Source organism: Cyrtonyx montezumae, unplaced genomic scaffold, assembly GCF_038088225.1.
Source record: "Cyrtonyx montezumae isolate F1298 unplaced genomic scaffold, pur_monq_1.0 scaffold_2, whole genome shotgun sequence".
NCBI lineage: Eukaryota > Metazoa > Chordata > Aves > Galliformes > Odontophoridae > Cyrtonyx > Cyrtonyx montezumae.
The window spans coordinates 22,846,387-22,990,565 of NW_027071936.1; the positions used below are offsets into that span (position 1 = coordinate 22,846,387).

At 34.9% G+C, this 144,179-nt stretch overlaps 1 protein-coding gene and 1 non-coding gene across 2 annotated transcripts; one reads left to right on the forward strand and one right to left on the reverse strand.

The window, feature by feature from the left end:
* Positions 1-37,866: 37,866 nt before the first annotated feature.
* GLRA3 (glycine receptor alpha 3) lies at positions 37,867-107,351 on the reverse strand. The gene is made up of 9 exons (XM_065736076.1): positions 107,287-107,351; positions 88,530-88,657; positions 83,495-83,562; positions 68,249-68,472; positions 65,815-65,897; positions 53,210-53,347; positions 46,333-46,547; positions 44,956-45,102; positions 37,867-38,207 (listed from the first exon to the last, which is right to left on the reverse strand). Exons 2-9 carry the CDS (start codon positions 88,612-88,614, stop codon positions 37,938-37,940), a joined length of 1,230 nt encoding a protein of 409 aa, XP_065592148.1. The 5' UTR covers positions 88,615-88,657; positions 107,287-107,351; the 3' UTR covers positions 37,867-37,937.
* Positions 82,662-82,733, forward strand: TRNAM-CAU (transfer RNA methionine (anticodon CAU)). The gene has a single exon. It is a non-coding gene; the product is annotated as a tRNA-Met (tRNA).
* Positions 107,352-144,179: the final 36,828 nt, after the last annotated feature.

Consider the following 144,179-nt stretch of genomic DNA (forward strand, 5'->3'; position numbering starts at 1 on the left):
TTGGCTGCCAAGGGACTTCAGCAGTTTTCAAGCACGTGTTCAGCCACTGCAGTCATTTTTTTTTTTTTTTACCAGGAAAATTGTCTCACTGGCTGTATTAATCCTTCTCTAGTACATGCATAATGACATTTGTGTGAAGCTTACCAGTTCCCTAACTGATCCTATGTGCTGTGGCATGAGGGGAGTTATGCACAAACTGAAACGGGCTCTGTACAGAATGCTGTGGCAGTGATTTCCCTGTTGTGCAACTCCTATTTGTCAAAATAATTCCATGGTACAATATTTGCTTAGTCTGTGTTTCCTGCTTTTTTTTTTTTCTGCTTAATGTGAGTGAGGTTAAGGTGCAAATCCACACATCTCCCATTTGAGAGGTGTTGTTTATCCACCTGAATTTAAGGTTCTCAAGGACTTGAGCAGTGCTTCTGGATTTCTTATACAGGACAACACTGGAATTTCATTAGGTCAGACACGAAGTTAAAAAATAAAGGTGAAGATATGACAGACATCTCACTTTTGTTTTTAACTTACTGCCTTATATTTAGAGAAGTGTCCAGCATATGAGCTGAACATTCTCATATAGATACAGACAATTTGGAGTACCTAACTCCTTCATGTATTTCATAATCCACTGCTGTGATAGTTATCAAATCTATATAAATGAACCTTTTACATGAATGCTGAGATACAGACAGTTTTTTGGATCTATGTACCTCAAGTACTGTTTAGTAGTCCTGTTTTTGATTTTGGGCCCCTTTCTACAAAGACACTGGAGCATGTCCAGAAGAGAGCAACAGAGCTGATGAGGGGTCTGGTTCATAAGACTTATGAGGAGTGGCTGAGGGAACTGGGATTATTTCCTCTGGAAACGAGGCTCTCCTCTTCTCTGGAAAGAAGAGGAGGCTCAGGGGAGACCTTATTGCCCTCTACAACTACCAGAGAGAAGGTTATGGTGAGGTGGGGTTTGGCCTCTTCTCCCAGATAAGAGATTGTACAAGAAGAAATACCCTTCAGTTGCAACAGTGGAGGTTCCGGTTGGGTATTGGAAAAATATCTTCTCAGAAATAGTGGTGAGATATTAGTTCTACTTTCTTTTTCCTGATTTTTCTCCTTCATCCCACTGGGAAGGAGGAAAGCGAGCAAATGAATGTATGCTGCTAAGCCAGCTTAAACCACAACATCAGCCTTAATGATTCTGTGACTTATATATGACTGAATTACACTTCTTGAGTGGTAACTGTTGATACTGTGTAGTTATAATGTTTAATAAAGATTTTCTGAATTTCTTTCATGCTTTAGCAGTTTAGAGAGGAAATATTGCTCCTCTTCCAATTATTTCACATCCTGTAATATTTCTTACAGCAGAATATATGGTATATAAAATATCAGTTCTTATTTGCTTGCCATTTGAAAAGACTAAGCAAGTCCTGAAAACTACGAAGTTAAAAATCCAAAACAAGAATGTGAGAAGGAATGCAGAGAAACACTCTCTCAGTTTGTGGTGCATCTGAAACCAGAATGTTTTCCACACTAGTTTGTAATTGTGGAGGGAATCAGACTAGATTATTCCATTTTTCCAGCTCCCTGTACCACATGATATCTCAGGCCACTGTTCTCTGTAAATAAGGGTATTCACTGCTTCTTTATTAGGAAATCCTAAATCTCTTATGGCAACACACTTATTTTGACAAGCTTTAAATAAATCTCTAGAACAAGACTGTTCTTATTTCATCAATAACCACAATATTCACTTTCTGGAAAAATGAATGTTCAGTTCTGAATTTGTTTTGTTGTCAGTCATTTAGGCTTTTATATTCTACCAGTTGTGTTACCGTAGAATGATCTGTGCCAGAAGAGACCTTAAAGACCATCGAGCTTCAACACCATTCTGTGGGCAGTGTTATTATACCAATTTATATTATATTTAATATTCTTTCTCCTCAGAACTTCTGTACCAAGAATCATTGTGAGATTTTAATGAATGCTGATTATTTTCCAGTAATAAAAACAGCAGTGAAATGTGGGAATTTTCTGTGAAAGTGAATGTTAAGTTCTATGTCATGCTAGTCATGGGTTTTTAAGACTTAATAGACAAAAGTATTTAGGTGGATTGTCTACCTGGAGGAACCTAAATTCTAGTGCCTCGTAATATTACTTGACTGCATGCCCATTAGTGAAACTTTCCATTCACAATTTTTAGTGTCTTGTAATTATTGCCTTTTGTTTCAAATCATCAAGTTCCCATAAGGTAAAAAAGTATGTGTTGTTCTAACTTTTATTAGATACTTAAAGTTGTAATAAAAACATCATCTTACCAGCTTTGGGGGTGAAATTTTGGGTTGGCTTGAGAATCACAGTCTAGGCACAGAGGACTATGTAATCCATTTCTTAGCTGTTGAGGCAGCAAAATCTGTAGGGTTACTTACAACGTTGCAGCAGAAGTCTTCAACAGAGTTTAATTAAAATACTTTGGTGATCTGAAGATACTCATAATTTAGCACCAAAGTTAAGGAAGTCCATGTCAACGGAACTTTTTCTCAGGCTCATGATGCCAGATGGCACTGCTGTGTATAAATGTGGATTTAAACACAAGATACATATAATGACCAAAATGTGGAATGACTTTTTATCTGCTCCCAAGTAGTGTAAAGCCAAGATATGAGACACCTGGTCCTGACTGTTAGATTTAGGTCACTTAAGGGAGGCACCTAGTTTTTTTGTTTGTTTGTTTTTTATGTGTATATATATATATGTATAATTCTTGGTGAGAATTAGATGGGTGACCTAAAGAGGGAATTTTTCTGGTGAGTTGCTTGGAGTTTGTGAGTAAACATTGGTATTAGACTTACATTGCGTAGGTCTGAGCGCTGTGCTTTGAGCGTTTCCATTTGGCTGCATCTCTGCTTCTGTGTATCAGTGTTTAACTAGAAGGGAATATTTGTATATCAAAAACACAGTCACATTAATTGCACAGAATTAACAAGCGTAATGCAGTTAGACTGCGAAACCCTCTGTCATGACAGGATTCAGAAAATAATAAAGTATGTTCTATTCTGTCCCTCTCTAGCTATCAGCATACATTTAATAATCAAAATATATTTACATGTCTGCATGTGTACACATATCCTGAATACTTTTCTAAACCTAGAAAATGGTCTTGTTCTGCATGTCACTAATTAATATTTGAAAGATAAATTTGCCTATTACAAACTCCCTGGACTAGTACAACCTGGAAAAATGGCAACAATATTTACAGAGTGAGTTTACGCTCTTCTTCCTGGCTTGGATGACATTAGGTGGGGCTGATATAGTTTGGTGCCATGCAAAGCATGTATACGTGTCCTAAAGTGGCCTTTAAATTAAATTATCTGATACAGTATCTTAAAACTATAACAAAAATCTTTTTTAAATGGGTGTCTGATATACAATATGTCTAGCACTTTTAGATTTTTAAATTCCTCCTAGAATTGCTTCGATGAAGGTCAAGCATTAATTCTTGTCTCACTTATGTGTGAATCTGTATTAATTTCATAGAATCTGTGCCTCCTATACTTCCAAGAGCTGAGAATCTGACATGATCCCACATCCCAAAGACACAATTCATAATATGTTTTACAGAAAATAGATGGCCAATATTTGGTGGAGGATGAATGGCAAAAATAGATGTGGTTAAAACACATTTGTGTGTTATTTTTTGCAAATTATAAACTTAGAAGATATTAAAGTACGCTAAAAACTTCCTCAATGTCTGTAAAGTCTGTTTAACTTGAGTTAATTAGAAGAATGAGATTTTTCATGAAGGATAGCACTATCTTTTAATATCATAGTGTAGTTCATTCTTATCCCACATATATTTTATTTTGGAATTTTTGCCTTTACAAGTAAGCCTGGTTATTGCTTCTAATTTAATTAATATATAGCATCTGTAGCATATAAATATGCATCCTGAAGTTAATCGTGTAGAAGTTCTCTGGGTATAGTATGCAAAAGTCAAATCTGAATGTGCTGGATTGGAGGCAGCTAGTAAATACACACTGTGCTGCTAGGCTAGAGCGTTCAAGTTTATTTTGGCAGGTTTTTTTTCTGAAGATATTCTTTGCAGTTTTGGGCCTGTGGATGGAGCATTTGTTTGCTTAAAGTTTTCAGAGTACACGTGAAAGTGAGGATGGATCTCTTGGCAGCACTGTAGGTTCTTTTTTCAGTGTTTTTTTCTTTTTTCTTTTTCTTTTTTTTTTAGTTCCTGGGCTCTTACCCAAAGTTATTAACCACATCTGGCATATGGAGCACAGAAAGTTCAAGGCAAGATCTCTCAACAGCCAGAAAAGTGTTCCAGAAATTTAGAGAGTAATTGTATGAATTCAAAATCATAAACTAGGAATCTAGGTATCAAGACAAATAAAATATTGTAGATGACATACATATTATTTCATTTCGATTCACTTAGGTGTATGACTAATCAGAGATAAAGCAGTGACAAATTCCTAAGACAGAAAGAGCTGAAGAAATTAGCAAAGTTTTTTCCCAGTTATTGGTAATTTTTCTAACACTTTGCTTAACATCTTTATTACACAAGCTCATTGCATAGCTCTTTTATATTGCTGTAACTGAGGACAAATAACCAGCCAAAACAATCAGATGTGTCCATACTTACCTTTTATTTACCATCTTTCAGCTATTATTACTGGTCCTAATGGGAGCTGATACAGTAATATTAGCTCTAGTAACTCTCAGCAGGCCTCACTGCAGATAGCAAGCTGGTGAAAGGTAGCAGCATCTTTCCTGTGGTAGGATTCTTCAGTTCACTGTAGCTCTAGAATTACTCCAGTTCAGATCAAGGGTCAGGAAATTTCAGGCCAAGATTCTCTAAAAATGTTTAAAAAGTCAAAAGCAGATCTACAGATGGGTTTTAATAATCTGAATACAAGATTGCGATTCTCAAAAGCTCTGCTAATAATATTACATACTAGCTTTGTGGCAGTAAAAGTTTCACACAAGATTTCTGTCTTTAGTGGCTGTCATTCTGTTAGGGTTAGGAATATCGGTAGCTATTTGGAACTTAAATCTGAACAGTAGTTTCAAAATAGATATTTATCTGCCTAAGTATTTACCTGTCCCACTTCATGTTAGCTTCAGACCAAATACAGGTGTTTTGGCCATTTTCTTTAAATTTTAAAGGTGTGAGGGATAGATCATGCTCTGGTTTTACAAAATATGCAAAAAATTAGAGCACTTCTATATAGTACCAAGAGGTTCAAGACTTTTTGTTATGAATAAACAGAAATCTATATCTTTCTAGAAAATATCATAACCATGAGGCTGTCAAAAAATATCATAACCATGAGGGTGTCTGTTGATACTGCTCTGGTATGGGGGCTGCTCTTATTTTGAAACTTGAGCACTTTAATTACTGCTTCCTGATGTATACCTGTGTATTTTAGACTACATAATCAATTCATCTAGCAGCGGAATTTGCCAACTTTGTTATTATTTTTTAATCTTCTGAGTTAAAATACACACTAACATGATTCATTTAAACTTTAAAATAAACTATTTGCAAAAGTTTCTTTCTTACCCTATAGGAAAAACAATCCAGTTGCCAACTGCAACTAAATAATCAGTCCTGTTATACCCGAGAGTTAATGATTTCATCTAGAGAATACAAATATAATTTTCAGGAAGAATATAAAATAAGACGGGTAGATACAGGAATAAAAGTAGGAAGATCTGTGTCAAACTATTGAATTTTGGCTTCTTGCTGTTTGGTTGACCTAGAAATTATAAGAGTAGGTGATATCAATTGTCATGACTATAGATTGTTGTGATTAGTATTTAAAAACATGTTATATATGAGGAAAAAATGAGGTAAACAATCAATCACCTGATTACAACTCGTTTTGAAAGTTCTCTTTGTTTTTCTTTTACCTGGAATTAGATAGCTTTTCTTTTTTTGTTTTTTTGTTTTGTTTTTTGTTTTTTTTTATTACAGAATCCAGATGAATTTTCAGCGCTGTTATTATGAAAGTCATGTGGAGTAACAAACAATGACAAATAAGAAAAACAGAACTAGAAAGAAACAGACTGGAAATGAGGAAAGAAAATACGTAGCATGTGGAAACCACAATCTAGTAAATCATGAAGGCGTAGTAGATAGAGTGTTTGGTGATAGGGAAGTCAGAAACTTCTGTTTCTTCCAAATTTCTGAAGAAAAATAGAGTCATGCCTTATGTCCAGATGTTTAAGAAACTAGACTATCCAAATAGGTCAAAAAAATATAAACTTCATATTGAAACGTTAAGAATTCTGTTTTTGTATTTGAGTTCTTTAGTACAGGCACAAGAAAATTAGAAATAGTCAACACAAATGCATTTTACCCCCTCATTAATCCTTTTTCCTTCAGTTCACAGATGACTAATTATTCATGGATTTTGTCTATACATACTTCAGAGGAAGGTGAGTATCCTGACTTTTTAACAGTGACTATTCTGGTAAGGCCTTCTGTTCCCTAAGAATTCTAGGAAGCAGAAAAATAGTTAATGCTCTGAGATCACTCAATAAACAAAATCTTTGACCCAATCTCTACTCCATAACACAATTTACTTTAATTTAGAGACTACATTTAGGGCGTATAAGAAACCCAGATTTTCTGGAACAGCAGTGAATAACATTATAGTGAATTCTGTACTCCGAGACATAACTCTGCACAAATGCAACAAGTGGAGATGAACTGTCAGGAGATGAGTTTATCTGTGGCATAGAGATGGTCATATTCTGCTGAGAGTCCTAACCACAATGGGATCCTAGAACTATGCTGAAGTGACAGCATATGTCTCTGTGTGTGTCATACACATGCATGGGTGGAGACAAGGAGTTAATGAGTTTGTGGTACTGTAAAATGTTTGAGATCACGTAAATGATTAATTATCAATCACTTGTGAAGTGATCTTAGATAAAGTCTAATGCTCTCTCACGTTAGGATGCCTCTAGCATGAGTTGCTCTAGTCATGGAAGAAAATAAGGTAATAAATCAAACAATAATTTAAATATTTTGTCTGTCATACCAGGATGTTTACAACTTCAGAGTATGAAATTAATTATTAAATCGTGATGATTTCAAGAAAGTATCACCTTTTTATTTGGAAGATGAAAAATAAAAATAATAAAACACTTCAGCACATGTGAGTTTGTTACTCATTTCAGTTTACTGAATAGATTAATCACTAGCATTTAATTTATCTGTAGTGACTGTATGCCAATAATTGCTATATAGACTATACATTATACATATTCACTATACAGGTAAAATCAAATGGTTACTCATTTTTACATTCTTAGAAGGGTTTTAGCTTCATAGTTTGCTGCTAAATGCTGACAGCCTTGTATTACTCCTGAACAGAGAATAGATACTTCAGGCAATCAGAGAAAACTCTCTGAGTGTCTGAGTTTGCAAAATGTCACGATGTTTTCCACAGAAAGTACTTCTAAAGTGTAGACACGCGGATTATATTGTCTTCAGTAAGATTTCCAGTAATGTGCTTGAGCTAATTGAAAAAATGTTTATATTATACTATTGTGTTTACCATTTCAACGCAGTTTGGAGTTCTACATCTGTTACACACTATTTCATGCGTTAACTTTGTGAGTTTACACCCATGATGTTCTTGTTTCACCGTAGCAAATTTTGGTCACACTTGTGGTTTGACCCTTACTGTAGCTGAAAATTTGAAACTGGGCCTGTCTGTAGTTGGGAAGAGAAGGGACTGCCCAGAGGAGCAGAAATAGAAGCAGTACAAAGACAGGCTGATTGCATAAATAATTATAATTTTGAATGATGAAAAATGTATTAGGTCTTGTTAACTTTTTTGTCCCACTGGTGGGAGAAAACTACCTCTGGTATTGTAGTACTACCGCTTGATCTGGCAGACTCATGGTTTCCAAAGCCACAAGCTGTGTTTATGGTTCTAGGAACAGCAGTACGGGCTGTTCACAGGCAGCATTCCTCTGAGCAGTACTTCAGGAGAAACAGAAAAGTCCTCTTGAAAGAAGAGGAAGCTGTTCCACTAATCTGCAAGTTTTGCAATGTAAACCCTAGGAATTGGTGAGTATGAGATAGACTAAGCCAAACTCTGACCGTGAGGCACAGCTCATCACTTTGAGAATGTACATGATGTGGAAGATCATCTCTTGTCAGTTCCGTTGCTGGACGTTTCCCAGAGATTACAAATTCATTCTGTAACAGTGCTCTGTTTTCAGTTTTGGCAAGGTAATGTTTTTTCCATAGCACCTAGCTAGAGAAGTTCCCTACTAGAGGACCAAGTGACATTACTTGGTAGAAACCATCTCCTCTTATAATTGCTAAACTCTGTCAGCTTTTGACACCAATACTATTGAATGCTACAATGGCCATTTTCCAACTATGCAGATAGTTTTGGCTGTGGTCCGAAAAGGGTGGAGACTTCAAACATGATAAAACACATTGAGGAAAAAAAAAATCATAGAACAAATATGCCCCAGAGGGTTACTTCAGGAGAATAGGCAAGCTCTGTGTCTGCTAGTAATTTGAACATAACACTCACTGTTGCTTCTCATTATTTCATCAGCTCATTATAGCAATATGGCTCAACAGACTTTAGCAAGTCTTTTCAGAGGCAGCAAGTATATGATTGAAAACACTTTGGAGACATGTACTTGGCAGTGTAATGGATATTGATTGTAATTCTTTTTTTTTTTCTTGAAAATAGCAAAGATATTTGTTGTTCTGTGGTTGCTGCTGTTTCCAGTGACAGGTTTCTCATAGTCTGTTTTGTTGGAAAAGGCAGTTGCTCTTTGGTCCTGTGAGAAGAGCACTGCTGTACAGAGAGGATGTTGGCAGAGATGCTAACAACTGTCTGTAGAATAGGGCTGGCTCATGGTTAAATGAAAACATACAGTAAGGAGAACAGGTCTTACAAGTACAGCCTACCAAGTTGTACGTTTTTATCAGGTGAAGAATAACATGCTCCCAGAAGTGTCTATGGAAGAGTACAATGTCATGGATGAGTAGGCCTGCAAAAATGCTGGTGAGGTTTTGAAACGTGCAATAAATCTTTAGAGGTAACACAAAATGGTAACTTTTAGCACGGCAAATGAGTGATTTACTAAAACATATGTAAGACCTGTTTTCCAGGTGGATGATATCACTTTAAAACATAAAAGCAAATAATTACGTTGACTTTTCTAGGAATCTGGCATTGTGAGCATTCATGGGTCAGATCACTGATGCATTATTTACTTTGCAAGGAAAAGAAGTCTAGAGAACTTGATAGGCATCACTGAAATCTGTGCTTTCAGAAATGTACTAGTCTTTTGCCAGAATCATGGCAGTAGTGCAAGGATATAGGGAAAGGAACAACCAGAACAGGTTCTGCTGCTTCTAATGATCATCTTTCTTGTTACAGAGAATAAGCATGATTTACCAGTTACTTCTTCTTGCCACTGTTGCATTAAGAAAGGGAAAGGAAAAGGAAGTGGGAAATATTTGTACTTAGGACCTTTAAGTAATGGGTAGCTGAAGGAACATTTGTGTAATGTGACTGCTTTTTTATATCTTTGTTTCCCATGTAACACATATAGAAGAACATCTTGTAAGTACCACATCCTGACACCCTATCGACAATAATTTGGTGAGGCTTTATTGCAGCTGATTCCTAAAAATGCACTCTGTGTATGGTGGAGGAGACCACTGACTTTCTGCATAGATCATAGCAAGGAAGAAAGGAAGGAAGAAAGAATCACAGAATGGCTTGGACTGGAAGGGACCTGAAGGATCATCAGGTTCCAGCTCCCCTGCTGAGGGAAGGGTTGCCAATCACTAGATCAAGCACTAGGTCAGGTTTCCCAGGGCCCCATCCAACCTGGTCCTGAACACTTCCAGGGATGGGGCATCCACAGATTAGGAAAATGGTACAAAAACGTTTTTCCAACTAATGCAACTAATGATATTTTTCTAGTTCTGATATAATTATATCATATTGACTGTATTTTGCAGTTAAATACTGTCAAGTCATAGTAAATTCATGTGTTACCCTATAATTGTGAAATCAAAAATAACAGCAACAATTACAAAAATGTTTCAGGAAATAGAAATCTTCAGTAAACAAATATTAAAAACCAATTAAAAATCACTGGTGAATGGTGTCATTAACAACTATTCTTCATGCTTACACTGCTCTTATAAAAACTACAGGAATGAGTTAGTCTGAAACAAAAATGTAAGCTTGTAAAAGATTGTTTTATGGAAAGTAAACTTTCTGCTAATACAAATTTAGGCATTGCTTTGACCAGCTGGCATTACTCCATTGAGAATTCATTTTTAATATGTAATGGGTAGGAATTTAAAAAATCTTATTTTCTACGTTCTTAAAAAGGCTGAAATGACTTCAGCTTTACACCTCTAGCCAAGCATACTTGCTTACAAAAGCATGTTCTTTAAACTAGGACAAAGGACAGATAACCTCTAAGACCTCATAGAACTGTACAGAAAACAACAGGAACTAAACTGTCTCATACCAAAACCACAGTTCTTACTACTTGATAAAATGTTCACAATGAACATTTCAAGAGAGAAAGCAGTGGCCCTTTCTGAGGAGGTTACCAGTGTGTATCTGAGGAAATCTGGTGAAGATGTTTGAAGTCTGCTAGAAGATATGCTTTGAGTTGAAGGCATCTCAGATCTCAGCTGAAGGGAGTGAAGAATTACCTACTAAAGAAACCAGATGCTGCAGTGTGGTAATTCTGAACAAAAAGGCTTAAAACAAACAGCCATGATGAGCACGGTTGTGGTCAGTGTCTTCAATGTAAATGCAGAATGTTTCTTCAGTGATTTCTTCAGAATATATACATTAAAGAAAGGACTGAGTATGTGAACTAAGGGACAAAACTGTAAACTTTATATAGTATTAATTATCAGAATGAGTTATCCTCATGAGGTAGTGTTTTGTTCTTGAGTTTGCATAAATTTTAAGGATTTTTTTTTATTGTTGAGGAAAATATATCTGATCAGCAGCAGTTTTTGAAAGAGCTAAAGGTAGTGCCTGAGTTATAACTCAGAAATAGATAATACAATAAAAAAAATTATATGCACAATCAGATCAAATAACCAGTATTCTCCAGTGGTAATTGTGAATAATTTGGTATGAATAATTGTTCCTTCCATAGGAGGATCTAAAAGGTCAGGGAAAACTGTTCAATCTCAGCTTCAGAGTTCTCCTTTAAAATGTTTCACACCCCCGTGCCTCACAGGAGGATCATTCCTCCTGACCCACTGGACAGCCCTTGGGTTTTCTGTCAAAGTGTCAAAACACACAGCTGCAAGAAGCTGCAGCAGTTAAGATATGGAAAAAGAAACAGAAAATAAGTTTTCTGTTTTGGATGCTGATCCAGAAAATTTAAAAATATAATAAATTAACAGATTCAGGGGTTTAGTGTTCTATTTTGCCTGAGAGTTTTTGAAATCATGTCCTTTACCTCAGAGTACCCCAACTACATGGATGCTGAATGGCTGTCTTGAGAAATCCTAAGTACTTAACTGTCCAGCCTGTGGAAAATGTGTGTGGGGGGGGGGGGTTGAGGGGAACCTGATACTAAGGCATGCTAAAAATGAAGGAAAAATGTGACTGTGTTTGGGCACTGGGGCACTCACTCTTAAAATCAGACAGTTTGATTCCTATTTCAATGAGTTGTTTAGTTAATGTGGAGTGCAAGTATAGGTTGTACTTTGCTAAAGATGTTCATTTACAAGGTGGTAGATATGAATAGCTAGTTAGTTGTAAAGTCATTTTCTGCAGTTTGAATCTGAGACAACCTTTCCTACGCAGGCAGGTTTATAGACTATACAATATTTTTTTTCATGCCTATATGTATGTTATGAAAGCACTGAGAATTAAGTTCACTCTATTCAGTATTCTGATGCTTAACAAAAGCCCCACCAAATGTAAAATATTTTACCAGGAAAAGTCTAGCTATTGTGAATAGACTTACAATGTTTGTTTTTATTTCTCTGCACTTGGGTGCTACACAGTGTTATGTTTTGTTTTGTTTTTTTTTCCTTCTGTCTCTCTAAATGCTTATTATTGTATGAGCAAACATTACACTTAATCCTATTGTGGTTAAATGAGAAGATTTAGCAGTTTAACTCCACGCTTTCATCTTTAAGCGCTCTACCCATGCATGCATGTCTCTTGCTACTGTTTGATCTGTTCAGTTTTAGTCCAGAACATCACTTATATGTAGCTTTACCTTTATGAAGATGTGATTTGGGATCTGATACCAAAAAGTATCTGTTGTAAGTTTGCATCTTCTCAGTGGAAAATATTTATTAAATACAAGGCATTATTGACAATCACAGCATGCCTATGAATTACCTTGGAGTCTTGTAAAAATCAAATGTAGCTTTGAAAAGTTCCTCACCAGAACAGTTTCAGGAGGACAGCCAGTGAGTAGGCTGATGGTGCTGGGACTTGGTATGGAGTCATCTGGAACAGTCACAAGTCTGGTCAAATACATGCAGAGAACCTGACAAATGAGATGTGGAAGGGTGTGACTTGTTTAACTTTGTGAAAGGAAGGCTGAGAGGGGATAAGATTTCTCTCCTCAGGGAACAGGTCTGTTTAAGTAAAAGAACAATGTTGGCACAAGAACAAATAGATATAGGTTGACCCTGAACAATCTTGCATTGAATGTTAAGAGAAAATTGCTGACTATTCATTAAGTTTTCTTCTAGTTGTCACAGCCACTCTCCAAGGATGACCAGCATACTCCTGAAATAGAGATTTGAAATACACATCCTCAACAAGTCTGTGGATGACACTAAGCTCTGTGATGTGGTTTACCCTCCTGAGGGATGGGATGCTCTACAGGGAGAGATGCAGATTTTAGAGTTTAATAACGTACAAGCTCACTCTGCATCTTTTCTCAAAATAAAAAAAATTTAAAAAATTAAATAACAAAAAAAAGCATGGTCAATATTTTCTGTCTGATCATTCTTCCACAAAATTTCTTTAGTTTCTGCCAAACTGTTCACAAGTCATTAGGAGAAACAAGACAACCAGAAATAAGTACTCTGACAACACATTCATGGAAATTTTGTTGCCATGGAAAAGCGTATTAAAAAAATAATATGAACAGACTAAAATTATGCTCTGTTGTTCTGCTTTCTTCTGGTAACTCATCCTGATAGAATTTTTATAATAATTTTTTTTTCATCAGAAGCCATAATGAGAGGAGAGGAGAGTGGATAGTATTCATATAACTTCTTTCCCTCTTCATTTAAGCCTACAAGTGAAGACACAAATGTTTTTAAAAAGTTTGTTTTATTATTTTGCTTTATTTCTTATTATAATTATCATTATTGTTATCATTATTATTATTTTATGCGATGCTTACCCATGTGTTCTTCCAGTTAGCTGTAGTACACTGAACATTTATCAGACATCATGAAGTACAGATAGCTTTCCTGTGGATCTCAGTGGAGCTAATATTTTAGAAAATATGGTATTTTTATCATGAAATTTTGATCTAAATTTTGTTAATGGGACCAAAAGTGATATTTAGGGCAGAAAAGAAAGCAAGTTAAACTGGAGAGAAACGGTCTAAAACAGAAATCAAGATTATTTCAGAATAACCTGTTTGCTACATTGGCAAAATGTGAAATGTTCAACAGATTTGTGGTGCTTGCTGTGTATATATTCCTGACTTACCATAGAATTGGAATGTGAACTAGGTTCCTGGCAATCATTTTTGAGTGAGGCTCCAGAATTAATTTCTTATTGTATTGATATGTTCTGTTGTACAATCATAGAGTCATAGAATAGCTTTGGTTGAAAGGTACATAAGGGATCATTGAGCTCTAATCCCCCCTGTTACGAGCAGAGTTGCCAACCAATAGATCAGGATGCCTTGAGCACTGCCAAGGATGGGGCATCAAAAGCTTCTCTCAGCAACCAGTTTCCATGTCTCACCACCCTCTCAGTAAAGAATTTCCTCCTAACATCTAACATGCATTTGCCCTCTTTTAGTTTAAATCAATTCCCTCTTGTCATATCACAGCGTAAATAGACAGTCCCCGTCCTGCTTGCAAGCTCCCTTGAAGTACTGAAAGACTTGTATGGCGACTGTTGAATCATGGCCTGAACCACTGATTGATCACCTGAGGCAAGTACCGAGTCAGCCACGGGGGCACAGGTGAAGGTAATGTACCTGTGTGATTGGAAGGGGTGGAGTCTGGCTCCACCTCTCCTAGACCCCATTTAAGGGCTGACCACCACTGGGGAAGGGTCTCTTGGAGATCCCTCTCTAGTGGAGTCACCAGCAAGCCTTGATCACTGTAAAGGTGAGCCTTCCTTTTCTTTTCCAGTAGTTTGTGTACCACCTGTATAAAGCCATAAGGAAATATACCATCTTCCGTACTATTCCATCTGAATTTTCCTTTCTTTAGAGTTATTCACCCTGCAAGACTACAGTGAGACAATGTGTTATTATTATTATTTTTTTTGTGTGTGTGTGATTAAAAAGAGTAAGATTTGTAAGAGAACTGAAAATTTGTGATTCTGCTGCAGTACGTGGCTAGAATCATCTGGGAAGAGCTCTGAAGGATTTTTCAGGACCTAGCAATGCTTGTTGGGTGTGAGAACCTTAAAGAAATGAGAAAGACCTGAAGTCTCATTAGCCTGAGTTTTCTCTTGCGTGTGCCTTTATGCATATGAGAAATGAGAAGCTTTGTAGGGGAACTAAATTATAGAACTTCAGCTGAAAAGCAACACATCTGAATTTGGGTATACAGATATTGCTCTGGGTTACATTGACTATATGGGGTGAATGTTCTCTTCATACGAGTCAGTGAATGGCAGCCTCCACTTCAAAATACAAGCCAAGCACTTCGATTAGTGAGGTGGTTTATTACTAGTAGTTGTGCTAAAAAGTGTTTACTGATAGAACCAGACACAGAACAAGCATTCTAGTATGGGAATGTTAGAATGAGAAACTTTCAGAGCTTCCTGTTCCCTGAGATCTGGAAGAACAAGCTGTAGCTCTGACACCTGCTTTGTGCTCTGTGTGTCATCTCAGCATACTTTCCACATGTTAAGCCCTGAAGCAGAGGAAGTGTTTTCAGGCCTACAACAATGTTTACAGGGCTGTACTGCTGTTTCATATTTCCAGCATTAGTCTGGATTGTACTGTTCAGATACATACGCAAAATCTGTCCAACATTCTTTAGTACCTTAAACAAACACATTTAGCCAAACAAATTAAATTACCTTTAATATAACAAAGATCTGGAATAGTGCTAATGTTACAATGGGTAATAATTTTCCTTTTTCAGTTTCAGATAGGTTAGAAGCGCTATTTGGAGCAAAAAAAAAAAAAAAAACCCAACAGAAAAAGTAGTCATCACCAAGTGGGCCGTGATGAGACTGCCCAAAGCAGGTGTCTGTATTTATATTACATCCCTTTCACTGGATGCTGTGGGAAGGAAAAGAAATGAGCCTAGAAGGGAGAATCCCTTTTTTAAAAATGATCTTCTTTCAAGGCAGAAGCTACTTTTCATGCCTACTGTGTTTTCATGCATCTCTGGGATCTGCTGACTCCTTTTTGATGCTGTTTTTGCACCAGCAGACTTAAAAATAAGACCTGGAAAACAGTGAGGAGCACCCTTCGTGGCCCCAGGCAGTCTTGTGTGTGTGAAGGCAGCTGGACCAGCTCTCAGAGCTTTCCTTCTGGAGTCTGGCTGCAGGGACCAGGCCTGATGTGCGGCCTGCACCACTGAGCTGCTCTTGTCTTGCTGGGGCCGTGGGGAGAGGAAACCTCAAAGATCCCTGGGGAGGTTGTCACAGGACTTGATGCCTGGGAGTAATTTTGGGCTAGAGCCTGCCTAAGGACCTGGATTGAGTGACCGGTGCTGCCAAACCAGACTCATCTGATGGCCTGGGACCCTGGCTCTGGAAACATGCAGGCCTTGGATTTAAGGAGAGGTAAGCTGGAAGTTACAAATGGACAAGAATTGTAACTGCGTGTATGTGATTAACCATCACTGAACAGTGGCTGTTTTTTGGAACCACCCAGCAGCTTGTCAGTTAGGAATCTGGAAAATATTTGTTGTGAAAACAGAATCTCTCTTTGGGATGTCGTAGGGACTTTCAAATTTTTGCATGTGGTCTAGGGATTTTCTCACAACTCATCGAGATTTCTTGTGATTTCCTGCCAGACTGTTTGATTTTGCTTCAGCTCTCCTGGTACCAAGCATTTATTAGAGAACTCTATTAGCATACCCAGCTAATTTTGCTGGGAATAGCCTTGTTCACAGATAAAAATATCCATATTCCTTCCTCCACCACCTCCCTCTCCCCATCTCAAAAAAAAAAAAGTAGCAACAGACATTGTCAAGGTAAAGAGTACTTCATTTATAGCCACACCCAGTATACTGTAACCATGACTCAACCTTTGTCCAATATGGTGAACTTATCAGTCCAATTCTGCAAAGGTAAGAATAAATGACCTTTTTTTTCCCAGTTGACAGAATATCAAGGGGCAACCAAAAATATTTATTTCCAAAGCAAAATTATATGAAAATAAACCACAGGGTGTTCTTCTCTTCTCTTGGAGAACTGTGACTAGTTTGTCTCAGAAACAAGTCTTGGGAATCTTCTTAATATACTTTTGATACAAAAAACTCTTTGAAATCTTCTAAAGACCAAATCTTCCAAGCACTTAAACATACGCTTTAAGTTAAATAGGTAAACAATTTGTTTGGTTCTATTAAATCTTTTCCATATAATGTTAACTTGTAAATTGAAGTCCTTTGAGAATATACTACTTTTTCTCTCGTTGTATCATTATTCGAAAAGTGTCTGAATTAATACCATTATATCATGTGTGCTGATCTGTAACTAACACAACTTTATGAATAATACTTATCATAGTAAAAATACAGGAGTATGGTTTATACATTGGCAAAATACGCAATAAGATAAAAATTAGTATGAAGTTACAATCATTCTCTGCAGGACAGTAAACTTTCAGGGAAACATTTTGTGTTATGCAGACAGAAAAGATGTGAAAGAGAAAATCTATGAACTGTAGTAGAATTGTCCTAGGTTAATTAATATCAAGTAAATATTTGTATGGGCAGCCATTTACTTATAAGATAAATATTCCTGAGTACGCTATATATGTAATTCTGTATAGATAGAAGTATTACAATGGTAGACTTGCCATTTAGTTTGTATTCTCTCTAGATGCAACAAAAATAGTTTACTAGATATTTGAATGATGCTGATTCTCCCAAGAAGGGTGACATGATCATCATTGAGGAAGAGGAGAGAAATCTTTCTCTGTTTCCCATTTTCTATGAATTGAGGATTATACAACAGCTACCAATTAAACAGAACCAACCAATGCAGCTCATGCTTGAATCTAAACTGCAGATGTTCTGCCCCACTGAGTCTACAATATGCAACAATGAAATTTTATTTTCCTTACATTTTTAAGGCAACAACATAATGCTATATGGCATAAATTAACTATCTTAACTTATATGAAATGAAAATGCCAGAATACTGCTCTTATTTGTGTAGGAAGGAAACATGACACTTCTCTTGAGTTCCTCTTCAGACCTGTGAAAGATAAGTATTTAAGATATTATCTGCTTTTTATACCAGATAAAATGAGTAAGTATTACATTTGTAGTAAATCTTAATGATTTCAACTCTAACCTAAATGATCAGAATTCTGGATTCCATTCTCCAAAGTATTTTCATAAGTTTTATCAGATGAATTTTTGACAAAAACTCATTCTTTTGCAAATGCCTCTGCCCTTTTTGCCATAAATTATGAATTCTTTCCTGTGGTACAATTTCAAAAGCAGGTGTGGACAATTGCCTTACTTAAAAAAGGCATATGGTAGGTAAAGTGGTTTTGAAATCCTTCAGAGTGAGGAAAAAGTAGATCATACCTGTGAGAGGGAGGTATAGCTGTGTATACACTTCTAGCTGTGTCTTTAAATAAAGTGGAAACAGACTTTGGTATTTATAACAGCCTTACTTCTTTTAATATCTGCCTGTTTTGTTCTAATCTGCTGGTCTTCAGAATTAATGTTTTCTGACCCCTATAGATTTTATTTATCAGCCCATTTCCAACAGACATGGGATGGAAATGAGCCTTTTAAGGGAAGAAAAAAAACAGGAATTTCAGTATGCAGAAATGTTTTCAAATCATGATGAACTCAAATATTTTCCTCTCTGTGTAGCAATGTCACAAATGTCATGTTTCTAGCACAATCTTTCACTGAATTCATCTAAACCACATGTGCATACAAGACATGCTGCAAAAAGATGAATAATTTTTCATAAGGAATATATTTTGCTGGTATTTAGATTTCAATTAACCACCTTGCACCATGGTCCATACTAGCATTCTTTAAATCTTCACTGAAGCTAACCTGGAGTTAAGGAATGGCACTTTCAAAATGTACTTTCATTTTACTTCAGTGGTTAAAAATTATACTTACCTCTGTTACGATTTATAAAATCTTCCTCATTAAAGAGGAAATATAGATGTATGAACAGTGCACCCTTATTTCTTATGAATAATATGTGAAAGTAGAAATTAAATAAAACAAAATGTAGCACAACAAAATAATAGATATTTATTGTTTTAAATAGCTAACATCTTCATCCTGTACGAGTGTATAAATAAATACATAGCACAATTATTCTTTTAATTTGTTTTTATTTAGATTATATGTTTATCTCCCAGCTAGAGCTCTTCTAATGAGATTTTGTTCAACAATGACATGTGCAGATATTCCAGTCTTACAGACTCTGAGCCAGTTTCTGCCTCATGTGAGACACCTCTCCCAAACTGAAGTTCTCTGATGATTATACATGACTAATTTAAAATGATAGTATCACAGTCCACTACCTCTGCCATTTCACATTAAAAATATCTCAGATAGATGATGTCCTCATCATTAGGCCTGAGGCGTAGTTCTGACAACCTGTTGATGATTCTTGTTCAGGTTAGATTAATGTATAACACATCAGAGCTCGATATTTATCACTGACTCAGTCTGAATGTGTATGCCATGCCTAAAATTTTCATGCCAGTCATTGTATTGTGTGATATAAACAATTTGGTGGCTACTTTATTTCTCATAATACCCTCTGTATTCTTATGGACATTCTACTCTTGTGAATTCACTAAAATCTTGTAAATAATACAGTGTGTTAAAAGTAGAAAATGATGATCTTACTGTCTTGCTTAGGTAAAAGTTTTCAGAAAAGTGGTAAGCATTTTTTAGGAAGTAGTCCACTGCTATAAAGATGCTTATGTTGTGCATGTGTCTCAGGAAGGACTGGCTTTCACATATGAGCAGTATTTTGTGAATTATTGTCCAGGCAGTCAATAAAAATATTTAATTCCCTATCACTTCATAGATATATCTATTTGAGAGTGAGCTACAGGCTATTTTTCAGTGCACAAGCTCATAAAATCATAGAATTCTTAAGGCTGGAAAAGACCTCCAAGATCATCTAACCCAACCATTCACTTAACATCAATATTGCCTGCTACGCCATGTTCCTTAGTGCTATGCTTACATGTTTCTTGAACACCTCCAGGGACAGTGACTCAGACAACATCCTGGGCAGTCCATACCAGCCCCAGACCACTCTTTCAGAGAGGAAATTTTTCCTAATATCCAACCTTAACCTCCCCTGGGACAGCTTGAGGCTGTTCCCTCTTGTCCATCACTAGTTACATAAAGGAAGAGGCCAAACTCCACCTCACCACTACAAGGAGTTGTACACTGCAACAACATCTCCCCTGAACATCCTCTTCTCCAGACTAAACTATCCCAGTTTTCTCAGCTGCTCCTTATAAGATTTGTGCTCCAGTCCTCTCACCAATTTATTGATGCTCTCTGGATACCATTGGCTTTCTTGGCCACCTGGCACACTGCTGTTTCATGTGCTGCTGAGTGTTCACCAACACACTCAGGTCCCGCAGCTTTTCAGCCACTCTTCCCTAAGCCTGTAGCATTGCATGGGATTGTTGTGACCAATATGCAGGACCTGGCACTTGGACTCATTGAACTTCATCCCATCAGCCTCAGCCCATCAGTCCACAGTGTTTTACAGAGGTTTTCCCTATCTCTGTGTTAGCATCTGCTATCTCTTGTCTTTTAAATACTTTTAACAAGAATTATAGGATATATTCAGACTCAGAAATATGTGCAACAGATTTTCAGGCTTCAGAAAAGCTAACCATATGTGTTGTTAATTTAGAAAAGCATACTGCTTTGTTTAGTTGCTAATTGTAAATTTCATCACCACATAATAGACTTTTAATAAATTATCCTCTACTTCTGATAGAGCAGTAAATTGATTTACTTGTAAAGCTGAGTTATAATTAATACATTATCTACTCAGCACAAGTTCCCATGTTTTGAATGCCTTAACGTAACTATGTAAATTTAGAAGCATATAGTCATTTGCTGTCTACAATCTGTGTCATAACAAAACAATATTTTCCATACACCACAGTAATTTATGCACCTCTATCCTATAGCCTGACCTCAGTTTTTTTAAGGTTATCATTGTAGGATTTTTCTGTGTGTGCCTTTGTGTATGTTCTGCTGATTTGTACTCTCATGTAGAGAGGAAGTTAGCAGTGTTCTTACCATTATGTAAAGTACTCCATTAGATGCAGTTAGTGATAACGCAACAGCAAAGCACTGCGCCTGCCCTATTTCCTGCTATTGAAGTATTGTGTGGTACTGTTCCTATTTGCAAAAATGACAACCAGGTTTTCTTAGTTTTAAGAAAGATTTGTTGTACTTAATGAGAGCTCACAATGTTCTTCTTAAATTAAAGAAGTTCCTAAGCTGTCTTCACATGTCCAACTGCATAATGACTGTGCCAGGGAGGCTGTCTTCACACGTCCAACAGTGTGATGACTGTGCCAGGGTATAGAGCACATCATAACTTATATAATGAAGGGAAAATCGGAAATTAAGAGAGTTAGTTATGGGTTTATGTCCATTTTTTGAACAGCAAGCACTGCAGGGAGTCCCTAGAGCAGTCCCACTGTTTCTAGTTGCTGCAGAACTCCATAATGTTTCCATTACTACTGCCACATTATCCTTTATTCAACTGTAACCTCAGCAGTGCATTCTTCCATTGGGTACCCTCTGTAGTTAATCTTTTTGTACTATGAAACCTTCATATTTACTACTGATGAAGTCTTCATCTGGGCTGTCATCTACCTATATTCATTTTTACTCGACATCTTTAAACCTTGATTTGAATTAAATTAATACTTTCTTATTGGATCTTTGCCTTCTTTTTCCTGTTTCTGATCATGTTCCGCTTTGATTAACATGGTGTGTGGGAATTGCAAAGAACCTTGCATGAACCAATGATTGAGCACCTGGTGAAGGGACACAGCCAGCCCTGGGAGCACAGGTGAAAGCAATTCATCTGTGCAACCGGAAGGTTCATTTAAACTTCATTTAAGTGCTTGTTGCCACCAAGGAAGGATCTGTATCTGAAAATTCATTTTTGGAGTATTTAGTGAGTTCTGGTCCTTGGGAGAGGTAAGTAAATCTTTCTTTCTTTGGCTGAATTCTGATTGCCACCCTTTTTTGAGGTAATTTAGAACTGATTGTCTGGCATTTGCCTTTCCTGACATGCAGTAATTATCATGTCCCTGTTTGTTGTTTGTTTTTATTATGTGGCTGTCTGTACTAGCTCCACTATTGCTTTTTTTGAAGAAATTTTCTCATATCTCTTCTTCCAAAAAATGGTTATTATCTGTCTTGTAACTGCTTTGGGAGTTCTATAGTCTAGATGATTCTTCATTTATACAGGTTTGCCAATGCATGTATTCTATTTTTCTTTTCTTCTGAAAGAATGTATGTTTTCCTTAAGTAGTTTGTGCTAAATATCTTCTAGTGAGCAAATAGAATGTTTTAAGCATTTTAAGACTTGTTACAATGTCTAGAGTTAAGATAAATGATATATTTTTTTAATTAGTTATGACTAGATTGTAAGACTTTTTGGGTATGTTTATTCTGGCTTTGACCTTCATTTACTAGGTGCCTGGCCTGGCTACAGTCTAGAGTCTTTCCCCTGCAAATATGTTATTCTTCTGATCAAGCTCACTAAAAGTGGCTGAATGCCACTCTGCTAGCATGCTTACGTGTCCTCAAAATCCTTTTGAATCTCAAGATTAGATTTCTTGTGTGTGTACTGGCTGCATTAATATTCAACACTTCTATTAAATAGATTAGGTTTCAAGGCATTGTAGTTTTTCATTCCAATAGTTGTATTGTTGATACATGAGAGACAAAGAGCTGAAAACTTGAACCTGAACTAGCGTTAAAGGGACTTAGCTTGGAGTTGCTGTGTGTTACATGCGTCGCACCAAAGAAGGTAGGATGTGGCATCTGGTTCTATAGCTGAACTGTGGAAAGACTTGACTTTAGGCTCAGTATAAGTCTTGATTATTAGAACGAGAAACTAGAATTTGCTGGATGTAATAAACATTTTTCTACCTAGCATTTTGCTCTAAGTGTAGGTTTAATCAGTTTAATCTCATCCATGCAAATTAAGTATTACCATACAGGTGATCTCATTTCTTCTGTGTTGATAGAAATGCAACTACTGAGTTTTATAATTTCACAGCCCTACTTTTAAGGCTGAGCGAAACTTGTCACTTGCATACTGTAACATATAAGCACTTACCATTTATATGATGTTTTGGTGTCTCTATTAGTGTCATTATGTCTACCTGAACAAGTAGCAAGCTGCTATGGATATCCACATAATGTGCATTTGATATCAGTAGAGGTTACTTCACATTAGCTCCAGACTCCCATGAACTGAATAGCAGTAATTCAGTACTGTATTGTACTTCAGCTGGTGATTTCCTGAAAACTTCAACTGGTCCAATCACCTCATTTCTCTGTAAAATGGACAAGGAGAAATTAAGCTGAAAATGGCTTACTTTTCTCTTGCTCTGTGTGTCCTGTTAGTTTTTTGGGGCTTTTTTTTTTTTTTTACATTGCCTTTAAATTTATTTGCATTACTGTTAATATATATCTATAGATGTAGACAAAATCATCTTGTTCTAAATCAGATGATGTAACTTCTGACAACTTTCCCCAGCTATCGACTTCCTGTAAATCATGAATCTGAAGTGAAATGAAAGGATGTGGAGAAAGTCTCTTGCCAAATACTAGGTGCTCTACCTCCAGCCCCAAGACTAAGTATCTGTTTTATGTAAAAGTTCATTCAGCATCTTCCTCTAACAAAAGCTTGTTAATGAGAAAAGACTTGTACTATGCTGTTCTGATGCTTTAACTACATGCATTAACTGTAAACCTCTTAGAGACCTTAAATGTATAATCAGATACGTAGTTAAGAATGATCTGGGTGATAATTTAACTCTTTGGATAAATATAGGTATCTAAGCAGTAACTAAGCAGTCATGAACTAAGAGGGAAGGTCTCAAGAGCCATTGGTAAATATCTGGGTAAAAATAATATAAGTGAAAAAAAGGTGGTTTCCTTGTTTTCTCTTGAAAGGGAGAGAGGTTACAACTATAGTTTAGCTGAGCTGTATTCATACATCTATAAATGATGAAGGAAGGGATACTGTCAGTGGGTGAGACCATTGTCAGGAGATGCTATTTGCCACTACATTTGAAGGATTGCTTAAGGATTTTAGAAAACTGACTATGTAATGAATACATAGCTAATATTCATTGTAGATAGATGCATCATGATTAAGAATGCTAAATTCATGTGTCAACTGCTGGTCTCTTTGACACTGCAAGTGGTCTACTGGTGCTATGGTAATTAGTTCTGTCAACACGTTTACTCCACATTCAACAGTGGACAAAAAGGAATGTTAAGAATTACTCTGTCTTCCATTTGTAATAAGAACTGAGTAAATATGCCCCTCTGTATGTAAGTGGTTCACTTTTGAAAATACTATGAATTCTCTTCTCTTTATGGCAGAATATAGGCCTATAGTAGCAGTTATATATCTTCAGAAGCAAACAACAAAATTTATGAAAGGTATGGAATAGCTTCAACGTTAGTAGTGACCAAGCTGAATGATTTTAGATTGTAAAACTAGGACTGGATAGGCATATGGTGAAGAAGTGTGACTATCTTGAAAAGTCTGGATGAGTAACCTATAAGCTGTCCTTTACAACATAAGAACTAGGAAATAATGAATGAAGCTAGTATGAATCAAGTACAAAAAACAGAAGGAGTTGATCCATCATGCAGTGGGGTTGTACATCTGAGCATTCTGTAAGGCGTGTTTTATATGCAGAAACTGGCATGAGATCAAGCAGACAGCTATAAAGGTACTTAAATCTGACATAGTTACTTGATGTTAGTTTATTTAAATTATACCAAGCACAAGAAATTCCATAAACTGAAGATAGTTGAGGCCAGGAAAGTATTAAATGAAATAAAAGTACTTGCTTTTCCTGACGCTCAGAGTAAGGATTGCTCTGAACTCATGTTGGTCAAGTTTTCTGTGCTTCAGTCCTGGTTTACTTGCTTATAAATTTCATATACTCATATATATGTACTGGTGATTACTTTGTTGAAATTGATTCATTTACACTGACATTCTTCTAAATTTTGTTCTTAGACACAAGCAAGCTACCAGCCTCTCCAATGAACTTTCTAAAGGAGAAAAATGTTGAAGAACATCATTTATGTGCCTACAGATTGGGGGGAGGGGGAGGGGGGGGAACACCAAACGTGTTTGCATGTCAGAGATTACTGTCATTAAACTAGGTTAGTTAAATTTACTCACAAAGGAAGCCTATCTAGTAATGATTATGTATGGATTTCTATGTGTAGTTTTTTTTCTTGTAGGTTTGCCTGCTTGGCTCAAGAGCTGTGGTCAAAGTGTGGTACTGTGAGATATAGTGCAAATTTGCTTTAATGTTTTAGGTAAAACGTATCTAATAACATGCTCTGAGAAGATAGTTTGTTGCCTGTAAGTAGCATAGAAGTTAACATGCTTTCATGTCAAATATTCTTGGAGAAGAGAACTTGTTTAGTAAATACTAACAGTGTAATTTCAGACTATCACTGGAGCAGGCATCAGACTTTCCTCTTAACAATTCTGTGCAACCACTATGCCATAGAACATAATAATGAAAGTCAGCCTAAGGTTTTTAAAATTAAGTAAGCTTTTACCTTGGATTAATTACTACAAGCAAAATGCATGCAGTAACAGGGAACTTCAGTTTTTCTACCAGGTAAATAAATACTAAAAAAAAAAAAAAAAAAAAGAAACTGAAGACTTGATTTATTTTACCTAGAGGCAAAACTGAATAATCTTGCCTCTACTGAACCTTTTTATTTCAGAATAGGCCTGTTATGCTAGCTCTAAAATAGAAGAAAAACAACAGGAAAACCTAAACCATCCAAAGTTTTTATTTTATAAAGAGATCAAAAGAGAATTATCTTTACCACAAAACAAAAACCAACCCCACAGAAAACAACAGTGAACAACAAAAGCCTACACAAAACACACAAAGGAACAGAAACAAAAGCCAGGAGCCTCAGCAAACTAAAACAAGATTCTTGGAACATCATGCATGTATGTTTCTTTTTGGAAAATTGGATATATCACCTGGCTTAAGTTTTTAAATAATGTAAGCTTGCAGGTTGCTTAACAGGAAACATACTTTCCTTGTGAGAATTCTGCAGAATTCTATCAAGAGTAGTCCTTGACAAAGGACCACTATCTATGTATTCACCAACTCTCCAAATATCATGAATGATTTGCCTTCTAACAGCTGGAAAAAATTCCTTATTTTGTGACACCAACGATAAAAATAACTAGAGTATTCTCAATATGATTATTATTAGACTTCTTTGTTTTCATTTAAGTCTTCATTTAGACATCAGGTAAATAGATAAGCATCTCATATATCATCTTTTTCTGAGAAGAAAAAGAATTTTGCTACTCATACCTGGTGTATGATGGAAATTACCAGTATCTGGTAAAGTCTTTTTGAAGATTAGTTAGACTGCATTTTAAAAATTAGTTTGGAGATCAAGCTGAATCTTTGCTCCAGTAAAATCTATGATGTCCAATTACTAATGTGTGAAAGTTGCAAACTGCCCCTTTTCATGAGGAAGCTACTGGGCATTTGTTACCTTCGGTAAGGCACACCTAGTTTCCCGGTGAATACATGCCTGCCATGAAAATGGTTTTCCATGTTTGAAAAAGACTTCCCTTGCTGCAGGAAGAATCTAATTCTTTGCCTGCTTCAAATCAAGCAGCTGTTAAATGCTTTTGACTCACAGCCTGCATTTTTGAATTTGAGGCACCTTCCTTCCCCTTCAGTTTGACAGACCTTGCTGTCAAAGCCTTTATGAATATGAATGGTGTCACACCTGTTAAACTCTTGCTTAGAAATTTTAATAGAGTAAGACTTCCTTTAGATGCTTCTCTACTTTTCTTTATTTGGTTCTTTCAGGCTTGTATTTGTTTATTTGCTTGAGAATATGTTCATATTATGCCGCAAAGTGTGCAGAAACTTAAAAACAAGTGCTAATAATGCTATGAGGTAGTAAAGAACACCTAGGATTGTTAAGAAAAGTGGATGAAACATATCTAAACAACAAGCAGTGGATTTCTCCTTATTTTCAAGCAGTGTGACTTAAAACAAATTTGGCAAATGGCAAACTTTCAAATGCTGTAGCTAGAACATGTTGTGTTTAATCCTGTAATTTTAGTCTAATGTCTGACAGGTGATGTTATGTTTTGCAATAACTATTTAATATAGTGAATGATTTCTATCTTTCTCTTTTGTTATGAAAGGCAATAACTGGGGGAAACTGACTTGCTATCCCTGTTATGACATTGAGAAAGCAGTGGATACAGTAAATGATGTGGGATACTTCTTCAGTTAGGGTGGAGAGAAAAGGTGTAATTGAACTGACATCTTCTGTAATGACTGTGTCAATCATGTAGTGGTAACTTGCCCGTGGCTTGACCACACCATGTAGGATGTTTCCAGTCTCTAATAATGAAAGTTAAATTCTTGGCTTCTGACTAAATAACAGTTCCCCACAGGCCTATAGGAATAACAAAGATTTGAAGTGGTTAACATATACATTTCTGTTTATATGCATGTATATATGTAATTAGCAATAGAGTTTTCTATACCCGTGAAGTTATTATAAAAAGCTTTTTCCTGTACGTACTCAATTAAAGGACATTTGTTCCCTGAGCAGAAGGTGTGCTAAAACCAGACTGTAAAATAAAGGTCATTTAGTTCTGGTGATGGCAGAACATGATTTAAAACAAGTTTCTTTTTGACTTGCATGTGTTGGAATATACTGTCCATATTATCTCTAGCTTATCTCAGTTTCTCTGTTGGTAAAATCATGAAGCAACCACCATGCTTCATGTTAGCTCTTGGAGGATGTTTGTACAAAAAGACAAGGTGTGCAGAATCCAACTCTGGCAGGTAATGTTCTTGTCATTCTCTATGTAGTCTGACAACTGCCATGTAACGTTTTTTTTCCTTGCACTGAAATGCTTGCTAATGTAGGTGAGGAATATGGTGTGTTTTCAAGTCTTACTGATCCTAGTAAAAAGCAAGTGGAAGCACTTGAGTGAGATCTCCAACAGTAATTTTCAAAGAGATGAAGTTTTCTTTGATAATTGTACTAGTATCTACTTTAATGTGGTGATAAGTCTTTTGCAGGTAGGTATATCCTAAGTTAGAGTTGCTTCATTACTTTATCCAGCCTACATGCTTCAATTGTGCAGCACACCTTACTTTAAGACTACAGAATTTAAGATTCATCTACTGATAAGTGAGATTAAATAACTCCCTCATTCTTCCCCTTTTTCTCTACCTCCCTCCTCCTTTTAGCAGTTGGAAGCTTTTTTTTTCTTTTGGAGTTCCTTCTAGCGTTAAAGTTTTCTTATGAACAGTTTAGTAGAGCTATTCTTTAAGAGAAAGCTATGGTAACTGTAAGTGAAATAAATGTTTTAAAACTATTTGCCTAGCCTCATTTACAACCATAATTATTATTCATCTTATTCAGATGCAGAGTTATCACGCTGATTTGTTATGAATCACTCTGTAGAAGAATAAGGATGCTTTCCCAATTTTAGTTTAACATTGTGGTAAGCACAGATTTAAATTGATTCTGAATTTCTCTTGAATTTCTTTGAAACTGTGAGACTGTTATTTTTATAGTGTGAGAATGGAAGTGTTGAAAATATCAAGCTTTTCTACAAATTCAGGTTAAATTTCTTTTTGAAAAACCTCTGAATGTACTATTTTCCTGGGTTAAGACATCAAGGTAGTCGCTACCATTGGCCAGTTTGCATAGATGAACTGATGCAGACACTACATTTCATAGCAGAACAGCTCTGCGTAGCTGTCCAGAATGCGGCTTGTCTTTCACATTGCTGTTGCTATTACTGAAAGGCAGCACCCGCTGTGCTCATATCCACTGCTTGGTTGTAATAAAGGTTCAGCAAATTTCAGTGAGCGATGATGGGTACAATTTTTGGTGCATGGAGGAGTTCAGTGACACACCTTTGTTTCGTATGCACTCCCGTGTCAGGCGTTTTTTTTTATACTGTCCCTCAGCTGCTATCTCTCATATGGCAACATGTAATGGGGTATTGGTGGGAAGGTTCCACCTCTGTTGCCGTACTGTCAATACCTGCATCTGGCATTGTGGGCAACGTAATAAACCAGGAGGCATTACTTTTGGAGAGTCCTCCTACATACATATGACAGAAGTTACGTATAAGCATTTGATGTTTGGAAGGCATTCTTCAGAATCCATTTTTTCCTTTGTTATTAGCTGTAGCATTAATAACTAGCAAAAAAACAGGCTTTAAGTTTGGCTACTGAGGGAAGGAAAAGTCAAATGACACACTCGGAGAAAGATGAACACGCTTTGAGAAACACAGTGTTCCTCACAGTTTTTATGTAATGGTATTGTTGCCACAAATCTATTAGTTTGGCTTCACTGACCTTGAGCTGTCATTCCTGAGAGATAACATAGTTGATCTGGCAGTACCAAAACACAAACTCCACAAGTAATTCATATAAGTCACTCTTAATAACTCTTTCAGCTATCTGTTTACTCTGTATTTCTCATATAATTCTCAAAAGTATTCAGATGTAAAAGTACTATTGGCTTTTTTAAAGTCAAATATTTAAGTTCATTTTATGTTGTGAAGCAATTCAAGATTTTAAAATGAATTTGATTACATTGAACTCTGTTCCCTTGAAATGAATGATTCTGCATGTGACCCTTCCTTTAAGACAAGGACCTAAATGTATAAGTATAAACTGCTTTTACGGATATTTATTTTCCTCCAAAATTGTGTTGCAATCATGTAGCTGAAATATTCCGAGGGATTCCAACTTAAATTATTCCTCCTGATTATTTTTATCACAAACATTTTCCATTCAGCAACAGAAAGTCCCATTCTTGAGGCAACTGTGATATACGGAAAGTATTCTAACAGCTCTCTTGCAAGGTTGGAATCCACGATAAATTTTGTGCCAGTGAACACATGTGTGAAAAGGAAAGGATAAAGAAAATCTGTTTCTGATTTTCTGAAAGGAAAACAGTATCAAACAAATATTTACTCAAAATGTTTTCATCTTTCTACTTTCTTCCTTAAAAGCACTGTTATTACAACATACAAATAATATGTAACTTGGCTGTGACATGGATATTTCATTATTATTGCATGATGGGAACAACTCTTCCAACACAGACAGTCTTAGAGCATTTTGAAAAGTTTTTTGAAACTGGGGAAATAATTTTATATGGGCCTCTCATTCCTTGGAAAATACTCAAATTACATTGTTTTTGTGTCACTTCACACTGGAAGTAAATAAATATTTTGCTCAAGCAAGTGAAACAACTGACGTAGTATTTGTGCAGGGAAGAGAATATAGATTTCTATGGCTTATGTACTGAACATGAGTTAACAGAAGTTTGTTGCAATGAAAAGGAGAACATAAGTATAGATCTCCGTATCCAAAATATGTGAAGTAATTCCTCTGCTCATCTCAGAAATAAGGCTTCAGATATAACTGAACAAAGTGTTCTATGTTCTGATCACCAAGACAGGCAGATTACTGGCTGAAAAACACACAGAGCAGAGCTGTAACACAAGGCAAATATTCCCCTTGAAGAAAACATGGAAGAAATAAGAAAAATCTGTAAATTACAATAGTATTTAGACTTGGGTATAATACTTCTAAAATATGTTGTGAGAATGGTGCTTTTAAACAGTTGAATTTTCCAGTCATGTTGGATATGTTAATAAGTTTTTTTTTTTTCCAGAATTGGGTTTTAAAGGAAGCAAAGGCAAAGAAACATTTAAATTTTCTTCTAGCTCTTAGTGCATGTGATTGCCAGTGTTCTCATTGAAAAGATTTGAATTTCATGTCAAGCTTGGTCCATACTGTCCTCTACAGGGGGAGCTAGAGTGTGAACTTGAACATGAGTACTTGTAGAGGTATTAGAGATTTTATAGTCTGAAAGATGATGTCACCGCACTACAAGTGGAGCAGCTGTGTAAGATGTAGATGCTCAGAGGAGAAAAATAATTAGAAGGGGAACTGGCATCAACAGACTGCTTTAGTACACTTAAATCTATTTCAGAAAGTGGTGTTGGAATGTACTACCTCTCAAATCAAAGTATCATTCTCAGAGTGTCATTAAGAAAAAAGGTATTCATGTAGACATGAAATCAATTTAGGCAACTACACAAGAATCTCTTAGCAAGAGGCTGTTTTATATTGTCAGAACTTTAACATGTGTAAACTATTCCAAAGGCCTTTCAACTATAATGGATTTGGAGAATAATGTAAAATATTTCTATCTTTGTTTTTAAAGCTGTCTTTAAAAAATTAGATTAGCCTTTTTTTTTTTCCTGTGTAGCAATTACCTTTAGCAATAAGCAGTTGAAATTCAACAGGCAGTTTAAAAAAGCAGCCCATTTCTATTTAATATAATGTCCAGGAACACACAAAATTGTTTATGGGTATGGCTTTAGACATGAACATTTCATTTTCTGGATCTAAGAAATTAATGTTAGCTTTTTTTCTAAAGTAGCATCACCTCAGAACATTTGTATCACTTTCAAATTGAAATGTGATTTATAACACAAATACTGATTACCATGTATATTTTCCTTTTCATAATAAATGTCTGTGTTTGGAGTCTCTGCATGAATTATTAATTCTGCTAAAGTTTATCCTCTTGAACAAAATGCATCCATGTCATCCCTCAATTTGTACGAGAGGGAGCCATCTTGTGGTTCCCCTGATTTTTCTGATGTTCTCTTTAAGTTCAACCTAATTCCAATACTGTGGGTTTACTCTGTTCTAATATACCTACAAAAGGTATTTATTCCTACTTCTGTACCTACTGAACGTACCTGATGAGTAGCTTTATATAGAGCTAACATAAATGTAGTAACAGACTGATTTTTCAAAATAGGTTATGTTTGTTATTTGGCTTGTTAATAGAAGAATTAAAATGTGACATAATGTCCCTTTAACCTCCACCATTCTGTGTTTTTTGTGATTCTATGACAAAGATGTTGAAGTTAATGATACTGTATGTTTATACTATGTATATACATTTGTTTATTCAACTTTATTTGACTCTCCATTGCATTATCTGGATTTTATCTTCCTGTTTAATTGCGTGTTGCTTACCAGATACTATGTAGTCTACATGGCATCACAGTGACTATGGTTGTTACTGAGACATCCTTATGGAAGAGGCTATTCATAAGTCTATAAACAGTATTATGATATGATCAGTTTACTTATTCTCAAAAGACCTCTTATGCATTAATTTTAGTTGAATTTTCTTGAAACCATTTTCTGTCAAGGAATAGCAGATCCCCTAGGACTGTCTGTGGGTCCATCTGGCTATTTTGCTGCAAGCAAAATAATTTGCATTTTTAATAATGTCAGCAGGACTATTTTGGAATGGCTGGACTGCCTGGACTTATTTCAGTAGGCATTTACCAATGTGAGTTTCATTAAGTATTCAATGTTTTTTGTTTTTTTTTTTTCTTCATTCAGTTCTGCCACATCTCTCTCTTATTTTCAATCCTGAAACACTTAAATGGTAATGTGCCTTAATTACTGGCAAGGGCTACTGCTTATTGTTCAAATGATATTGATAGTCCCTACTCTGTTTTTAAACGCATTGCCTAAATTGTCATAAAAATAACTGCAGAGTTTCTGAAAAAATGTTCTTTATTTTTGAACAAAATATCTACAATGACATGATGACACCATAAATTTCACATTTTATAAGACTTCTGTCTGCAGAGATGGCAGTTTAAGTGCAATATGATACTGTAACACAATAAAAAGAACTTTAATCAAATCCATGCATAACACATTTATAGTTTTACCAAAAAGGAAGTAATTGAGATGAAATTGCCATTAGAAGTTACTAAACAGAATTCACAGGAGAATGTTTAAAACTCACAGACAAGTTATTAATACACTCTATATATTTCTTTTCTTTTTTTTGTATTCTTTAAAAATCTGGGGTCACTAGCACACAAAATATGTATATTATGTTAGAACTTTATGGTGAAATATTATGGCACGATTTCTTTTAATACAATTGCACATTCCTGTAACCACTTCAGTCCATTTTACCCATTAAAATCACTCTGTTATACAACGAAATATAAACAAAATAAATGTTTCTTGCATATTTCACAAAGATAAAAGTGAAGAAGTGCAGTAATATTCAAGAATGTCAAGAATACAGGATGAGCCTACATTTTTTTTTTTCTGGCGTTCAAGCCAGTGCCTCTAGCAATCTAACCTGCTTCCACAAGCCTTCCTAACTGATAATATATATTTCAGTAACTACTGTAGGTGGTGCGTTGCCTGAAGGCACAATTTCCATAACCACTGAAAAATAAAATATCTGTTTTATTATTAACAAGTAGCTTAGTGATTTATCTTTTTTCTTATTAGTTCTCTCAAAAAGGGAAGAATTGTTATCTGAAAAAATCACAATTATTTGTTTTTATTGTATAGTAAGATGGGGAAAAAGTTCTTTTAGTATCTTACAGGGTACTGCAAGAATTAATAGCTCACTCGACAGTTTCACCGTTTAAGGCCAAATTCTGCTCTGTTGGATGGTATTAGTTCCTATGAAAGCTCAAAGGACAGCAGAAGTTACACAGAGTACGTCTACTTGTTGCAACAAAGCACCTCAGTTCGGGCAGGGTACTGTATAAATTATAAAGTCCATTTCCATCTAATATAAAATTATTGCTAAAAATAATTTTTTAAGGATAAGGAAGATTTCTCTCCTGTCAAAAATATAGCTTTTTATACAGTTTATCTTATCTACATTAGCAACCTACAGTTCTTTTACAGGTTATAGTACAAAGTGGAAGCAATACTTCATTTCTTTTTATGTAAAGTGCGCAGCTACATCACATAAATGTAACACTTTCTGTTGATTAAGGGGAACAATCTCTCACGAATCACAATGGATTTGTAATAAAGTAGTCTATAATGAAGTGAATAATAAAGAGAATCATAAAGAGAATCAAAAGAAAACCAACATGTTATTGAAGTGGAAAGGCTAATTGAATCCCATGTTCTTCCTGGATTCCTAACAACCCTCTAAGTAACTCTATTTCTCTCATATTTAAATATGGTTTTAGAAATATATACACTTTGCTATGTGGAATTTAATCAGGAATTTGGTACTGTAAGTCTGTGATAGTCAGATATATCTGCTGTACCTCTGAGTGACTATTCTTATCCTTTCAAGGACCAGAAGTTTTTGGCTTTACTAGTATGGTATGGTTTTGGAGAAGTATGGTTTTGGTCACATATCTCTCTAGTACAGGAGTACTTCAGGAGAGATTTCAGGTGCTCTGGGCTCTCTGTTATGCCTGGTAAAGCTCTGGTTTTCCTCCTCTGCCTTTCTGCTCCGCTCTTTCCATCAAGAAGGGAAATGATGTAGAAGATAGTTTGCTATCTGCGCAGGTGGAAACTGCTATCCTAAGAGTTTATATACCTTGCAGCAGCAGACATAAATTCTCAGCCCTGAAACTACTGCTTCCATATGAAGTAATGTACCTATGCGGAAGATACTGAAGGTGGAGGAAATCAGCAAGGACTCATGTTTCCCTCTTTTCTCCTTATTGTGACACATACCAACTCTTATCACTGTGTTACTGGCGTTTTCCTGTAGATACTTCGGCTTCTTCCTCTGATTTCATTGCACTGCATGGATTTTCTAGTGTCGATTTCATTTTTGAAATACAGGGTTGATCTAGAGACCACAGAAATACTACCTGAACAGCACAGTCAGTACCTATGGTGAGTAACTACCTGGGACAAAGCTGTGTCAGCTGTAGGCCTCTACTGCATAGAAATTCTTTGCACCAGCAGCATTTTTGTCTGGCTTTTCTAAGAATCTCTTAAGCCTAAGCTCAGTTACAGTGAGGGAAAGTGGCTATCTACTTCAAGTTATTGAATGGGACCAATTTTAGGTGTAGGAGAATCTCTACAAAGCAGTATCATACTTGACCATCATTTCTTTGATACTTTTTCTGCCTCTTCCCTGCAGGACTGTGTCAGATTATAGTCTGATAACTGTGAAGCACCCTTCCATACTTGCAATTTTGTAATCTAATATCCTGTACTTTATTGTACAGTTACAAAGCTCCCACACTCTGTTATCTGAAGACAGTAACTGTTGATACTAATTTTCAATAGAGAGCTGGCACGCCTACTGGTAATTTTGGACTTTTCCCATAGTCAGTGATGAGTAGCAAACATTCTTGCCTTGAGTTTTCTTACCTTAACTGACATTTCTGTCTTTCTCTACTAACTGACTTTACCCTAAATCATATAGGAATAATTTAAATGAGGTTAAATTTGTTTTGGTATTTAGGAGACCATAGAGGCTTCCATTATGCTGGCAAATGTCACAGTTCCTGTAAAAAATAAATAAAATAAGCAGAGCGATCTTGGTCCCATTACGTCAAAATTGGAAATCTTTATATACCTCAAGGCAGCAGGATTACATGCCAAATGTATTTACATTTGAAAACGTCATTGTGGAACTATTTTTTCTTTTCTCTCCTATTTGAAATACTTTTTTTTTTTTTTTTACTAATAAGTTATTTAAAAAAACAAAGAGCTGTATGTAGTAGTCCAGGATTGTTATAAATCCATGTTATAAATATGTTTTTATTTATCCATGTTATAAATATGTCTTTATTTTCAATATGCCTTCTTAGAAGGTTGAAGTTTGTGTAAGTTTTCTGCTCTGCTTCCCAGTGTAATGGCTAGAAAACGGAATGACTAGAAGTTAGAAAAATAGAATTACTAGGAGTTATTCTGATCTGGTCTTATGCACTTACCTGTCCAAATAAGGATTCTTTATTGACGCTGTTTTGGAGGGAAAGAATAAGCCTGAAAGATAATGTGATTTTTTTAATTATTATTTTTTGGTTGCTTTTTGATTAGGAGTCCACTCCAGTACTTCAAACAGTCCTTAATAAACAAACAAACAAACAAAAAACTACCATGTTGCCTTGACTGTTGACTAGAAGAAATAAATATCTCTTTTCAAATGACATACTGAGAACTTTAAGGGAGAGAAATACAATCCAACTAGTTAAACAAGTTCATGATACATGGATGAGCATCTGTGTTCATAAATGAATGAGATCTTTATAAATCAAATATGAAGAAATAACAAAAACCAAACAGGAGAACAACTCAGCAAATAATTGTTTAAAATGAATTGAATTCATGTCCAATCATAAAAGAAGAAAAACAATAATGAATACTGTTTTAAAATGTTATTTTAAAAATAAGTGTTTAAAATGAAGGAGGATTATACTTTTTTCTGACACAGCTGAATAAAATCTGAGAGCATACATTTTAGAATCTCTATAACAAATCCTTGATGGAAAACAACAACAAACCCAAGGTTGCGATGTTATAATCCTCAGCGCAGAATTACACTGCTTCCATTACTTCATATGCAACATGATTTTGGCAGTGCACCATTTGTTTGCCTCCAGCTGTATTTTGGTTTTGTATACACATTCTGAACAATAATAAAGCAAAAATTCAAAACATGTTCAAAACAAAAATATTTTGCAATGAGAAATAGCCTCAGTTACTGGACTTTTAAATAGTAAGTAATTCTAAATATTAGATTTGTATCTTGTCCATTGAAAAACAACAATATGCTAAGAATGGCAAGACTGAACACCTGTCTATGAGCTATGTCATAAATATGATCTGTTGTCCTATAACTTAAAGAAGAAACTACTATTTAGTCCCAGAGAGGGGAAGATGTCTCAAAGTACTGATAGGTTTTCTAACTGTTGCATGAAATATAATAAATGTAAAAAGGCATTCAGACCCTTTTTCATGTTTTAGAAGAGCTATGTTTTTTCAAAATTGTGAAGTGTTAACTGATGTCTCAATCATACCAATAAACTTCAAAGAATGCTCCAGAAAACTACCATAGGATCTATTCTTACATTAATCTTCCTGTGATATATGTAACATTTAGGAAATGTATATGGACAAATGCATTTGCACTCATCCTCATAATATTTCAGTGAAGCTGATGACTATCAACTTTTAGTTTTGATCCAAGATCTCTTTGCACTGAATTAAAATGAAATATTGCAAAATTTTTATGTAATCTGTCTATCACAAATACTGCATGAGTTTTGTCAATTAAGAAAATATTTTGAAGGTATAAAAAGGATCTTAAGTTTAAATTGTTGAATTATAGGTAATTGTATGGGAACTGCTGAATCGTGGCCTGAACCACTGATTGGTCACCTGAGGTGAGCACTGAGTCAGCCATGGGGGCCACAGGTGAAGGTGATATATCTGTGTGATTGGAAGGGGTGGAGCCTGGCTCCACCTCTCCCAAACCCCATTTAAGGGCTGACCACCACTAGGGAAGGGTCTCTGTTCTTGGAGATCCTTCCTATGTGGAGTCCTCTGTGAGTCTTGTCATCTTAAAGGTGAGCCATCTTCTTTTGTTTATTATTTGTGTACTATCTATATAGACCTACTCAAATACGCCATCATCTATGCTATTTTTTTTTAAGTACCATCCTTGGGAATTATTCACCCTACAGTAATTAAAAGAAAAAAAGTATTTTGCAGGAATCAATAATTCACAAATGTTGATAAATCTTCCAGGTGATATATAGACTATTGAGCTGTAAATATTTTGTGCTAGCTGAGATTGTTTCAATGCTTACTCCTCCTGCTTACTCCTGGAGGTTGATAAAAAGAGGCATAAATTAAATGTGTCAACTGTGCTCAATGTAAAGCACAGATCCTGTCCTCAGGACGAGAAGTCCTTAGAAATCTATACTCAATTAATTCATTATTGTCTTGTGAAATTGAAATAGAAGTACCAAATAGTAGTATATTCTCTAGTACTATCAGATTTACACAGGCTATTCTGGATTTTTTTTTTAATTTAAAATACATGGGAGTTTAGAAAAAGGAACGTTAAATAGTATTGTACAATTATACCACTATGTAACAGTATGTATAAACACTTGGCAGTAAAGCTTGAGTAGAGAGTGATTTACAGTGAGTTGCTAATGTTATTTTGATCCAGAAAGTTTGCAGTTGCAGATGTCTTCTCTGGTGTCGTTCTTCCATTGCATTGTGACTGGGCATTTCAAGCTCAGAAGGATCTTCCCCTTCTCAATGCTTCTTCCTTTCCTAGTCACCCCTAAGACACATTTCTTACAAAAAGCCTTCTGTTGACCGCTGCAGACAAATCTCTATGGACTGCAAAATCCTCAGTCTTGTTATTGGTGAATGTCTTCGTGCCTTATAATTTTGTAAATTACCCAGTAAAAAATGTTGAAAATCAGAAAGGCTAATGGGAAACAAGCTCTGGAGATCGTGTCTATCTTCTTGGCTCGGTCAATGAATACCTTTCTCATCTCATCAGGGCTTTTAGGTGCAGCTTGAGCAGGATTGTTTGGCCCCTTTTGTGCCACTCCATCTTTTGCTTGCAGGCATGGTCCAACTCCATACGCTGTAAAACTGAATTGACTTTCCCGTGCATCATCATCCTGTTGTGTGAAAAAATAAAAGCAAGATTTTACAGAAATCTTACCAGTTGATAAATATCACTTACTGCACCTTCACCCAGTGATGTTTTTAAACTGTGGGTACAAGTGGTTGAAATTTCAGTCCAGTCGAAGTGCATGTCAAAATATTGCAGCAGCTCTAATGAGTGCAGAATTTTTCTATTTGTTTGACTCTCTAATCTATTTAGAGAAAAGAGAAAGCTTAGTAAATGAATTTAGTGACTTAGGAAACTAGTGGTGATCAGGCACCCATCTTCTAATTAGATTTGATTTTGTGCATTTATGGTAAATGTCTGCAATTTTCAACTGGGCAGACTTCACACTTCTTTCAGACAACAGACATTAACTCCACGTTGCTTAAAAGGATGGGATGTTTTCTAGAAATACCTGTAGTACAAGCAGTAACAGTGTTCATTAGTGAGAATTCTACTCGTTTTATCTGTGTGTTTTGTTATTTCTGCTGTTCCGTGTACGTCAGATAAAGAGATTATGTTAAGTGTCTTAATTTAGAATAGAAGTAGTATAAAATATTTAAAATAAAATTAGTACCTTAAAAATATATCAAATACATTTTAAAATAGAATGAATGAAAGCAGAAGGTTAGATTTTAATATTGGTAATTAAGGTGAAAACTGGCAAAAATTCTGAATTTGAAGAGCTGTGAGTGAAAGCAGTTTTAAATCACAAGATATGAGCCTAAAATTAAATGGTCTGAAGATATATATATAGTTTCATAACATAGGTTTCTGGAATGTGGCTTCTGTCTAGGAACACGTTTTGTTCATCTCTTTACCTGATTTATAAATATTCTCTATTATGGAGGTACAAATACAGAGTAGTAAATAATATGTAGATTGCAAAGCCAGCACCAAATTTTATTTTGAAATGCATTTCAACATATTCTTCTACTGTGTATGCTACTCAAAGATAGTTCTATGATTTTGATGGCTTTTGCAATTAAAAAAAAATCTTTTCCTACTTTTTTAATCTAATTTAGCCTACCTGCTTTAACATTCTAGAATTCTGTAACATAGTTAGTGTTTTGGTTCAATAATTCTGAATAATTCAATCATTCTGAAGCTTTTCTGTTTTATTTAAATATATTTAAACGTCTCATTTTTCTAACTTCTCACTTAACATTGCTTAAATCTCAACTTCAAAACTCTCAATTTTGAAAACAGTGATGCTTTTCAAAGTGATTTTGAATGGATGATTAATTATGAATATATTAAAATTTTGATTATGCAGTACTTGTTAGAAACATTTAATTTCGTCATTTAAAAAATTATCAATTAATTTTGTTAGCAATGTTATTTGAAATAGTTATAGGCAAGAGAATGTATATAAATTAATAAGTTTGAAGTGAACAAGTTAGTAAACAGCATGAACATTCAGCATGGATGAATCACCCAGCTGCTGTAGTTGTAATCTAATTACGGTACTTTTTCCTATATCTAAATGGAATAAACTTACAGGCTACTGTAATTCACTGAAACTGCTATACTTTGAATCTGTATCATATTCTTATATAAAAACACTAACAAAAATAAAGGAAAATTAACATGAATGCAAAGGATGAGGAAAATAACTGTTGATTTACTTCCATATGGAAATGAATAACAGAAATACAAAATGTTAGGATGAATTTTGATGACGTGATAAAACAAATTCCTCTTCTGACAGAAAAGAATAGGAAATAATATTTTAATAGTAGTTGTATTCCAGAAGGGTTGTAGTGATGCATTCCAGTTAACAGGAGTTACAAATACAGTAGATGTGAGAGTTTAAGCTGTACTTGCCATTTCAATGACTTTGCACATACAAAATCTGTAAACTGGGGCTTAAGTCTTCTCAAGATGATAATTTTTATGGTAGCATTAGCTCAAAATGATTAAAAAGTAATTCTGCTGAGTAGCAGCTTTCAGTTGGTTATGTTTTCAGGATGAGACACTCTCCTTTGACTTTACTGTCTCTATTGTGTGTCAACTTGAGTTGAGCAATCCTCTAGAAACAGTTATAAAGGCCAGATCCCTGCTTATTTTTTCACTTGCAGACATTTTGAACTTAACATACAAGCTGGTTGATCAGAATTACTCTCTGTTGTTGAGGAGTTGATGTGAAGGTCCTTCTAGTAGTCTAACCCAGCGATGTTGCTGGATGGATGGTGTTTCCACGATGATAGGCAGGTAGGTTGGAGCCTGCTAAGTCAGGCTCAAGTGCTAGAGGTATAATGCATACAAAGGAACGTGCACCTTCCAGAGCTTTGTAACATGCTATGTACCAACATAATTATTTTCCAGGGTACCAGCTGGATTATCTAATATGTTGTTCTGGAAGTTTTCCAGCAAGTTCACAATGTAAAAAAAAAAAAAAAAAAAAAAACCTTAGTTAGGCCACAGATTCATATCTAAGGGTGTTTTTGTAAAGCAGGAAATATGCAGTTACTATTATTGTTGATGATAACATTTGAGTGCTATTTTGAGGGTATTAATATAAAATGACAGCAGTATTCCATGTGTTTTTATAAATTGACTTGGCTACAGTCCTTCTTTTTTGACTGGAAATATTTCTGATAATCTGTGTGTTGATCACAGCTGTCTCAGCTGTTAAAATCATCTAATGGACCTGTATATTTTTGAGGAATATCTGGATGGTGGATCTTCTTGGAAAAGTCTGTTGCATTTTACATGAATTTTTTCTCTTAAAATGTAATAATGTGTGTTGTGTGTGTGTGTATTCATTTTAGTGCATAATTGTAAAAATCAAATCAAATCAAAAATCAAAACAAAAAACAAAGTAAAAAAAGAAAAAAGAAAAAAGTTTTAGTGCAAATGGACTTCAGTAAAGCTTTGGTATGAATTCGCTTTTTACAAACACTGCTTTGGTACTAGTAATTTGAACATTATTGTGGATAGCTACTTGTAAATACGTTATCATCTCTACCAAAATTACTGTAATTGATAATTTTTGATAACTTTTTTTTTATTGAGAGAAGTAGAATTTTATTCAAGGCCCAAGGAAATCTTAATAATTAGTTTATTTTTTTTGCCAATATTTTTCTGCAGAATACTCAGCTGTAAAGCATAAGAAAGTTTTCAGTTTCTGTGGCCATGTGACTATGCTGCTTTCTGTTCACATATTTAATATCTCTTGAGGAATAGTATGTATAAATGTTAATATCTCTGTGGCCTTTTGACTGTGGTTTTGGTGAGTTTGAGGATTTATTTGAGGCTGTGGCTTTGGTTATTTGAACACTATTCTTCACTATTAATTTGTTCTACACTATTCTCTATTCACAGTTCTACACTGTGAACAGCTTGGTTTTAAACACTAATCTGTTACCAGTTGATTTCCCTTGAACTGATGTCACTGTTTCCTTGAAACTGCAGAGAACAGAATTTTAATATCATGTTTTAATCCAGATTTAAACAGATCAAAATAGACTACAGAATTAATGAGACAGATAGCTTTCTTAACGTTTCACGTCATCACATAACAGGTAGCAATGAATGGAATCCACACGGGAAGACATTATTTCAGACAAAAAGACAGGGCCTCTGTTAATGATTGGATATCACATTTTGACAAATGGGACATCTTCTTCATAGTTTACCCTTAAATTTGTACTGTAGATTTGAGGCAAAGTCCCGTCTATAGGTCCTGCACATCTCAAGCCATTGCTATGCTGTAATGATTCACTGATTTCATTTCCATCAAGAACTCCCTCAAAATACTTTCATCAAAATGGATGGGTTGACCAAAAAGAAAACAAAAGAAAAGAGATGTGATTACCATTAAAGACAATCTAGTTCACATGTCTATTTTCCTCGCTAAAGATACTGTGATCTTTAGATTATGGAAAATAGAAATAAAAGATTGACTGTTCTTGAAAACTAAATATCTTATTTTAAAAGCTAATCTAAAATTGGTGGGTTTTAGCGTAGGTGCACAGTTCATGCTTTTTTTCCCCATTCAGAGTAAATGCGACTAAGAAAAAGCACTGATCATAGGTATGTTTTGGTAGTCCTACACAGTACTTCTAACGTTTTTTTTTCCCTTTTGTTTCTCTAGACCTAAAGGAGAGCACATTTAAACAAACAATTCATATTCATCCATTGTGAAAATGTTTTCATCACATCAGCAATATAATATTTGTGAAACTTGTATTCATTTGCTAGGTTTCCTCCCCAGGCATAGTTAAAGCACTATAGATCAGATGCTGACTACCAAAGGAAGTCTTAAATTGTGAGCAAAAATTGACATATTCTCATTTTACCATTTGTGTTATTGTAAAGAAACAAGAAAAAGATCTCCTATACTTATTGTGATGCCTGGGGGGGAGGAAGGATAGATTGCATATTATGCTGCAATAACTGCTTTATTTGTGAGTGTGTTTACAACAAAATCCCAGACTTTTTGTCTTCCACTTCCATGGAAATTGTATTGGGCTTCTAAGAAGCAATATCCCTTTCAGATATTTGGAATCCTTTGGTGAGATCCATAGTTACAACCATAAAGGTGATAACCAGAGGGTGCAGTTATACCTAAGAATCATCTTTGATGTTGCAGTTACTGTTGCCCAGGAAGAGTGGCAGTAAATACTGTATTAAAGCGGATAAGGAGGAAGCAGCGACTTTAGGTAACAACAATTAAAAAAAAAAAAAAAGCATAAGGAAAATGGCAGACAGATGAGCTTTAGAGATGTCAATACCTCTTGGTACAGCTCCATACATTGTACTGTGTACAATAGTATAATTTTTCTTAAAATTCAATTTTTTTCTCTGAGTTTGATCTTATTTTTAAGAGTATTTATATCTCCTATGGTTTTTAATCAATACTGAGGAAAAATAACCAATTATTTTGATTAAATTTATGGAAGATACCAAGCTGGAAAAAAAGCACATCTATTTGAGAATGTGTTTGGAACTAAAATTTAATCCAACAATTTGAGCAAAGAGTCCAAAAAAAATACAGGGAAATAATCAGTAGTTGCATACACAAGGTACTACATTTTAGAACAAAATAATTAGCTTTATTAAAGAAAATAGTTCTGCAGTAGTTCTGGAAAAAGAGCTGAAATTTATGGAAGATCTAAATCTTAATTCAGATTAATCCTATGCTGTTGTTAAAAGGCAAATCACTAAGTGTTTTGGATAATCACACGTATGTAACTTGCACGATTCAATCCTTTGTTGATCTCAACTGTTACTGTCTACTCCTAATGTTGAAAACATGGTTTTTAGGAACTACGTGGCTTACAGAATTCCCAGGGAAGGAGAATGACCATGAACAAAAGTGTGGGAAATACATCCTGAGAGAAAAGGTTGTGCAAACTAGTCCAGCAAAACATCTAATTCCATTAGAAATAGACTGAAAGTACAGTCATATGAAATGCCACTCAACATAGCTGTTTGTATTTGATTGGACACATTTGTCATGCCCTGCTGCCCAGTAGTCTGTACCTGCCCAGCCTATCCCCCACAGTCCAAATATTTCAGGAGCTTTTAGAGACCTGCCATATTTGCAACTAAATACCCTGCCACAGAAATACTGCTTTCCTCCTTCATGTCAGAGTGCCTTATTTTTGCTGTCAGCAGCAACAACAAAAAGCATATTTCGTGGGAAATGTTGAAAGCAGATACATACAGTCTGAATTATCCTCTAAGTAAATGAGTTTCTGTATGCACCTGAGCAAGCCTGAACACACGAGGCAACTGTACAAAAATGTCATTTTCATTTGATTGTATAGACTGCTTTTTAATAGTAACTCTTGCTACTTGACACTGCTTAGATAAGCTTTCCAGAGTTACAGATTTTCAATGTATTCTAAGTAAAAAAGAAAAGAACCTCTTGTGATGTAAAGAGTAAACTGAGGTTAGTCTTCAGAAATTAAAGATGCCTGAACTTGTTGCTACAGTCAGACTTTCATCCACACTATAGGTATTAACTGAACACAAACTGAACTCTGCATGGCAGCTGTGCTGGGTACTCACTGAATGAGAAGGCTGAAGAAGCACTTTCTCTTCAAAAAATCAATAGACATTTTTGCATGCTGTTGGAAAGCATTTTGCTTATTATCAATTTAAACTCATAACCTTCGTTACTAGACTTTACATATTAGTAGTGACTTCCTTTAACAGTAGTTTAGGTGACTTCTGCCATGAAGTAAATATAAATAGCCAAATAAATGCTCTATTAAAGATCTTTGCTAATTGTATGAACAATTTCCACTCAATTGACATATGCAAAAATACTCTTCTCAGCTCCTTAAAAATTTATATCCCACAAATAAAATCAATTAAAAAATTAATTTTTATGTTAAAAATGCATGGAATACAGCTGTTATATCTTTGAACTGCATACTGGAGTGAAATTAAGGGACAGTAGTTGTTGAATCTTAATGCTGTACAAAGTCTGTGAGTGCTAGTCGTGTTGATCCACTGAAGTATAATCTGACTCTTCTAACAGGGTGAAATTTGTGTCTGTGCATGGGCCACGTGGGAGCCATCTGCCTCATTTAAAGCCCTCTTAATCCTTCTTTTTAGAATTCAAGTTGGATTTATGCAGCGTGTAGTCCTTGTAGTGACCCTCTGCCTAGATTTCATTCTGTGCTGCCATTTTCTTTATCCTGCCACTTTAAGCATCAGTGTGTTTACCAAGCCAAGCTTACATCCCAGCATAAACCAGTCTGTTAGACTCCTTTCCAAGCTGTGAATACTCCTAGCTTTACCTTGTTCTTCTTCCTCTTCCGTCGGAATCGCAGGAGTTCTTTATGCTGCCTTGACACAAAATTTACAGCTGCATATTCCAAAAGTGCAGAAAATACAAAGAGCAGACATACAGCCATCCAGATGTCAATTGCTTTGACATATGACACCTAAAAAGAAAAATAGAGCAGAAGACTGAATATTCTCAAAGCACAGATATAAAGTTTAGCATTTCAGGTCAGGAAGAAGCTCATTAGTATCTCAAAATCCCAGCACTCTTTTGTGAAACAAATCTTCCCATGGAAGTTCAATAATAAGACGCTAATCAATTGAATACTTTTATCTTGTTATTTCTAAAGTGTCATTTATCACAAATGTGTTTACTATTTTTCTCCCTGACAGTCTCTCTTAACTTACTGTGTATTTTATCATGTTCCAAATAGTGCACAAGGATCTCGTGTTCTTACTCCATTTCTCCCGACGAGTTCTGTGAATGATGCTAGGAATTTCTCTGTTATACTTATTTCAAGTTCCCAGACTAGAAATTGGGATAAAGAAAGGAGATGGAAAACACTGATATACTTATATTTTCTGCTAATATAGGCAGAGTAAATTAAAGTAGATTTAAATTAATCCTGTAAGTTTTGACTTAGTGGTATTACTGAAAATGAGTATCAGAACTGATGAACTTGCTGCAGTCCTTCATTGCCAAGCTCAGCTGCAGGACATAATCTGGACAGGAAATACAGAACTCTCTCTGTGTAGAGATTTACAAGAGTGTTTTATCATTTAAGACAGCAGAGCTAACGTCAGGCATCAAGAATGCGACAAATACATCTGCATCTCTCTTTGGTAACCTCTTCCATTCTCGCTTTTCAGAGTTTTTACAGTGTGTAGTTTTCTCATCTGTTTATGCTACACTTACACATATTCAGATCTATATACAGAAGGTGCAAAGCACTTTCACAAGTTAGAGTTTTTTGCATGCTGTGTAATAGCAAAATTAAAAATTCCACATTAAAACTAGTACAGAAGTGGAATTTGTTTTTATTGTGTAATTTTTTATCTCCCACTAACTGCAGTGAAAATGGTGAAGAAATAACAACTGAAAGTAAAAGCTTTTAAAGCAATTCTCTTTAGAAATTCGCTTATATTTGATAGCACCATCACTAGATACTGGGATTCATAAAAGGTCAAGCTAATTAATCGCACTCATGTAGTGGAGAAAAGCATTGTTTTCATTGCTTACTGAGGTTTATGGCATTCAGCATGCAGTTATATAAATATTTCAAAGCTACTTACCTTTTTCAGAGTAATAAGCATTATTAATTAAAATACGTAAGATTGACTCAAGGAGTTTACTGCCACATAATGTTATTATTTTCTATTACTCCACCTACCTTTGGAAGTGATGCTCGTGAACCTGAGCTTTGTGTTGTCATGGTCAGTACAGTTGTTATGCCTAAAGCCACTCTGGCTGGAGCTGCGTCCATATTGATCCAAAATGACACCCAGGAGAGAATCACGATCAAGAGACTTGGTATGTACATCTGGATGAGATAGTAACCCATCTGTCTCTCAAGGTGAAATCGGACTTCAATACATGTAAACTTTCCTTTTGATAACAAAGAAGAAATATTCAATAGAAATATATCATTATCTAAAGAGCGTATACTGCATCAAATATATTTATTCTCTAATGAATGGTGAATGATTTAGTTCCCTTTCTGTGATTTTTTAATATGTACATTATGCCATTACAAAAGGAGCAACTGCTGAAAAGAAAGCAGTCTGAAAAACTGCAAAATTTAAGAATTCAATAAGCTCTGGAACACTTCTTTCCTTATAAAGGCAAAGAGATGTTAGAGACAAAAGTGTTGTGATTCAGGAAAGTTACTCTTTGTAATCACATTTGTTGTCCCTCTTAATGTTTGGAGGTACTGTTGCCTGCAAAGAAAAAGCTTGCACTTCCATTATGTTTTGGTTCAATTTTATGGTTAAATGTTTTTTTCTATATTCAAATGAACTGAGGCATAATGCAGTGACAACACTGCAGATCATCCGTGAGAGATCCTGTTAAGTACTTCCCTTTACCTCCATCAAATTGTTTCAACTTGAAAACAGAAGTAGAAGAATTACAAATGGGCTACTTTAGGAAACTGATTGAGTGGCCTGATTTTTCTGAGTACTGAGCATCAAGCAACTTCTACTGATTTAACTGAACTAGAGGAAAAAAATCTGTCTGCTAATAAAAGTGCCACAACGTGTGTGACCAGGGTTTTCTCTTATCTAGATATTTTACTCTGTAAATTGGAGATACTTTTTCAGAGATCTTGACCTGATCTCATTATACTTTCTAATTCTGCTCAACCCTTATATGAATCAGATATAAATGGTGCTGAAGGCAATGCTATTACTATAAATACTGTATATGTGAGTTAATCATAGCAAGAAATATATTTGACAGATTTTTTACTTATTCAAATAAGTGCACTTCCTATTATAAAACAGGATGTCATTACTGTCTGTAATATAGTTTAGATCATGAGAGGCTAATTCTCTGCTTTATCACAGCTGTAAAATATTTGTTCTTTCTCTTCTATAGAACTCCCTCCCAGAATCTCCCCACTTACTAACCTTTCTTATAAAGGACAGAAAATAATTTTTTATTTGAAAGTGTGTATTTTTAATGTTACAGTTATTTTTCCAAGCTAATATTTCTAAGATACCTGAAAAAGTAGAGATAGGAAAGCCAATGTAAGATAGATTAAGTAAGGTCTCAGAGATCACAGTAAATCATAGAACTGTGGAGTGACAGGGATCTATCAACCAAATCTAAATCTCTTACAGAGCCATTTTGTATAATGTCAGGTCAGCAAGAATTACAGTTCAGGTTGCAACACTTTATTCTAGGACCTCACACTCATCTTTCAAAAAACTTTAAGAATATAAACAAAGGAGTATTGGTAGTGTATGCTTGAGTATCAGTGGTTGTTGCTTGTACATTGGTTCTTCTCAGGGAAACGTAGGATAAGAGATGTGTCTTTTTGCTGAGTGTCTGAGCGAGTGTGATTTAATACAAAGATCTCAGCACAAAAATACCTACCGTGCTCCTAAAACAAAGCAAAAAAAGTGATATATTCACTCCGATGTGGATTATTTTTACGTAGCTTTTCAGATTTGTCTGAACAAAGGAGAAAGACAGGAATAGCTGAGGACAACAGAATCCTGATAAAACAAAAGTGATTTTGAGTTAAAGGAGTGCAGTGTAGTGTCCACAGAAAGTATAGTGTCCACAGAAAAAGAGAAAAGAGATTATGAAAAGGCCAGAACGAGAACTGAGTGATTTGTCAGAGGAATTATACTGAAAGATGTAAATCTCTAACTCCGCTGAATGTGTGACTTAATATTCCAGCCTTCCTTTTAGGCCCAGTGAGTTTCTGTACATACCAGTCCATGCTAGGAGCTGATGGAATTACACTGACGTTAGGATTTCCCCCTCAGCTGGAGTCTGCTTCCCAACCAAGACTGCTGTGTTTCTACTCTCTTCTGTTCCCATGTAGTGCTGAAGAATTAACTTAATAGGAGGCAACTTCCTAGGGAGACAGGTGGTTACCCAAATAGAAACCCCTCTGTTTCTGCACAGATTACTTGGCTTTCTCATCCATGGAAGGCATCAGAGGAAAAAGACAGCAGACAGAAGTCAGTCTCAGCAAAAACAATTTGCAACAGTTCTTAGTATAAGTGTGAAAAATGTAATGCTAGTTTTTGCACTTCCTGGCTGAAATCAGAACCACCTGCATAAACTTGGCTAATGAAGCAGAATGGAAATACAAAATTTGCACTAGCAAATGTGAGCGTCAGCTAGGAGGCAGCCAGCAGAGGCTGTGCTGATTTTTTTTCCTAGCTGAAGCCATCATCCAGCTCTGAGCTCTTGTACTTTTCCTGTAGTACATTTGGAATTCAAAGTCACGTTCGCAGTGGTTTAATGTTTGACTCGGTGCTTGAGTGGATCTGAAGAGACATACTCTCTCAGCCAAGGAAAGGGAGACAATCAACTAAGAGCACTGCACAAATAATTTATTCTCAGTACATTAGGGGTGAGCACTAGTTCAGGATATAAAATATCCAACACGTATGTCAGATATTGGATGTAGACAAACTAAGGCCTAACAACCAGCCAGTACAAGGGCCAGAATTTTGCTAGCTGTGGAGATCTGCTAACAGAGTCCTGCGGCAATTCAACTGTTATCATGGACCTCTCTTCCAGCACTACAATTTCCCCTTTAAAGACAGCTAGAGGCTCAGATTTAGCATGAGATTAAGTACTAGTAGAGACCAGGAAAGAGATTGAGATTTCTTTAGTGATTAGAATGTGCTCAGCCTAAATGGCTGACTTTTGGTTTCCTAATACAATGTAGAGACTAAGATTCTGTCAAGTGTAAGATTCTGGTCTATAGTTTTGGTACAGGATTCTTTGCACCTAGGTTGCTTTATGCAATGGTTTATAGACAGAAAACCCGAACTTTATATGGATGAAATTAAATGAACATTATCTGGACATTCTAAGCTAAACAGAACAAAAAATCCCTAGGTGAGCAATGAGGGAACGTATAACCTGCAAGATCTATCTGTGGTTCTACTTCCGTTTTAAATGGATAATTAAATAATGTGTCTAACGTACTATGGTGTTTGTCCTAGAGAGAGAATTAGAACAAAGAGTGGAGTAAGTCTCAAGATGCTGTTTGACTGAATAAACAGTGTGTCTGAACTGATGCAAGATGGCTACTGACCATTATATCTTCCACTGTTTTGTAATGATTAATATCTTGGAGTTCACAGAATCACAGAATTGTAGAGGCTGCAAGGGACATCTCTAGAGATCATCTAGTCTGAACTCCTCTTCCAAAGCAGACTCCCTAGGCCAGGTTGCACAGGTAGATGTCCAGGCAAATCTTGAATACCTCCAGAGAAGGAGACTCCACGACCCCCCTGGGCAGCCTGTGCCAGGGCTCTGTCACACTTACCATGAAGAGATTCTTATGTACATTAGTGCAGAACTTACTGTGCTTCAGCTTGTGGTTGTTTCCCTTTATCCTATTGCCACACATAGCTGAAAAGTCTCTGGCCTTTTGCCTCCTGCACCTTAGATATTTATAGACATTGAGCAGTTCTCATCTCAGTTCAGGTTCTCACTAAAGCAATTTGTTCCAGTGCTCCATCATTCTGACAGCAGAGAAGTTCTTCCTTGTGTTAGTATGGAACTCCCTGTGTTCCAGGTTTAACCCCAAAAGATTGCAGATACATGGGTTACTACTCCAATCCCTACTCCAATCTCAGAAAGTGTCTCAGAAATGTCTGTCCAATGGCATGGGGGTTTGAGTTCTTGTTGACAGAGGAAAGCATCAAAGCTTGGTTCAACTTCTTTAGACACTGTCATGTTATAGCTGTAAAAGACCCCAGTGCAAGGCATTGTCAGTAGTACCTGGGACCTAGAAGAAGCACAGTCTGCATGTTTTTAAGCAATTTATTTAGTTTTAATGGAAAGAAAGGAGACCATGGGAATAGATTGTATACACAGCCTATGTACACATTGTATACATGTGGACTGCATAAGTTAAGAAGTTGAATAGGTTGAATGGGAAAGATGAAGTTAAGGAATGGGGCAGGTCATCAAGCAGATTTACCAAATTACAGAGACCATCAGAAATGGTCCCTAACAGAATCTAACAGTTCTGCTGGTGAGCAGCAGTCATGTCTGTGCAGTTTCCAGGATTGCTGCTTACAACACTTTGAGCAAAAAAACCCACATTAATAGTCATAACACAGCTCTGAATATTGTTAATCAAGTAGTGTAGTACCCATAGTGAAGGAGTTATGTCTTTTTTCAGTAATTGTTTGTGCTTTCTAGCCAGTCATTATGTGTGCATTTCTATGTGTGTTGGTCTGTGCAGCTACTGGTAGTTGCATTTGAAATTAAAACTGGGTGTTCCATAAAAGCCCAGGGAAGCAATGCAAATGACACAGGAAGTGAATGAAGTCAGGGTAAAGCGAGACCATCCTTGTAATGTGAGAAGTCGCATATTACTTCTCTTACTAGGATTTCACATAACTTTCCAAATTTGTCACTGCAGATACGTCAGTTGATGCAAAAACAGATAAAAGTGATCAAATATGTCCTTGCATCAACTCAAACACAAGACCTCATGAGCCATTATGCTGAGCTGTTGCTGAAACTCTTAAGTCACTATATATAAAAAACTGTTTTAAAATTATTTTTTCAAGCAACAGTTACAGCAATCCATTTTCAATTGCATATGAAACTCTAATGAGGCATGCAGTGATGAGTTCTTACATATTGTCCTGAAGCTTCAAGTTAATGAATTTCACAGGGTGATTTTTTTAAAAATACTTCTACAGAATGTCTCTCAAAAGCTTTCTATGCTTCATTGCTCCTAAATTTAAACAGGAAAATGATATTTGGTTAAATGAAATGAACTATATGGGAGTTTCTTGTGGAGTATCCTAGAGGGTATCTGTCTACAGGATATGTGTTAAACCTTCTAGCTTTTTGTTGTTGTAGCTAACTTTTTGTTATGCTTTCTTAAAAAATATTAAGAAAAAAAGAGGTTTTGTTACCTATAAAAATGTGGCTCAAGAAAATTCCTGTTCACTCAGAGTGGCCAAGGCAAGCCAAAAGGTTAGACACTAATGGTCATGGCTCATAGATTATGGAGAAAAAGGTGTAAAATATTATTCCACTTTGGATGAGACATTTGAAACTAGGTTTCCATTCAATATCAGATGAAGTCCCACGGTAATGTTATAATTCTTTGAGTTAAAGATTTTTGAAGCGTCACATGATCTGTTCCAATGAACTATTGGAAAAATGTGGAGAATACTTTCCACCATAGATTGTTCTTTGATTATACGGTTTATGGAAGTACAGATATAGGTGCATGTAAATAGCGCAAAAGCAAGAGAGCTCTAAAAATGAAGCAGTGGTTGCCTTCATCTCTAGAAGACAGAGGCAAATCATTTAAGTAAGTTTTCTTGTCTTAAGGATTATGCTAAAAAGAATAGAGCAATAGTTTTTATTTGAGTATTATCATTAACAGAAGTATATTTGAGTGGAAGAGTTACCTTCCTGTAGGATATACATCTCCACTTCTGGAAGATCATCAAGGATTAGACAGGTGTTAGCATCTGTACAGTAAAGGTGCACATTACGTGTTTTTAATTTGTATTAAGGAACTCTTGGAATGTTGGTATTAATTTCTCTCCCCTCTAAATAGAAATCATTTCAGAACCCTGGGTTCTATATCCTTTGGGTATCAAGGCAGCTGTGATACATTGTGTTGAAAAGCACTTTTATTTTATTTTGACTGCAAGAGGACATTATTTATGAATTCTACCTGTTGAATTTTCTCCCCTCTGTCAATTCATCCAAATCCAGATAAACTAGTTTCAAACTTAAATTTCAAGTTATGTTTAATATATCAATAACCACATTGGAGAGTAGACTTTAATGGACGAATGAAAGAATCCTAATTGTGTGGTTTGTTTGTTTTTAACTTGAGAAGATTGAAGCTATAGTCTCTTAGCATTTGCTGTATGTTTTTTGGAGGATTATTATGCTTGTGATCATCTAGTTTTCTAGGCAATCTTGCTTACATTTAGAAATAAAATGACTAAATTAGTAATGATAAATATTTGTTTTTCCAGTATCCTAGAGATGATGAGCTAAACTTAACATCATGGTTCTACAACAGGAAGGCCACCTCTAGTTTGGACACTCACCTATTGTACAATAAGGATGATTTCAGCTTGTCTGATTTTTTTTTTTTTTCCCTTGCCATTAAGATCTAGGGCAGGGGTAGCTGGCTGGGAAGAAGTAATGGAGGCTTTTCCTGATGTAGCCAGACAGAGCTTAGTATACAGAGTATGGATTCTTTGATCTTGGCAGTGCTTCACATCCCACAGTGTATATGTGGTCATGGGACTCACTGAAATAAATGCAGCTCCTTTTCTGAAGTGCTTCTTTATTATTTCAGATATCTGTTTTCTTAAGCTTACTGAAATAGAAGTTTACGCACTGCCAGGTACTTTTATTTCATTGTGTCAATTATTTGAGACTACCTTGCCCTGGAAAATGCATCTGTATATTTCAATCTTCTTGTGAGTTCAATGAGAATATTAAAAAAAATAAATTCTCCAAAATAACAATACATGTAAAATGATGGCTTTATGATTTTAATCATTAGTATGTTTTCCTACCTGTATTGTAATGCTTGGTGCAGTAACACAAATCCTTTTCTTCTTTCAACAGAAACTGTGGCAGAGTCAGACCTTCTGCTACTTGAACTGCTCCTTTTTCTTGCCATTCAAAAATGAGATCATTCATTGTGTATCCAACTATAAAAATAAAAATAAACTCTAAGTCAGTTGCAAACTTTGAAAAGCAAGGACATAACAAATAATGTTTATTTCAGCAAATGCCATAAGAGTAGGAAATAGAGCAGATCTCTTTGGACTAGTTAACCAAAAAGCATTATTTGCCATTCTAATGTATTCCTAGTATTGCATCCTAATTTGCCATACTGAGCTTGGAAAAAAGAAATCCCCTTCTATGGATTGTTTTTTGAAATCTTAATAGGTACATATTTATCCTTCCTTGCCTATGGACAGTAGACCCATCAGATCTCCTACTCATTCTATATGGAGTGAAATTTTGGACTGTCAAGGTTATATTTATGGGCATACATCAGTTTGTATCAATTTAGATACAAATCCTTGAAACAATGAAGATTTATCCAGCAGTGAGGTATTAGCTGAATTGAAAAAAATACTTTTCTCTGAATCTGGTGCAAAACATGGAAAAGTAATTGATCATATTTTCACATTAGCTGGCTATGAAGGATGAACTATCATTCAATCATCAGATTCCTTTATTTATTTTTACCTCATGCACCTGTGATTAAATAAAACCCCAACATTTGTAGCTGAAATACTAATCAAGGGGCAGACCTTGTAAAGAGAAAGTAGTTTTTCCTTTGTATTTCCATCTCTCAACTGAATATGTGCATGGACCTTCCTTGGGAAAAACTCTTCCATATCCTCTATGTATATCATAAAATATATCTCTGTCATTCTATTCCCAAGTTTTTCTGGGTAAATTGTTTACTTCTGACAACAACAACAACAAAATTGTTGCCTGATCTCATTAAGGTTTCGTTTAGTCTTTCTCAGGATCTAATATATTTGGACAATGTGAGATTTTAAGATTGAAATCTAAAACTAAATGGCTTCTATTGTTGAAATAGCTGAACCACAAGGGTAACACTTGACTCATATATAATTGAAGCATGAGGAAAAGAATGGAATCATTTAGAATGATGCTGGTTTATCTTCTTTGGTTGGGGCTACGTGAATATGCTGAAAACAAACCCATATCCTTTTAAATCCTTCAATAAGATCAGATGTAACATCAGACAATATAAGCATGTATTGAATGTATATTTTTCCAACTATACTTGCATACATGATACTATAAACATTTAAAATTCAATATCAAATGTCTTAAACTAGAAAAAATAAAAAATATAGCTCTTAACAAACTTTGCATGTATTCAGACAAAAAGCAGTTGTGTGTAAAGATTATCATTTGAAGCATGTAGATTATGGCCAGAAGTGATGTCCCCTGAGTAAAACTCATTGAACTGACAAGAAACAACTGCTATGTCAAAATGTATTTCTCTAAATCAGATTCATTCATCTCTAATCTTTAACTTTGAATATCTTCTCTATCCCCTAATTCTTCAATGGTGTAATATATTAAAATTAGTAAGTATATACAGAGTACTGATATAATAGTTTATTTTTACTGTCTACATTTTAAATATCCAAATCTAGCTTGAGTATTCAGTACTGTAATTCTAGTTTGGAAGACCATACTGATACAGAAAGCATGTCTTAAAACATAGAAGATCTTAAAGGAGATGCAATATTATGTTATTCCAAAAAATAAAAATAAAAAAAATAAAATGGTATAATGCATGTCTTATTTGTACTAGATGTATCAACTTAGTCTCTACGAAATTTTTGTCCTTTTATTCAACGTGAAGTACAAACAACCCAAACAAATGTGCCCAATGAATTAGTCAAATCTAAAGTCAAATTAATATTGAATACTAAACTATTTCATAACAATAATTTGTCTGCATTTTCTTTATTGAGCACTTATTTATCACAGGTATCCTTGATTTTCTGAATGAAAATATTTTATTATTTGATACAGTTCCAAACAATTTGATGAATTTTTTTTCCGTCAATCACATAATTCTTTCATCTCTGTATGAAAGAAAAGCAAGACTACAGTGGAAAATATTGTGTTATTTGTAAATATAAAACAGAATCAGAGAATTTGTAAGAAATAAGTGCAAGAACAAACTGCAACTCCCAGAATATTCTGTGCAAAAATACCTCCATGTTGTTCTGCATTAGAGCTTTTTTTCAGGAGTAGCATGAGTACTCATAGAGCTAAATGAGCTTCCTTGTTATCTCAGAACAGGAAAATATTTTTGTTTCTTAACTGCTTTCATGAAGAAATCCTGCTGCATAGCACAGTAGTTAGCTCTCAGAGCTGGTGGTATTGTCGTGCACATAGGGCATGATGGGGAAAAGAATATCTATGAAAGTGGTTTTTAAAATACAGGCTAGTAGTTACTATACTGTTGTTTTAATCCGATAACAATTTCAGTGCATGGCATTATATAAGAAAGCTACAGTTGAGATCTGTAGCATGTTAATTTTGTGAGCTCTGTTGAATACTGCAATTTATATTTCCTATTGAAGTGGCCCAGCACCATACACTGTGGCATATTTTGAAGTTACCTTAAGGTTCAGACTCAGCAACAATGACAGGCAGAGTCTTATGATCTTCATTTGAATAAGGCACCAAAGTCCTTAGCACCATCAAATGCAGAGGGCTGTGTGCACAGCAAGAAACAGAAACATAGGGAGATTTGGTAAGGAAAATTTTGGATCTCAAGGTCGGAGTGTTATTTTTTAGATTCAGGATCCTAAAATTACCAGACATAAATGTTTACAGTATTGAAATTATGTGGATAAATTTAAAATCCCGAAGCCACCACTTGAGTTCAGTGGGGCTATATATATCATTCATACATATGTATGTGGCGAACTGAGGCCTACATTTGCAAAATGGAAATTTGATTAGATACTGTAACAAAACAGGTCTTTAGTAGAATGCATTTACTTTACTCAGTTGCAGAATAAAGAATACACTCGGACATCTGCTGCTGAAATAATACATCCAGAAATAAAAATGAAGGTGAAAAAAGTAGTTCACTGCCTGTGTAAGATTAGCTACCCTTAGCTGAGGAAAAAGGGATGACTGAAGTGAATAACAAACTCTCCTTGTGCTATGCCTATGCAGCACCATCTACACTGATCAAAATTATAATTAGAACTGAATGTTTCTGAAACACAACTGCAATTTAAAATAATTGCTTTGAATGCAGCCACACTCAGTTTGCTTGATACTCTTGGTAGGAGAGGAATGGGCCCATTAGTTATGCTTTTTGTCTGCGTCTTGTACATGTTCTAAGAGTGAAAAAGTAGGGCATTGTTGGGAGAAGCTCCGTTAGCTTCTACATTTGACATCACAGATGTACAGTTTGTTTTACTGCCTCTCAGTGAGTTTTCTTTCTATTCTGTAGGACTCTTACAAATGGAAGTAAGAGAATGTTCAAAAAATAGGAAACTGCTATAGTGGCTAACCCACTGTGTCTCTGGATAAGTAGAGTGCATTGACTTGGAAGGATGAAAATGTGTGAAAGAGAATCAAGTGCTGTGAGTGTAAGATTTTATTTTCAGGTCCACTTTGGATACAAGGGAAAGGAGAAGTAAATAGACAAAGAGGACACTAATGGCAAGTTAATCAAAGAATGAACCAGAAATCAACAAACCTGTAGAAGTATATTACTAGTTTCTGTGTAAAAAGACTATGATATGGCCTTCTATTCTTTATAGATATTATGATTATGATATCATTATGATTTTTAGGTTCCTATTGATGTGTGACTTCAATGGCAGGTTAGTAGCATTGCAGATGCTGTAACCTCCCCATCAGTAAATGGAAAGAGAGGCTATAGAGTTTTTGTTGTTTATAAAGATAGTTTGGCAGAATAAATAACTAAATGAAAGGCAAATCTTGATATATATGATACACAAAACTTAAAGATATCACTTCCAGGTCAGGAAGTCTCAAGTTTCTAGAAGTATTATCGGTATACAAAAAGGCAGAAAAAAAATTACATTGCTTTTTTGAATATCAATTCAACAGGACTGCTTAGGTTGCTTTAATACTGACTGTGTTAAACAGAAGTCTGAGATCTTGCACATCTGTAATTCAAAAGCAGATGGTAAATTGTTGGTAATTATATTTCAAGACTATAATCCCAGAAGGAGACAGTTGTCGGAGAAGTTTTCAGGAACAGTCAAGAACTGAGTGTATGTGTGGCACTGTGGCCTTTCAGCAAAAAGGTTTTTTAAAGAGGTAACTCATTTTCTGGATCCTGAAGTGATTTTAAGTAGCTGTTAAACCATGCACTGGCAGACTGAGACCTCTGCCTGAGAAGAATATGAAGAACTTCCAAACTAAGTAGAATTTAGAATTAATTGACAGTGTAGAGGGTCCAAAACAATTAGTAAATTTAGATTTGGCCTGCAGAAGTTTTTTTTTAATTTTTAGATTTATTACAGAGCTTGAGATAAACGTGAAAAAATGCAAGTAAAACTCTGTATGGTGGGAAGAGGTTGAAAAGATAAGGCAGGAGATGAAAAGTGGTTATTAGAACTTTTGCTTGGAACATTTGTTGTACCTATTTGAATAATGTAGGCAACAAATAAAATTAAATGGCAGTGAAAGTCTATTTAATTTATCTACCTAATCTATACAGAAATCTTTAGCAGAAGAGAAGCAAGACCAATATACTCGCCAGCACTGAAAATTTTCTTTCTAAACTGAAAATTTTCAGCATGTGCAGTTACATGCTTCAGGAATGATTCAAGGGAAAAAGAATGCAATCATACTGAAGTATTTATAAGGAGCAAGGGCAATCATAATGCCTACAAGTGCAAAAAACTGGACAGTTCTCTTGGGCTTGGTCATCTTTTCCAGAAAACATTATCTTTTCAAAAATTTATTGACAAATTGTTATAAACACTTGTAAAGACGAAATCCTTGGATGAAACTGTTGTTTGAATCTGTTCTCTTCCTTTCTTCCTTATTATCAATTTTAGTTATTATACATAATATGTATAACTTATGTCTTCATCCAGTTCTGATCCAAACCCAACTTAAAAAGGATTCAATTCAACCTTCGTTACTGGATCTATAGAGCTATATAGAATGTATTTGAATAGAACCAAGCTATGTATGACAGCTGTATACAGGTTGAGAGTGTGAAGATTTTGATTTATTTAATTCAATATCATCTTTGGGCAACAAAAACCCAATGTTCATAAGGAACGGTGGACACCCAACAAGTTTGTCTTGAAGAATTATTAATAAAGTGTCATGAAAGTATGGACATCTCTTTGCCAGGCTTCTCTTTGCCAAGGACTTCTCCTCCAGAGAGAATTAAAGCTTGGTATTCAAGTGAAGTAATTCCTATGAATCCTCAGTAGCTCACACATACTTTGAACCATAATTCCCTTGACAGTTCCAAGATACTTGCTGACTGTCTTACTTGCTAAGTTCTTCCCTTCTAACCTCTTCTAAAGAACCACTGCAAAACATGAACAATAGAATTTTTGAGCTAACTTCTGATCCAACTATCAATATATCTTGTAAATTTTCTAATTCTGTTCTGTTCCTGAAAACTTTGCTTCCCATGCATCTTTATAAAATACATATATCCACAGTAAAAATCTAGTTCTTTTCTTCAATAAGCTAACATGTAAATAGCATTATAAAACAAAACAAAACAACCAAGAAAGAACAAAATAAAATCTGAATATCTAGAATTTTAGTACTAGAGAGTTTGGTTTGAGGTTTTATTTTATGTTTCTTTAAAAACCAGTAGTTTATCTAAACTCCATTTTCTCTTCTTCTCTCTTCCCCTTCCCCTCCCCTTTCCCTCTTCTTCCCCTCTTCTTCCTCTTTTTTTTTCTTTTTTTAAGTGTTCTCTTAGAGTAACACTGTATTTATTGAAACAGTGCATCTATTCAAGAAATGGAGCAGATCTGTAGGCATCCAGCTGAGGAGAGAACTACAGTCATGTTGACTTGACTAATTTCACTGCTTTTCCATTAGGCATCCCAGCAGAGTGCCTCCAGAAGAGTCTGCCTACAGATTACTGCTGCAAAGAGTATGGTAGAGTTTTGGACTGTGCCCTAAATTCCAAGCAACAAAACACAAGAAGGACTTGGCAGATCTAATTAATCTGGCTTCAGCTTGGGGTAAGTATAAATACTTCTAACCTAAGTTACTCACTTAGAATATTAGCTTTGAAAATCAACTGTCTTGTGATTGTTGACTAAATTTATTCTGGATTACCAAGAAAGCATTATCCTATGCATTTCTGAGCCACTTTCCTAAGGGACTGCCCTCTGATGGAATCTCTCCCTGTGACAGGTTTTTCCTTATTAGATTTTCAGAAAAGAGCAGCATTTCAGGTGCAGTCCTCTCCCACCTCTCTCAAACCTAATATGTGCTAAAGCCTATAAGTTTTCAGGTATCCATTTTATATCAATTTCTGTGGCTTCAGCATCATTTGCAGGTTCAGCAGCAATTGCACAGTTGCTCCTGGCCTTTCATGCTATTAGCTGGGAACTGAGGAGTACAGATATCTATCTCTTGGTAGCTGTGTATGAGTTCTCACTTTAGATTTACACAGTGGGTTGAGTCAACCTGCTACAGAATAGAAGCCATGTACTCATTCAAGTACCGAGGACCACTGGTAGGTGAGAAATACAGCCCTGGTCTATTACTTGTCATCTGTGTTATAATGGGAGAAGAATAACATGTGCATCATCTCCCTTGATGCAGACTACCTGCTGGCCTGTCTACAGATCTTTCTATTTCAACAATCTCTATTCCTCCAATTTAGACATGGGAGGGAAGAAATTGTACTACTCAGATAATATAATTATGCAGTACAGAGTCATTTTTCTTTAAAATCCCCCCAAATAGGAAATGATTGCTTAGAAAGACAAAAAAACTCACATAAATCAAAAGTGTATGTGTGTGGAGGGGGGAAGGGTGGAAGGTGATTTTTTAAGAGAAAGAAATCATCAAAATGAAATAATTGTTATCCCTTACATATGTTGCTTTTCATGGCATATTTCTGCTGAAGACTTTTAATGGTACTATTGGGTGAAGATTTAAGAATATTGAATTTCAGATAAAGTTATAATACAGCATATATAGAATTGTGATATATGAATCAAGGAATGCAGTGAGATAAAAACTAAGAAAATAGAGACAAGAAGATCTAGAAAATGAAATAATTTTTTCTCCTGTGAGATAGGCCTCAGAAATAAATATCTTGCTGACATTTCTTTGTGTCTTATTCAAGCAGAATAAAACTAAAATTATCTCACATGCCTGTAGGCTGCCCCAGCATGAACCTTAAAAAAGTAAAAGGGATTATATCCTAACTGCATTTTAATTTGCCTCTTTTTGAAGATACAAAAGCAGCTCTTTCTAGATTTTGATAAATCTTTTGGTAAAATAAATACTTTTGAAATAAAATATACTTTCACTTAAATAGTTTTCATATGCTTCAAGATATAAGTGAAGGGGCAAATGCAGCTGCAGATATTGACCTTGGAAAAACCATTACTAGAGCTGCATAAAAAAGGGAAAAAGCTATACATTAGTTTTCCTCAGCATTTGAGGGAAAAAAAGCTATACTTGAGTTTTCCTCGTAGTGCTTCATGTGCTGGAGCAATGGTATCAATACTGACGGAAAATATCTATTACTGAATAAAATCAGTTTCTTATACCAGAGGAAAAATCTACTAGTTGTCTTCTATAATTAACTGTCAGCCTTTCTTTGTGACCTTGAATGGAGGCAAGATGAGCAAGAGAAAAATAAGTGGTCTGTTACAAGTTGTCCAATTTGGGTAGTGTCATGAGCAGGCTTGCAAGGTCAGGCACAGGTTAAAGAAATTCTGGAATTAATTAACAATGGAAGTTCAATGGAAATCCTACCTTACCTGACACTTAGTAAGAAGGAAAAAAGTGATGTTTACTTGAAAAACATCTAGAAGTATGGTTGCTGCTCTTCAGTTCTTGCACTGTTTTTCTTTTTATAAAACAGCCTGGTGATTGGATAATTTATTCTGGACACAAGACGTGTGTTTTCAGTTTTGAAACCCACATCTTCTTCCTCCCTAGACAGTGCATGCACCAGGACATTTGCTTCAGTGCCCCTGTTTCAGCTGTTTTAGTGCAGACCAAAGTTAGAGATTCTTGGGAGACTTTACAGTCTTGGGGCTATTCCAGTCCTTCACAAGATTTTATATGAGCCATGTGAAAATGCTATATGCACCCATCTTCCTATATTCTTCTGTAATTTTAAAGAGGAGTGGATGCCTACTCTTAGCCAAAATGCTCTGGAATTGGGATCCTTCTGTTCACCTTTCAGTAAGTTTTTTAAATCGTTCAGAGTTCAGTCTCATATGAGGCACTTTTTCACTCTCCTGCTCAGCATGGAGATAATTTTTGTAACTTCTCCAAAGTGTCTGTTTCTCTTCCTGTACTCTGGGATAGGGAAACCAGTCTGAGACGGTTGACCTCCTGACCTTTAAGGTAAGGAGGCTGGAAATGGTGTTGCTGCTCCCTTTTTCTTTGAATATGTCCCAAAGCTGTTTCTCTCAACTTGTTCATGCAAAACTAACATGTTGCTTAGCTAGCAGATATCTAAGTATAGCCAAAGCTGACATACTACAAGATTTTCTGTCCCGGGACAGGTAATTTGGCCATAGTCCCTATTTTTCAATGTCTGGAGTTGCGGGTGACACGGAGTTAGACAAAGCAACACTTCCTTGTGAAAATAGATTTGATCTTTCTCTGTAACTAAAAGATTTAAAATATCTTAAAATGAAGAAGCCATTTGTGTTTTGGTCAGCAGTTCTTTTATGAGCATTAGAGTACTCTGTGCTACCTGAATGCACAGCAGGGAATTTAAATGAATGATTAAAAACAAGACTTCATTGACTTCGGTTTTATGCTGAAAAACACAGTCAGACATCCACAGTGCTATTTAACTAACAAGTATTTGTTCCCTATGGTACAGACTGTGGGAACTGAGAGCTTCTCCAAGCTGAGAAATACCTGTTGCTCATGAAGGCTCAGTTATAAACTATCCTCACATGGGCTGAAACAGAAAAATTTAATGAAGTTGTTAAAGCAACAATTTTTAAAGTAGCATTTAATAGATATACCTCTTTCTTCCTCACTTAAATACAATGATACTTTCTGTTCAAAGCATAGTTAATATAGTGAATATAATGCCCACGTGCATGTATTCTGATTCATCTGCTTCATTTTAACCTCTTACTCAGTGATATTGTTCATAAATATTACGTAGGTTATTAATAGAATTATTCACTTAAGCGTGGAATTTTGCTTAAATGATAAATATATAATCTTGCCCTAAGTTCCTTGACATTTGCAGCAAATAACCATCTCTCAATTTTTGTCAAGGCAACTTCTGCTGTCAGATTTAGCCACTGTCCTCATATGAAGGCCTCATTTGTAATATTACCATCTGTCCATATCAACAAAAGAAAGACCTGGCTTTCATTCTCACCCTGTATTTTATTTTTTTCTTGTAAAAGCATGCCATTATCCATACAACAAACAGTTCTGACATACTGACTTATACATAATAACATATCACTTCTCTTAGATACTACTTCATTGCAGTAAAAAAAAAAAAAAAGAAAAAAGTAAGAAATACTTAAATCAAGTTGTATGTTGTGTTTATGTCCTGTAATGCATTTCAATAATCTTGTATGCTCATTCTATATATAGAAAATTATTTTTTGAAACCATAAATCTAGGTCTCATATTATCTGTAAGTACTTATTGGTTACCCTTTTTTCTCAATCATTTATTTTCACAAAATCCATCTTGCCAGAATTTTTGAAAGAATGCTTTATATTATATTATATTATATTATATTATATTATATTATATTATATTATATTATATTATATTATATTATATTATATTATATTATATTATATTATATTATATTATATATATTATATATATTATATTATATATATTATATTATATATATTATATTATATTATATTATATATATTATATTACATTATATATATTATATTATATTATATATATTATGTTATATTATATATATTATGTTATATTATATATATTATGTTATATTATATATATTATGTTATATTATATATATTATGTTATATTATATATATTATGTTATATATATTATATTATGTTATATATATTATATTATGTTATATATATTATATTATGTTATATATATTATATTATGTTATATATATTATATTATGTTATATATATTATATTATGTTATAACATATATCATATCATTTTTACTTTTCTTCTTCACATCACTAGAAGGATGGTTCTGATAGGAATCTCTTCTAAATTTTTATCATTTTAAGGGAAAAGGCAAGTTACACACATTACTTATTAGAGGTAAAGTATAAAAAAAATTGCATTTTTTTGCCTGCCTCCTTACACATCCTTTGGTAGATCAAATCCTAGCATCAGATAGAACACTTCCAGAAGGCTAAGTGCATGGAGTTGCAGTTGGGTCAAGGCAATCTCAGGTACAAGTACAGACTGAGAGAACTCCTTGTAAGCAGCTCTGCAGAGAGGGACTTGGGAGTCCTGATGATGGACATGAGCCAGCAGTATGTTCTTGCAGCCTGAAAGACCAACAGTATCCTGGGCTGCATCAAGAGAGGTATCCAGCAGGGAGCGAGAAGTGATTGTCCCCCTCTACTCTGCCCTTGTGAGGTCCCATCTAGAGTACTGTCTCTAGACCAGGGTTTCCCAGTCCAAGAGGGATGCAGAACTGTTGGATCAGGTCCAGAGGAGAGCCATAAAGATCGTTAAGTGGCTGGAGCATCTTTCCTATGAAGAAAGGTTTAGAGATCTGGCCTTGCTCTGCCTGGAAGAGAGAAGGCTTTGGGGAGACCACATTGCAGCTTTCGAGTACTTGAAGGGAGCTTACAAGCATGAGAGGAATTTACTTTTTACATGGTTTGATAGTGATGGGGCAAGGGGGAATGGCATTAAACTAAGAGAGGAGAGATCTAGATGACATATTAGGGTGAAATTTTTTACTCAGAGGACTGTGAGGCACTGGTACAGGCTGCTCAGAGAGGTTGTGGATGCTCCATCCCTGAAGATGCTCAAGGTTAGGTTGGATGGAGCCCTGGGCAGCCTGATCTAGTGGATAGCAACCCTGCTCACAGATGGAGTTTGGAATTAGATTATCTTTAAGGTCCCTTCCAACCCAAGTGATTCTATGATTCAATGATTCATTGATTCAGTTTTGTATTTTTGTCTGTATGTGTGCCTTGAAATGACATAGCAGCTGTATACTTTCCATCCTGTTTTCTCATCTAATGGAAATATTAAGGTAGATTATAAATGCAACATATGACAGATTGAATTAGCAAATACTGATTTTGTTTCACATAAAAGGTGTTCGTAATAATTGTATCACTTATTCAAAGCCTGTCTTCTCTAATCTTTTTTTACTCTCTCTCTACTCTCCTCAGGATAATTGTGTATAATGCAAATAAGGTTTTATGAAGAGACTATTCAAAACATATGCAGTAGTTTGTTTTTTTGCAAGTTCTAATGTAATACTTGGCTTAGGCAAATCATCAGACCTTCTCTTTTGTTAGAAGACCATTAAGTAGGTCTTATGTGTTTTGCTTGCTGTTTCCAATGCCAGCCTAACTGTTCTACTGCAGATTATTTCAAATCCCAGCAGCCTTCTGGTTTCTAGGATTTCTTCCAGTGTTATGGCTGGTGGTCATGTCATGCTCACTTTTGCTTCCTTGCTGGATGATACTTTGTATAGATTTTTTTCCTCCTTGTACCCTAGAAGGTCCACAGCCCTTTCCAAGATTTTCTAAGGGACATTCCACTGATTTAAGGTCCCTGTAGAGAGGCTGAGGACAGTATAGGTGGCATACGCTATACAGAATCATGAACATATACATACACATAGTGTAACCTTTTACAGTTCCCCCTTACAGTAAGCCCTTTCTCTAGTCACTTCTAGGATAATTAGGCAAAAACTACAGGTATGTGGCTCTAACACATAGATAAGTTAAAGAGCTGATGCAGGAATCTGAAGAGCAGGGACTCAGTATAAATTACCTTGTTCCCATCATTTAAGTACACCAAGTTATTTTGAATTTCAAGATATTCACATTAATCACATAGATCACATCCTTAAGTTATTCTCATATTTTCCTTATGTTCTCCTATGTAACTGTCTTTCTGTGTGTGTGAACACAGAGAAGACTTAATGGTTAATCACAATACATATAAATGTCACATAAAGGTAAACTCTGGTACTGAGTACATCAGTTCAGTATTAAATTTAGATTTATATGAAACTTGATTGTCTGTAAAAATAAGAATGAAAAAATCTTTTCCCTTGAAATTTATCAGTGTTTCACAGATTAAAATAGGTGATTCATTTCCGAGAGATTTTTCTCCTTATGTCACTAGGAGTCTTTCTACTCCATGCAAAATTGCTGTAATCTCTAGAAAAGTATTTATAAGATAATACATTGCTCACACTTACAGCTTTCCAGCTGCATTATACATGTTTGCACATCCATTGGAAAATTTTTGAGATCCATTGGGCAGGAGAGTATTAAAGTCAATCTGAAAGAACACAAAAATATATTAAAAATGCACCACAAAAATACCATATAATTGCATAGGAAGAGTGCATCAAAACAGAGGAAATCATAAGAAATAGAAGAAACCATAGCTTTTCATTAGAAGGCTCTCAGAACGGATCTGTATTAACTGAATCTGTGTGACTCTTAGAATTATTATTATATTGTTACAGTATTTCAAATCCTTTTATTTTAGTGTCATGACTGTATTTGTACTTGCTAAAGAATGTCTTGCACAAAAAATTTGTTCATTTACATGTTCACATGATATTCTCCAAGTGTTTTGAGTTCAGCTCCTTAACCCATAAAGCTGTCCTAGAAGGGAAGTGCTCTAGTTCCTGTCTCTTAAATCCATTCCCCCTGTTTTTGGCATTGGGGAGCTAGGTAGAATTGGGACTGGCAAGTACAGCTGCATATTTCTTTTACTCCACTTCTTTTTCTTCCTGTAACTTCTTTTGCTTCTGTGTTGCTACTATGTCTCTTCAGTCCACCAGACAGAGTCAAAGGAGGGAACTCACACTCTGGTCCTATTCTCATATTGTTAATAACAGTTTCAAATTCAAAATCCGGTATGTAGGCCAGCCATTTCAGTGAAGTACCTGGACTCTACTTGATGCTTTAGTAAATATTTTAGAATTTTATATAAAGTTTTTTTTTATGTTAAATATTATCGGTACTTTTTCACTGTTTGCTTGCATGAATATTTTATTCAGATGCAAACAGGAGGGGAAGGGAGTGGATGAGATTAAAACAGATTTAGCAACATTCATTTTTCTTTTCTTTCAATATCAGTTCTTTTGCAATTAAATCACCCCTTAATGAAAAGCTTAAGTGACACAAAGCTGCACAGCAACTCGACTAAAATGATTACTGTATAATTTTAAATCTGCTTCAGAAACTGTAATAGTTCTTAATTAAATCATGGGAGGTTAAGCATTCTAGTTCCACAAGAATATGGTATCTACAAGCATCACAGTCGACATTTGCTCTTATGGCTATATAGTATTATAATTTTTTTGTTCCCCATTCCATGAGACTGTCAACTTGGTCAGAAACCTACTGAAGTTGCTATCTGAATTTGCTTCAGCAGAGTGCTTATGTTAATAGTCTACGTGTTGTGTCTATTTGGAAAGAGTAGGGCAAGGAGGAAATGTTATTCATTCAAACTGCCAGCATCTCTCAGAGTGACTGAGTCTGGAGATAATTGATTCAGCTTTGGTTGAGGGAAGGAATCCTTTTTCCTTGCTTTTGATATGTTTATTGTGTCAGAACAAATGTTGTGACACTGAAGAATGATTATGTTCTTGAACTGGCATACTAATTCCTTTTGTATATGAAATGTGTGTAGGACTTTTAACCAAACCCTTTCTTCCTGTGTAAGCTTGAAAACATGCTGCCCACTTGCACTGGAAGACAGGAAGAAGGATACTCCCTTGTCACTCATACAAGTCACAAACACTGTGGTTTTTTGTCCTGGTGTATAATTTGTTCTTCAGAGTCCTAATGTCTCTTCTAAAAGTTTCAATTACCATTTGATGCAGTATGATGCAAAACCAAATGGTAAGTGGAAAAGAGACATTCAGTTTGAGACATGTAAGATTTGATTGAAGTAGGTCCCTGAATTAATTCCAATTCTATACCATGACTATAGCATTAGCATACCTATATCAAATGTTCTTCTCATTTGATCGCTTTTTTTAAGGTAACTGGAAGAATGATTTTGTTACTGCTACAGTCTAATGATGTCTTTATTGATAAAAGGAAAGTGGAGAGAAGAGAAAAGAATTGGAACAGTTCCAAAAACAGTCAATACTTAGATGTGGTTGCTGCTTACAGCTTCTTAAAACTTCAAAAGTTTACTTTCCACTTTTCTCTCCACCTCCAGTAGTAAGTGAGCTATTCTTAAAATCTCATACTTCATCATATGGCTCATGTTTCCAAGTTGGAATATGACTGAAATATCCAAAAAAAATGAAAGAGAAATTACATTGGATTGTTATGGCATTGCAGACTACAACATGTAAAGTTTATACACAGATCTGTTCAGACTGTAATACTCCAGTGTGCAAGTGTCTGAGTTCCTCTAGGCTCAGTGTCTGTGATTTAAATTGAGAATGATGCTTTTCTTATTTTTTACTAAGAATACTTCAAATGAGAAATCTCATTCAATTTTGGAATTAAAAATGAACAATAATTATGATGAAATTCAGTATTTAGGGTTCATATTTACTTTAGTAGTTGAACTGTGTGACTATCAACTGAAAATAGCTGTTAACAATTCTTAGATACACTTGTGAATTTCTCTCTGAAAAAATCACATAACTAAAGACTCACCTGATGGAATAAAGTACATTTCCATTTTTGAAAATTCTCAACAACTTATTATCCGTTGTAACTTCGTGAAAGTTGGCACCTTTTTCATTAGCAAAGAACAAATCTGGTTTCCAAATTGAATCCAGCATGGATGGATCTAAGTCTAAAGAGTCATCTGGGTATTCACTGTATGCGAGTCGTGGATCATTCCAATTCTGACGGAGAAAGATGTTCACTCGGTAATCCTGAATGAAAGAGAAAACAAGCAAATCTTTATCAAGCACAGGGATTTAGCTTTTATTTCATTTCTTAGCCATGTAATCCCCTGTCCATCTGTGGATGACAAAAGAATTACTCAGCTGATTGCCAGCATGATACCCATTTGTATTAGTGGGGTCACAATGGATAAGCATAATTTCAGGGTAATTGAAAAAATCCGAACATAAGGAAATCCAACTTTTATGTAGTTTATATGACTTCTACAACAGTGTTTTCTTGAAATGGAAATGAGAGGAGCATGCAGAAAGTTTTATGGCATAACCTTTTAATGCTCAACTTCCCCCTCCTAGGCAGTAAGTCTGTCAGTTCTACTGTAAGAAACTCAGTTCACATCTTTCTTCTCTCTCTAATCCTTACATATTTTAGACATACCACTTAAGTTTTTCTGTGTGTCAGCTCATATTTTAGACATACCACTTAAGTTTTTCTGTGTGTCAGCTCCCTGTTGAAAAATTCTGTGAGAGTAGTACAGCACTGTACAGCTGTATGAGGAGCTCTGTTCTTCCCCTGTTCACGTATAGAGTCTGACAAAATGGTGTCTGACATGGAAGTGTGTATGGAGCACAGATGCATCACTGAATTCCTCTGTGCAGAAAAATGGCATCCACTGACATTCATTGATGTTTGCTGAATGTTCACGGAGACTTACCAATGGATATGAGCACAGTGAGGTGGTGGGTGGTGTGTTGCAGCAGTTGTGACAGTAACAGTGAAATGAATGGATTTCTTACACAATTAAAGATTGCTTATTAGGTGTAAGACAGAATAGACAAAAACATAGCAAGAGGAAAGTGGAGAAAGATAAATGGAGGAATCTACTTCAGTTTATGTGACATAGTATGTCAATTTGCCTAAACTGAGTCCAAGTAAATTGTTATAAATTTCTTCCAGACCTTAAGGTGAAAAAAAAAATCCAATTTAAGTTGTGCTGAAGCAATTTTTCTTTCCTTTTCCCCTGAAAAGTCTGTCTTAAATTGCCTCTAACTATTCATTAAAAAAAGAAATATCTTACTCAAACATATATCTTTGATAGGTTACTATAGCATGAAGAACAAGCAGTCACTGACTCAATTTATAAATACACCATGTGAGCACAATACCAACTTTCTTTAAACAAGTAGGGTGGTTTGATGCCAACACAGGGAACAGAATTAAACTGTCTGAATTGATTTGTTTTCCTGCAAGAGGATTACTACTGTGCTGTGTGGTACTTGCCCAGAGGGGTGACTCCCAACACAAATTACTCTGTTCTGAAAAGTTCCTTTGTGGGGGGAGAAAAATCATCATTTAAGCTGTGTGATTTCCTCATGACCTCAAGGCTGCCATTATCAAACATCTGCTGTGCCCTGGTTGAGCAGAATGAGACTGATTTGTGGGTTTGCACTTGCTCCACTGTCTTACAAAACTCATGGTTACAGAATGAACTTTCTTAGGGGTTAGGATACTGTTCATCTGCTTCACACAGCACAATAAAACTAACACTCAGACATCAAGTATCTGCTCTTTGCTATCTATGCTGAGAACTCAATTCTTAATGTCTCCAGTTCTGGTGTTTTGATTAGCAATTTGCAACACACAGTGAAATCTAAAGTATTTACAGAGTATGTTTTCTTTTTCATTATACTGATGCAGGTAGAACTACGTTTCTCTACTACATAGAATGTGGAATCCTTCTAGACTCCAGATACAAAAACAAATCTCCAAAATATGTGCTTTATGTGAACACTTCAGACTACCTGCTCTTGTAACTTTTGAATGCTGTCATTTGAACCAAATAATCACATTTTCATGCTGAGTAAAATCCAGATTTGTCTTTTGCATAATAAAATCAATTGGTACTGACTTTATTTGTTCTAGTTCACTATGGAATTTAAGATGGAAATCTGGACATTCCAAGAACAGTGATAAGAGTAAATGCAATGGCCTTATATGAAACACTATTCTTTTGAAGAATGTTTAAATTTTGACTGATAAGTATTATGAATTTCAGTTCATGTCTTTTAAAGACCTGCCTTTGAAAATACTTGAGGAGTTTCTAGTGAAGTCATAAAAATCACATTTAAAACTGATGTAGTCTAAAAAAATAAAAAATAGAATATAAAGACCTTTTGGAACATGTTTTTACTAAATTAATTAACTACATGCATTACAAGTGCTTGAAAATCAAACACCATTAAGGCCCACCTTTCTAAGATATGTACATGTAAAGGGCAGTAGGTTGCGATTATTGTATTCCTTCTTAGGTTTCTACATCTGTTGCTAACAGTTCTATTTTGCATAATACTGGAAGAAGTTGTTGCACATGATAGAGTGGATTAAATTCACTTTATAACAATAGGTACTGAATTTGATCCTTAGTAGCTATGAAATAAGGAACAAAACTTAGCAGGATGAACTGCAGTGAGAAAGCAGAACAAGAGGGAACTGTTAAAGGCATGGTGGAGAAGGGAGTGAGTTAAATGATTTGTGTATACCTTACAAGAGATTTAAGTCATTATCAGTAAAAACCTATTACCTTTTCTTATTTTTCACTTTCCTGTGTGACCTTTCCCCTATGTATTCTCTGTCCACAAGCTCTGTTGCAAAGCTTTAGGTAACCTAATTTATTTGGGTAAATTTTCTTAATTTTCCTTTGCATATCTGAAAATTTCATACTGGTCCAAAAGCTAATTTAGCTAATGATTTTAATATGACTTTGATGACATTTCTCAGGTACAGAAACTCAAGTATTTAAGTAAGTCTCCCACATTGGTAGGTCGCTTTGCTTGCAGGTAACTAATATCATTGCAAAATTAAAAGAGCAGAAGAGCCTTTGGACTGACATCTGAGAAACTAAGTATCAGTTGTATTAAATCTGAAGAATTTCCTTGTCTTTTCTCCTTCCTAGTAGTTGAAATTCCATGATTACTGAGATTATCTATGGTGAGGCCTCATCTGTAGCCATGCATGTTGAAAGAAAGTATAAGTAGAAGAACATTCACAAAAGAATGGTTTAGGACCAGAATGGACAGCCAGTACTGTGAGAGGAGAAAAGAAAATTTGATTTCTTTAAAGTGGTAACGCAAAGATGAACAGAAGACTCACTTGGCCTCCATAGGTATGTTGAAAGGTAAATACTAGAGGGGGAAATAAGTTTAAATCTAGGGACAAAAATATTCTTTATGAAAACAAATTTAGAATAGACAGAAATGGCTCATAATTCAACTTATGCTAATAAAAACATCATTGCTCTTTTTACTGGAATGATTTATTATTGAAAAAAGTGGAACGCCTCCCTAGTTTTATTAGGTTTTTCCAGTATTACAGGTCTGAACTACAGCAATGCTAGTAGCAATCTATGGATGTAGGGCAGTTCAGTTAATGAGTGATAAAAAATTGCAATAGACTCCATGCTCCAGCATTAACTGCAACCCATTAATCTGTCAGAGGTTTACAATAGCAGCTAAAGAAAAATTAACTGTGATTTAAATTGATCGCTGAGCACTTAACATTAATTGACATGTCAAATCTGTGTCAGAGTAACAAGATCTGACTAATGTCAAACATCCCTAAGAACATGCTTTTCTGTGCTCAATAGCTACAGGGCATTCATTACAAGAAGCAGTGTAGATACGCTGTTGATTAAGATAGTTCATCTGACTCACTGAACTATTTTACAATCAGTCCCGGAATACTTCCATGGTGGAAACATTTTTACCAGAATGGATTTGGGGAATGAATAAAACTAAAAATGATTTTACTGCTCTTGCCATACAGAAACCAAAGTCTGGGAGAAACTGGCATATTTTCCCTCTCTCTTAATAAGAATCAAGTCTGAATTTTCCAGCCCTGCAGGATTCCTCCTCAGTAAGAATCTTCCTTAGGAGGAAGCCACCTTCTTGCAGTTTTCCTTGCCAAGGCCGTGACTCCTAAAATTTTGCTACATTAGGTCAAGTATGCAGTTCCTTACTCAGAGATGAAGAGCTTTCCTGTCTGGTCCTGCCTTGAGTTACATGGATAAGAGCTTTGTTGGCAATTCACCTCTTTAGATCTGAACCCTTGCAGGCTGAGGATGAGCAGAAACGCAGGTCTGTTCTTGGATAAAAGCTGTAATCCTACAGTAATTTGAAAATGGTGGGTGCTCTTACCCTCTCCATTAAGTAGGACAGGCCAGATGGTTTGAGGATTTGGGTGAAGGCTTCTCTGGAAGCTTTAGCTATTCAGAGCTATTCAGAAAAGATTATTGATGGATTTTGAATCACGATCTCTCTGTTCCTCCATCCATAGGTGTATAAATCCAGATTTTAAGCTATTTAATATTTTAATTTTTCTTTTTCTTTTTTTCTTTTTTTCCCCTTACAATCAAAACTATTAAGTGTCCTGGTGAGTGTCATATTAATAATTTTCTTAATATATATTTTTTTAATTTTATCTAACTCTTTGCAGATTTTGACTCCAATATCTGGCTCACAATATTTGTATCGAAGTCAGTAGAACTAGAACTCACTTGCCAAAGAACTAGCTGAAACTAGGACTTTGAAATTGCTGCTTATAGTATAACAACTCTTAGATTCCTTTTCAAAACTGAAAGGTAGAGTTCAGTGCACTACTCATGCACCAATTTCTAAGTTTGTCGCCTGCTTTCACAGCTTTGGATTATGAAGTAATCAGGATACTATTAATGTTTTGCCTGTAACAAATAAACGTAACTTGCTTGCTGACCTGTTGCATTGAATAACTCTTTCATCATCAATAATAATGGTTTGGAGTACGTGAACATTCCTGTCACTATTCTAGTTCTAGTTCAATCTTTCCTTACTAAAAGCACAGGTAATTCAGAGGATGCTGATTAGTACAGAGCTTTCAATCTTTGTAATTCAACCCATAGGTAAAAAGAAGAGTGTATATACTATAGTTTTTCTGTGTAATCTTTGATTTTTAGATTCTGACTTCCTTTTCTTTATTGTAAAACATTCGATATTTGTTGAATTCAGCTGTGTTCTGCAAAATCTACCTGTTTTCCATAGATTTTAGGTAGGAGCCATTACCAAATGCACGGGTTTAGTTATTTTTTTATTATTATTAATATCATTGTTATTACTATTTCTGGTTAATTATCAGTAGTAATGTTCAGATTTAAGTTTCTGTGCTCACAAATATTTGTCATATCAGAAGTCAAAACACTTGGGTTGTTTATTCTTTCAACAAATTAAATGCAGTATCAATGTACTATACCACAACCTTTGTCACAGCTCTTAATGTGTGTCCTAGAATTTATATTAATGGCAGGCTGAATATAATTCTTAAATTCTTAATGGAAGTTGTGCATTCCCAACTCCTAACATATTACACTAAAATCACATTTGCAACTTGTTCAATATGACTGAGATTTTAAGCTTCAACTGAGGGGCTTTTAAAATGTTTGCACTTTCAAACAGCTGCACAAGGGATTAGATGAAAATGGATGTGACAATTACATGAATAAACATCATATACTAAAATACTCTCTTGTTGATCTTTGCCATGTTTTCAGTGAACAAAATAATTTTCTTCCTTCTCCAGAGAAGTTATATGTCCCTGAAGGTGCTTTGCACCAGAAGGTATTTTTTGCTAAATGAAAAATTACATTTATCTGAGATGATTCATATATCTAGGTGACATTTTGGTGCTACATGTTTCACATTGTTATTAATGTAGTTTATATGTTAGCACTAAGAATATCAGTTGTTTCAGTGGTTGACTCAAAAACAGTAGAAGTCTTCATTGAAAATGTGAATTTGAAATCAACCTCTGTTTAATCCCCTCAGGGAAATATAAAGGATCAAAGGGGAATTCGATACTAACTTTCCTCTCAGTATTCCATCTGTTGGGAGCCAAACATGGCATTGTCTGAAGTAGGGTAAATTGGATAGAATAAAAAGAACCAACACTGAAATAGCTTATGTTTCAAAGCAGTGCCCACTAACTCCAAAAGTTAAAAAGAGCTGTGTGAAGGGACCTATCTCTATTTTAAGCAATCTTCATTATATGTGTGCCATTTTTAAATTTGTTGGTAAGCATGAATTGCACCAAGAATTTTGTACAGAAATTCAAGTTCCTTTATAGGTACACACTTGAAAATTAATCAGAAGTTGAAATGTATCACTGCTGAGGAGAATGTGTACAACTTGTTCATGTACACAAAGACATGTAGTGGTATTTGGAAAGATCCAAGATATTTTCCCTTTTCCCTGCTGGTTCAGAAAGATGAACATCTGCAGTAATTTTGTATGTCTACCAGCCTAGATGTCCTAGGGTTTTGGGGGGATACTAGGCTGCCTCAAACAAACCTGCTGTATACTCTTCAGGGAAATAAATAAAATCTGAAAAGGCACAAATTCCATTTATTAACCTCTTTCTTTCATGAAGAAATTACCTTTGTGAGCTAGAGAATGTGGGTCCCAGACCTGCTCAATCATTGGTTCATGTTGTGAAGGGGTAGAGTTAAATGGAATTGCCAGCTCAGTCTGAATCAATAGCTAATCACTAGGTGAGAAGGTGTGTCTAACTCAGGTAGCTCTTTTGAAGCAGTGCACCTGAGTGACCAGAAGGTCTGGATCCAGGATCCACTCCTCCTCACCCTCATTTAAGGGCTAGAAGCTGAGGTAGCAGGCTTTATTTGGCAGAAATTACACTCTACTTAAGATATCCCTGATCATTGGAAAGGGTGAGTTAATTTTTGTTTTTTTAACTAACCTGTTGTTGTTTCATAGGATTTGTGCTTTATTAAAGGGCACATTCTTTGCCTTCTTTTGCTATGTATGTGTATTCTGTTTTTAATTCATTTCCTGTATTTTTATGGTTGTGGTAAATTTTTTTGGTTATTTAAACCAAGGAAACCAACGGGGATGTTTTACCACTGCATAAATTGCCAGTGGCATCTAGGAGGATTAAAAAAAAAAAAGGAAAATATCTAGCTGCCAATGTAGGCAGGATCATGTCAATAAAAACGTATATAACCCTATATCTTGCTGTGATCATACTGTCTTTTAAAGAAAATTAAAGCCTGAATCATGTTTTCATAGCATCTTTTGTTCTGCTAGCAGTTCAGGATGGCATATGACAGTGTACTGTGTATACTATGTGGAAAAAAAAGATATCATATTTCTTACAAGTTCTTTTAATATTTTGTATCATCTTACAGTTGAATTTTAAAGTATCATAAAATGATTAGATTTTTTTTTCATAATATAGACAGGCTATATCTGTGCAGTGTGTGCATGATGTATGAAAGAAAAAATCAGAGCCCAGTTTTTTCATGCTGGGTCATTACTTTAGCTATTGTAATTAAAAATTCACATGCACAGTGATGTACTAAGTATTCAAAACAAGACATGAGAGCGGAACTGAAATTTTAAAGATGCTAAAATAACTCAAATTTATTCATGGATAGAATTTCAAAGATAATGCTTCATGTAGAAGTATATTGTAGATAAGAGACTTTCCAGCACACTTGTACTAGACTCAAGAACAGAATATAGGAACTAAATGACAATCTGTGGTTTCTTCATTTTCTTAAGTCAAGTACTTTTTACAGTCACTCTCGAGTTATTCTATCTTTTGTTTCTTTAAAAAGAAAATCAACAACAAAAAACCAAATATATACAATATACATTCTTATAAATTTATTTTTTATATTAGATTTATATATATAAACTGTAAGTTCAAGCGAAAGGCAAGGGAGAAAGCTAGAATATGTTTACCAATAAGTGAGTTTATGGTTTTATCTCCTATTAGATTTAATGGAGGGTAATGGTAAAGTTTGTATATGTTATGATGAGATTGTGTAAATACATATTGTGAGATAGTTCAGTTAAGATATTTGTGAAATAATTTATTTTGTCCTGCCAGGTCTCTTGCTGTCTTCTTTTTTTGTTCTTCTTTATTATCTGTGTATTAGTGTCTGTATCCTTATGTATTAGACATGAGAGTTACGTAGTCATAACCTTAATGGAATGAACCTTCATTCACTATTGCAAAACAACTTTATAAACAGCCTTCCTCATACAGTGTGAGCAGATCTATGTAGTGATGCCTTGGTCTTATTTTCCACTATGTATACAGAGAGTATCTCAGCTTGGAAATTGGTTATCTTCATAGCTTAATCTGGTTAATGTTGTAATCTCTGTATACAGTGTACAAACTTCTAGCAGCAGCTAGCTTAACAGCTGCTATTCAAACAATTTAAATATATAAATGTAAAAATATAAAAGTAAGGAAAGAAGTGTTGACGAGGATAACGTCATAGATTTTGCACAGTGCAGCAGTGCTGTTGAAGTCATGGACTTTTCATTGCACTGAAAGAAAGCAGTCAGAGAAAGGAGAACTGCATGAAGCAAACATAGGTAAGAGATAATAGGAAGCATGAACTTTACTTCAGCATTTCTAGAACAAGATCAGATGGGTGCAGGGAAACACAGAATACAGAGAAATAAGCTAAAGGTTAAGTAAATTCTCCATGAGCATAAGGAAGCTTCCATGAGGGCTGTTATGTGAAGGAACCCTTAGACAACATTTGAACAACTGACGAGTAGGATTTTAAAACTAGGTTGTCTGCATCAGCAAGTACCTGCACTGATGTTTCAAGAGGGTCCCTCCAGTTCTTCTCTTCCTAATAATCACACTGTGTGGTTGTGTGAAAACAGAAATAGTGATCTATTTCATTTAAGCTGTTCAGTTTTCTGTATAGTACAGAGTGATCTGAAAAATCTGTAAGAATGTTAAAATGGATCATAGCGAACAAGCAGCTTCTCTGCAGTATTTGTGGAGGAGCTGATTGTAAAACCTATCTTGGTAAGTGTATATTTTAGTAAACAATCAAATGAAAACAAAGCAGTTCCATTGTAGGTGTGATTTGTAGAGGCTGAATTTTCTTATGCTTAGGATACTAAAGCTGCTGTAGACCTGGATTCAGTTTGTTTTCTGAAAATAAGGTGAAAAATATTTGAAGAAGTCTTTTTCATAATCAATTACATAAGAAAACATAACTTGATATACAAGTACAAGTCTAGCTCTGCTAACTGCCCTGTAAATGTGTGAAATAAACTCTGGCTGAATTGTTCTAATGCACTTAAGGATTTGGGGCATGAAGTTAGTATAGATAGCTGTACATCTGATCTGACATTTCTTCCAGGCCAAGGAAGTCAAAGCAGCAGATACTGTATGCATGCAGCAGTAGGTGAAGAGAGATACAGGCTTTGTGAATGCTGAGTTTAAATGAGTGGCTACAGCCACTCAGCCTTCAGCCCTAGCTAAGGGGTACATGTGACGCCTGGGACTATAAACTACTGTTGTTTTTTTTTGTTTGTTTGTTTGTTTTATGAAGAATCTTAGTTTTTTCATTGTGGAAACCTCCTTGTACATTATGCTTGCAGAATTTGGCTCCAGGATGCTGTGTAGAAAAAAAGCCTGGTACTTGGTCTTCAGTTATCTTGTTGCTGGTTTATGGTGACAAACAAGACAGAATAACTGAATGCCCATCTTTAAGGCAGAATTATTTGCTCAGATTTTACTGACATATCTCTGTTCATAGTTATAAATTTCTGCTTTTCTTTATGTCCATGTTGACTATACTGCCTTTCAAAAACACCAAATAGGTTGATATCATCCCTGTAATATTTCCTTCAGGTAGCTAATTCATACTTGACTAACCAATAAATAACACTACTGCTCCATAGTAACTCCATGGGGAGTTGCATTTGGAAACAGATTAAAAACCACTGTTTTGAGGGACCAGAAAAAGAAGCCTGCCACCAGCTTCTGCAAGGGCCATCTATCCCAGAAAAACACAACTTCTGACTCTTTAAAAATCAATTTAATAAGCTGTTTTTGATGTTGCATTTAAACCAACTATGTCAAATATATTTTCTTCAATGCAAAGCCCAATTGCTGTTCAAATTTCTGGAATTTAATTCTGGAATGGTCCAACCCAATTCTGTCTTTTTTATACTGAATCATTCATCAATCTCAAAAGGAAGCAAGAAGTAAAAATTGACATTTCCTTTCCTTTTTCAGAATCATAAGAGCTGAAAAAGGCTGGAGTTATTTCCCGAGGAAAAAACTCAGTTATAGATGCTTAGAAAGAACACAAGAGTATATTCATTTCATAACCCAGCAATAAAAGGTTAGGAAAAGGGATCAAGTAATACAATCATATTCATAGCTTTCCCAGAGGTCAGGAGATGAGCACAGTGAAACTATTTCTCCTCATCTCCAAATGTTTGAGTAAGGTTAACTTTTGATGACAGAAGGGAACAGAATTTTTCCAGATTTAGTAATTCAGCTACTGATACCTGACAATCAAAGTGTGCAATATCAGCTGTACAGGTCCCTTCCACATATACCCTAATCCAACCCATCCTATTGCTGCATCATCTACTTTACGTTACAGTTTATCTAAGTAAATAAGATTCTTCAGTGTCATGTTTCTATGCAGTATTCAAACTGGTCTTGTTCTTGATAAACTGGCTTGTTGACTATAAGGGAGAGGATGCTAAATAACTTGCCTTCAACCGATACAAGAACTAACTTTTAACTTTACAGAATGAAGTAAAAAATCAGCATCTCAACAGAGGGGAGTTAACTATCAAATATGAGGAAAAATAGATTTTTTTAGTATTGCTGCTGTTGTGAATTATGAAACTGTAAGGCAGCTTTTATGTTCACTCATGATCAGGCCATGGGCAACATGATTGAGCTGTGCATGTCTCCTGTTCATTGCAGGGGAGCTGGGCTAGATAATCTTTAAAGTTCCCTTCCAACTATAAGGATTCTATGATAAAATAAAAATTGTGCAGAGTAGATCTTTTTGCCATTTACTTTAGCATTAGCACATCACTATTTCCATTACACATAATTTTTCAGCATATTTTCACCAAAGAAAAGCAAATATTTAATATTTGACATAATAAGCTAAATTATTCATTTATGAAAAAATATTGTTGGAACTCTTCAGGTTTGAACTTTGCACTGTGTTCAAGTGTACATGCCTTTCAAGTACTCTATTTAAAGACGACCTAAAACAGTTAGAATAGAACATAAAGAGAAATGCTTACTTGATGGAGCTAATGAAATTGAAGAGCTGTGACTCATGAAAGGAGAATAACTATAGTAATTTAAAAATGGGTTAATATAAGTTGAAACCACATTTAAATGTAAATGTAAACCACATGTAAATTTAAGATAAACTTGTAGCTTGGAGCACAGGAATACCTCTCACTTGCTTCTTAACAACATTTAGGATAACGTCTTCTCAGGCTGAGTCAAGAAATACCCATTGGCAGAATTACGGCAGGATCAAGTAACAAACGTGTGCTTTTTAACACGTTAATTATCTGCTCTGATGTCATTTGCCATTAGATCTCTCAATGAGAGTCCCTTTCAATCAAATGCATAATAATATATAGGAAATATCTTGATACAGTAGTACACCTATCAAGTGTTACTGACCTTTAAAACTTACAAAATCTTGAGAAGTTTGTTCAGTCTTACTTACTAGAATCAGAACAGTATTTTTGTATAGTTGGTCCCATAACTTAAGCAAGTGTTCTATAACCATTGCTTCAGTGGTAGCTGTCAGCAACATATGTTAACGCTGCTCTTACAAACAGTAATGTTTCTTTGCATTAGCTTATGCACTGCAAAGTGAAACATAAGCTATTAGAGAAACTCTTAATACATTTTAAGGATGTTGTGATAAAAGTTGAAACTTACTGTACACCAATAAATAAATTTTTCTGTAGAATTTAGTTTCCATATTGCCAGTAGATATTTAACTCTACATGGACTAGCAGTCTGATAGGTTTTAAATCTTCAGCAGATAATGTTGTACAATTATATCAGGTTTTTTTTTTTCTGGTCTTCTGTGTTTTGTTATGTTTCTATTCCTTAGATTTCTAAATCTCTAAGTGGGGGGAAGGGGTGGAAGAAACTAAAAAGTGAAGTGTATTACATGTGCAGATCTGTAAGAGTTTATTTGTCAAGAGAATGAATGTGAATATAATTGAGACATATTCAGCCCTGGAACTACTATTCAACTTAGTGACATAGAAAGATTGGCAAGGCTTGACCCTTATAAGTAACTGGTGAGGCTGCACCTCAAATACTATGTTCAGTGCAGTATAAGAAGATTATTGAGTTGCACAGGCATGTAGACAGAAGAGCAACAAAGCTGGTGGAGGGACTAGAAAACAAGCATTAGGAGGAGTGGCTGAGGGAACTGTGATTATTTCCCCTGGAGGAGACTGAGGGGAGTTGTCATCACTCTCTTCAACTACCTGAAAGGAGATTACAGTGAGAAGGTTGTCGGCCTCTTTTCTCAGGTGACAATTAATAGGATGTGAGGGAATGGTCTCAAGTTGCATCGGGGTGGTTTACACTGTATTCAAGGAAAGTGGTTTTCATAGAGAGGACAGAAAGCATTGAGATGGGCTGCCCAGGAAAGTGGTGGAGGTTTTTAAGGGATGTTTGGATGTTCTGCTAAAAGACATGGCATGACTTGGGTGATGATTTGACTTAGTGATCTTGAAATTCTTTGTTAACCTAGCTGATTCTATGATTTGAAATGTCAATTCTGAAAGTTTTTTTTTTTTAAGAGAATTTAAAATTTTGCTTTATTTTATGTTGTCTCTTAGAATTCCTGGCATAAATTAAGCTACTCATATGATGAATTAAAATTTCTTAGATTTAATTTGAGTTACAGTTTCCTAATAGAAGGTGGCATACCATTTTTCCCCACTAAAAATATCTGATTCATTTTTTGAGATGAAGAAAGGATATAATTATTTCACCTTCCCTGTGCTTTGAAGACCTTGAAAGAACTGTGAAAGAAAAGGAAATTAAAGTAACAATTTCAACCATTAACAAAGTGCAAGTCAAATTAAACTGTTGTGGTTTTCCCTGAACTATTAGACCTCACTGCAGAAGAGTAGATGGAGGTTGATGAGTTAGAGTTTTTCCTTTTTTTTTTTTTTTTAACCCATTCTCATTCTATAATTGTGTTATTTGTAACCAAGACAGCAGAGGGAGCTCAAAGATTTTGGTCATCAATAAGAGAAACAGGATCAGAAACAATAGTACAAAGAAGAACTACAATGGCAATGAAGGCTAGGGACTAATAGACATCTATAAAATAATGCACTGTAGGCACCTCCCCATTAGTCAGCTGTTGCTTTTACACACCAGAGAGACTTCCAGGTACCACATACTTTGAAATTCTTACATATATAAGCTCTTCTATTTGCAGATTAGAAAAAGGAGTGTTTCTCAAGAATGTGTAAGATTTACATAGATTTCTGGATTTTAAGGGTTACTGTAAGTAACAATTGGCTCAATCATGGGAATAGGTAAAATACTGAACTGCAGTGAATTTGTTTTCCTTCAATAAGGCAGTACTTCAGTTTTTAAAATAATTCAAGATTTTTTGAACATAGTTTTAAGATAAAAAGCTTCTAATGTCTTCTTCAGAAGACATTCCTTTTCAGTTCAATGGAGAAGTAGGCTAACAATACATACAATCAAAAGTTCTATCTGCATAAAAGTACTTGTTCTAAAATGCAAGATTTGAGTTTATAAGAGTTCACAGCTGCTGACCATAAGCACTCTACTTTTCTAATATTACATGTAAATATGTTTAGTATAATTAACTTATTGTTACTGAAGAGAAGTGTTTATAATTGTGTTCTTTTTCTTGTTTGTTTGTTTTTTAATATACTTGAGATGAGAGGTATTCTCATTTCAAATTCAGGATGTTTTTAAGTTATGATGTCAATTTTGCAAAAACCCTTTTTAGCATGATCTTGTTGCTGTTTCTTTTTGCTGGCTCTGTTTCAGAGTCATTCAAAAGTAGCTGTGGAGTACTATTCTAATCATGTGATCATTACTTAATCCTCTGATCAAAACTGAGTACATGTCCTCAGACACCATATCCATCTGCGGTTTGCATTTGGTGGAAAAAAGTTATTTCCTATCTGGGAATATTTGCCTACATCTCTCAGTATCATCTGCCACTATCTTTAATGGCATGTAAAGATCAGGCAGACTCTGTGGTTACAAAAACTGTGCAATCCAATTATATTTACCTGTTAGAATTTGTACTGAAGTTTTGTACACCGGATCACCATTTTAGCATTATGAAAACAGCAGAGTGGCGCAGCGGGAGCGTGCTGGGCCCATAACCCAGAGGTCGATGGATCGAAACCATCCTCTGCTAGTCAGCTGTAGCTTTTATAAAGAAAGGCAGAGGTAACTGAGGTTACTCTCCCTGGAGAGGAGAGGGGAGACCTCATTGCTGACTGTCGTTTTACACAGCCTGATAGTGATAGGGTAAGGGGGAAAGGTTTTAAAAAAAAACGAGTGAGATTTACATCAGAGATAAGGAAGAAATTATTTGGTGAGGCATTGGCACAAGGTTGTCCAGGAAAACTGTGGATGGCCCATCCCTGGGAGGTATTCAAGGTCAGGTTGGATGGGGCACTGGGCAGCCTGATCTAGTAGAAAGTGACCATGATATGGGGTTGGAACCAAACAATCTTTAATGTTCCTTCCAGTCCAAGACATTCTATGATTCTAATCTCTCTGCGCTATGTCTATGGAAAAATGACTTTTAAAACAAAGTATGTTTTCATATGCACTACATAATTCATTTAACGATGAATAGAGATTTTTGATCTTGTAAAGGTGGAATGCTACAGAAACTAATACCTATCTAATAGAAAATAATAAATTCATTACAACTGTTAAAGAAAACATATGGAGAACTAAAAATAATTTCTTTACTTTTTTTTTCTTTGAAGGCTTTCTGTATTTTCTATTAGAAAAATTGAATACCTAAATTAAATGTTCTCACTTCCTCTTTTCAGGAGAGGATCACTTTCATTTAGTTCCATATTAAGAGAAGTTCTACCTTGCTTTTAACTTTATTAAGTATCTTTAACTTGAACTTTAAGCATTTTTTAAGATAGGGTATCTTACCATGGTTGTTTCTGCAATGGATCCAAAGCTGTTTATAAATATGTTGCATGTGACATTAACTGGAGGGCCTGCAAAGGGAAAAAGAAAAAACATCAGTCTCTATTCCAGAATCAGTGTTTTTTGAGTGACTGTAAAACAAACTGATGTAGTAAACTATTATGGAAGAGTATCTGTCAATTTAAGAGGAAATAATTTTGCACTCAAAACTCGTTTAATGAAAAATTTGAATGATTTCTGGTATGTTATAAATTCCTTTCAATTTTTCTCAAAATTACAATACCAGACTGTCCAGTTCTAACAGAAAGACAATGAGTTTATTATGAACTTGCACAGAGAATTATATACAACAGGGGAAAAAAAGACAAGAAAAAGTCCATTTTAAATGTGTATTTATTTTTTTTTTAAGTGGAAGTTGTATATGACTTTCTACAACAGTTAGGGGGATAAGTGACCTTTTTCTCTCTGGGCAGTTTTTTTTTTTTTACATTATCTGTCATCTCTGGAAACAGAAGTACATTATTGCTGTTTTTATCTCTACTACTGACAGGTACAAATGTGAATAAGAAAGAATGACTTAGATTCTATTCTCCTTTCTCTTAAATTCAAAATATTGTTAAGAATCCATTTAAGCTGTTTTTTTTTTCTATTACTGCAGATCTTCAGCCAGCTGTTGTTCTGCTTTATCTTGCATTTGTGAAGCACCAGTAGTGGTAGAGCAGTCACTACAATAACTGAGCAATAAGTCAACTCTCCAGGGAAAAGGTTTTAAATTACTTCTATGCAAGTCTCTGTAGAAATGCTATTGTGGTGTAGCATGCTGATTTCTCCATTATTTCTTATCAACCTATGTCTATGTGCAATGAAAACAAGGTTTTTCCATCTTTAGGCTCTTCTGTCACTCTCCTGCACCTTTGTATTCGTATGTTAACAAACCATTTCAGCACTGGAAATGCTAGTTTCTTTTTCCAGTAGTAAGCAGCCATTTATAATGGAAGATCCATACTTGGTCTTGCAAATACTTATGTAATATTTCATTGTTAGGATCACTTAAATATTGGCTACTCTGCTTTACAACTAGCAAAATTTAATGTGTCTGATCAAGTTGACATCAAATGTTTCAGAGTCAGACCATTCATTAAAACTTCTACCAACATGACCCATCTTGGAACATATAGCTTTCTTTCCTCAAAACAGTAATTTTGAAGTACTGCATGACACTTGTAAGAAAAGATAGCTACTTGTAATGCAATCATTGTAATAAACAAGGCTACACATGCAATGTAGAATTCTTGGATAAGCAGGTATCATTCTACAGTCACTTTGACACTAAAGTCATTTTGCAATTTTGTTTATTATTTAGAGCAGTTAAAGCATATTTAATACACCTTAGAATTCAGTAAATGCTTATTATTGATAACATATGGATTGAGCTTCTGAAGACAATCAAGGAAAATGGAAAAAGCAGGCAATCAAGTGGAGTCACTAAGAACTACTAAAAACTATCAGATAAAATTGTATTTCTTGGTTATGTTAAATTGTTAGATAATTTGATTTCAAGGCAGCTTTCTTTTCTGAAATATCTATGTGGTAATATTTGTAATAATTTCAAATTTGGCTTGTTACTATCTTGCTTAGAATAACACTGTTTTAAAGTGTAGATTAGAAAAAAATTTTCTTTATCAGTGTTGTTGCTTTTATAAAGGAAATAAACCTTAAATAGCTGCAACACTGAAGCTTAATTTGGAAAGCAGCATTACAAAAAGACAGTAACTAGTTAAAATAGGGTAAATCATATCTAAAAGCAATTTAGAAATGGTCTAGGGATTCAAACAATAAAATATTTAAGATTGCAACAATGTATGAAGAAAAACAGTATTTGTAGAACAATGCTTTAAACATTGGAAAAGAAATATGATAGGGAGCGATATATAAGTACAAAAAATCTGTAAAAGTGAAGAGGAATTTCCTCCACTGCTTAATAAGGCATGTGGCAATAAAATAATTGCCACATTCAAACCAAACAACAAAAAAGAAAAGATACCTCGTGCAATTGCAAAGCATCATAATTTTATTGCCAGAAAACACTGGAAAAGACAAAAGTAACTTCAAGTAGGTCCTGGCTTAAGAAGTTCCTAAGTTAATAATTGCTGAATGCTGTTTGTCAGTATCGAGGCTAAGAACAATCTACACTTTCCTATATGAAACCAAAAGTTTACACCTTAAGAAATTGTTACCAAAGGATACATCATCTGCTGTATAGATTAACAACGCAGCACCTCTTCTTTATGTGGTCGTATCTGAACATCTTGTTTGAGTCCATGACAATTTTTACGTATGTGTATCATGATTATGTCCAAATTTGAAAGTGAAATATTTTGAATTTTTGAGTGTCTGAGCTACTATCTGGGCTATCTAAGTGTTACAAACATCTTGCTATAGTTTTGATTTATAGTTACAAAATACATATTTTTCCATTAATAGTTTGAATGCTTTTTACAAGATATAGTCACTTGTTCTATTTCCTATCTAAATAAGTGCAACAGTATCGTCAACATTCTATTATTTCTGTTAAAGAATAGGTATGCAAAATTCCTTACTGAGAAGCACAGTTCTCAGACAAAATGTATAATTTTGTTTTACTGAGCAAGATCAATTATGATACAAAGAAGTTAGTTTAAAATCTTGTTCATTCAGAAATGTTATTGAAAGAACAGAATACTTAAAATGATTATCTGAGATCTCTTATTAGGTCTGCTTCTTAAGACTGTTACCAAATTAAAACCTTATAAAGGCAAAACTGCAGTATTTGTTCTAGGACAAACACAGCTAACAAGAAAGTGGCAAAGTCACTTAAGGAGACACTTATTCTCAGTGACAGATCTGAATCATTCTGGGCAGATTTGTTCAAACTACATAGCTGTCTAGAAGATTTAGAATGTGCACTTTCTGAAAAAGAACAATGTCAAATTAGGTTTTGTCTCTTTAAATTCCAACAGTTACAAAACAAGGCTTTGAGTCTTCTGAAATATATTCAAGAAGTACTACATTGAGTTCACTAATCTCTAAACATCTGTCTGTTCTTCAGTGTAGTCCCATCAGAAAACTGCATTGTGTCCATGACAAACTCCAAAATCCAATCCACAAATCAATCCCTAAACTGTAATCTCAGAATTTTTAGCCCTTCTTTGTAGCACTTCAGGAGACATAAAAAAATGAAGAAAGACTGCATTGCTTAGATTTTTCTCAAGGTCATTTATTGCCCCTCACAACGGTACCTTAGGTTGAGCCGGTAGATTGTGTGCTAAGGAGAATATTATGGGAGCAAGGCATGAAAATCTTAATAAAGATCTGTTATGGTTTGACTTGGCTGGTGTCTGAGTATCACAGATTGTTCACATAGCCTCTTTCCTGGTGGGATGTAGGAGAGAACTTTGGGGGTGAATGAGTAGAACTAGTGGGTTAAGATAAAAGAAAGCTATTTACTAAGATAGCAAAATGAATAATAATTATGACTATATGAATATCAAAAACAACCGATGCACAAGCAATTGTTTACTATCCCCTAAGTAGAAGAAAGTGAGATGAACCTCCATCCCCTTCAAAACTCCTTCCACATGATGTCATGTGGTGTGGAGTATTGCTTTGGCCAGTGTATGTCCTAATTCTGTTCCCCTTCATCTCCTTGGACCTCTCACTGAGAAAAAGTGAAAGTGAAGCATTTACAGATTAAGTGATAATGAATATATAATGATAATGAATGTATACTTACAGCACTAATTGTACATGGCTTGTAGGTGAGGATTAAGTTGACAAACTATTTACTTTTTCATTTTGAAGTATTCTGGGCAAATTTTAGCAAAAGCAACAATTAACAGTGGCTTAAGAGTCACTAATACTTAAGTTCCTAAGGTATGGAAATGTCAAAGTATAAAAATCAATGCAAGATAAGACTTAAGATGTAAAGGTAGCAACTGATGATTCTGAGGGGGGAGGCTTGTCTACTCAAAGGGAAGTTTTGTAGCAAATGTAGTGAAACTCATCATGGAAAGTTAGAGCTCTTTGCAACAAAGGCAGAGGAAGAGGCAGTTGAGGCAAAGTAAGAGTATCATTTTAAATCATAACAGCTTTATCCCTTAAAAAAAAAAGTATGTTCTGGAGAATTTTAAAGATTATTAGCTTGATCTATAGATTCAGGATTAGAGCTAAGTATAATCCCAATATATTAGTGGAATTCTGCATTCTGAAAAGTGTATCAAATCTACCTGAAGTACCTAGACTGTGAAAGCTAGAATGTGTGAAACTTTTTGTATATAATTGTTTGTGTAACTGCATCATAACGTATCATGCATCTATCTATAATCTTTCTATTAAATGTACTAATTTAACATGCCTGCATTTGAATAGAATGATTCATGCTAAAGAAGGTGTAATGTTTGCATCTGCAACCTTTGGACTTCTAATCTTATTTGAATCTTCCTTATGATGCATGTCAATATGGAACATATTGACAGGCAATTCCAGTTATCAAACTAGTATTTTCAGTAGAAAACTGAGAATAGGGAAAAGAACAAGAGGAAATACAATTCCTCTTGTAATTATAAAGCAGTACGAGGCATGAGAAGAATATATTACTGGAGAATTTTGTGATAGATTTGGTAACTAAGACAAACTCTCAAGTTTGATTTCAGTGGTTATGTGGTTAATATATTCCTCATATTCAGCATCAGGCATATGTTTCATGTAACTTCCTTTCTAGATTACTTCAGACTACTGTTGTGAAAATGGGAATTCAAATCAATTAACAAGTATTTCAGGAAAGGGGAAAAAGACAACTATTAGATGACCCAAATATAGTTATAAGACTAATTTTCAAAATTCTGCATTAGTTCAGCTGAGAAACTGACAGGAGTAGAGCACAATACTACTGAAATAAATCATGATATCAAAGAAAATTCACTTTAATAAGTCTGTTTCTATTTTTTTTTCTAGAAAGTTGAGTTTTGTTAATTATTTGGAAGTTTACGTTTGAAATTACCTTTGAAATTTGGTCTGATCCTTGCATCGTAGCCCGACATCCTACCCATTAGCTTATCCAAGAAATCAGATGGCGACATTGGCATGCTACGAGATCTTGCACTGTCTGTTTCCTTTGTAGCTACCAAGCTAAGAACAAGTAAAAAACAAAACAACAAAACAAACAAAAGAAACAAAACATTTTGTTAGATATTTTGCTAAGCAAACTAGTTTTGCAGAATCAAAACTTTATTTGTTAGTGCATGAACAGGAAAACAGCTGAGTTGGTGTTCCATTTCACGATAGTTTACGCTTAAAAAATTAGTAATAGCAAGGAAGTAGAAATAGAAAGCTTGTTTTAATATTATTTAGTTAAGCTAAATACTTTGTTACATCTTCCTCAAGATTTATTGAGATCAATGACACTTCCAGTTAACATTTTTTGAAGCATTATCACAGAATTAAAGACTATCAGACAAATAATTATGCAGGTGGAATATCATAATTCGGAGTCTGCTCTAAAACGGGTCTAACTGGGTGTGATATAGAACAGAAACAAAATCTGTGAGGATCTTTCATAAGAATGTTACCATCTCCAGTTTTTCTTCTGTGAATGTTTCATGTTGATATTCAAACATAAAACTACATATCAAACAGTCCCTTGGCAAGTGGTATTCCTTTACATTGTCTTAGAGGTCCGTTTTTTATTAAAGCAAAAGTGACTGCTGTGATGGAAAAAAACTTACTGAAGAAACTATCTTAGGGCAAAATTTTCATCTCGGGGCCACATGGAAAATGTCATCTCCTGTAGCCTCCTCTCCATATGTATGCAGAACTCCCACTGACATTCTAAAGTGTGTTCTGCACATGTCAGGAGAGTAGAATATCATAATATCAGCATTGTGATCAGCCATGTGCACCTGAACAAAAGGTCTTCATTGTTGTGGAAATCTTAGTCAACAGCTGGCCATCTTATTATAAAAATAACCCAGCTAATTAATATATAAATATGAATAAAATTGTGACTAGCATTACACAGTGTACATAGTGTAACTAAAGCCACTCCTGGATTTTGGATCTTTTACCTTATCTCAACAACCATAGGCAATGCTACAGGTTTGGGGCATAGAAACTGGAAGACTACATAGAAGCAATGGAGCTGAGGGTATTGGTTGATGCTTAGTTAAACTATGAGCCAGCGGTGTTTCCATGTGGCCAAGAAGGCCAATGGTGTCCTGGCTTGTGGAAATACTGGTACCAACAAGAGCAGGGAAGTAATTGTCCCCCAGTACTCATCACTAGTGAGACTGCACCGTGAGTGCTGTAATCAGTTTTGGGCCTCTCGCTGCAAGAAAGACATTGAGGCCCTGGAGTGTGCCCAGAGAAGGGCAACAAAGCTGTGATGGGGCTGAAGTACAAGTGTGGGGAGTAGCTGTTAGAACTTGAGTGTGGAGAAGAGGAGGCTTAGGGGAGACCTTATCATACCCTATAACTACTAGAAAGGAGGTTGTGGCAAGGTGAGAATTGGCCACTTCTCCTGCATAGCTAGTGATAGGATGAGAGGGGGTTGCCTCAAGTTGTGCCAGGGGAGGTTCAGGTGGGATAATTCTTTCTCTGAAAGAGTATTCAGATGCTGGAATGGGCTGCCCAGGAAGGTGGTGGAGTCACCATCCCCGGAAAGTGTTAAAAAAAGATGTAGATGTTGTATTAAGGGACATGACTTAGTGGAGAAATGCTGGTGACAGGTGTATGGTTGGATTGAATGATCTTAGAGGTTTTTCCCAACCTTGATGGTTCTATGATTTTGAAATATGAAAAAATAAATAAATAAAAAAGCTCCTGCTATTTGTGCTGACTTCTGGTCAAAGCTCCATTACAGGAAGAGGTGAATATCTTTTGTCTACTTCTTTCACTGCCTTGAACAGTGCCAATTTATTCTTTTAAAAGTACTTAAATGAAAAGCTCTCTCACGTTACGTATTGCAGATATGGATGCTTGCAGGACATGTACATAGAAATCTCTATAATGCTGTCATTTTCTCATATTTTAATTGAAAAATTGTTATAAGGTCTCTTAATTGTCGTAGTAACTAGAAGTTGAGTTAATTAAAAATTCCTGTTCATTTAAACTTTTATCTGATATTTATTCTATGTGAAAATTGATTTGCATAGTTATGCTTCATTTATAAATTTTGTATTATATTTCAGTAAAAATGATTCAACAGTCTCCTTTAGTAGATAACCTCTTTCATTTCTTCCTGTAGCTGGAAAACATTCTCTTTCTAATCCAGTAAATATCTAATTCTTTTCACTTTAGTGCAATTTGTAATTATTGCTTTTCATCTTGTTCTTATTGAACTCAGACTTCTTTTTCACTATTAAATATTCTGAATTGATCTTCTATCTCATAGTATCACAATTTGTAACCATTTTTATTCCTGTAGAAGGTTATTCATGGTTAAAAGGTAAATAAAATGACAGCCTCATTACACCTACTTTGCTAGTCTGTATATATTTACAAGGCAGCAGAGAATTAAGAAATTGTGTACATACATACATAGATTATAACTCCTAGATTCCTTGCTTATACACTTGCATATATATTTCTATATGTGTGTGTGTGCACATGTTCTATTCAGGTGAGAAAAAAATGCTCCAGATAAATATAGAAAGGCCATTTATTAGCTTATTGATGATTTTCTCTGAGATCTGTTCGTTTTCAATTCTTTAAATTTTTTAGACCTTTATGTTGTTGCAGATATAGTTGTTGCTTTTAAAGTCTTCAGTGGAATAAGGTACTTTGAAGTTAAGCTAACTAAAGCTGAATAGGAAAAATATTCATTGTTGTGACTACGTATGTTGCTGAAGTAGAAGTTACTGTTTTGTTATGTGATTGCATCACTGATTTTGTTAAAATTAGCCAGATGAAAACCTCCTAATATCTTGAATAATTTTACTCTCTGCTTCCGAGAGTGATTTATTCAGCATAATTAATGTTTTTTGTGTACATAAGTTTTATTCTGGGAATTGGCTCTTATTTTAATCAAATACTTCTTCAAGGAGTATTTTCTTTTCTTCTCAGCTTGATGTGTTACTGAGTAAAAACTAGCTGAGTGCTTAGTTCTGCCTGTTCAAATTCCCTTTAGTGGAAAGTATTTCAAGAATTCTTTTTGGAAAATAATAACTTCATCTACTTGAGCTACATCTAAGGAAGCTTGAGTAAAGCAGTTAGAAACGTCTCCTTGGCAAAATGTTGGTTTTCTGTATATAAATTATCATAAATTATTTTGCATGGTAAGGATTCTTCAGCTCTATTATACATGATCTGAGAAAAATGAACTTCTGACTAAATGGGTACATAAAAAGTTATGCTTTTATTATGAAGTATAAATTTAGCTTCTCTAGACTCCTTCAAAACACTAATCTACTATATAATTCCAGAAATGACTTTGTGCTCATCCAAAGGGAATAAACTCTGACTTCTTCCATTATTTTTTTTTAATGCAGAGGCCTTATTTTATTTATTTTTTTAAGGAGGTAGAATAATAAGAATGTAATATCAACAAAATTTGTGGTTAGCATATGTAATTATGCAACTTTGAACTACATGAGAAAGGAAGACATGTGCTCTGTTCATGGCCAGAAATCAAATTCCTCCTGTTGGAAAAAGTATTTTTTTGGAGAGAGATTAATACCTTTCAGTTTTCACTTCACAGAATGTATCTTGAATTTTTTTACTTTGTAAACTAAACCTGGTTAAATGAAGAAATTTTTTAGTTAAATTAGTGGATAAAAATCAAGAAAAAAAAGGAAAATATTGTTAGAAATGTATTAAAAACATTTTTGACTTGCTGAATTTAGACCATCTAAAGTTAGGATGAGAATATTTGTTCCAAATAATCTGATCTACAAAAAGAGGCATGAACAGAGAGTTAGAACTACCAGGACTTATCTTTCTTCTATTTTCGTCAGTGTTCATATACAATTTGAGGAGATAAGCTATAGATCATGTCTTTCAGGTTGTTAGGTTGGAAATTCATTAACACAAACAGGGAAACATCCAGAATTCACAGGTCTGTGACAAGTACACGAGTCATATGTAAGCCAGAAACTGTTAGGTCACACTGAATGGGATGTAAACGTTACTCAGAGTAATCAGCATTCAGTCGCAGCCTAGATATAGCTTCTGTTTTTAATCTGCTTAGCTTATCAAAAGGTTGAAAAGTATCATGACTGAATTGTTTGAGTATCTGAAAGGGGAGGAAAGCAGTGGACATTAATTCTAAGGAGCAAATGCAGAATAATGAATTAGAGGTAGACAAATTCAAACTGGAATTTAGATGCACAGTTTGGATAATAAAGGTAACTTAACAGTGTATGAAACTGTGACATCCAAGGTTCTCTAAAAGAAAAAAAAATAGCAAAACATAAGGTATTGCTTTTCATGTATGAGTAGTTTCTTGAGAGTGAATGAAAAGAAATATGTAGAACAGAGGGCTTAATTCAGAGTATACATTCCAAGACTCATACAAAAACCTTCAGATTCCCAAAAGACACTCTATAGACTTGAGGAGCTTAAGGAGGAAGCAGTGAGAATAGTTCAAAGTAGAAAATGATGCCTTCTCAGGGTTCTTCTATCCTGATGCTGGATAATAGACTTGCAGCTGTTGGCACTATAGCCTGTAATCTGGGGTGCAGGTTAAACGGGGTAATGGTGGCCTATTTTACTAATTTACTTTCACAGCTAGATATTTGAATTACCCAGCAATTGTATGACACCACCTTCCTACTTAGTACAAACTTAAGCTCTAGAAGGGAAAAGGCACTTGAGCTGCTCATAAACTTCATCCAGCTTAAAAATCAGAGATTGACCACAGCTAGGAAAAAAAAAAAAAAGCTACTATTCTAACTCTGACATGCACCTGCAAAGAGGAAAGAATTTTAAGCTAAATGATAACATTGTCATGAAAGCAAAGGGATATGAAGTGGCCATGGATAAACTTAAATTTTAAATTAAAAGTCTTTCAAGCACTGAAACACTTCAGGAATAGTCTAGCAGTTTAAGCAGAAATACAAATACCCATTTCTGATAAGGATGTCAGGATGCTCTGTCACGTATGACATGCAGGTGATGCAACTCAGCTCTTTTCTAACCCTTCTGCTGAGGACATGTTGGTACTAATATTTATTCTTTAAATGTGTTAAAATGGTAACTAATACAGAAACTCAGAAAAATATTTACTTAACACAGTTATGCAGAAAGAGCCCTGGAATCTTTAGAATTTAAATAGGAGAGCCCATCTAGCAGCTGACAGTTTAGCAAGCAAAATAAATATGGGTCATGAATCCGTGCTCCTGAAACTTCTATTTAAAATAGCCAATTTTGTTAGAGAAAACCTTACTATCTCTTCTGTTCCTTCAAAACAAAATGGTTGAGAAAAACTCTGCAGAGAGAATAGAGAACTTCACAACCTCCAAAAATGTCTCCTCCTCTAAAGCTGTAGAAATCAGACTGCTTTCCCGGTTATTTTTTGAGGAATCACTGTATTCCTATATAAAAGTTGTCACTTTTCTATCTGTCACAAGCTTGTATGTGTTTATACAAAAGCACAGTGAAGGAAAGGAATTTTACAATTGAAATTCCTTTACAAACATGCTTTATTTTAAGAGGTACATATTCTCTTCCCTGTTGCTGCTACAGGAGATGGATATTAGGAATGAATGAAATTTATAGTGTGCTGCAATGATAACATCCATTAGAAACTTCTCAGAGAGAAGTTATTAAGTCAAGCTAGAGCAGTCCACTAATTTACCTAACTAATTCTGAGATCTTGAGTCTTTCTATCCTCATGTTGAAGACAACTGATATAAATTACCTTTGACTTAGATGGTGCATTCAATTTCTTCCATCTCTAGTTAAACTACCTGTGTACTTTATCTTGAAAATCCCATCTTAACACCAGGTTACAGTCATTTTTGGATTACTGATTTTCTAATCTAATCTGATAATGAATCATTTCATTCATCTCAGATACAGACCATCAAGCCATTCAGTGAGGTAGAAATTTTGCATTTCTTCTTACAGCACATAGTACAGAGCTATTACACGATGCTTTGCATGCATTATAGTGATCCAATAGCAATTTTGTTTCATTATTTAGCTTCTTCTCTGAGGCAGCAAGTATGTCCAAATCCCTGAAGCAATCCAATTTGTATCTATGGTCCATTCTCTTCAAGCTTTGTTTGAATGATTTTATTGTACTTTTCGTTAAATAGTTCTGTGGAGAAGCTAAAGGAAATTAAGTACTCATAACTACAAGCCATTATGCACTCAAATGGATCTTACAGACAGCGGCACAGAGAAGTATTTCAGTAAGTTAATCTGAGTCAATAGCTATTCAGAGGTTTGCCAGTAATGAATTAGATTAGATTAATTAATCTCCAGACTACATCCTTTAATTCTGTACATGTAAGTAATGGTGACTGAGTTGATTAATTTTCAAATGAATATTCAATTTAACCATTAATAAACAAGGTCTGCTAGAATACAACTATCTGCCAATAGATAGCACCAATGATCTTCATATTGCATATTGAAAAGTGGTAGTAGGTTTTTCAACTAAGAAAACAGATTTTAAACCTTCTTCTGTGTAATATAGGTTTCGAGTAAAATAATAAGAAAAGTGAGCATTGTTTGAAGAAATCAAAAGCATAATTATCTGATCTATTCATTAAAGTTGATTAAAAAAAAAAACGAACAACTAAAAAGGTCAAAGTTTATAGAATGTAGCATTTGTTTGTTATTCCAAGAGTGAACACAAACCAGATAAAGAATTTTCTGAAAGAAAAATGTTACAAAATGTGTCAAAAAAAAAAAAAAGAAAAGACACAAGACCTCTGAATGCCACAAACCCATCAAAGTTAAAGTTTATTTTATTATTTTTGAACCAAAATAAGAAATCTTACTCTTTCAGAAAGATAAAATCTGCTTTTAATTTAAGAGAAAAAAGTGCATAGATGTAAAGAATGAAGAATTCATTTGATTTCTGTGGATAAAACAATTTCCAAAAGTTTTTCCAAATTTTTGCACAGCTTTTTGTTAAAATATATTTGTTCAGTCAAGTAGCATAAAATTATGCTAGTTATTTAATTAGGTTAAATATGTTTAAAGCAAATACTTAAAAAATGCAATAAAGTTTTTAATCAGTCTTTTTATTCTACTGGAAATTATGATCCCTTAAAGAAAAAAGAAGACAAACAGACTTCTTTTACTGAAGACCATTCATCAACAATATTGATCCACAAAAAGCCATGGCCATTTGAAAGCTATGAGAATCATAGTATCACCACGGTTGGGAAAGACCTTCAAGATCATCTAGTCCATCCGTATGCCTATCACCAATATTCCCCCACTAAACCATGTCCCTTAGTACAGCATCTAAATGTTTCTTGAGCACCTCCTGGGTTGGTGACTCTACCACCTCCCTGGGCAGCCTATTCAAGTACCTGGCCACTCTTTCAGAGAAGAAATTTTTCAAAATATCTTGAATCTCCATTATGCAAATTGAGGCCATTCCCTCTCATTCTATTGCAAATTACACAGGAGTAGAGGTCAATTCTCACCTTGCTACAGCCTTCTTTCAGGGAGTTATAGAGAGCTATAATGTCTCTCCTGAGCTGTTTCTTCTCCAGACCTAACAGTCCCAGTTCCCTCAGTCTCTCTCCTTAACACATGGGCTTTTGAGTCAGAGGATGATATCTGCATAGATCTAGTTCTGAAGGAATCTGTAGGCACTGTTGTGCCTTTCCAGGCCACACAGTTTGTTCTGAGGAGAAAAGTAAGGCTCAGAATTAGACTCCTGATCTAAATTTTATTTTGAAAGACTCAGTTACATTACTTACACTGTGTGGCTGGGGTACCTTGGATACTCTTATTAGGTAACATTATGTTCCTGCTGTTTAAAGCTTATAAAAGGAATTCTATCTTTTCCAATTTCTTACTATTTTAGCAATATTAAAAAAAATTGACTTGCACTTTATTCATGAATGAATGAATTTACTCCTGAGGGACCAAGAAAAAAGGAACACAAGTTTCCACTAGTGGAAGAGTATGTGAAGGAAGAGCATGACACATACTATACCCAGAGATAGGAAATGAAGGAGAAAATTAACATTTGACATGATTCAAAAAGACTGATATTCCAAATGTCTTTCCTACTGTTCCTGTTAAAACTGACAGTTAAGGATCTATAATACTAGCAATATCATAGAATACTAGCAATTGTAATGAAGTAATGAATAATGAAAAATGACAATTGTTTCATTTGTTATAGGTCATGAAGTCATTGGCTTCTGATGCAATGAAAATGCAGATTTTCATGTCTTGCAATGTTTTAGATGATAAAGATTTTATTAGCTCAGATTAGAACACAGAACTCTTAACTTCTGTGTGCCAGAGAAAGAACTGTCAGTTTTAATAACAGGAGTAGAAGCAGTATTTCACCAAGATTTTAAAGAGGTGACTTCTAACAAAAATTCTCAGGAGATCTTCAAATATTTTCTGTGACAGGTTAGTTTCTTCTACTGTTTTTTTTGGTTTTTTTTTACTCTTTTAGACTTTTTTTTTTTCCTTTTATCCTCTTACTTTGAATAAGTTCAGAAGGTCAGATTAATTTTTTGATATAATACTGCTGAGATAAGTAGAGTTACATCAGGGATCATTGGACTTATTTTCAGAAAAACTAACATTTATGTGCTGCAAAGAATGATTTTATTTTATTTTTTAAGAATGCTAATGATCCATTCTTTATTATACTAGTGCTCAGAAAAGAAAAATAAATGAAAAGTATGTGAGATTGAATTTCAGTGCTATTATTAAAGAAGTTACTTCTTTCAAATTTGGAACATGTTCATTTTTCTGGTTCAGTGACCGAAGTAACGTTGCATTTTAATGCTCTTCATAGTCTAGACAACATTTAGAAGCATTTTACTATGAAGTTTTTGATATCTTTACAGTGTCATATCTTTCACATTTTGCAACTGAGCATTGCTATCATGCTGTGGTCTTCCTTCAGCCCTGTTTGTTGCAGAATTAAACTGATCATGTATTACAGCTTCTCTACATCATGTTTTAAAAAGATTTGGATTTCTGTAGTGTTTTTCAGCCTAAACACTGAGGAGTGTCTAAGTTTAAGTCGCTCTGACCCAATCTTCATCCTGCAGGTTCACAGTCTAGATGAGGCTCAATTTGGATACACTTGCTTTTTCTTGTTACTCTATACATAAATTTAAGAGTACTGATTGCTCCTCACTCTATCCTTCCCCACCCCATCCCCCAGCTTTAGAAAAATACTTATATCTTCGGGTGAAGGAGGAAAACTGTTGGTGTTTTTTTGTTTGTTTGTTTTGGCTTTCTTTATAATACTATGAATATCAGTATAATGCATTTGATAAACTACAGGCTGTCTCTAATTTTGCTCTCTGCTTTAAGGCAAGTTCATTGTTGCCAACTTCAGCCATGCAGCATGTGATTTTTCTCAAGACATTTTCTGGGTATAATTTTTTCTTAATTTTCACAGAAGTACCCTTTTCCTCAGTAATCTCATATATTTTGTACACTGTATTTTCTTCAGTGATATAAATTCAGATCCTAGTTTCTTAGTAATTTTTAACCTTCTTTTTTGGGAGGTAAAAAGCCCAGTCAAGCATCTGCACAGAGAGCTGAACAATATTTGAGATTCTCAAATTCTTACATCTGTGAGTCTTCCAGAGACCCACTGTATGGGTCAAGATTCTGACAATGCTAACTCCAAATTAAAGATAGATCCTTCCAAAATAAAATCCTTTTGGTTTTCTTAGGTTGGTCAATTTTATTTTGAATAGATGGAATACATCTGAATATAGACATTGTTAATCCCCAGTATACAGTAGTCTGAGCTTGCATTACTATCTCATTATAAAGACTAATTTATGTATTAACTGAATAATGGAGAAAAGAAAATGGAGTAATGGGGAACTTCCAAAAGCGTCAAGCAAAACAATTTCACAATTTTATCTCTCATAGCACCAGATATCCTTCTATAAATGCATGCCAGAGCTGAACAATTGCATTAAATTTTGTGACTAATGAATGATTCCCCTTGCTAACTGAATATGTGCACAAAATGACTTGTGTCTTTCACTCATATAATGAATAGCAATTCAGCTGATGTCAATGAGGAAACAATAGATTAAAATGTGAATTAACTAAAAATAATTTTTTGCCCAGCATTATTCTAGAATCAACCCATGAATACTGGAAGCAGAATACAAGTGTTTATTCACAAATAATTATTTTTTACTATTCTCAAAGAAATTCAAAGAATGAAATGTTCAAAATATAGACAAAAATTTGATTTTGAATTAATGCCCCAGGATTCTTGAAGATACACAATTAAATTAAATTAAATTGCCTTAGAGAAACTCTGCTTAAAACAGTACAATAGTGGTGTCCTGTATCTTCAGCATATATCATTTGGCTCTTTTAAGGATGAGACATTTTGTCCAAAATAAGTCTGATTAGATGTAAGCTGTTAAAGGAAAGCTGAGCATATCCTAAAGAGTGAATTACCTTAACACAGAGTATTTCAACAGGCATAATAACTATAGACAAGAGAAAACTTAACAGTACAATTCAGTCCTGCATAAAATTCTTTCCGGAAAAAGTTCTTCTGAAATTATTTATCTTGCTTAGTCAGTGAATTATGGTGTAGATACTGTTATTACCATTAGCCAAGCATTTCCAAATACTGTTTAGTATTTATAGACAAGGAAATGTGGTGTTCTTGACAAAGTGTTTCACAGAAACATGTCTGTTTCGATGCTGTTTTAATGAAAAGCTGGCAGGCCTGGGTGGAATCTGTTTAGATATCTTGCCTACTTTCTCAGCAACAAACAATTATCTTATGGTGATAGGAACTGAAGACAGGGTCCTCAGATACTAGTTCTCAAAAATTTCTTAAACATGGCCCCCACAGAATTTACAGAGATTTTTATTTGCAGGAAACTGAAAGGAGGATTTTTTCCTGATTTCAACTTCATATTCCTTCTATGGATAAAAACAGCAATGAAATCTTTTTTAGAATTTTGGAAGTTTTCATGAGACAGGAATTAAGCAAATTAAGTTGCTCAGTGAGCATTTTTAACTTACATGAGATAAATGAATTAAGCACTTTTTTCTTTTCATTAGTTCTATCCAGATCACCGGTATAGTAATTCAATGCCAGACCTTTAACACAGCAGCAGAGTTGAGCTTCAGGGTGATGCTGAGAATGGCAGGATTCATGCTGCATTATGACAGCACCCAGTGTTTGTAATACATGTACTGAAGCATATTCCTTACTGAATGAGTCAGAAAAAATAATGTGAAGGTTAAAAAACAGCGCTGCTAGCCCTTAACATTTTTACCAAAATTATCCTGGTCCACTACACTTACACATATTCTGTTACGTACAAAATTCTCTTGTATATACAATATTACCTTTACATAAATTGTTTGTACTTGCTACGCTAGTCTTGTTTACTTACAACCATCTTAAATTTTGTGTAAAAAAAAAAATGGAAAAATATTAGGTGAAAGAAAAAAAAAATGTGCTCTGATCTTATAGGAATAGCCACTTTTAAAAAGAATGAAGAAGATCATCCTGTCAACCATTTTTTAGAGAAGTTATATTTTAGGCAATCCAACCAAAAGCATACACTGTGATTACAGATGAAAATTTGAGTGCCTTTACATGCATATGTGTACAGGGACAAGAAGAACAATTTAAAACTTAGGTATGTTCTCGGAGTTCACTTGCAGTATTAAAATTTTGTGATACATTTTAGAGGTAAGATTTTAACACAAATGTTAAGAAATTGGATGCAAGTAGCTGTTTTAATTTCAGTTCTCTTTTGTAATCATAAATTCCTGTTTCAGGTGACTGCATCCCATATTCATTTAATGTAGTAGAAGTCTGTAATATTGTGTGGAAAACAGTTGAGAATCCTATCTTCAGTGTGCAGGAGAATGTTCTCCTACCTTCAAGGAGAACAAAATAGTGCATTTCTCTTAAACTCCTGCAATTTTTTTTCACTATAAACTATCTGAACTGATAACGTGGTAGCAGGGAAATCATCATTGTGAACCACATCCCTTTGTGGAGGCATTTTATAGACACACAGAATTAACATCTACCCTAGAATACTGCATTTAGTTATGTTTCAGCTATGTGAAGCCAATGCTTTACATACAATGTGTGACTAGAGTTCAAATAGGCCACTGTCCCATTTAGGGACTAGGGACCACCACCCCTAGACACTGTCCCACCCTAAGTTAGTATTTGGAGGTTGGAAGGTTGGCAGAGAGCTTTCAGATTGATTTCTCAGGTTTAAAAGGTGCATCCTTAACCCAGGTGACTCATGTAATACTGGTGGATTAGGATGGGATTTTTTAATGGCCATTCTTTCTAGCACCTGAGATTATAAAGCTGTTATGTGTTGCATATGTTATGTATGTTTTATATAACATATAGGTCTATGTAGTATATAGAAGTGTTATAGCATGATCTAATATAATTTTTAATCAAAAATGGAATGCAATGAAAGGTAAAATCCTGAAACAGTAGGTAATATGGTTAATCTCCATCTTGAATTTTTAATCAGGGAGAGGAAAAAACTCTACCTTGCTCTTTTAAATGTCATAACTATACTCATTTTGCTTATGATACTCTTTCTAAATCAGTTTTTTCTCCAAGAATCACATAAAGATTAATAGCAACTAACAGCCTCACAGTTTAGGAAAAATTAGAACTCCTATATTTGCTTTCTACTCACTTTATTGTGTCACAAAATTAGTTTTACAGCATAATCAATTAGCTCTGGGGAATCTTCTTCAATTTTTCTACATTCTCTCAAAATGTTTTCCCTTGGAAACTGCATTTAGCTAATTCATGTCGCCAAATACAAACTTCAGTAATGACAATATTGAAAAGGACTGATCTTCTTTAGGGAAGTTCCTACTTGGAAATAACCCTGATTCTGGCTGTCCCTGTTCATTTTGTACATCTATTCTAGAGCTAGAGGGACAACAAGATAATGTGTGGTGCATAAAAATTATATAGAAAGTGTTCATTATGTAAAAAATCCATTGAAGTGTAAACCAAGCATAACCCTGCTTGCTGTTGAATAATATTGTAACAACTCATTAGATAGTTGACTGGGAAAGTAACACCAAAATATATTATTTTATTATTTCGCAATGCCACGATGTTTACTTTTGTACGTTTTTCCTCCACTCTTTCTGTTATTACTAGTTAGCACTTATACTGACACAGCACTTAACATCAGTCAGAAAGGACCTTATTGTTTCAGAAGTCATAACAAATTATGGATTGTAATCCTTGCTAGAGAAAAAAAAAAAAAGGTGTATCTCAAAGATTTTCCCCTTCTTTATGTTATAGCATAGACTCTCTAACTTTCTGATGTTCTTTTTACTCTCATACTTTAGTCCTGCATTCTTGTTACATACAGTTTCTGTCTGTGTCTTTCCCTACTCTTTTAGATACTCCTTTTCTTCTGGTAGCCAATATTTCTCCTCAGGTGGGTGCCTTTTATTTGGCCTGTTCACAGTGCTTACATATCAGCGACAGTAAAACTTCCTTATAGTTTTTATCTACTTTTACTGATTCTTCCAGTATACATCATAAAGATCTGTAAGAAAAGCAATAAAAAGAAGATGCAATGTAACACAGAAGGGGCTCTTTATTGCTCATTATTTGAGAAAAGCTGATTTACTTTAACCATTTTCTTAGATATTATTATATAATACTCAGTAAGGTCATTTGAAGCTTGTATTATAAATCTGTTAAAATAAGAAGCTCTAATCTTATAAAAAAATTCATTTTCTGTAATTGTCACAGTGGGATAGCTGGACAAGGCTAATCTGATGGAGGAGCTATTACATTTTTCATCACACAGAAGCACAGCACTCATCTAAAAATATTACTAGCTTTCAATTGTTGTTAGCATCATTTGGCTTGTAATGAGTTAGGAGAGGCTGGAAAGTAAGAAAATGTCAGTAGCACAGTAAGAACTGAAAAACTCATGTTTGGAATTGAAATTGTTGTGTTATTCAATTATATATTCTTACAGCTAATTGTATTATACCACAGAACTCTGCATGCATTTCTTAATGTTATAAAAATGGTAGATATTTGGGAAAATAATTGTTTTCTTATAGAAATGAAGAACGGGTAGAAAAAGTGCTGATTGAATTCATACTAGTATCAAAACTCATATTCAGTTCAAAAGGACTTCAATGTTTTTACCTACATATTTGAAATACAGAGAATTTGAATTCCATATTCTTGCTCACAGATACAACCCTTCTCTTTGTCCAAGTTTTGGAAGGTACAGTGCCTGCCTATGGGTTTATCCTGCAAGGAAATACCAGAGCTCTCCTCCTGACATTTTATAAGGGCCATGAGCACATTGCTTTCATCCCAAGGATCTGACCTAGGATTAGTGCCAGCTCTGATAACGCAGAAGCTGAGCTTTACCAGAGCTATTTGATAAAAGCTGTGAGAAACCTCATGAGCTGTTTGTTTCTTTTTTGTTCTTTATTTTTATTTATTTATTTTCCCATCAAGGATGCTGGGGGAGTAGCTCTTGGTCTCTGCTCAGGCTAACTGTGTACACCTGCACCCAGCCTTGTACCTTCCTAGTTTTGATCTATTGACCTCAATTTCTGTCTTGACCTTGAACCTACCTCATCACTGTGGATGTGGCTTGGCAATCCAAAGTGCTGTGTGGACAGGATCTGCTCTGTTCTATTCTAGACCAAGCTGTGTGGGACTGCAAACCTTGCTGACAGGAGCCTGCTCCTGCCTGTCTTGCTATGATTCTGAACTCACAGCTCACCTTCACTTCCCTTGCTGCTTCCTGACACACATCCAGTCTTTTTCATTAGGGTTTGGAATCTGATTTGTCACAAAGGAACTTTTCAAATAGAAGTCAGCACTGCTAAGGAAAGGTCCTGTGACTCAGTGCTCTCATTATTTCTTTCTACACACTTTTATTTCATGAATACTATGGTAGATATAACTATTAACATCTTAAGAAATTGTTGAAGTCTCATCAGTACATGAGAAAAACTATTTTCTAATATGTTAATAATGGTAACTCAGATTTAATAGTTCTCAGGTGTTGTTTGTCTTTCATTATTTGTTTAAGGGATGAATTGATGCTAGCTCAAAAGACATTGACTTCTGCTTCTTAAAGCTACTCATCTGAAATCAATTTGCAATGCAATGCAAGAATAATTTCGATACTCATTAACTGTGAGCTCAGACATGCCCTCAAGTTAGGATCCACAGAGATTTTTTCAACAAGAATCTGGCTTCAAAGTACAATTAGCTGTCTCTGTGATACTCTTTCTTCCAACACAAGGCCAATGGGGCAGCGAATGGAACAAAAAAAAGAGGTGATAGCATAACCAAGCATGATTCTTAGTCTCTACTAATATGTTTATATAAAAATATATAGAGATTACTCTATTTTGCATTTTCATGCCCTCTTTTCAATACTGTGTTTGCCATTTACAGATCTATATACAAAATATATATACTGTACTCTTAAGGTAGAAAATTTAGAGAAAAAAATTCCTGGTGGGTCCTTGACAGTGTAGCTCTAACAGAGCTGTGCTGGCCCATGCAGGTTGAAGAGCTGTTGTAAACCTCCTTGGCTCACAGATACCATTTGTGTGACTCTACAAACACCTTGCTTTCAGTGTGACCTGAAATCAGGCAAATGTAGAGGAACTTGTGCTTACCATATTACTTTAATGAAAACTCAGAGGAATATTTGGCCAAGATTGTAAATAAGAAGTCAAAATGTCTCAGAAATTTTTGTTTTCCTTGTTTGATAGTGAATTACAATTATTTCTTATTCTCCATTATTCTTTTTTCCCTTAATCTCTCACCTTAATTTTTACATCTCTGCCCACTTTTTAATGTAGCACTGCACTTGGTCTGGCATTCATTAATTTTGTTTTGTTTTGTTTGTAGTCTGATGATAGCTTTTCTCCCAATCTTCTTATGTAGCACTGAAAACACAGTAGAGTGCTATCTGCTTAAATCCTTAGTTTCCTTATATATAATATATTATCAATAAGTATGTTATTAATCTAAAACAATTAATGAAGTTCTATCTTTCTGCAGTGTCTTTCAGAAGTCAAATTAATAATTGATCCCACGAAGGCCAATGTACAATTTGTTTTGGTCATTCCAATTTGAAAAGCTTTTAAATATGGAATGAAACATGAATTACTTCAAAAAAGAAAAACCTGTTGCCATTTCCTCTTGTAAAGCAGGCAAATGCACAGACTGTGGTCATTAGAGTAGAATGCCCAAAACCAGTGAGAAATTCTTTTTGCCTTCTTCTGACCTGTACTGAAAGTAAAACTGCACAACTAGCTCTGTAGGCATAGCGCTTAAACGATCATTTTAGTCATCTTCTCATCTATTGGGCAAGAACTGTTAGCTTTTCCTCATAGGTTCCCGTAAGACTTCTCTCTCATACAGCTTTCAATGCTTGTTGACAAAGGGCAGAAATGTTTCAGTGTAGGAGAAGATGCATTGTTTTTTTCCATTTTTTTTTTCAAGTCAAAAACTTAAGCCTTGGTTGTTCCTAGGAATTTCTGACACATTCGCCTTTTCATGTAGGAACTAAGGCTGTGCTTTATAGTGGAATCTGAGTCCCTGTCAAGTGTTCCCTGTTCCCTTTGCTCTGATGTAAATAATCTCATAAGGCTTAAATTGGAAGAGAACAGGAATTAATAGCTTGTAAATGTTTTAGCTTTTAATGTTTTAAACTTCTTTTGTGTGTGTGTGTGTGTACGCTTTTTCTATTCTAAAGTAATCTATCTTGGTCATGGAGGAGACTGCTGTGGGTCCTAATGAACTGACTCAGGGTTCTCAGGTCCTGTCGCATGAACTGCAGTTTCTCTATTGAGAGATGGATAGTTTTTCTGAAGTCTTTCTCAGACACTATATGCAAGGACCTGCATAATTGTGCTCAGGAGCCACAGTCATTACGAGAAAATTTAAGAGCATTAGGTTATTTTAATATAACAGGATTTTTGGACATTGAAGAAGATCATCTGTATTTATGCAAAATAAGATGCCCGTATGCATTTTGAATCAAGTCAATGTTAGTCTAGAATCATATGATGAAAAATACCTGTATGCCTTCCAAAACTTACTTATTCACCTTCACAAAATGTGTTTGTTTGGTTTTTTTATTATGAATTAAAAAAAAAAAAAAATAAGGATTGGTAGGATTAAGGATTAATCATTCCACAGTAGGATAGTATTTAAATAATAAGATGAGAAAAATATACTATGAACATCTTGAAACAAAACTATGATAACAGAGTCTTGCTTGCTTTGCTTACACAGGAATTTGGTGATCTACTCTGAACATTAAGTTTTCAGTGCAACTGGGAAAGTCAAACTGTCATATACACATTTTTAGCCTTTCCTCCCAATGTCAATTAATCCATCCTATGTGACCCAATTTCTCTAAAATCTTTCCTTATGCGAAATCACACACACACACACATACACACACAATGTTAGAATCTATTTCTATTATGTATGTTCACATAAAACAGTTAATTAAGATAACTTCAAAAAGAGACAAAAGATTGGCTATAAACCTATGAGTACCTGTGAGGTGTGCTATCGTTGAGAGGCACTACACACTACATTGAAATTTGTAGTTATAAACCCCTTAAATCTATAATTCACAAATAATCTCTGGGTAACCCCCTGTCAGATTTAAGTTTCTTTATATTATTTCGTAAAAAAGCAACACGGTATTTAAAAACAATCTGAATCATAAAATATGCCATAATCTATTTATTTTTATCCAGAGCTATAATGTTTGTTGGTAACAAGCACAGTTAACTTCACATCAGCACTGAATATGTGATAACACTGATGTCTGCTGCTTACACATTGGATTTTTCTAAGATTCCCCTCACCTTTTAAGTAGTTGGAGGTCTCAAATTTGTTGTAGCCTGATAGCACACTTTCCAGAACTATTTATCAAAAGAAAATGTGTACTCATATCGTAATATTAGTTAAGCTAACGAAAGTGTGCTGGGAAGAAAGTGGAGAAAAGCCTTATGAACCTAATTCTTCTATATGACTCATAATTATTGGGTAGATTGCTATCGTTTGTGATACATATCCAAAACTGTCAGCATGGTAGTGCAAGTGCTTTCCATCTTGTGTGAAATCCTGTAGATCACATCCTCTGTTCACTCAGCTCTCACTTCTATTTCCTCACAGGACTTCTTTGACCTAAAGCAATCCCTGGATTTCCTTCTACTGAACAGAACTGGTAGCAATAGGTCGCATCTATATGTTTCCAACTCTAATTATGTTCTGTAACTTTTGTGCATAGACAATTTGCACCTGAAGAATTTTCAGGATCAATTCCTGATAAACACAGGAATAAGATTCCCAGACCAAACAGGGAGACCCTACCGGTGAACAGGCAAAGGAAATACGGAGCCCTTGGTTTCCCCAACGCTACTCAAATCGAAGGCAGCTCAATACTATTTGCGAGACACAGACCCCATGCACGTAGTTCCCATGCCCAGAGCTCAGCTGCTGTCCCCGGTAGTGGTGGGGACAGAGATCGCACGGTCACGGTGTTCCACCGCGCGAGAAGAGCGACCCAAAGAAAGATGCTCACCTGAGCAGTACCGCAGCTTCCCATAGATAGAAGCCCGAGACAGCAGCGCGGAGGTACCTCAGCCGTGCCATGCTGCTCGGAGCAGCCGAGGAGCTCTGGAGCGCCCGTATCCGCTGCATCGACGCGCTGAGCTCGGCCGCGGCGGGCGGCGCTCCGGGACCCTGGAGAGCTCCGGCGGCCGCCCGCCTAGCGCCCGGCGGCGCCCCGCGTCCTCCCGCTGGGCCCCTCCGCTCCGGCCCCGCCGCTCCGCATGGCAGCCGAGCAGGAGCCTAATCCCACGCGCGGCGGCGGAGCCGAACCGCGGCGGCGGCGGGAGCCCACCTCCCCGCCCGCCTGCCCCCGGCGCCTGCCAGCAGCCGGCGCCCCGCCGCCGGCCGCATCCCGGGTGCGGAGGGCGCCGCGGACCCGGCGGCGCTGGGGCGGGCGGGAGCGGGGTGGGGGCCGGCCCTCGTCCTCCCCACCTCCGAGCGCGCCGCCGCCGCGGAAGCCAACTGGGGGCGAGAGGGCACGGCGGCGGGGAGGGAACCCCGCGGGGTCTGCCTGCAAGGGGAGATGATCTTGCCGTGGGCTGTGTTCCGAACAGCTCCTGCTCCGTTGCGTTCCCGCCCTGTGGGTTGTGGGGTGATGCCTACGCGGGGGAGCTGAGGGGAATTGGGTCCGAGAAGGGGCTGGGGAATGGCGTGTATTTGCAGAGAACTCTGCTTTGCCTGTTGAGCTGGTGGTATGCTTTTTCTTACAAAATTAATATGAAAGACTTTCATATTTCAGAATCTTCTGTTTTGCAACTAGTGTTGATGAGCATGGGAAAAGTATTGTCCCATTCCATTCATTAGTAAAGAGATATGATCAAGTAACATATCAGTCTAATATTTCCAAACAAATTCAGTTTTAAAGCCAGGAACAGCTTGCAATAGAAGAGGATAAAAATTTATCAGCTGATACTGATAAATATTGAGGAAATCTGTATGGTTTGTCCACGAAGGAAGATGAAAGATGTATGAGGAAGGTTATACCTGTAGGGAGACAGATAAGGAAGGTATGCTTGAGAGTGTAGATTGGGAATTCTCTAGGAGGTTTTTTAATAAGGAGCCTCTGAATTCCTACACGTAACACTGAAGAACCAGTGGAAGGAGAAACCTGGGAGCAGTTTAGGGACAGCTCTGTGAATATGTGAAATGTATACGGCTGGGCATATTCTCTGTCTCCCTGAATGTAATCCACTGGCTTGCTTTTTCCTACAGTCACTGATTAGAAACTAGACAGCAGCCCAACTACTTGCACAGCTTCATTGGCAACCACATGATTGTCTCAGGCTTGAGTCTTGTTTAAACCATGGGAAAGCCACAGGAAGATCAAGTGCTGAAGAAGAAGGGAGGTGATGTAGAAAAAAAAGTAAAGGTTAAGAAAGATTAGGAACAAGAAGTAGAGTAAAAGTAACTGAAATTTGACGCAAATACAATAAACTCATTACAGAAGATGGAAATACAAAGTGAAATATAGAACAATATTTTTACATAAAATAGGAAGAAATAGACAAGATTGACTAAATGCCATGAATTAAAATAAGAAACAGAGGTGGAATTTCTTGTTTGGTTGATTTGTTTTGCTTTGGGAGGGGGATTTGTGTTCCCTATATCTGAGGTTAGTGTGTCCTAGATACAGAAATTTTTCACCAGAAATCTTTAAAGATGAATATTGCATTTTCTACTTCAGGAAAATATCCTACAAGTAGTTTTCAACTCTGATCTTAATTTATGTTTTCTATTCTCCCTATACTCTTAGTTTTCCTTCTTCAAAGCTGTTCAAGATGACATCACTAAATTATAGCTCTTCCTATTTAGGTCCAATTTGGCTTTCTTGATACCAATCAAGTGCATGGCTAAGGAAGATAATAGAATTTCTCTAATCTATTTCCTTTGTTCCAGGAGCTTATTTTTAAGTAGTGGTTATATACTCTTTGTATTCAGTACTCTTTAAGTTTCTAGATTCACTTTGCAAAAAGTTTTTTGTTCTTGCTCTGACCCTTGCATTGATGACAACAGCAGTCATGAAAAGAAACTGCTCAAACCCTTAACAGCGGCGATCAAAATAAAGACTGCCCTCTATTTGCTCAAGGGCAGCCTGTCAAAGTATGCGCTCTACAGAATCAGTGTAGAGTACTTTGTGTGTTCAGAACAGTTGATTCTTATCTTTCCCCTTTGATAAGTATTTAGTGAGGTTGCTCCTCAAGGCTGTTTGTGCACTGTGTACTTCAACAGTGAATTGATTTTACATTTCAGTCATTTGCACTCAGGCAAGAGGCCTTTACTGGTGATGCAAGTAATTCATACTATTCACATGGATTCTCCAGTTTGCCAGCAAGAGCAGTTCTATGAATTATAAATACAGGCCATACTTAATATGCCAAGTTCAAACTTCTTGAAATCTCTGTGGGAAAAAACATACGCTTGTGGTATAAGTAGCAAATTTTCTGTCACATCACTTTGATCTACTAAATACAAATACTGTCTTCAAGCTTTTGAAAATTATCATATAAGTAGTGCTGAATAATAAAATATTCACTTCTATGTTCATTCAAACAGTTCTCCAATAACTCATTGAAAGTTCCAGTTCAACAAAAGACTCAAGTGCATACTAGCAACATTAATGAGATTAGAAGTCTAGAACCGTACTCTGTATTTAATCATAAGATTTGATAAGATATTACCTAATTGTTTTAAGTGTTTTAACTCACCATTGTTTTAATGACCATCCTTTTTATTCATTCCATATTACTACTAGAAAATTTGCCTACTGTTACACAATGCAGAATACATAGCTATGCCCAATCTAAAATATTTTAATGCTATCTCTTAATACTTCTGTTAGATATGGAAAACCGAAAGGTTTGAACACTCATTTTAAAAATAGTGTGACCATGATATTACCCCATCTCCAATGCTAGTATTATTCATTTTCAGCTGCCTCATATATCTGGGTAACAACGTTATAAAGTATTGTTCCCAGTTCACAACATTTTATCAGATGCATACGTGCCAAAGATTTATAAAACTGAGCTTTACTTTCAGTGGTATTGGAAGTTAATAAGGTACATTCTTTATAAATGGAAACCCCTAGTATGTCAAAATGAAAATTTTCACCAAAATATTTTAGTTTACATCAACATGTGATCCCCTTCACAATCAGCAACATGTCTAGTAGCTACTCTTTCTCTGGTGCAAAAGAAAAACATTGATATTTATGAGCTTGAGATATGTTCAGAAATAGTAATCTGGAATTAAACATTGATTTAATGTTGTTGAATGCAAACGACTCTGATGTGTATCATAAAAGCAGATTATTTGGTGTCTTTTTTTTTTTTTCAAGAAAGAGGGGATAATTGAAAAACTTTGTGTATTTGGACTTAACAAGACATAAGCATAGGTCAGTTTTGTCAAATAGCTTGTTTTGATAGTGTACACTTTATTCAACTGTATGCAAGATCACTCAGCTATTCAACAATAATCTGAAAACAATAATTCTGAAATGAGCTAAAAGAATACTACAATTTGGAATATATTCCTTACATATGATTAAAGCAGTTCATCCCATTTAAACCAGAAAGGCTGGGAGGCACTTCATACACCTGTACAATGGAAAAAAAGATTGTGAGGTGAAGGTATTCTTTAAGCAAGTAGAGATGGCGAATTAGCAAGAGTTGAAACTGACACAATATGAATTCAGAATAATAATTTTTAAAAATATCACTGGAGTAAATAAAAGCTTGAAAGAGATAAAGATGAAGTAGAGCTTATCACCATGTAAGGTCTTTAAATTCAGGTCAACTGTAAGTTCTGAATTTGATTGAGAAGCCACTGGGTAAAATTTGATGAATCTTGTGATTCAGAAGTTCAAACCACATGATGGTTCCAGTGTTAAACCATGACTACAAAATCACAATATTTTGTCATGACATTCAACTACAAAGTTAATGGTACTTACGTTCTTAGAAAAGTGATTGATTGTCCTTATAAACATTGAAGAGCTTCTGAAGTGGCAGCATTGAAAAAGAAATAGGAAACAATGATAAGGAATAAAGTTCTTGTGTGTAGTCTTTACCACACTTGTGTTCCTAGCTTGTACATTCCAACATTTTAAGAAGGTGTTATGATGGGATATGACATCACTGTAATTTTAGATCCTGGTTTTACAGAGACATGTTTGATTATGTTAATTAATCTGGCTTTCTCAGTACACAGGATTCCCCAGGATGTAACTCATTCAACTGTGAAACCCCAGAGGCTTTGACCTATTATTAAGCACAAAACTACAAATAGAACAGTGTTTTTGTTGTTGTGTTTCTGATAACCATGACCCTAAAATAGAAAGGACAGCCTTAAACTACAGTCGTAATAGTCACCAAAAAGAAAAATACTTGTTTGCTCTACCTCAATGAGAAACAAAAGATTTAGCAATGCATTCCACTCTGAAAACAAAGCAAAGAGTCTATACAGGAGCATTTGCCAGTTTTCTTGTAAGAAATACAGGTTCACATGACAAGGATGAAACAACATTCTTCAAGATGTCTTAGCTCAAGAATCAGTCTTCAGTTAACTAAAATGAGCAAAATATTTAGTCTGTTTTGTCTAACTATTGGCTGTTGCATTTATCTTCTCGATACATGTAAAGAAATTGTTACTCAGTAGTTAATTGAATAACTATATAAATTAATCTAAATAGTCAAAGAGACGTTCAGGTAATTTTTCTTCTCAAACACCTTCCATCTTAAGTATTGATTCTCTAGTGCAGATGGAGCTGTCCAGATCCATTGTCAACTGATGTTTCCCTAGCCATCATGCTCCCTAGATCTGTGCTAAGTAATATGAGAAAATCTAATCTCTGAGAGGATAATAGTAGTAAAAGAAATTAAAATGCAAATAGATGATCTATATTGCACTTTCACTACTAGAGCTCATCCTCTATTAATGAGTGGTATATTTTAGGGTAATAATGTGTCGTATATATACATATCAAGCGTATAAACAGCAGAATGTGGAAAATCAGTGCATGGAGAACAGAAAGAAAATGGCAAGCAAATAACCCACATTCTTGTAATTACCTTGTACATATGTAAAAATGCTACTCTGAAATTGTCTGATATCTAAATACAGCATTATTATTAAATATTAGTCACTGTGATTAAAACATTGCCATAATAAATGTGCATGTGTATGCATTGTATATGCAGACAACTAAGTAAGATTATATACTGAATGCTCGTACTCCACAGGCATCACTGAAAAAAATAATGAGGAATAGCCGAAATGTTTATATTCGACATAGTGTGTCAGAGCAGAATCTGATCTTTTCTTTACGTGATTATAAACATAGAATTTGAGTTAGATAACAGAAAATGGAAAGTGATTATTTTCTTTTTGTTTTCCAAAAAAGAACAGAACAGTGACCTGAAAAAGAGGCAGAAGTGTTTGTGAATCATTATACACAGAGTCCTGTCAAAACTGGGAAGATTTTCAAATTAATTTCATACTTTGTTATTTAGCTCAATTTATCTATCAAGGCTTCAATCCCTTAAATACCATGTTTAGCTCAAAGCAAATAAGCTATTCTGCTGGAGTCAGCAGCCTTATTAGTATTTTGGTGGTTCAAGCCTCAGGGGAGACAGTGCCTCCTAGGTAGTGAGCGCTCTGTTTTTTTTTCTAAGTAATTACTCATTATGGTCATAGCAGGACAATGCTTAAATATCCAGAGTGACCTGCCATTCTCCCGACATGAAACATTAAGTTTCTTTTCTCTTTTGAGTGCTAATTTTTTTCATTTGTGGGATAGTGTTGTGTACAAATAATTACCTTTGAGAAAAAAAATCACACTAAGATAAATTAAATCACATACGTTTTGATGCTAAGTATATCACTGTTTGCAAGACTAAAACATAGTTTTGTTTAAGAGCATTTTAATTATACAGTTAAAAACATCTGTGGGCCTTTCTATCATAACAGAGATACCTCAGAGTCTTGTAGTTGAGGCTGCATCAATATTTGTGCTTGAAAGCATAGATTAGATATGACATTTTCAAAATCTGCTCGTACTGAACTGCCTTTGTTCCTACTGGAATATTTTAAATTGAAGTTTAAAAAAGATCTCTCCAAATGAGCATGTCTCTGCCTAGAAAAAGAAATACAGGTGATAGCAGGCATGTGTGAAATAACAGCAATCAAACTTGAGACCCCAGATTTTCTCAATCTAACTCACTTTACCAACTTTTCTCATTCTCCTTTAGAGAATGGAAACTAACACAGGTATGAACCTTGGGAGAGAGTGATTTCTAAAGATGTAGACGAAAGAGGTAGATCTCCTGCCATCTGTTCTCTCTTAGTTCCTGTGTCTCTACTGATTGTACCTGCAATATCTAGCATAAAGACAGAGAAAGGACATAAATCTATTACAATAATTATGAGCTATCCATACTCTCAGTGACTCCTTGAATTCCTGTATGATTTATATAATTTGCAGATTAATTAATTATGATGATCTATAAAATAATTCTGATATATAAGATCAGGGGTAGCTTAGTTTGTAACAGGCTGTTACTTCAGAAACTCTGCTATTCAAAACTGATTTCCAGAGCTGTGACTGAAAGCATAACTATTTTCATCCATTTTTTCCTAAATAGCTCTTCCCAAACTCATTTTAACATTTAATAGATTTTAAGCTGATTAATTTGCTGGAAAGTACATTGTTATGGTGATAAGCAATTACATAATATTACTTTTATGTATATTACTTTTTGTATGGATTGAGTAGTTGACAACAGGTACTGACTTGTCTATAAGGTCTTGAACCACTGAATTGTTTCACTGATGTGTAATTGTTCATTTCTGTGACCTCACCTCTTTACCAAACTACCCAAGAGTTTGTCATGTGGAAGCTCTTTTAAGAATTGCAATAAACATGATTCCCAAATTTGAAACACAGAACAAAGTGGAATCATACCTTATCCTATTGAATAGTAAATGATTCATCAGCCATTTTCATTTGGGCAGAATATGATTTACAGTAACTTAAGAAAAGAGACTTAATATGAAAAACATTACAGAGTGTATTGCTATAACACATCCTAACTACAGTCTTTCTTCCATAAGTTTCTTAATATCTTAGGATTTGGAAAATGTAATCACATGAGCAATCCTGTTTGGGTAAATCATGAGCAGAATTATCATTAAACTTGCTGATTTTTTTTTACAAAGGAACTTTGGAGTAACAGTGAAAAATTTCTCAGAGAATGATGCATGTCCCTCAAATTTGTTACAGAGTAAGACTGGAAAAAAGAATCTGAAAGATAACTGGACTTTATAACCAGTTTCACTTTTAATATTCTTCAATCCTTGTAAACCCAGACTTTAATCTCATAATACATTAGATTGCCATAAACCGTAAGATCCCTTATAGTCACAAGGTTTTGAATCTGTTCATGTTCTAAGTCAGAGATTATTACTTTCAGTTTAGTGATCCCAAATAATTTCTTCTATTTCTTTTCTTTTTTTTTTCTAAAATAAAAAGTAAAGTAAATGTCAGGGGTAAGTTTTTCACTGAGAAGGTGGTGAACTCTCAAACGGACTTTAAAATTTGCAACCTTCATTGCTGAGTAAATATTTCTGTTTCCAGTGTTACTCTATGTCATAAAACCATTAAGAAATTTACTCTGTTATTTTAGAAAAAAAAAAATTAATGTTTCCTAGTGCTGGGACAAGTTCCATCTGGCTGATAGAATGATTCAGACATCTCAACAAGCTTCAGAGGAAAAGGTGCAATGTAGAAGGAACAAATTCAATGCACATCAACAAAATCTAGTTTTTATGAAAAGACAACTGTTGTATTTAATGTGAATCTGTGGTTGTCAAGGAGAAGGATTTGAAGTGTCAAAGTCAATTGTGCATGCTATTTCAAAATTACATATGCAGTAGCAAGTAACTTCTCATAAATCATTCTGATCTATGGTATCAGGTCTTTAAGATTAAAGATTGCAACAGTATTAGCAAAAGATTCAAAATTTTCCATTACAAGCTGCATGTTTTACAGTTACCAACTTTTCTTGTAGCAGTGGTTTTAGTATAACCACAGAGTGGCATAAATCCATGGGTAGAATTAATTACCACATTATTATTTATTAATTTTACTATTAATTACTAAATGCAATCAATGCATTAAAAGCTGAAAAATTTAAACAGCATTGAAATGTGACTGACAAGCCATGTTTACAGTTATCTTATCCTATTATATTTTATATTTATCCTAGCCTCCACTCAATTATTTTCATAGAGTGCTTTCATCTTCACTATGAATGGCAGAACACTGCCTGGGACAGAGAGGAGGAATGCCCCATGGAGCCTGCAGACAAAACGGTTCAAGGAGGAATAAAATGAAAGCAGTTTTTGATACTACTTATGATTCTACGTGTTTCTTTGTAGATACTTGAGCCAACATTAAATAAATTGGCAACCATAGTGTGCTCTTGCAGTACTTTGCCTTGGCCTAATTAGTCAGATGGGAAGGTAGTGGGAAGGGAATGGGATATACATCTGTTTGCACAATGCTAATTCCTCTACTTAATGAGGTCCTGTGAGTACTGTGAAGCTGAGTGCAGATCTGGAAGTTAACTTCTGACATATAAGGCTTAGTCCACAGCTATTTCAGGTAATCACATTGTGGAAAGTGATTCACAATCTGACTAATGGCCATAAGTTCTACAGTGAAATTATCTAACCCTTTTTCTGTCTCTGCTCTGAGAAAGGTAGTATGCCCTCTTAGAGATGTAGTACCTTTTAGCTTTGACAACATGGACTTTTTTTTTCTAGTTCCAACCCTGATTTACCCTTCCTAAGTTTAAATTCACGTGCATGATCCTGGTTGATTGGTTAGTTTTTGTTCTTTCCTAACAAAATTATTCTTTTACTTTGTTTTTACCTCAGAAAATGCATTTACCAAGTGAACTGAGCTCTGAGTCTTCTGAATAGCTTTTCTCACCTCTTTTTTTTTAATTTATTTTTATTTATATTTATTTATTTATTTTAATTTTGGGGAATTTATCTTCCTCAAAACTAATTGATGTGACTATAATGTAGTATACTGAATGAAGTCAGTTCAGGACTTTGTACAATGGTACTAATATTTTTCCTTTAGAAGGAAAAAGAGTTCCCAATATATGAAATTAAAAAACAAAACAAAACAAACAAACAAACAAAAAAAACCCCAAGATAATATGTTCTGGAAAATTAAAAATATAATTGGAATCAAATAAAAGATCATAAACAAAAATATAAGAGGTTGGACTAGAAGATCCCCTGAAGTCCCTTCCAACCCCATAAATTCTGTGATTCTGTGAAATATGATCAACAGTTTAAGTTCAGATTAAATGGTTTATATGCAAAACTGATGTGTAGAGTGATTCATACTTTCAGTCCAGAGATGTTGCTGTATAGGGCTCAAACATCCTGTGACTTTTTCTTTGGAATAAGCAAAGTTGGATGAAAAATTGTAATAGGAATGTCAGTAACCTTGCAAATGTAGCATGTCAGTTCACCAATTAGAATTACTGGGAATATGAGAACTATTACCAAGGGAACAGGGAGGCAGTAATGGCAAAAAGTAAATTAAGCTGCTGTGCATCTCCTGGGCCTCGGTAGGGTTGGAATACAGTCTTCAGGAATACAGATTTTGAAAACAGTTCTGTCAACAGATCTTTTCTTGCCTCAGTCTCTATGGCACTGATTCCTGCCCCTTTTAAGGAAATGGCTGAAATACTAAAATGAGCAAAGGAGCTGGATTTTATTCCTTGAAAAAAAATGTCTGCAAATCCTTTGAATATAACGATGTTCTCTAATGTATATAAGATGTATATAAAGATTTTCAGAATCTATCATATAGTAGACCTCTTTTATTTTATTCTTTTCAACATCTATTGTGGGGGTAGATAAATTTCTTTCTCTTGTCTGCTTCTTGGCATGGTTGAATGCCTGGATATAAGTCAGATCAGTCCAGTTTGCTGATAACCCCAATAATGAATGTAAAGAAGAAATCACATTTGTGAGATATTTGTAATGTACAGGTTTTTAGACTAAACTTGACAAGCTGGAAATACTACTTATTTTTCTTGAATGTCAAGATCCTTCTGCTGAAGAAAAATCTAAAATAATTATATTGTGTAGAAAAATTTTAGTAGCAATATACATTTTTTAAAAAAGCTATTATGAACACTGTGTTGGAAGATAAATTAATAAAATTTGTATAAGGAAAAGATGATCGCTACCTCAGCTTAATCTTAGCAGAATTTGGCAGCAATAGTAACAGACAAACTTTCAGGCACATTGCTTAAACAATAGGGGAAAACCAGGATTAAGTGCTATGTTCATAAAGAAAGGGTAATATATATTATCTATAACATAAATCCCAAACTGCTTGCGCTAACTTCTTAAAACGTCTCAATTTTATATTTCCTCAGACATGGTAAACTGTTTACATGTTTTATGATCTAATTCAGTATCTTACAAGAAGTTCAGTGATTAGGGCATACTCCAATGTTACCAAATCATGTGTATCTCAGACATTGCTTAAAAATCAGATATAAGCATTTCCTATGTTCTGAATACTTGAACAAACCTATCAAAACAGGCTTCAACTATGATGATCATTTTTCTTTCAATGTTTAAACAGCAGGCGAAGACTTTTCTGTACTTTTGTTACTGCTGCAGAGAAAAGAGAAATACATCAGAAATATATTTAGACTTATTCAGTCACTTATGATTTTACTCTTATATAGTACTTAAATATTGTATATAAAATTGATGAAAGGTGAGGTCAAGCAGTAGAGGTCAATACTTTGAAGAGAGTTTCAATTCAATATAACCAGCATTCACGGTGCCCTTTCCTGCAGAAAAAAAATGTTTTCTAATTATCATGCATTTCTATACACCTGTGGGAGCCTGCTTTGAAAAAGTGAAGGCCTTTAGGTGAAACAAGTATAAAAGAGAAAAAGGTTTCCACTATTAGAACTGATAACAAAACTACTTAATGGCTACAGGCAATGGCCAGCCACAAAATCCTTCATGGAAACAATGCATATACAAATGACATCTGAAGTTAAATACAGTGCAGACATCTGGCAAAGTCTGGGGGGGGAATAAACTCCCCTTGGAAACCTTGAGACATTTGGAGCCTGGCAAAAGCTGTTAATGCTGAGCAATAAACAAATTTATTTAGATTCATGACAGTAAACCAAATTTTTCCAGCAGTAAGAAAGGCAAAAGTCATATATTTGAAACATTTTTATGAAAGTAAGTTATTCTCAAGCAGTGATGAGTGAGAGTGCAGACAGTAAGATGCCTCAGTGTCCCCAGGTTTTTCAGCATAAAGTTCAAATTGTTATTAAGATTTGGCTATTAGTAGTAAACGTATCGAGCTATGTGAATACCATTTCAATTTATTTAATTTAAATATATTATATGTATTATATAATTGAAAATAACACTTATAAAAGAATCATTGCTATATGTTGAGAAGAGTCAAATGGGAAGAATTTCTGATATGAATACCCAAGCATAAACTATGTAGTGTTTGCAGTAATTTTGTCATACTGTGGCTCATGCTAAGCATTTTCAAAGACTGATGCTTATTGTCAGTGACATCTGAAGGATTTGTGTTTACTGGTATGTAGGTAAAGTTAGAGGGGTTTGTCTTCTTAGAAAAATATTTTCAAAACTTTTTTCATGGCAACTTGTCAGGGTCAATTCTAATTTATGACCAGTAGTGACTGAAATTACTCATTTTCCAGGCAGTGAAACACACCAAAAATTGTCAGTTGTGTGCCAACTTCATTTGTTTATGGAAAAGCGTGTACACTTTACTTAGCTGATTAACTCTAAGACAGGGTCATTCTGACTGGCCAATGTTCACTAGACCTCCATGCCAATTTCAACTTTTTTTTTTTAATAAAAAAAGAAAAGAGAAACTTCAGTTGCCCAGAAAGGTTGTTTGATCTTCAAAAGAACATGGACATGGACAATCTGCTCTAGGTTTCCCTGCTGGAGCAGGGAACCAGGTGGCCTCCAGAGGTCCCCGCCAACCTCAACCATTCTGTTACAGTTGAGATGCATCTGGATAAAGTTTCAAGTCATCTTTCAAAGCCACCTATGAAATAAAGAAAAACAAGATTATTTAGCAATTATGGAGTACATAGGATTCATAATTAAGTCTTCAAATATTAAGTTATTCATAATATAATACAGTATTTAGGACTGATAATTCAGTACCTCCAAATATCTTGCTTACCTGTATAAATTATATTGACGTTCATTGAGTCACATAAATGGTGAGAGAGATAGCCTTATAAATTTTATAGTCCCTCAGTCAAGTAAAAAGCTATCAGTTATTTTTTTATATTGATTGTGTAAATACTGAAGCACTATTCATTTGCTGTACAAACATACATGAATAGACTTTTGAATTCATTCTCTTCTGACATGCCTCTTCTGCATTTTCTTTCATTTGTATAATAAATAGAATATTAAAAGCTTTTTTAATGTTATGGTTTTTTTATTTTTATTTTTTATTTTTAGACAATAGTGGAAGTTTTCAATTTAGCACATTATTGACTATTCTTTTCAGCTTTTGTATTGATTAATATAAGTTTTTTTTATTATTATTTCTGGTAAACATAAAGGCAGACTATTGATGAAATATATAGGTATATGTACGTGTTTCTATTTAAAGTGTAGAAGAAAGAAACTTGAATCAACTTAGAATAATTATAGGCTAATTTTATTCTTAGCTCTATTGTCTACTGGACTCTACATAGGAAAAATCTTATAGAAAAATTAAGCAACAGTAGAAATTTACTGAAGCTAAGAAAACTGATCTTTGTAATGGGTTCCTTTTTGGTATTTTCTTTAATCAGATAAGATACAACTACCAAAAAAGAATCTACTCTCTTCACAAAACATTTCTACACAAAAGGGAGTCACTGCTGTAGTTTTATTGGCTTATTGCAGCGGCATTGGCAGGTAACATCCTAAACCAACAGTTGAACACCAGGTTAGAAAGCATGGCTAACCTTGGGAGCTCAGGTGCAAGCAATGCACCTGAGTGACCAGAAGGGCTGGATGCAGGATCCACCCCTTCTCACCCTTATTTAAGTGTCAGCAGCTGAGAGGGTAGCCTTTCTTTGGATAGAGATTGCATTCCTGTCGAGCAGTTACTAGTCATTGGAAGGGGTGAGCTGATTTTTGTTTTGGTTTGGTTTTTGTTTTGTTTTTGTTTTGTTTAACCTGCTTTTGTTCTATAGGTTTTGCGTTCTCTTAAAAAGCATTGCAGTTACCTTCCTTAGCCATATATGTGTATACTGTTTTTAATTTTTCTGTACTTTCATGATTGTGGTGAAGTAATTGAACCGATAAAACAAAAGGGGCAGAGTTTTACCACTGCATAAATTGGCAACGATATCTAGGAGAATTAAAAACAAAGGAATAGATCTAATGCCTGACCTTAGAGTCTGGATCCACCCCTTCTTACCCACGTTTAAGGGTAAGCAGTCAAGGGATCACCATCTCTCATAATAGAGATAATATTCCTTTTCTTGAGCTGTTGTTGGAAGATGTGAGCCAAATTTTCCTGTTATCTGCTATTGTTTTATAGTGCCTGTATCCCATATGAAGCTGCTGTCATTGCCTGCTTTTGTCATACACTTACAATGTCTCTGGAGATAATTCTTAGTATAATTGTATTAGCTTCTCATCTGAGGGAAAATGCAAGCCAAAACTCTAATGCTCTCATTGTATTTATTTATTTTTTTTTCAGGATGATGTAATTTTTTTTTTATTTGAACTTTCACCCAAGTCTTGGAGAAACTTCTTTAAAGCATGTAAAAATTTATGTGTACTGACTCTCTGCGCACTAAGGAACTTAAGTGTGTAGAGATTGCAAGCATTTATCTGCTGTTATTTCTAATTCTAACAGAGTCCTGACATATGGTGTTCCACTTGAGATTACTGACACCATGTTGCCTAACTGCCAATTTTGTGGCAGTACAGGGAAAACTTACTGTGTTAGTGTTAAAGAGATGTAAAATTCTTCTAAATGGGTGGGTTGTTATCTGGTGTGATTTCTTCAATGTGTTCGGCATGATGACTGGTCAAGGATGGTGGCTGAACAGCATCCACACTAAGTAGAAAAAGAACCTTTCTAGCAATATGTGTGGGTAAAGTCATTGCTTTCTATGGGAAGAAAAGTGGGATCAGTCCTGTTAAACAAACAAAACTGGCAGATTGCCTACTGCAGGTGTTATGGCAGTGTCCAGTTGTAAAGTTGTTACAGAAATAAACCAAAATGTCTGCTGGATGACTGAAATCTATGCTTTTTTTTTTTTTTTTTTTTTTTTTGTGCTCAGAATGGGAGAACAGAACTACAGTACTCAGCAGGACCCAAATAATTCCCAGGGCTGTGGAACATAACAAAACTCATTTAACTGGGTTAAAGATTATTGGAAGAGGATATGCTTGTAATTGTTTTTTGACTGCAGCAAAGTATTGGACTGTTTAATAATATCTGTCAGATAACCTTTAAAGAATTAGTGGTCACATGTTGGTCACATGGGTATGATGGCATTACAGCTTAACTTCAGTTGAGTAGACTCTCTACCTGACAAGCCCTGAATAAATGATTTTGGGATGAATAAAAATGTCTATCTAGTTAGGGTAAGAAATAAAAAAGAAGAATGGAAATATAACTGCACATGCATGCACATGTGTATGCACATGTACTTTTATGAATGTATGTATTACTTGCTGTTTGGGGTTTTATAGCACAAAACCAGTGTTAAGGTCCTTGAAAGCATACAGAAAAAGGTAATAAAACTGGTAGTTAGGCTGGAGGCACATCCATTACAGTCTGGAGAGCAGGAGGCTGAGAGGTGACCCTGTTGCTTCCTGCAGCATCTTGAGGTGGGGAAGTGGAGTAAGGTGCAGGGCTCTACTCCTTGGGAAATGGTGGCAGGATGGGAACGACATGAAGCTTTTCAAAGGGAGGGTCAGACTGGACATTAGAAAATACTTCTGTATCATGAGGGTGGTCAAACACTGAAACTGGCCTCCTAAAGAGCAGGTTGATGCCCTGTGCCTGTCTTTGTTCAAGAGGCATTTAGATAAAGTATATTACTAAAGGCATTAACTTTTAGCAAGCTCTTTTTCAGCTCTGAAGCAGATGATTGAAGCTTGCTTCCAGCTGAACTATTCCACTCTATTCTTTCAGCAGTAGCATACTAAATTGCTTTAAGGAGCAATTAACTATGATATCAAAGTTAGATATTCCTGAGGTGTGGGGTTTGGAGGCTTACCTCCATAAGTACTCATAGGTACTTATAATATGTTCTTCTATAAGATATCTTAGCAACAAAATAAAAGAAGGGGAACTGTCTTTTGATGTATAAACCAACTTTAACTAGCCTCCTAATAAACAAAGGGCTGATTTCAACTTCTAAGATCTTCATTAAAAAACTCAAATTGCTACTTGATATCATCTTGTACTAAATATTAATATAATCCCCTTATGATATGATCATGTAACTTTTGAAAATATCATGTTCTTCTTAAGCCCTGTTCCTTCCCTTACTGCAACAGATACTGGAAAAATAAATGGCTTAAAACCAAATAAATGAACACATAATATTTTAAAAAATACCATGAGATAAATCTAAAAAGTAAAATAATAATAAATGGCACACACACAAATTAAAAAAAAACAAAAACAAACAACTGAACACCAGGCAGTGTTAAGGACTGAAATAGTTTTTTAGAAAACTGTCCAAAGAACAAAACAGCCTCCAAGTAATATCTTCATTTTTAAGTTAACAAATAAGTACATTATTTAAATTCTTCAAGATTTCTGTTGCAACGACAATTTTCAGAACATCTATTTACAGCAAAAATGGTGCTTAGTAACCCAACCAATGAACTTGACTCTGAGTGTTTAATTTTTTCTCTTACATTTGTGTATTAAGACACAAAGGACTTGACTGCTTACTTATGAATCAGTTCAAAAATTTTGTCTAATCTAGTAGAATCTCTAAAAGCACATATTCATCATAACGACATGCATGCCTAAGGTGTACATCACCTTCAGTTTTAACAGTTAAAAATATTGGCATGTTCATCAGCAGTATTTTCTCTATTGGACAGTCCTTGTTATTTTTTCCTGCTTTTCCAGTACAAATGTTAATAAAACTGATGAACATTTTAGGGAGTCCCTGAGAATGATTTCCAGGTCATGCAAGATTTGTTTGCTTTAATGCAGTGTTAGTGGATAGTGAATTTACTGGAGAGGCCAGAAATATTCAAGTTTCAACGGTAGCTTTATGGTGCTCAAAAAAAGGACAATAAATGAAATGTAAGTTTAGAAATGTGATTTTGGAAGAAAGTATTGGCACTTCAAATTCCAACAGGTTGGTCCCTTTTGGTTCTAGTAGTGCACTTGTGGTGAGGCTACTTGGAGGGTTAGAGTAGAACAGAAGTGGGAAGCAGCAGGGAATAAGGAGCAGAGGGGAGGACTTAACAACTCTTGCATGTTTGTGTTGAAGGGAGGGAGGGTTGCTGCACTTGTCTTCCTATAATGTAGGTCTACTGTTAAACAAGAACTTGTCAGAATGTTGTGAGTGTTTTCAGACCTAGGAGGTCAGAAGTAGTTACAGTACTTCTTGATCTGTGAAAAATTTAACTGGGAAAGGAGATAAGGATGTGAATTTTTTCGTTGTATATTAGCTAATATGGTTTAGTAACAGCAACATGAATCTTAGAAACCACATATTAAAATACTTGTGAAAGTTCTTATCTGATGAATGTTTGAGGTAGGAGAATAACTTGTCACCTTTTTCCATTAAAATATGAAGTTTCTATGGAACAATAAATTGTATTATGCATGTTCTAGATATAAATCACTGCTTGGATGCAGTTAACTAGTCTGTTTGCATTGTGGAAGTGTGTCAGCTACCTTGTTCATTCACACGCCTCTAACTCTGAGGTAGAACGCTTCCATAGTGTACTTATTTCTATAGAATTGAACTAGACATAAATGCACTCAATCAATTTTGTTGCAAGAGTTAGTGAAGCCTTATACAAGCATCAATTACCTTCTTTTTCATTTATATTTTTGGACTGCTTAGTTATTTTGCTACATAAATACGTCAAATATAAACATGGCCTTTTCTAATTCTGTGATGCAAAAAGTCTCAAATCTATTATTTTAGACTCAAATCTAATCTACTTCTGATCTTCAATGTGAACATTTTTTCATAGGCTCTTATTAAGGAACAGGTTTTTCTAAAGGAAAATTGAGATGACTGGATTCAAGGTAGAGTTTGAAACTGGGAACAACTTGAAGAGATATCTTTCAGAAGCATATAAGTTCTGAAAATGAAGATGCCAATGCCTAGCTTTGCAAACCAGATTTGACGAAACTTTGCTTATAAGAAAAAATTCTTCTATGCCATCAGTGTACTATCACACCTCTGTAGAGTTGTTAATTTTGCAGTAGTCAGGTTTAACTGCTCATTAGGCTTAGAAATAAAATTTTAGAATTTCACTTGTCTCTTGTTTTTTATGATCCCAAGTGTCATAGAGTTCTGTAGGGAAGTCCTTTTGGGTTCCATACCTAATGTATGTTTTATTCCCTCTCCTTTCTAGTATGAATTTGACTGGCTTCTTCTATGTTAGTAAGAAATTAAGAAATTCTTGAATACTTGTTTACACCTACAATATTTTGCTTTATGCATTGTTCTTGTTTATTTTTTCTTAGCCTCTTCAGTGTGTTGATGTTTTCCTTAAAACCTTCTGTCTACCCTACAGCAGTTCTAGTAGCAGATCTGTTTTCATAAATCAGCTTGAGAGAAGCCAACACTCATAAAGTAAATATATGTTGATTTCTGCACCATTGTGACATCTAATGGAAAGCCGAAATAAAAACTGCAATTAAATTCTGCTGTAGTTCATATCCTGTTCACTCTGTGGAGGTGCAATTCTTCTTCAAGAACAGAATATCGTTCTGATTTTAATGTTTCTTTCTTTATTTATTATTTTTTTTCCTGCTTGTGAAATAAGATGTTAATGAAATGAAACACAACTAGGTTCCAGTCCTGAATTCTCATCTCGCTTTTTTCATGAAGGCAAAGCTTTCTCTGACGTCAATGACAGTTTTGCCTGAGTCAGAATTGCAGGATTGGGCTGATAGTGTCTGACTTAATGAATTTCAAAGGCAATTCATTTCATGACCAGACAGATCGTTTTGGAGCTTCTTTTACAGCCGGTGGAGATACTTCCTATGATCACACTTTTGTCATCTTTTTGTTTTTATGTTTCCTTAAAGCTTTTCTGTTGTATTTTTTCCCCCAAGGAGATTACATTCTAAAAAATGAATAGTGTTTTCATCAGAAGGATAGTAATGAGATTAATGTAAGAATGCTTTACTAAAAGATACATGGATATTTTACTTGCATGTGATTTTCTTGTATGTTTGTTTGTTTCTAGTATGGCTAAAAGGTTTTGTAGCAGTATCTTTGCAGAAGCTTAAATTGCTGCTTTGTAACTAGGAGGCTGATTTAATTAAAGCAAAAGCCTTACATTTAAATATCTTTTGTTTCTGGAAGAAATAAATGCCACCAGAGTGAACAGGCAATCAGGCTTTAGCCTGTGGGATGATAAACAGAAAAATTCATTTTTTCAGTAGTATTTGTCAAAGTACACAGAATTTGTCATTACGTGTTTGATTGTATGGTGGGTTTTAGCTCATTTCTAAGCCTATAGACATTATTTGTGTGTGAAACTCTTTACAAGGCTTTGCAAATTATTTTTACCTAAATTTGCCCTTTTGTGAAGTGAAGCTGTTCATTCACAATGGTTCCTTAGCCACAGGCTGCTTCACAGATTGTATTACCAACTTGCATGCAGTTCATAGTTTATTTGGACTTTTTCACACAGTTTCACGTGAACAGCATAGGAAAACAGTGTTTTATTCTTTATTTCAGCAGGTACCGTAATTTAATAAATAATTTTCCCATTCAGGTTTCCCTTCGGCTTGAAAAGATTTACAGGAGAGAATGATGTGTACACTAGCTACATTGGATCAGAATTATATAGGGGTGGGTGGCTGGGGGAATTTGCCTTTATGGAGCTGTCTTCTCAGATCTGACTTGGCTGTTTGGCCACTAATTTAAAACAGCACCAACTCTTAAAGGAAGAGGAAGAGCAATGTGCGGAGTTAAGAGATGTGTGGACTAAAGGCCTGTGGTTAGTTCTCTTGATATTGTATCTTGAAAAGGAAGTAAATAGCAAAAAGCAGCAGGCTGAAACAATGGCACGACTCTTGTTCCTGCTGTGAGATGAGGAATAAGTTCTCAGCTCTCTAGTCTTGATGGTTATATTTTGTTTGGGAGCAAGTACTCTGAATAACAGGAAAATGAGATGCTTGTTTATACCATAAGTTAACATGAAATTGTCGTACCATTAGGTGATTTTTGCTAAGATACCAGCAATTATCTTCCAGCCAAAATAATATTTTTTTCTTTAACTGAAGCGCAAAACAATCAAGAATCATTTTGATTGTTGCTTCTTAAGCATATTCATCTGAAACTGAAGTCTTGTTTGTGACTAGTGGGCTTTGTAACATGTTGATTTTTGTTCTGGCCCCAAAGGGGTATAGGATGATTATTGTTTTCAGCAGAGAGTGAAGGTCTATAGGATATATATGAAATTATGGCAATAGTGGTGAAATGACCAAAAGATAACCCAAGCACAGATATGTGGAGGCAGACAGAGAGCAAGCCATAAGTATTTGCAGGTAGAGATGTTGGTGGTGCATCTCATTTTTCATGTTGTCTTCATATAGCGCAGGAGGGATCTGTGATCATTCAAAAAAGGAATCATACCTATTTTGTATCAGGTTATTAGAATTAAATAGAACATATTTCTAAACAAACTAATAAGAAAGATCGGAGTGCTTATTCCTGAAAGTGAAGTTGGTTTTGCAATGGGATTTATACTAGCAACTTTATCCATGCTGAAGCCCATCACACTGCCATTGCTTACAGCAGTGCTCGTAAGAGACCTGCTCATGTGCCAACCATATACAACAAAGAGAAGTGAAAATAAGAGAAATGGTCTCTTACCAACTACTAAGCTGACATTTCTGGTTAGATAATTACATTTCTTGAAAAATGATTCTGGAACTATTTAATCATTAAGTTATGCACTGTAGTAAAGCAGAAAGACATAAATGTGTTCGTATTTGCTTTTATCCAGATTCATCAAAGTAATCTGAAGTGACTAGCAACAGCACAGTGAACTTCATTGTAATATGGGTTATTAAATGCAGCTTGTATGTCAGTCTGACAATGTCATATTCTCTCTGCATTGCCTTTGACCTGATTTGCTACAAGGCTAGGTCAAAGCTCTTACTGGAGGAGAATAAGCAGTTTTATTACTTGCTCTGAGGCAGATTAAAAATGGAAATGTTTGCCACCAGGTCTTTTTTCCAGCTGGATGCTGTAGCTATACAAAAAGAGAAGCAAATTCCATTTTAAGTGGTGTCTAGGTAGCTACTGGAAGATATTCCTCACAAACTATCAAAATCCAGAATGGTTTCTCAGGACAGCTACAAACTTCATCAGAAAAACCTGATGCAGTTCTTCTTTGGGATATAGTCCAATATAATAAATGGAGATTGTGTATCTTCATAAAATAAAAACACAGCTGACTCCTTCCTACCCACACACATCATCTATTAAATCACTTTTGAAAAAGAAAGCATGGTTGTATTTTCCTTGTTCTATAATATTTTGGTAAACCTCAGGTAAACTCTAAAATGGACATTGAGGGATTTTTCTTCAAGTTTGATTTTCCTCTTGACAGATTTTAGAATGATAAATTTTAGTATGATAAAATGTTTTAGACAAATGATTAAATGCATTAAACTAATTTTTATTTCTTCTTAACTTCATATATGTAGACTTACAGCACTGTAAAGTTCTGCACTGAGCAGCAGTATTTAAACATAAGAACATCTTCCAGAAAAATAAGCTTGTAGAATTTGGGGAGTGTTTTATATGTGAGGAAGAATTAGAACTTAGAGTTGATATTTGGACTTAGGTTGCTCTTACTGCACTGCATATCAAGTCCTAATATATTTTTCTGCAAATGCTGGTTTAGGTATAATTTTACTTGGTCAGATTTTTGTTTCTGTCATAAAAGTTACAGTGGAGTGTGCAAATGCATGAGGTGAAGAAATTGATTCCTTTCAGTTTTAGCCACTAGCCAAAAAAGTTCAACAAGAAATATGTAGCGTGGATCAAACGTATAATAGTACAGTGAGTCATTGTTTAATCATGTCTTAGTAGCTGATAATCAGTTGGTTTTATTAGTTCTTTGGGATTTTAAAACTTCTTGAATTATTATTGAAAATCACTACTAAATTGAAGTTTAGATACATTTATGTTCACACAGTTACAATTCTGTCTCATTCTGAGTAGTCAGTGATTAGACAATCGTTTTAATAGCTCTGCTTTCTAAGGCAGATCACACATGAATGCTCTTAATATTAAGCAGGAAAAACAATTTCTATGTACTGACGTTACTAGGGAAGAAAATGCCTCCAAGCTAAAAATGGAATTACCAGGCAATTTTGTCTCCCTAAAACAGCCCAAATTTTAATATAGAAACAAACAAGAAAAATAACTTAAATTGATGCTTAGTACTGACTGCAGCCATATGAATTTGCAATGAAGCTGATGGATGACTATTCAATTTTCTAGACTTCACTAGGAGTTCAAAGCTGGAATGTCTGGAGCAGCATCAAATTGGGCACAGTGACTTACATACCTGACTCAAAAATGTCTTATTTAAGGAGATGACGTTTTTTGTTTCCTCTGTGCGATACTACTGGATTGCTAAACAGATGAGAAAGGAACAAGAGGGAATAGAAGAGGGCTTCTGGAAGCAATTTTCCTTTAGTAGAGACTTAATAATATCAACAATTGTGTTAATCAGGGCCTTCCATGTAAAGCTGAAATTTCAGAAAATATAAGAAGTTAATTGTTATAGAATAATGACCCCATTGGGTCAAAAACAGAATAATTCAAATATATTGTATGTTCTATTACGTGTATAGCAAATTAAGAACTGAGTTTTATATATAATGTCAAAGTGATTAAACTAAAAAAAATAGATTTATTTTAAACTGAGTCCATTTCAGAAGCTAGTAGAAGGAGAAAAACATTCAAAAGTAAGATGATTTGACATCACTGTAGTTAGTTACACTATAGATTCTATGCAGATATAAGCATGTGAAAAATGGGTAGATATCCTAATGCTTTAACTAGGGGGAAAAAAAGGAAATTAATGTGGGGAAAAAAAGATGCACTTGTTCTCAATTTTACATGGTCTGTTCTGACTTAAAACTTGGTGGGTTTTGTTGTTATTTTATTTTTTTAATATAGCTGCAGATGATTAACTCCATGGAATTTAGAATTAACGAGTATTTACAATGGTACATAAAATAGATTCCTTCCGTTCTAACTTTAGAGTAGGTTTTAGCATGAAAACTTTTGAGACATGAAAATACACGCTTTGGTTTTGGGGCATGGTATTTGCAAGATGTGTGTTTTATGAATGTTGGTCTAATTTTCCAATATTTACATTTTTTAAAAATTAATTTTACTATTTGCAAAGAAAACATTACTCTCACTGTGCAGAACCATACTTGTTTAACGCCTAATGAGTTTTGTGTGTGCTTATGTATTACAGAGATATCTATCAATAAGAAGGTGTAAATAAGATTTATTTTTTGCTCTTGCTAATCCTTCCTATGGCAGGAGTTCCTTGGAAGCTTTTTGCAAAGCTTCTTCCTTACTAATGCTACTTACGATGCTACTGAAGATGGGACTTGTGTCAGACTGAATGTTGCCTTGGGTCTACATTATTTGTTTCCTTTTGCCACGTCATTGCTCTATGAATCTGTTCTGTTTTTACTGCAGAGTATCCTACTTTTTTGCTTATATAGAACCACCACCTGAGGGAATATCTCAGGAATAGAATGACCACATTTGGCAGCAATAATAATGAGCTGAAACAATGTGTGTCAGAGGTTCTATATCCTGACAGAATGCACGGGGTGAAGCAACACTAATGAGTGGGTGCTTCAGTGATTGCATGTAGTCCTACAAAGTTATTGTCTTTTTACAGTTAATACTAAGGACCAAAGCTTGTGTCCAGTTTAAAAGCACTCCATTTATTTCTGGAACACTTCTGTATGTGTATTTGAAAAATTGATCTGATTTTCATTTACTTGGGGCAGAGGATGAGCTCACGAAGGTGGTGTCCTTTAGAAAAATCTCAGCTAGCACATAAAGGCTTTGGCCTGTCAGATCTCTTGAGATTAACATTTCCACTTGCTTTTTCTGTTGTGAGATGTAAAAACATTTTTCTTCCTGATCTAGTTGGATGAACTTGAGGTCTGTAAACTCATAAATAGTTTATCTTAAATATTTTTATTGTTTTTTTAAGATATGAATTCTATAAATCTGTGCTAGTGTGATATCAGAACTGAATAAACAGCTAAATAGACTTCAGAAGGAGATAAGATACAAACTTTGGAATACTTCTCGGATCAGGAAAAAAGCCTAAATGCTTCTTCCTTTGGAGCCCCAAGTCTGCTCATTTTAGAAGTGTTTTGAGTTTTTTTGTTTTGTTTTATTAAATTTATCTTGGATGTTAAGATTTTATCTTCCTTCTCACTTGAAAATTCAGCTGGCATAATATTCCTCGGAAAAAATATCATGTGTTGATATTAAGCATCAGTACAATGATAAAAAATTCTTAAGAAAATCAGTTATATGCATGGCAGACTAGAATTCCACATTTACAAACAAATCATGAAAATGTTTACCTCCAGCTCAATAAAATACATATCTGAGAGTAATATAAAAATCCAAAACTAGTTTAATACTCCAAATATTTTACTTCTAAGCCACTTTGTTGCTTAAATTCTGGCTACACTTACCTCAAATGAAAACCAAGAGCATCATTTACAGGTAAGAACTTCAGTATCTCTCTATGTAGTCTGAATTATTATTTTGGAAAGGAAAAGAATGTTAGGATTCTTCCCAACAACTTCTTCCAGATAAGTCAGGAAACAACATGTGCGGAACAAAGATGGCCAGTAAACTCTGCTCTATCTTGCTGTTAGGTAGTTTGGGCTTGGAGACTAGCACTGACAGTAAAATAAGAAAAGCCAGGTCTTTCTTTCCTTTCCCCTTTGAAATTCATGGGAAAATTCTATTGTCATACAATGTTATTTTGTAATGTGCCCTCAAATCCTTTTGTGCAATTGAAAATAATATTTTAGTCTACCTTCAGAAATTTCAAATATAAATTTTTTTATTCTGTAAAATTAGCAAGAAATCTTGTACTCTGGTAAGGAAGACATGCTAACATGTCCTTTCACAAAAATGTGAAATTTAAACAACAACTTTCTTTTCTGGAGCACTTTGATACTGGCAGATCACTGATGAAATGATCTATGATGAATAAAATAAAATTTAAACTGAGTTCAAATGTTGAACAGAAGTGATTGTGTAGCCTTGTGAACACAATGTACAGCTTAAATTGCCACTTTTAAAACAGACAAGAGATATTTAAGTGCTAATATCCTTCTTAGTGCTTTAGGATGTTGCCATGTGGCAACAAATGTAAGCGGTAAAATATTGTTCAGCTTATTTTATGACACCATACAAGAACTAGTAGCAGTCTTCAGATTTTTTTGGTCTGTATCAGACATGCTGTATTAATTTAGCAAAAGCCCTAAGTGACATGCAGGCATAAAATTTAGTCTGTGATAACAAAGTACTTGAAGATGTAATTTAATCAGACAGTAGTTACCTATGTTATATAAGATGGGATGATATCTTTTGGAAGGTAGGACTAAAAATACAGGGAAAATCTTGCCATATATAACAACTTGTTCTAGATTCTTCTCCTTCACATTAAAAAGAAAAACAAAACACAATCTCATCATTTTATTCCCTGCTGTCTAGTCAAATTTACTTCTGTTCCTCGTTCAGTTATGCTTCATATAATTCATTAAAAATGTTTGTGCAAATGCTGGTGTTGCTTAATTTTGAAAACAACTTATTGCTATCTAGATTTGTGTAGTCAGGAGATGAGATTTTCTGTTTATTCCATGGAATTGCTCTAATTGATCTTTCTGGATTAAATACTAGCTATAATAAAAACTCATTATGTACAACTTAGTCTTACCACCACCATCTTCCTCTTCCCTGGAAAATAAGAAATCATCTGCAATAATTGCCTGAAGAGTGTAACTGAAATTTCCTTCTTAACACTGTACTCCTCCAAAACAAGTTTTATCTTGCATTTTTCCCTAATATTTGCTGTATATGTTCATGTGTTAGTCAGCTGCAAGTCTTTCCGTAATGCTAATAGGACTCTGCTCTGACATTTGTATAACAGTGTTCAGATTTTTGTTGACCCATAATTTGACAGTAAACAAGGAAGAATACAACATGTACAGGAGTTAGCAGTAGTTGTTCTATGTTCTAGAGATGAACTACTGCTGGATTAAAATGTCTTCTATTGTTTCATGATAGTTTCCAAAAAAAATCCTCTTCATATTCACTTCTGGAATTTACTTACTGTTGAAAACTAGGAAAGAAACTTGGAGGTTACATGTCAACCTACAAATTAGTTTGCTACTCAGTAAAAAAAAAAAAATTGTATAGATTATATTCATTGAACTTTTTGATATAAGATAAAAAATGATACATTATTAATCTGGTACTACAAAGAATTCAGGAAAACACCAGTGAAATTGGTGAATAATTCGTTATCTGTGGTGGCATCTTTTTAAGCCTGCATACAAGAGGTACTGTGTGCTGGAATGAACATTACAAGTGTGATATTGAGGGAAAGTTTCTGATTGGTGTAAGTTGTGTCTGAAAGTTCCTAACAAATGTGTTTTCAGTGCCTCCCCAAAGAATTCAAAGGCAGATTTGGGGATTTTGAGGTAAAAAACAAATTTCTATATGATTCTCTTGAAGGAATGTTGGAACAATGAATAACATGACTACTTTTTTTTCTACTTGCTAAAAATAAATAGGGATGATGGCCTGAAATGGAAGAGGAGTATGGAGATATTAATGAGGAGCAGCTGTGGGCCTCAGGTTATTGTGAAGTTAACAAATATAGTAAACATAAGCAAAGAGCAGCTGAAAGACTGAGGCTACGAGAGGGGAAAGTAAGCTAGAAAAAACTTGAGTGGGAAAGAAAAGAAACTACTACAAAGAGATGTGGATACTGGCAGTGGATAGCAGCTGGAGCACCCAGACAATGTAGACAGAGGATGCTGCTAGGCTAGCAGCAGGGGAAGCCCAAGGTTACTGAAAACACAGAGACAAGCTATTTGTGACCAGTCTGAGATGTGTCTGGAAGCAAGTGGAAGAATGGGAAATTATTCATTCTGTGAACAGACATTTGCCCTGTGTCCTGTCATATAGCCATTAAAGTTTTGTTTACACTTTTGTTTACAAATGAATACCTATGTTTAAGGTAAACAGCCATTGTAGCAAGACTTTGCAAATTAATTGCATCACTGAATACAGTGTCAGTGATCAGAGAGAAATGGCCTGAACCTTTATGTTGCTTTAATTGACACTTTCAGTATTTTTAGCTATTGTATGAATATTTATATGCAATAATTATGTTTCTAGAGTTCTGTGGCCAGAAAGCTTAAGTGTATTTTATTTATAATACTTCAGAGATGAATTCATTTGCTGTGGGGTAAATAACTCCCAAGGATGGTAATTCACAAAGAAATAGTATAGATGATAGTATATTTTAAGTAGTTCTACATAGATAGGATACAAATAATACAAAAGAGAAGATGGCTCACCTTCAGGATGTCAAGGCTAGCAGGGGACTCCACGTGGGAGGGATTACCAAGAAGAGATCCTTCCCTGGTGGTGGTCAGCCCTTAAATGGGGTTTGAGAGGTGGAGTCAGGCTCCTCCCCTTCCACTCACACAGGTATATCTCCTTCACCTGTGGCCCCATGGCTGATTTGGTGCTCACCTCAGGTGACCAGTCAGTGGTTCAGGCTGTGATTCAGCAGTTCCCATACATTTGCTAAATTTAGTATTTTCATTAGTGTCATTTATAGACAGTAAATTATCAAAACTGGAATAATACAGTAGCAGAATAATAAGGTACATATAGATGGCTTGCTTTTTGGATTAAAATATTGTTTTTTGTGTACCACATAATATCTACAAGAATAGAAACCAGTATGTGACTGGTTTGTGCTGTTTTCCAAAGCAAAAGCATGGAAGTTTTAATAAAGATTTATTTAAAAGCAGACTAAAAACTTTTTATATGGGACTAGTAATTACAAGTGGCACAAAAAATAATGTTCTTGAATTCAGAAGATCTTTTTTTTTTTTAACTTAAGTCTTCTTGAATAGAATCTGAATGTACTGAACAGGTCAAAGTGGATATAAAAATCATTGAAAATAGATACTAAAATGATACTGTCATGTGATATTCTATAGTCGGTCAATGTTATGGGCATATTACTAGCATTTGTTTTACAGTGAATATTAGTGGTTTACAGTGGAAATGATTGTTATTTAAATCAGAGTTTAGAACATTCAGTCCTTCCTAGGGTATTTCCTTAGGCTGTCTTAAAGGGCATAATTTGAAGATGGCCACAGATTAAAGACTACAGGGTTGAAGAGATGTCAGCAGAACAATATTACCTGTAAACATGTTAGAACTCAGCACAGATGTGTGAGTCAATATGTCTATCTTGTTTCATTTACACTGAGTTTCCAAGTAAACATTTGCTTGTTTTCTAGATCTTGACTTTTATTTTTAAGTTTTAGAAAAACTGTTGCCTTTCTTTCACTTGAGTGTTTAAAATTTTTGAGGGTGATAAATTTGGAGAACAGATAGATACTTCTTTTTGAAACAGTGGTTTTTTAACATATGTCATGGTTAACTCATCTAGTTCAGGAATCCTAGAGAGATTCTTTAGATGTTGACCCTAAAGCAAGCAAAAATCACAGGCATCTGGGAAAAGCTTTTACCATAGAGTTGAAGAACTTAACTTTTACTTTTCCCAGAAACTTATAATATTAATATATTAAAAACAAGTTGAATAATAACTGAACAATTTTCCTTATTAATTACAATAGTAGTTGTTAAACACTCCAGGTGTGTTTGAAACTCTTTTATCTTGAATCCAAGCTAACATGATTTGGAGATTTAAATCAGGGCAGTAAATAAGCCTATTTTGTCTGGTTCCCAAGGAATTGCTCCAATTATTAAGCTGTCAAGGACTCTGAATGCAATCTCTCCCCCAGCCTTTTTTTTATCTCCTCAACCCTATTATAGCCTTCATTAAATTCTTTAGAATTGGAGACATAAAAGAAAGAAGATATTCTGTGCTGGTGTGTTGAGCTTCCAGAAATATAAAATTTCTGACTGTCTTCTGCCCTGTGTGCCTCAGCTAGTAACCTGGAACATTTCATTCCTTTCCCAGATTTGTTGAAGAGAAAAATAAATGTAAAAATGTATTCTCAAATGATAGAAGAACTTGTTCCTTTAAAAGAGAAAGCATTTAAATGAAATATTTCCTCTGGTTGTACTGATTGTGTAGAAAGGGTTCTATGATCCAAGAAAAATTCTGTTTCTACAAAGAATGTTGCCAATTAACCTTTCTAAACAATATTAGTATAGAAAGTTCTTTGAAAGAAAGGTGCTACTTTCATGCAGGCAAAGGAAAGGACCATACTGCTGCTTCCATGGATGCAGGGGGAAAAATGCATTAGAGAAGATGTGAGAAACTGATTTAGATTTGCAGCTGATCTGAACCAGCACAAACATAAAACAGTATGATAATGTAAACACTGTGTTACTAAGACCTGGGAAGAAGCCAAATACCTACAGGAAGTGAATGGGTTCTCAGATCTTGTAGTGCAGAATTGTTCTTATTAATTGGAAACTTTTACACTGAAAATACTTGAAAAGGGAAAAAAAAACTCTTTGAGTTGTGTCAGAGTTCAGGTTACTCATAATCAGTGGTAGCAAATACCCTTATGCTCTCACTTCCCATGTGTTTATAGTATTCAGGGCCTGACTGTTTCCTTTTCCAAAGCATATAGCATTTTTCTTACTGTGAAGTCAAGACATCTATAGAAATAGGGAGATGCTCTTACAGATTGTGATGAGAAATAATCCTTATATTTGTTCCTCAATTTGGTAGTAATCTTGCATACCCCGTATCTTTCTATTCCTGGAGACTAAGCTTTAGAGAGTATTAAACCTTACTACTTATATGCCACTCCTCCATCAGTCTCCCAGGCTTTCTGCTCTTCAAACTGAACCTATTGATCTCTTTGTTTTGGCTTTCCTCACACTATTTCTCATAGGCTTCTGCAGCTTATTGGTTTTGCAGCCCTTGTTTGTATTGTGTGGTTTTGTAGCAATATTGCTTTCAAAGGTGTAATGTAGCTCCTTGTGCTACTGTGAGATAATGTATTCATATTGCCTTAGGCAAGTGTACTCTCCCAATAACACAAGAAAAAAAACAATTCCTTAAAATAGGCTGATGTGATTAAGAGAGTTTCCTATCATATGGCAGCAGCTATTAAAGAAAATTCTGTTACATAACATGTTTATCACCAAGCCTTTTGATATAATAGTTGAACTGAGCGCCATCATGATAATGTTCTGACAACCCATAAAACCTTGTTCAAGATGAGGTAAGGAAGAAGTTTGTGGCCCTAATCTGATGTTTTATAATATGATCTTTCACTTGGGAGAAGTCATATTAGAATAGTTCTGTCATCTACATTAGCCTTTGTAAGGTAAGAAATGTTTTTTGTTGTTGTTTTGCGACAATTTAAAATTGGTGACTTTGAGTCATTAATAAAACCATTAATTAACAAAAGTTGAGAAGATCTCTTATAATGATGCTCAGAAGGAAATATATTTGGCTTCTGTTTTTCTCATCTAAAAATTTGATGACAGAAGTGCTTTCTTACATCAAGATTAGAACCACTGACAAGCGGTTAAAGCACATGCTTTGGTTCACACCTACTTCCCCTCCCAGGGAAGTATTTATTTGTTATAACCCAGTATTTATTTGTTATAACCCAGTGGTTATAACAAATTGTGGATATAAACAAGACAATCAGGACAGACAGTCTATATAACAGACAGAGCAAGTTCTGGTGTGTTGTGAATGATATGTAGAATTTCTAGTGTGGTTGGATGAACGGTACTTTACAGGGACAACTATAGAATAAATATTCCAGTGTCTTTATGAGATTAGAGATTTTTGTGCCCCTGTACTTCTAATGCATGAGACAGCATTCGCAGGAATCTAAATGAGTAAAACATGAGTGCAGCTATGTAGTACTCTTTTACATAGCGCAAAACTGATAAGGACATATTTTAGATAGAAAGTAAGGTTTTATCTATAGGTTTTGGTGCCAATATGGACACCAGCTTCAGCTAATTGTCAGCTCCTACGTGGATAGATTAGGTTTTGACCTTTTGCCAACCAGTTGTGAACAGTTTCAATATTCAGGTAATCTGACATACTGCTTTAATTAAACTAGAAGATGTATCAGAGTGCAGTGTTATAACAATTCTTATAATCTTTGGGTAGTACCATTTGAGTAGGAGAGCAGATACTGTTGATCTTTTTTCCTGTTTTTTTTTTTTTGTATTGTTTTCAATTTTTATTAGCATGCATACTGTGAGCATAGTCATCATCATACTAAAAACATCAACTGCCAGACAAAAATAGCTACATGGCTGTAGCTTACTGCTGTAATGAGAACATTCTTCCTTAAAACCATGTAAAGGAACTGTTTTACAGGATTTATTTTCTATTTTTTCTCCCGTTTGTCTTTAGCAGTCTCATGTGAGTTCTGCCTCTCTTCAATGGAAAGATACAATTTCTATTTAATTGTATACTTTTATGTTTTTAGTGAAGGTTTAGTTAACAAAAGCTCTGTCATCATTAGAGGTTTTTCTTCTTAAAAAGAAGAAAGTGCCATGTGGCAATTCCAAAGAAGCCAACTGCTGCTCAGTTAAAGGATACCTAATTATATTTTTCCTTTGGTAATCCTTACTTTTTATAGTTGTCGAATGTAACGTTGGTCTCCTTTCTCCACAATGTGCTACTCTGCTACTTCAAGATCTTCTGCTGATGAAGATTAAAAAAAAATATTGAAACAAAGATGATAAACTTTTCAATTTATTGGAACAGTTGTGAATTTCACAGTTTAGTGATTACTTCAAAATGTATGTTGGTCATTTGCTTATTTTCTGAAACAACAAGAATTTTTTCACTTACTGTAGTAGAACAGTGCCTATTTCTTCTCAGTTGGTCAGGAGGGTGACGTGAAACACAGATTTAAAGGATTTTTAGTTTTTACTACAAAGACAGTGAAGGTGGCTTTTTATTTTTTTCATAAAACATTTATATTTTCTCATTTTCAGCAGTAATTTCTTTCTGAAATAAAGGAAACTCTCTCTCTCCATCTAAACCAGTAGAGATTCCCTCAGGTTTAAAAAGTTGTTGATGTTAGCCTTCTGACATATTGTAGCTACTGTTAAAGTCTGTTAAACAAAACTGGTAAGCAGCTCCCTAATTTCTACGTGGCAAAGTTGCTTTGAGATAAATAGGAATACCTGCCTACTTAACGTTTCTTTGCTTCAGTGATGACACAGATTTGCTTTCACTTTCCTCTTCATATGCAAATTTCCCTGTTTTTTACTTCTTTGTTGTAAAAGTTTTTTTATGGTGTAACTTTTCTATATCATCAATTAATTGATTTGATACAAACCTTGTCTTCATAAATATCTGTATTAGCTTGTGTTTTGTTTGGGGTTTTTTTTTTTTTTGTTTTTCTTTTTTCATTTTTCAGTAACAGTGCATTCACACAGAGAAGATCCTGTGCTTTAGCTTATTTAATACTATTACAACCTTGTTATGATATGATGAGACTATATGGAAAAATACATGTTCTGATCAAAGCATGGAAAAAGATTAATACCTTTATTTAGAAACAGCTGTAAACATTGCATCTTATTCCATAAAAATGCTTATCTTTCTGACTCTAGAAAAGCAACGATAAAGGCAACAGTCCTCTACAGACAAGGATAAATGTGAATGTTTCCTGTATCTGAAGTATTTTGTTTTATTGAACCCAATAATTGAGCCTCAGTTTGACATAAATGTTGATTAAAAATTACCTTGGGTACATTGGCTATTCATGATTGAAAAAGCTTTTTGTTGCTGTTTAAAGTTAAAAGGAAATATAAAATTAACTCATATTAGAAAATGTGTTTCTTGATTACTTTTTCTTGTATGATCTTTAACTTTCACCACTGGGAATCTCATGCTGCCTTGGGACTGTGTGTGTTGGTAATTAAGCAATGTTTACTGAACATTTTTTACTTCAAATACAAAATTCTGAATTTGAACTTGAGAACCTTGTTGTGTGATACTTAACATTTATTACAGTATACAAAATCATTGTCTGAGCTCTGAAAATGATGACTATAGATCCAGCTAGTTTGTTTGTAGTCTGTAGATGAAAAAAAAGTTCTTCATGAATCAGAGTGAGAAGTATTTTGTATGGCTTTGCAGCTGAAATTGTCCAGAAAATTTAGGAAAAAAAGAAAAAGAAAAAAAAAAAAGAAGGCAAACATCCTTAAAGCTATTACTATAATTTTTACACAGCTGGAAACTGTTGGGTTTTTTTTCCTTGCTGTTTCATCTGATTTTTCATCACCTTAGGCCACTCCTTTTAAATTCTGTACTTTGGTTTTGGTGAACCTCAAATGTAATGTTTTCAGTGAGCAAATTGTAAGCACCCTCCTTAGCCAAGCCTGATAGAACCAGAATTTTATCAGTTGAAAGCAGCCCACAAGGATCATAGAATCCAACTCCTGGCTTCATACAGGATCAACAGAAAATAATTGTCCCTTGTCTGCAGACCATAAGTAATGCAATCAGCAAAACAAAACCTGTTGGTATTTATAAGAAAATCAAATCTAGAATTTTTTTTCGAAGTTACAGCAAATTTAGTAAAATTTCATGCTGCTTTTGAGTACAGAAAACAGATTTACTCTAGCTATACAAGTGTTTGTATCAGCTAATTATGAAGAGCATAGCTACATATTCCAGTAGTCCCAAGCAATTAAAGGAATTTAAGGGATGAAAATATAGTTTTATAGGTCAGTAATACTCATAATGTTACTTAGCCCTACTTGACAAAATTTTCATGCTTTTTGTATAGCTGAAAGATAATAATTAAAAAAATTCTCTCCATTAGTCTTCAGAAATCTGATCTTACAGTACTTATTTACAGTTATTATTGGAATACATGGCAGTCTTCTGAGGAAGAGACTGCAAGAGTAAGGTTATCTTACCAAATTTTAAATGCAATGTTAATGTGACTGTAACATTTTGCTTTTCATTTTGTTTTTCAAATGTTCCTTTTAGAAAATAACAGGCATTTTAAGTTTTGAGATAGTTTGCAAGAACTCTGTCTCGTCTTCCCAAATGTGTTAGTTGATTCTTGTGATCTCATTCACTCCTCTTAATGCTGAAGTGTCTAAAACTATTGAAATCTGTTTGGGAAATGCAACCTCATGGTTCCTACTAAACCTAGTGTCACCAACACCTTATAAACAAGGTTCTAGGGATTGCTATTGGAAGAGGATTTTCTTCCCAGGCTATAAAAGAAGGTCTCAACTTCAATACATAGGCTTTCAAATTCTTGCTGCCATTGGGGGAAAAAAAGAATCTGAATCTCAAAAGGCTTCTGGAGACATCATTTGAAGAAGAAATTCAACTTCCTTCTTCAAAGCACACTGTTTTGTTAAAAAAAAAAAAGTAATTAATAACAAATAGAAGTAACATTACCTCTGGGATCTAGAAAATACATTTATGGTAGAATAACTCACATTTTTGGATTTACACTAATTACCTTTATCTGAGGAAAGAAGTTCCCAGTAACTTGAAATCTTTTAGAAGCTTTTTTTTATGGTAGTTTGTTTCTTACTTGTGAACCTACAGCAAAATGTCTGCACTTTATCCTTGTGTACAACACAATCCATTCGGGATATGTACCTTAAATTGTTATCTAGGTGTTGCGTTACTGCCTAACATAGGTTTACAAAACCTTGATTCCATACTACTTCTGTTCAGGCTTCAAGGGGGTAAAGCAGAATCACTACTTGGATCTTGGCATGATTGAATTTAATTTGTTGAATACTTGTGCATGTTGTTTGTGATCTTTTTTTTCCTAGCATGTGATAACTAAAAAGAACTTGATTGGAATCTTAATCTTTATTTTCCTCTTAATCTCTTCCTGGAAATCTACACAATATTTGAACTGTCATGTGAGAGTGTAATATTTTGCTTTTAATGAAATATGTTACTAAGAACCTGTCTTTATAATTAATTATTTTTTTTTTTAATGAACAATGGTTTCCTTTCTGATGTCCATTCTTTGCTCTTGCTTTTGGCAAAGTCAGCTTCCTTCACTAAATCATCTTCCTCTTATTTGACAGTCAAGTCAACAATGACAACTGAACCTATTTGGTTAATCCCCCATAGTTCAGTTGTAGATAAAATGTCCTGGGGCAGCAGGAGGGGAATGAGAATTTGACTTTGCTTGTCTGCTATCAGAGTTGCAATAGAGAACTAAAAATGTGTGTGTACCAAAGCAATTGCTGGAAAGAAGTCAGTTCTTATCTACATATGCTACATAGACTATATACAGGCTGTCTCATATGGAAAGCTTTGTTCATATATCATAGATCCATACTCTCTCTCTATATATATATATATCTATATAAGCCCTTTTCATCTTATGTATCTTATATGACAAGCAAAAGTTAATCTACCGTGTCCACTATCTATTAGATAGAAGTGACAGCATTTTAATTGTAACTTGAACTCATGAAACCAGAAAATACTACTGTTTGTAAGATGTACTTTGCATGAAAATAAGACTTCCTTTATTTTTCCTTCTATTACTGGAAAATGGGAATGGAGGTCATGCAGCAATGTTCTACTGTCAGACTCCTTCCAAGGCCTGGTCTGGAGGGAAAATGTTTGTTTCTTTTCATTGTGCTTCCTTTTCTCAAGTCTTTCTGAGGTTTGAAATAATGTATACTAGAGAAAAAATGTTTTCAGTGTTGCTTTTGCTCTGTAACTGTTGAGAATTTTCCCAAAGTCTTATGAGAATTTTTAATAATATCTTTAATAATAGTTCATTGATGTTGCTGAAAAATTAGAATCCTTCATTTGAGAGATAAGTACTTGAAGTTTTCTAGGGACAAAACTCTATTAATTAAATTTATAATTTTAATCTTTTTTAATAATTTTTTAAATTATTTAAATTTAAATGCAGGTCAAATGAGAAAGATTACTTGTATCACTTTACATTAGTAACAGCCTTTACACTTATGGTTTAATAAATGGTTGTTTTGGCTGTTGAAGATCCAGGCATTGTCAGGTTAATGATACTAGTTATTTTAGGCACCTTTTTTGTATACATAAGTGTGTGCAAGTATACATGCATTTGTATATACTTTTATTTCCAAAATGGAGTGATCTAGAAAATATTCCATCAGGATTTGCTCTGGACTGTAACTTAGTTTAACAGGCTGCTTCAAATCTGTGCTGAATTATGACCTGGTATATGTCATAAATACAAACCCAATTTTAATGTAAAAAATATTATTTAAAAACAAAAATCCCCTTCTGCTGAAGTTAAACCACCTTGTGTAAAATGGAGATTTGTTTGTCTTCTAGCGACAGTAGTAAAAAATGAAAAATCATTTCAAATGATCATAAAAAGCTATAACCTCTTTACAAAGTAATCCATAACTATCATCATTCAGAGTTGAGTATACTGTGAGAATCTGAAGGGAAAAAAATCAATGCCGTTGTTCTCAGAATTAACAAAATCTGTGTTCAGAATATAAATAGTAGAATGAAGAATAGGTGAATGGAAATGTAATCAGAGATAATTCTTCGATCAGAGGCCTTTATTCTATTTTTTATCATTTGAGATAAGTTATTCTGATTCCAATGCTGTGTTGTATGGCAAAATAATTTCCCTTTCAATAAATGAGTTTCCCTTCAGGTTCACAGATTTAAAACTTTTCTATGGCTTATTTAGCTGTTCTTATCTTTCCTAATTTGTTTTTGAACATTATAATAGGCTGCAAGTGGTTGTGATGAGTCAGAATACCAAATGATGCCGCCTTTCACAGGGAGAAGATATTTATACAAGAGGATTTATAATTAACTGAGAATAAGGCATGAGCTGTTCAGAGTACTCCTTCATGACATGCTTTCAAACATCGCTTTCTCTCTGATGATAACAAAATAACATTGTGACCATTATGCTTTCTGAGGAGCTTAGACTTCAGGTGATATCCACAGAAGTGGATATTCTCAAGTTCTGAGAATACACCAGGTACAGTAAAAAGTAGAACTTATGCTGTTGGTCCATTTCTTTGAGTGAGGAGGCTGATCTTCAAGATGAAAATTTGCTAAAGTTCACAGGTTGTGAGGTGTTCATGTAGATGTTAACTTTATATATATATATATATTTTTTTTTTCCTCATTCTCTGGTTCAAATTCCCTTTCAAGTGTGAGAATGAATGTTTTTAGGAAAATGGATGCATTGACAAATCACACACTTTGATCTCATATAGTCATATTTACTTTTGCCAGTTAGCTCCAGCTAATGCATCA

Coding starts and splice junctions, on each gene's coding strand:
- GLRA3 (XM_065736076.1), bottom strand. CDS start 88,614: ATGCCAATGTCGCCATCTGATTTCTTGGATAAGCTAATGGGTAGGATG. Junction 68,473..83,494: donor CCATTGCAGAAACAACCATG/GTAAGATACCCT, acceptor TCTTTCATTCAG/GATTACCGAGTGAACATCTT. Junction 53,348..65,814: donor TATAATGCAGCTGGAAAGCT/GTAAGTGTGAGC, acceptor TTATTTTTATAG/TTGGATACACAATGAATGAT.